This window comes from Hemitrygon akajei, chromosome 2 (genome assembly GCF_048418815.1).
Source record: "Hemitrygon akajei chromosome 2, sHemAka1.3, whole genome shotgun sequence".
In the NCBI taxonomy this organism is placed as follows: Eukaryota; Metazoa; Chordata; class Chondrichthyes; order Myliobatiformes; family Dasyatidae; genus Hemitrygon; species Hemitrygon akajei.
The window spans coordinates 168,506,901-168,651,079 of record NC_133125.1 but is presented as its reverse complement, the minus strand read 5'-3'; the positions used below and the strand labels follow the sequence as shown (position 1 = coordinate 168,651,079).

General features: G+C 45.5%; 1 protein-coding gene and 1 long non-coding RNA gene across 6 annotated transcripts; both read right to left on the bottom strand.

The window, feature by feature from the left end:
* Window positions 1-38,977: 38,977 nt before the first annotated feature.
* On the bottom strand, window positions 38,978-90,782 carry LOC140737985 (torsin-4A-like). Of its 5 annotated transcripts, none has more exons than XM_073064904.1 (3): window positions 90,693-90,782; window positions 89,674-89,867; window positions 38,978-40,083 (listed from the first exon to the last, which is right to left on the bottom strand). In XM_073064904.1, exons 2-3 carry the CDS (start codon window positions 89,754-89,756, stop codon window positions 38,994-38,996), a joined length of 1,173 nt encoding a protein of 390 aa, XP_072921005.1. In that variant the 5' UTR covers window positions 89,757-89,867; window positions 90,693-90,782; the 3' UTR covers window positions 38,978-38,993. The 5 variants fall into 5 exon arrangements, with proteins under 5 accessions (XP_072921005.1, XP_072921015.1, XP_072921043.1 ...); XM_073064914.1 differs by having other exon boundaries at window positions 89,674-89,862; window positions 90,693-90,759; XM_073064942.1 differs by lacking the exon at window positions 90,693-90,782 and adding an exon at window positions 47,375-47,430 and having other exon boundaries at window positions 89,674-89,864.
* A 37,827-nt stretch (window positions 90,783-128,609) lies between these two features.
* LOC140737981 (uncharacterized) lies at window positions 128,610-131,905 on the bottom strand. Its single transcript, XR_012101272.1, has 2 exons — window positions 131,688-131,905; window positions 128,610-129,032 (listed from the first exon to the last, which is right to left on the bottom strand). It is a non-coding gene; the product is annotated as an uncharacterized lncRNA (long non-coding RNA).
* Between the last annotated feature and the right edge of the window lie 12,274 nt (window positions 131,906-144,179).

Here is a 144,179-nt window from a genome sequence, read left to right as displayed (position 1 = left end):
GCAGACCCATGTTTCTGCAACTTCCAGAGTGCAATTGACCCTGTAAGATGCTCTGCTACAATTATACATGGTTCTGGTGAGATCATTCCTGCATCATTATGTACAGGCCTGGCTTCCCTAATGCATGTTATATAACCGTCCTAAGGGGAGTATAATGAAGTTTGACCGACTGATTCTTGCAGTGGTATGCTGGTGGGGTCCATTCTACAAGGGTACTTAAGTGGACTGGCATATTAGGAATTTGAAATTTGGTTTGCCACCTAGGAAACTTGTACAGATGTACCATGGAGAGCATTCTGCATCACTGTCTGCTATGGGGGGACTACTGCAAAGGATTGTAAGAAGTAAAACTAGTCTGCTCCATCCTGGGTACTAGCCTCCGTAGTACCTAAACATCTTCAAGGATGTCTCAGTAAGGTGGCATCCATTATTAAGAACCCCCATCATCTAAGACGTGCCCTTTTCTCCTTGTTACCATCAGAAAGGAGGCACAGAAGCCTGAAGGTACACGCACTCAGCGATTCAGGAACAGCTTCTTCCCCTCGGCCATCCAATTCGTCAATGGCCATTGAGCCCATGAACACTAACTCACATTTTAATATTATTTCCGTTTTTGCACTATTTTAATTTAACTATTTAACATACGTACACGTATAAACTATCTGTCATTGTTTTACTTATTTATTTTTTGTTCTATATTATCATGTATTGCATTATAATGCTGCCATTAAGTTGACAAATTTCATACATAAGAACATTAGAAATAGGAGCAGGAGTAGGCCACCCGGCCCATCGAGCCTGCCCCACCATTCAATAAGATCATGGCTGATCTGTCCGTAAACTCAGCTCCATCTACCTGCCTTTTCCCCATAACCCTTAATTCCCCTATTATGTAAAAAGCTGTCTAACTGTATCTTAAATATATTTAGTGAAGAAGCCTGAACTGCTTCCCTGGGCAGAGAATCCCACAGATTCACCACTCTCTGGGAAAAACAGTTTCTCCTCATGACATATGGGGTGATATTAAACCTGTTTCTGATTCTGATATGCTCCACATTCTTTCTGAAACATGTAACATTCACCCAGGATGGATGTGAGGTGAAGAAATCCGCTGTCTGGGATGTCTAGAACTACAAGTCACCAGCTCAGAATATGGTGTCTCCCATGCAGTCATTTCTTCACCCAGAGGAATGGTGCATCTTTGGGACTTTTTATCCAAGAGGAAAGAGATCGAGACGTTTATGGAGACATTGAGGGTAGTGTTGACTCTGCAAGGATCTTGGCTGAAGTGTTGGGTGTGTGGGGTTCAACAGTTGTTTGTGCAAAGGCTGCCCGCCTCCAAGACCATCAGCCCGGCAGGAGGTTGTCGCAGTGTTCTCTGCTACAACGAGTCTCTGCCCTTTGGCTGCCTGTGCTTTAGGGAAGCCTTTATCTCTGCTAGAATCTTTCCTGTAGTAACATGGGCTTGTGGCTTGTTAAGCAACCTTATGTTTGACACCTTGTCAGAAGCCTTCTGAAGTTTCAAGAACACAACATCAACTGATTCTCCTTTGTCTACCCTGCTTGTTACTTCTTCAAAGAATTTCACCTGGCATGGGACAGTTGGGACAAAGGACCTGTTTCTTGCTGCATGATTCTACTACTCTGTGACTCCAGCTGTTCTTCAGACTACTGCACATCTTGCTGTGAACAGCCTCAGGGCTCTGGAGTCACTCGGGGACAGTTTCATGTCTGGAAAAGTTTCCCAGCACCACTGGAAATCCCACCAGGGCATCAAGGTACAAGTTTCTCACTGGATACTAATAATGGAAATGGGCCAAATATTCTACTCCAGCTATACCTCTCTTTTCAGTGCAGCAGTAATTTGGAAGGAATTTCTACACCCATTATTCCATGCTATGGAAGAGATAGTGAAAGGGAGATCCCTCGAGTCGAGTATGATGCTCACAGTGGTTGTCTATTGAAGGGTCCGTAAGGCCAGTCCAGGATCCACATATTCTGGGTTGTGGATTTTGGGTCGCAGCTGCCGCTTGTTCCCTGCAGCACAGCAACATCTTAAACATATTTCCTCCAGATGTATCCTGACACTGAGTGCAAACTTTCCAGTTTTTAAATGGAATGTTGAAATTCTTCAGACTGATTTTGATGTTATCCTTGGAGTGTTTTCTTTGTGCATCAGAGGCTCTGAGCTTTCTTCAACTGGGAGTAAAGGATCTGTTTGGGGCAACAAGAGTCAGGCGTCCAGGTGACATGACCTATCTGTCAGAGTTGGTGATACTTCATCACGGTGGAAATGTTGTTCATGTTGACCTACTCTTGTATGCTGGTGGCCTTCCAGCTGATCCTCAAGATCTTTCGTATGGATCTTTAGTGATATTGCTCCAGGGCTTTAAGGTAGTCAGAGAAGGATAAAGAGGCATTGAGTGAACTCTTTGTAAATAATGACAGAAACAGGATGATTGCACAAGCTGAAGGAAAAAAATCCATCTGCCTTCACTGAATGCTGAAGGCTAGTGGCTCATTGTTCAGCACATGGCCCATTGTCAATACAACCAGACAAATCAGGGCATGCTGGCATTCCAAGGAAAATTGCGGAGTGTAAACAAGCCCACAATATACTTTATATTTCATTTCTTGCATAAGCACAAAGAAAGTGGGAGAGAGGAAAACTACAGACGGTTTACTTCCCACACAGGGGTGACTCTGATTTTCTGATGAACAGCTTGCATAAACTTTTCGGAGGAACTTGATATCTGTCTGTGACATCAGTGGAGACCGTTGGTCACAGTTAGGGGATGTTTTTAAGTATCCAGTGACTGGCAGATCCCAGGATGTGGGAGAACAAGCTAAAGGATGCTCTGAAGCTTGGTGCAGTCAATAGGAGTGCTCTGTAAGGAAGGACCACAAGGTGCTAACATCACTGGGCACTGAGGGACTGTGTCCTATGTCCTATGGGACAACCTTTCAAACACATACGTGAAGAACAGGAGGATGACTAAAGTGAGGGTAGGACTGATCAGGTATAGAAGAGAAAGCATGCCTGGAGTCAGAGGAGCTAGTGGAGATCCTTAATGTGTACTTTGCTTCTGTATTCAGCAGTGAGGGGGACCTTGCCAATAGTGAGGTCACCGTAGAACAGACTGATATGTCGGAACTTTTCGGCATTAAGAACTTCTAAAAAAGCATTAAGATTAAGAAAAAACAAAAATCATTAAAAAAAAATTCTTCACTCAGAGGATCGTGAGAGGGTGGAACGAGCTGCCAGCACGTGTCATGCATGTGAGTTTGACCAACGTTTAAAAGAAGTTTGGACAGGTACACGAATGGCAGGGGTAAGGGGGGCTAAAGTCCCGGTGCAGGTCAATGAGAGTAGGCAGCTTAAATGTCTTGGCACGGACTTGATGGACCAAAGGGCCTGTTTCTGTGCAATACTTTTCTATGGGTCTAATAAATGCCAAGGGCCAGGCGGTATATACCCCAGTAGAAGCAAGGGAAGAGATTACTGCACGCTTATAGATGATCTTTGCATCCTTAATGGCCTTAGGAGTGGCACTAGCTGAATGGAAGGTGACAAATGCTATTCCTTTGTCCAAGAAAGGTAATAGCAGTAACTCTAGTAATTATAGACCAATGAGTCTTATGTCAGTGGCAAGCAAGATATATCCAGAACTAAAGAGATACCCTGCTTCTTCAGAGAAAGGAGCTTCCTCCACCATCAACGCTGCCCTCAACCACATCTCCTCCTTTTTGCACACATCTGCCCTCACCCCATCCTCCTGCCACCCCACCAGGGATAGGGTTCCTCTTGTCCTCACCTGTAACCACACCAGCCTCTGTGACCAGTACATAATTCTCCGTATCTCCAGCAGGGTCCCACCACCAAGCACATCTTTCCCTCTCCCCGCACTGTCTGCTTTCCACAGGGATTGCTCCCTACGTGACCAGTAATCAGTCCAGGCCTTCAGACGGATTAATTCATAGTGACACAGTTGTATTTCTGTTATATTGACTGTCCTGTTGTACATACTATTTATTACCAATGACTACAAATTGCACATTTAGACAGAGACGTAACATAAAGATTTTTACTCCTCATGTATGTGAAGGATGTAAGAAATAAAGTCAATTCAATTCAATTTGGAATCCCACACTGCACCGGAATATGTGGATCCCAAATTGGCCTCTACAGGCACTTGAAGGCCCAACAAGAGACAATTCCTTAGGAGAATGTCATACTTGACTTGGGTGAGAGCACTACTATTACTAATTATACAGTTTTCAGATACTTAAGCCAATTCTTGCTGTGTAAATGAAATAGCAATTTTAGGGCTCAGGAAAAGAGAGAGGAACAAACCATAATGGCCATCTCAATAGGGCAGTGCACAACCCTATTGGCCATCTCAATAGGGCAGTGCACTGAGTGACTTTATTGAGCAATACAACAGAAATAATTCTTTAAACAGTCATTTTGCATCATTCAAAGTAAATTTATTATCAAAGTACATTATGTCACCACATACAACCTGGGATTCATTTTTTTTGCCTGCATACTCAATAAATCCATAATAGAATCAGTGAAAGACCACACCAACTCAGGCATTCAACCACTATGCAAAAGACAAGAAACTGTGCAAATACAAAAAGAAAGATATAATAACATAAATAAAAGAAAAATGTAATAATAAATATCAAGAACATGAGATGGAGAGTCCTTGAAAGTGAGTCCGTAGGTCGTGGAAACATTCCAATGATGGGGCAAATGGAGTTGACTTTGGTTCAGGAGCCTGGTGGTTGAAGGGTAATCACTGTCACTAATCCTGGTGCTGTGGGTCTGAAAGCTCTTGTACCTTCTTACCGATGCCAGCAGCGAGATGGGAGCATGACCTAAGTGGTGAGGCTCTCTGATGATGGATGCTGCTCTCCTGCGACACTTCATGCCGATGTGCTCAATAGTGGGGCTTTAGCCATGATGACCTGAGTTGCATTCACTCCTTTTTGTAGGATTTTTCATTCAATGGCATTGGTGGTCCCATACCAGGCCATGGTACAGCCACTTAATATTCTCTCCACTATGCATCTATAGAAGTTTTTTCAAATTTTTAGATAATGACAAATCTTCACAAATTCCTAAGGGAGAAGAGATGCTTCCATGCTGGGCTCAGGACAGGTCCTTGGAAATAATAACACCGAGGAATTTAAAGTTGATGCCCTTTTCTACCTCTGATCCTCCAATGAGGACCGGCTCATGAGCCTCTGGTTTCCTCCTCCCGAAGTCAATAATCAGCTCCTTGGTCTTGCTGACACTGAGTGAGAGGTTATTGTTGCAGCAACACTCAGCCAGATTTTCAATCTCCCTCCTTTAGGCTAATTCATCACCCCCTTTGATTCGGCCAACAACAGTGGTGTCATCGACAAACTTAGATCCGGCATTGGAGCTGTGCTTAGCCACACAGTCATAAGTGTAATGTGAGTAGAGCACACAGCCTTGTGGTGCACCTGTGCTGATGGAGATTGTGGAGGAGGTGTTATTGACAATCCAATCTGACTGGGGTCTGCAATTGAGGATTCAATTGCAGTAGGAGGTACTGAGGCCAAGGTCTTGAAGCTTGTTGATTAGTTTTGAGGGGATGATGGTATTGAATGCGGAGCTGTAGGGTTCCATGAAGAGCCAATGAGATGGCATTTGCTCATTTCCTATTGTTCTGGTAGGCAAATTGGAGCAGATCCAAGTTGCTTCTCATGCAGGAGTTGATATGGTTCATCTTCATTCATTTAACAAGATTAGTTCTGAGAAAATGCAATGAGTCATTTACAGTTTAATGCATTGAAACAATTCCCAAAACAGTCACATCCCAAGTAGTGTGCTCATGGCTCTAAATGTCAGCCTGGGGTGTGACAGCAGACGAGGAGCTGGCTGAGTACCTGTGGAGCCAATGTCAGAATAATATCGGACCCTGTTCTTATTGTGGTTTGTGGCGAGTTTATCAGTCGACCAACAGCAAAGCCAAATTTAGGGTCAAGCTTATTGTCATATAATCATATAACAATTACAGCACGGAAACAGACCATCTTGGCCCTTATAGTCCATGCCGAATGCTTACTCTCACCTAGTCCCACCGACCTGCACTCAGCTCATAACCCTCCATTCCTTTCCTGTCCATATACCTATCCAATTTTACTTTAAATGACAATATGGAACCTGCCTCTACCACTTCTACTGGAAGCTCGTTCCACACAGCTAACACACTCTGATTAAAGAAATTCCCCCTCGTGTTACCCCTAAACTTTTGCCCCCAACTCTCAACTCATGCCCTCTTGTTTGAATCTCCCCTACTCTCAATGGAAAAAGCCTATCCACGTCAACTTTATCTATCCTCCTCATAAATTTAAGTACCCTGATTAAGTCCCCCCCTCAACCTTCTACGCTCCAAAGAATAAAGACCTAACTTGTTCAACCTTTCTCTATAACTAAGGTGCTGAAACCCAGGTAACATTCTAGTAAATCTTCTCTGTACTCTCTCTATTTTGTTGACATCTTTTCTATAATTCAGTGACCAGAACTGTATACATACTCCAAATTTGTCCTTACCAATGCCTTGTACAATTTTAATATGACATCCCAACTCCTATACTCAATGCTCTGATTTATAAAGGCCAGCATACCAAAAGCTTTCTTCACCACCCTATCCACATGAGATTCCACCTTCAGGGAACTATCCACCATTATTCCTAGATCACTCTGTTCAACTGCATTCTTCAATGCCCTACCATTTATCATGTATGTCCTATTTTGATTATTCCTACCAAAATGTAGCACCTCACACTTATCAGCATTAAACTTCATCTGCCATCATTCAGCTCACTTTTCTAACTGGCTTAAAACTCTCTGCAAGCTTTGAAAACCTACTTCATTATCCACAACGCCACCTATCTTAGTATCATCTGCATACCTACTAATCCAATTTACCACCCTATCATCCAGATCATTAATGTATATGACAAACAACATTGAACCCAGTACAGATCCCCGAGGCACACCATTAGTCACCAGCCTCCAACCTGATAAACAGTTATCCACCACTACTCTCTGGCATCTCCCATCCAGCCACTGTTGAATCTATTTTACTACTTCAATATTAATACCTAAAGATTGAACCTTCCTAACTAACCTTCCATGCGGAACCTTGTCATAGGCCTTACTGAAGTCCACATAGAAAACATCCATTGCTTTACCCCCGTCAACCTTCCTTGTAACCTCTTCAAAAAATTCAATAAGATTTGTCAAACATGACCTTCCACGCACAAATCCATGTTGACTGTTCTTAATCAGACCCTGTCTATCCAGATAAATATATATATCATCTCTAAGAATACTTTCCATTAATTTCCCCACCACTGACGTCAAACTTACAGGTCTATAATTGCTAGGTTTACTCTTAGAACCCTTTTTAAACAATGGAACAACATGAGCAATACGCCAATCTTCCGGCACCATCCTCATTTCGAATGACATTTGAAATATTTCTGTCAGAGCCCCTGCTATTTCTACACTAACTTCCCTTAAGGTCCTAGGGAATATCCTGTCAGGATCTGGAGATTTATCAACTTTTATATTCCTTAAAAGCGCCAGTACTTCCTACTCTTTAATTGTCATAGTTTCCATAACTTCCCTACTTGTTTCCCTTACCTTACACAATTCAATATCCTTCTCCTTAGTGAATACCGAAGAAAAGAAATAGTTCAAAATCTCCCCCATCTCTTTTGGCTCCACACATAGCTGTCCACTCTGATTCTCTAAGGGACCAATTTTATCCCTCACTATCCTTTTGCTATTAATATAACTGTAGAAACCCTTTGGATTTATTTTCACCTTTCTTGCCAAAGCAACCTCGTATATTCTTTTAGCTTTTCTAATTTCTTTCTTAAGATTCTTTTTACATTCTTTATATTTCTTGAGCACCTCATTTACTCCATGCTGCCTCTAGTTATTGCAGATCTCTCTCTTTTTCTGAACCAATTTTCCAATATTCCTTGAAAACCATGGCTCTCTCAAACTTTTAACTTTTCCTTTCAACCTAACAGGAACATAAAGATTCTGTACCCTCAGAATTTCACTTCTAAATTACCTCCATTTCTCTATTACATCCTTCCCATAAAACAAATTGTCCCAATCCACTCCTTCTAAATTCTTTCGTATCTCCTCAAAGTTAGCCTTTCTCCAATCAAAAATCTCAACCCTGGGTCCAGTCCTATCCTTCTCCAAAATTATATTGAAACTAATGGCATTGTGATCACTGGATCTGAAGTGCTTCCCAACACATACCTCCGTTACCTAACAGGAGATCCAACATTGCCCCTTCTCTAGTTGGTACCTCTATGTATTGCTGCAAAAAACTATCCTGCATGCATTTCACAATCTCCAAACCATCCAGCCCTTTTACAGTATGGGCTTCCCAGTCTATGTGTGGAAAATTAAAATCTTCCACAATCACAACCCTGTGCTTACTACAAATATCTGCTATCTCCTTACAAATTTGCTCCTCCAATTCTCGCTCCCCATTAGGTGGTCTATAATACACCCCTAAAGTGTTATTACACCTTTCCCATTCCTCAATTCTACCCAAACAGTCTCCCTAGATGAGCCCTCTAATCTATCCTGCCAGAGCACCGCTGTAATATTTACTCTGACAAGCAATGCAACACCTCCCCCTCTTGTCCCTCCGATTCTATCACACCTGAAGCAATGAAATCCAGGAATATTTAGTTGCCAATCACACCCCTCCTGCAACCATGTTTCACTAATAGCTATAACATCATATTTCCATCAGTATCAATCCATACTCTAAGCTCATCCACCTTTCCTACAATGCTCCTAGCATTAAAATAAATGCATTCTTCCTTCTCCCATACATCTGTTCTTACACTCTGGTTCCCCTCCCCCCCTTGTATCTAGTTTAAATCCACTGGAGCCTCTCTAGCAAACCTACCTGCAAGAATATTTGTTCCCCTCCAGTTCAGATGTAAACCGTCGCGCCGGAACAGGTTCCACCTTTTTTGAAAAACTGCCCAGTTATCTATAAATCTGAAGCCCTCCCTCCTGCACCATGTCTTCAGCCACATGTTGATCTGCGCTATCTTACTATTTCTAAACCCGCCTGCACGTGGCATTGGTAGCAATCCTGAGATTACTATCCTGGAGGTCCTGTCCTTTAACTTGGCACCTAACTCCCTAAACTCACCTTTCAGGACCTTCTCGCTCTTCCTACCCACGTGATTGGTCCCTACATGGACCACGACATCTGGCTGCTCACCCTCCCTCTTGAGAATACTGAGAACTCGATCCAAGATATTGCAGACCCTGGCACCTGGGAGGCAACAGACCATCCTGGATTCTCAATCTCTTCCACAAAACCTCCTATCTGTCCCCCTAACTATCAAATCCCCTATCACTACTGCTCCTCTCTTTTCTCTCCTTCCCTTCTGAGCTGAGGGTCCAGTCTCGGTGCCAGAGACACAACCACTGCAACTTGTCCCTGATAGGTCATCCCCACCAACAGTATCCAAAATGATATACTTATTATTGGTGGGAACGGCCACAGGGGTGCTCTGCTCATTCTGTCTAATCACTTTCCCTCTGCTGGGTGAAAAGCTGACAGTGATGCAGGTGGATGCTTCGCTGGTGTCATGGATTATTGATTACCTGACTGGCAGACCACAGTACGTGCACTTGCAACACTATGTGTCAGACAGAGTGGTCAGCAGCACTGGGGCTCCACAGGGGACTGTCCTGTCTCCCTTTCTCTTCACCATCTACACCTCGGACTTCAACTACTGCACAGAGTCTTGCCATCTTCAGAAGTTTTCTGATGACTCTGACATAATTGAATGTATCAGCAAGGGAGATGAGGCTGAATACAAGGCTACGATGGAAAACTTTGTCACATGGTGTGAGCAGAATCATCTGCAGCTTAATGTGAAAAAGACTAAGGGGCTGGTGGTGGACCTGAGGAGGGCTAAGGCACTGGTGACCCCTGTTTCCATCCGAGGGGTCAGTGTGGACATGGTGGAGGATTACAAGTACCTGGGGATTCGAATTGTCAATAAACTGGACTGGTCAAAGAACACTGAGGCTGACTACAAGAAGGGTCAGAGCTGTCTCTACTTCCTGAGGAGACTGAGGTCCTTTAACATCTGCCGGGCGATGCTGAGGATGTTCTACGAGTCTGTGGTGGCCAGTGTTGTTGTGTGCTGGGGCAGCAGGCTGAGGGTAGCAGACACCAACAGAATCAGCAAACTCATTCGTAAAGCCAGTGATGTGGGGGTGGAACTGGACTCTCTGACGGTGGTGTCTGAAAAGAGGATGCTGTCCAAGTTGCATGCCATCTTGGACAATGTCTCCTATCCACTCCATAATGTACTGGTTAGGCACAGGAGTACATTCAGCCAGAGACTCATTCGACCGAGATGCAACACTGAGCGTCATAGGAAGTCATTCCTGTCTGTGGCCATCAAACTTTACAACTCCTCCCTCAGAGTGTCAGACACTCTGAGCCAATAGGCTGGTCCTGGACTTATTTCCACTTGGCTTTATTTACTTATTATTATTTAATTATTTCTGATTTTATTTTGCTATATTTCTGCTCTATTCTTGGTTGGTGCAACTGTAACGAAACCCAATTTCCCTCGGGATCAATAAAGTATGTCTGTCTGTCCGTCTGTCTGACAGTCACCCACCTATCTGTCTCCTGTCTCTCAGGGATGACTATCTCCCTGTAACTCCTGTTTATTTTTCCCTCTGCCTCCCGAATGATCCGAAGTCCATCCAGGTCCAGCTCCAGTTCCCTAACACGGTTTGTCAGGAGCTGCAGCCGGATGCAGCTTTTGCAGGTGTAGTCATCAGGGACAGCTGTGCTCGCCCTGACTTCCCACATACTGCAAACGCAGCACTCAACTGCCCTAACTGCTGCCTCCAATACCTACTCCTAAGGTAATTAAAGGAGCTTACCCAGCCTTACCTCACTTGGAGTGAATGCACAATAATAAATATGCACAAGTACATGCATGCAGAGAGGCAATGAAAAAAATTGCCTGTAGGCATGTAGCTTCAGAAAAGCTACATATTCATGAGAAAAGTATGAAAGAAACATAGATTATACATTAGCCTGGCAAGAAAGGACACAATTAGTGGAAAAAGAATAGAAGTCCATTTTACTTCAAGGTTGTTATAGTGTTGCTAACCTGCAGTGATTAAGGTTGTTCCAATTGGTTCAAGAACTAAGTAGTTTGTAAGCACAGGAGACTGCATCAAGAAGCAATGCTGATGCACAGTTGGAGAACCAAGGATGCACTGGTGACAGGAAAAGTGTATTTGATGTGCCCGCTAAATGCATGTGTTGTGCTACGGTTTCTCACTGTCAGATCCCACTGCAAACTAGCAAGTGAATCTCCATGGAATGCACCTTGCCTGTACACTGCTCACATTGGTCTTTGGCTTCATAGATTTTTTGGTCCTGGGTAGGGTTCACGATTTGGGATGAGATATCCAAGATGTTGGAGGAGAGTGACCCAGGCCCTGAAAGGAGGGGTCTGGCCTTTGAGGTGAGTGCTACAAGCTGAAAGGGTAGGGTTGCTGTTAGCTTAAAGTATAGATTCTCTTGGCTACATTGTGACATGAGAGTAAGAACTTCTAAGGAAGGGGTGAATTCCAGAGCCTGTGTTCCAGGAAATTAAACTGACGTAGCTGATGATCTTGACGCTGAAAACTCAGACTTGTTCTCCAACCATACTTTATTTACTTGTGCACAAGGAGATCAGCATGGTCCCTATCACAGCACTGTTCTAAAGTTTGAACAGATAAAAGAATTTTTATATAAAACTGAACAGCAGTTTTTTTAACTAAAAGTTATGGATATTAACCATTGGGTAAACTGTACATACTTGAATTTCTTACTTGCAAGGTCAATTGTCATCACAGTACAGGTGTTAAACTAAAGGTTGCATGACACTTTGAAGTTAGTTAAGTAATTGTCCCTTAATTGGTGCGTGTTCCCTTAGAATCCTTCTGTAACTTTCTTACCTTATCTCAGTAAACCAAACTAGCTCCTATGTCCTGCCCCTCAGAAGATAAGCTATGTTTATCAAATACTTCACTTCAAAGGACTCTCCTGCCAGGGTTCTCCATTCTCTATCTGCTATATATTCTTGCCTGGACATTAATTAACTCTTAACTTGCTGCAGTTTCCTTAAAGCTACAGTGCACCATAAATGATATATTTGTTCACATATGAGAGTAGAGTCTCACACAATTAGCTTAGTGTGAAAGGGCTTGCAGTCACTCACACATTTTGTTTTTTATTTTCAAAAGAAAACTGCAGAGATACCTAATAAAGTGGCCACTGAGTGTATGTTCATGGTCTTCTACTGCTGTAGACCATTCACTTCAAGGTTTGATATGTTGTGCATTCCAGGTCCTGGTAAATGACGTTCTCAGGAACATGCTGAACCAATTTGTTTTTGTGTATCTCCATGACATTTTGACTTTTTTCTAAGTCCGTCGCTGAACACACAGGTCACGTCCACAGAGTTCTCCAGCACCCTCTGGAGAAGCAGCTCTGGAGAAGGCTGAGAAATGTGAGTTTCATCGCAATAAAATCTCCTTCCTGGGGTATATAATTTCAGGCTGCTCTATTCAGATGGAGCAACAGAAGGTCAAGGCGGTGGTCCAATGGCCCCAATTCTCCACTCGTCGGGAGTTGCAACGCTTCTTGGGCTTTGCTAATTTCTATCGCTGCTTCATCAGAAATCACAGTACACTGACTGCTCCACTCACTGCTCTTACCTAATCCGCTGTCAGATTCTCCTGGCCCCCTGCTGCTGAAAAAGCATTCTCTGACCTAAAGGAACGTTTCACCTCTGCCCCCATCCTGATTCAAACTGACACCGACAGTCAGTTCATTGTGGAGGTGGATGCGTCTGACTTTGGTATAGGAGCTGTTCTCTTTCAGCACTCGGCCAAGGATGAGTAGGTACACCATGGCACCTTCTTCTCTCACCGCCTCACTCCCACGGAGCGGAATTACGATGTCGGAAACCGGGAGCTGTTGGCTCTGGAGGAGTGCAGGCATTGTCTGGATGGAGCAAAGGTGCTATTGTTAGTCTAGACTGAGCACAAGAATCTGGAATAATCCATACTGCCAAGCGTCTCAACTCCCGTCAAGCTCGTTGATCCCTGTTTTTCTCAATATTCAATTTTACTCTGTCCTTCCGCCCCAGTTCCAAGAATGTAAAACCTGATGCCCTCTCCCAAAAATGTCCTTCCTTTGCAACCCCTGGGGTACCCAATGTCGTCCTCCCTGCTCACTGTCTCGTGGGTGCAGCGCAATGGTATATTGAAGCCATGGTGTAAGCTGCTCAGCAGAGCGAGGCAGCCCCCTAGTCAATGTCCCACTAACCGTGTTTATGTTCCCAGCTCTGTCCGCTCACAGGTATTGCAGTGGGGTCATTCTTCCCGGTTATCCTGTCACCCTGGATAACCGTCAATCCTGGATAACCGAGCGTCAATCTGACCGCCATCGCTCCAAGGCCCCACGTTACCGCCGGGGACAGTGTGTGTGGCATTCAACCCGAGACCTGCCACTCAAGGTGGATCCCTGCAAGCTCGCCCCTCGCTTCATCAGTCCCTTTACCATTGCTAAAGTAATCAGCTCTGCTGCCGTCCGTCTCAGGCTCCCCTCCACTCTCCGCTGCATTCATCCCACCTTCCATGTGTCCCGCATCAAGCCTTTCATGAGCACCCCCCTGTGTCCTGACCCCAAACCACCCCCCACGCCTCATCGATGGGTCAGAGGCCTTCAGGGTGCGTTGACTTCTGGATGTTCGTCGCTGGGGCCGCGGCCTCAGTACCTTGTGGACTGGGAGGGCTATGGTCCTGAAAGAGGTGCTGGGTTCCCTCCCATAACATCCTGGGCCCTTCTCTCATCAGGGATTTTCATTGCCAGCACCCAGCTCTACCTGCTGTGATGCCAGAAAGCGTCCATGGGGGTGGGTGGGGGGGGGTGGGGGTGGTGGTGGTTACTGTCAGAACCTCCAGTCGAACTCTTGTCTTTTTGTGTGTTTCCTCCTAGCTGTCAGTCTGTAGTTTTGTATTGCCATGTGCTCCTGTCCCCACTCCTGGTCTACACTGGCCCCTGTATTACTGAGTACTCCGTCTCTCATCTGGTTCTGATTATTACCTGTATTGCTGTCACCTGTGTCTCATTGTGCTCCACCTATCATCTGCCTCTCTGTTTATTGCTCAGTGAATTTCAGTCCTGTGTTTTCACCTGTTTGTTACCAAATTGTGCCAGTGAATTTTCCAGCATTCGTATCTGTCTCTGTCTGACTGATTATCGACTCTGTCTGTTTCCTGATTCTGGTTTTTGGATTTCTCTGGATGTTTTGATCTCTGCCTGAACATTGATGCCAACTTTGTTTGCCCCTTGGGCTTTGTTATTCAATTAATATCACTGTGTGCACAGTACTGGGTCTGCGATTGGATCCCTGCCACAGCAATGTGGTTGACTCTTGAATGCCCTCTGAAATGGCCCTGCAAGCCATTCAGTTGTCTTCAGCTGCTGAAAAGAAAACCAGGCATCAACCTAGATACTGGAATTGAAAATGGCAAAAGCAGCCCTGTTGATCCTGCAAAGTCCTCCTTCCTAACATCTGGGGACTTGTGCCAAAGTTGGGAGAGCTGTCTCAGACTAGTCAAGCAGCAGCCTGACATAGCTGTACTGACAGAATCAGACCTTACACTGAACATTCTGGACCACACCATCACCATTCCTGGGTATGGACTGTCTCACCGGCAGGACAGACCTCGCAGAGGTGGTGGGACAGTAGGGTGGGCGTTGTCCTGGCAACTCTCAACATCGACTCTGGACCTCATGAAGTCTCATGGCACCAGGTTAAACATGGGCAAGGAAACCACCTGCTGATGATTATGTACCGTCCTCCCTCAGCTGATGAAACGGTACTTCTCCATGTTGAGCGGCACTTGGAGGAGATATTGAGGGTGGCAGGGGCACAGAATGCACTCTGGGTGGGGGACTTCAATGTCCATCACCAAGAGTGGTTTGGTAGTACCACCGCAGACTGAGCTGGTTGGGTCCTACTCGACATGGCTACGAGACGGGGACTACAGCAGGAGGTGATGGAACCAGCAAGGGGGGAAAACACACTTGACCTCATTCTCACCAACCTGCCTGCCGTAGAAGCATTTATCCACGTCAGCATTTGTAGAAGTGACCACTGCACAGTAGTTGTCTCCACATTGAAGCAACCCTCCACCATGTTGTGTGGCACTTACCACTGTGCTAAACGGGATAGAATTTGAGCAGATCTAGCAGCCCAAGACTGGGTACTTATGAGGTGCTGTGGGCCATCAGCAGCAGCAGAATTATACTCAACTACAATCTCTAATATCCCCACTCTAACATTATAGCCGGGTCAGGGGATCAACACTGGTTCAATGAAGAGTGCAGGACAGCCTGCCGAGAACAACACCAGGCATACCTCAATATGAGGCCACAATACAGGACTCCTTGCATGCCAAACATCAGAAGCAGCAAGTAATGGACAGAGCTAAATGGTCCCACAACCAGCGGATCAGATCCAAGCTCTGTAGTCTGGTCACATCCAGCCGTGAATGGTGGTGGACAATCAAACAACTCACTGGAGGAGGAGGCTCCACAGACATCCCCATCCTCAATGACTGAGGAGCCTAGCGCACCTGTGCAAAAGATGAGGCATCACCGTCACTGAATCCCCTACCATCAACATCCTGGGGGTTACCATTGAAAGGAAACTGAACTTCTCTAGCCACATAAACACTGTGGCTACCAGAACATCAAAGGCTAGGAATCCTGCGGCGTGTAACTCGCCTCCTGACTCCCCAAAGCCTGTCCACCATTTGCAAGGCTCAGGTCAGGAGTGTAATGGGATTCTCGCCACTCATCTGGATGAGTGCAGCTCCATCAACACTCACGAAGCCTGACAGCATCCAGTACAGGGCAGCCCACTTGACTGGTACCCCTTCCACAAGCATCCACCATCAACGAACAGTTGAGGCAGTGTGTACTATCGACAAGGGCAGCCCACTTGACTGGTACCCCTTCCACAAGCATCCACCATCAACGAGCAGTTGAGGCAGTGTGTACTATCGACAGGGCAGCCCACTTGACTGGTCCCCCTTCCACAAGCATCCAATCCCTCCACCATCAACGAGCAGTTGAGGCAGTGTGTACTATCGACAGGGCAGCCCACTTGACTGGTCCCCCTTCCACAAGCATCCAATCCCTCCACCATCAACGAGCAGTTGAGGCAGTGTGTACTATCGACAAGGCAGCCCACTTGACTGGTCCCCCTTCCACAAGCATCCAATCCCTCCACCATCAACGAGCAGTTGAGGCAGTGTGTACTATCGACAGGGCAGCCCACTTGACTGGTCCCCCTTCCACAAGCATCCAATCCCTCCACCATCAACGAGCAGTTGAGGCAGTGTGTACTATCGACAAGGCAGCCCACTTGACTGGTACCCCTTCCACAAGCATCCAATCCCTCCACCATCAACGAGCAGCTGAGGCATTGTGTACTATCGACAGGGCAGCCCACTTGACTGGTACCCCTTCCACAGGCATCCAGTCCCTCCACCATCAACGAGCAGTTGAGGCAGTGTGTACTATCGACAAGGCAGCCCACTTGACTGGTCCCCCTTCCACAAGCATCCAATCCCTCCACCATCAACGAGCAGTTGAGGCAGTGTGTACTATCGACAAGGCAGCCCACTTGACTGGTCCCCCTTCCACAAGCATCCAATCCCTCCACCATCAACGAGCAGTTGAGGCAGTGTGTACTATCGACAAGATGCACCGCAGTTCCTAAGACAGCACCTTCCAGACCCACAACCACTACCATCTCGAAGGATGCAAACAGCAGATACCTGGGAACACCATCACTTGGAAATCCCCCCTCCAAGTCACTCACCATCCTGACTTGGAAACATATTGCCATTCCTTCATTGTCGCTGGGTCAAAATCATGGAATTCCCTCCCTAACAGCACTGTGGGTGTAGCCACACCTCAGGGACTGCGGTTGTTCAAGAAGGCAGCTGATCACCACCTTCTCAAGGGCAAATAGGGATGGGCAATAAATGCTGGCTTAGCTAGCTATGCCCACATCCTGTAAATGAATAAATTTAAAACAAAGCAGAACCTCTTTCCTCATTCTACCTGTCTTTGTTACCCACATGCACCACGACAATTGGATCTCTCCCCTCCCACCACAAATTTCTCTGCAGGTCAGATAAGATGTTGTGACCCCAGGCACCAGACAGGCAACACAGTCTTCGGGGCGCTCTATCCCTGCAACAGGGAACTCTGTCTATTCCCATGACTTTACTATCCCCAATTACCATTACATTTCTCTTCTTTCCCCCCTCTTGTGAGGCTCACTGAACTATGGTGCCACGGTCAGGTTGCTCATCCTTCCCACAGCCCCCACTCTCATCCACACAGGGAGCAGGAACCTCAGACCTGTAGGACAAGCTCAAGGGCTGAGGCTCCTCCAGCACTGTCTCTTGGATCCCACTACCCGCCTCACTCACAGTCACACCCTCTTGTCCCTGACCACAGACTTGAGGCAGCTAATCTAATGGGTGTGCCTACCTCCTGAAACAGAGAATCCAGGTAACTCTCCCCCTTCCCTGATGTACGCAGTGTTTGAAGCTCAGATTCCAGGTCATCAACTTTGAGCCTGAGTTCCTCGAACAGCCAACAGATGTGGTCAGATGTGGTCACTAGGAACCACAATGGGATCCACCAGCTCCCACATCTTGCAGCTCCAACAAATTGCCTGATCCAGCATCTTCCTTCCTTGATTTAATTAGTTGTAATTTGGTGACTTTTTATTCAACTACTACAAAAGCTTTACCCACCACTCAACTGTGCCTCTTCGCTGAGGCCTCTTGAGCCAAAGTTGGTAAACTCCATTTTCTCCGCCGGTAAGCTATTCTGCGAAGCCACTCTTAATCCTGCCGAAGGGCCTCAACTCAAAACGTCGACTGTACTTTATTCCATAGATGTTGCCTGACCTGTTGAGTTCCTCCAGCATTTTGTGTGTGTTGCTTTGTCCTGCCTTGTTAGGCCTACAGCAACTTTGCCGTTAATCTCATTGTCGGTTTGCTATGCTAAGTGCCTCTATTACCACTAGCAAACTGCTCATGCAAAGGAAAAAAAAAGGCTGCCCAAAACAAGGGATAGGCCAGAAAAAAACTATTTTGAGACCCCTGTAAGGTGACCAAACACAACTTATATAAATAGCCGGTTCTAAGATTTTAAAATTGAACACAAGAATGCTACAGGCCAAAGCAACCAAACCTCTTTCTCACACTCATTCACTCACTCCCAAATAGAGTGCAGTCAGACCGCAGTCTGCTACACCAGCACCAGCTCAACCCATAAGTTTGAACTGTTGGCTGCAGGAAGGGGAGTGGGGATTGAGTGATTGCAGAGATACAAAAAATATTTGTACACTTGCTCCTTAATGGAAATATCAGCCAATCATGTGCCAGCAACTCAATGAATAAAAGCATGCAGACATGGTCAAGTGATTCAATTGGGCCCAAACATCAGAACAGTAACTAAGTGGCTTTGACTGAGGAATGAGTGTTGGTGCCAGATGGGGTGTTTTGAGTATCTCAGGAACTGCTGTCCTCCTGGGATTTTCACACACAATAGTCTCTAGAGTATTGGTCACCAAACTTTTTAAGCCCAAGGACCCCTACCTCGGCCTTAGTGAAAGGCAATATTGACCGACTAAACCGTTCAGAGAGAAAACAGATCAGATTGTACTTCCAGCTTGAGGCCCGTTATTTGGGCTAATTGTATTTTAATTATATAAAATGCTTTTGTCAAACTTTCAAATTAATTTAACCAAGAAAGCACTGTAACTAGCAAATCAAACAGGCCATAGCGGCATCGAGCTCATCCAATAATGCCTTGAATAAGCGGTGCTGAAGCGCTTTTGCTCAAATCAAGTTTATCAGTTTGACCACCGGTGTCATTACATGAGAAAAGTCCACGACCTTCCCAGCCAAGGCCTGCTGATGAATCACACAGTGATGATCCAGAAAGTCGGAAAAATCAGGTTCATTACGGTACAGTGCGCACACTGCGCATTGCTGGGGCCCCATCAGTAGTAATGCCCCCAGTTTATGAATGGGGATGTCATTTTCACAGACATTTTTTTTAAACTCATTTTTTTTAATCCTTAACTCTTGTTCTGGCCTTTAAGTGCAAAAGAGTGAGGAAGTCCTCCTTTGTTGTAAAACCCTGGAAAGCCATTCTGACAAATACAACAAGTTGAGCTGTTTGCATTACATCCAGGGATTCATCAAACTGTTGTGAAAAATATTCACAGAGTGACAAGTCCTTTAAAAACTTGTAGATCCACGTCCTCTGAGCAGCATGTTTGCTTGGCCTTCAACCCCAATTTCAGCTCCTCAACTTTCCTGGTATTGGTAAACTGTTACTGAGACACTAGTGTAAGTTTCAGGGGTACGCAAGCTAATGACTCCACTGTTGTTGTTTCCCATTTCTTGTACATTTGGGGAATGTTGGAATTTAAAGGGGGAGAAGGGTTGTAATATGAGCATTATAAAGATAAGTTAATACCAATTAGGATCATGGTAATATAGCAATACTCCCGCTACGGAAACTGTAAGGAGATTGTTTCCGGGGTTGCCGGGTTTTCCTTCTGGTTTTTTCTGCCCGGTGCGCATTAGTGAGACCTCTGTATGTGAATATCATTTTACCGTCCTAGATAAAGTTGTTCCTTCTGGGCATGAAGTTGTCCAGTAGTCCTTTTACAGAGTAGAAGTTGCTACATATTTGCATCAAAAGGTTTATCAGGCATAATGTATTTGTGTATTTATTTTTCATTCTTTTTCGGGATCTACTGGGAAAGTCTCAAAGATCGACCGGTTGGCGAGCACTACTCTAGAGTTTACCAAGAATGGTGCAATAAACAGAAAAATATCCAGTGAGCAGCAGGTCTGTGGGCAAAGCCTCCTTGTTAATGAGAGAGGTCAGAGGAGACCGGCCAGACAGGTTCAAGCTGACAGGAAGGGAACAGTAACTCAACTAACCAGACAGTACAACAGTGGTGTGCAGAAGAGCACCCCTGAATGATGGCATGTCAGACCAAGAAGTGGGTGAGCAGCAGCCACAGAAGACCATGAACATACACACAGATGCTGCTTCTTTTGGCACAGGAGGTATCTAAAAAGGCTTCTAGTGTAGAATGGTTCGGGAATGCACTTCAGTTCACAACATCTATGCCAGTCCCGAGTATACAAGATCTATAGACCTCTAATCCTTATATTTTACATTAAATTGCAGGACAATGAATAGATCTGCTGTAACTTTTGCAATGCATTTTAAAAACCTATAGAAGGTTCAGCAAATTGGCCTTTAGAGGCAAAAGAAGCAGAACCGCTGACTCAGTTGTCAGTGATGGAGATCCGGGTTTGATCCTGACATCTGGTGTTGTCTGCGCGGAGTCTGCACATCCTCCTCGACTGTGTGCTGCTTTCTGCCGGCTGCTCCTGTTTCCCTCAACTCCCAGGTCGGCAGGTTTATTGGCCGCGTTAAATTAGGCGGGTGCCAGACCCTGGGGAGGAGTTGACGGGAATGTGGGGAGATGCACGTAAATTGCATTGTTGACGGTCAGCTCAGACTCACGAGGTGAAGAGATTCTGGGTCTGTTCTCAATAAATCTATGTTCACTTCGGTCAGTCAGTTTTCGATGTCTGATGGAGCTGTGTCATTTAAAACATTTAAAAATAACCATCAAATACAAGGAAATCTTTGATTTTAATCACGTCATAAAATCCCAACAAACAAGGAAGAAATGCGTGGATTCCCGGAGAGAGGAAATTTGATTTTAAGCCAGATACTTGAGCCTTCACTGGTGTGTCTATTTTTAGATTTAACCATAAGTTTATTGATATAATATCTGCTTTGATCATTGCAAGGCAATAATGAGTGTCTGCTTTCTCTGTCAGCTGGGTGGGTGGGCAGGAGAGGTGATCATATTACTGTTGCCACTCTGTCAGGGGTCAGTAGGTTCTAGGACAGGATGTCAGGAGGCAAGAGGGCTGGTGAGTTGGCGAGCTCAGAGTATCGGGCTTGTGTCATCGGCTAGTCCAGAGGTCGGTATCGAAGATCGAAGCTCACAAGTCGATTGGAAGTCTGGAATTTGAAGCCCAATGGCCAAAGCCTAGAGGCCGGAGCCCTAGAGGCCTGTCCTGATGTTGGAGGACTGTCTGTATGGGGGTGGGGGGTGGAGGTGGGAAGGAGATGGGCTTGTTTTGCTGTTGTTGCTTTGTTGCCTGCTGGGTTCTGTGTTGTTCTGCTAAACATTGTAGGCATGTTATGTTGTGGCTGGAAGGTGTGGTCACACTTGCTGGCTGCCCCCAGCACATCCTTAGGTTTCGCTGATTGTTAACGCACTTCACTATTTCTTTTGATGTACAGGTCACAAAGAACTGAGTCTGAATCTGATTTGCAGCAAATAGGTGAAGTTGAATTCATTGATCCTCAAAGGTTGCTGGATCCTGAATAATTCAATTAAGTGAATACACAGTGCTATAACATCTTTGAGCAGATCCCTTGCATGATTAACTGCACAATCTACCCAACATTGCAACTGGGTCTGAGATACTCCACTGGATCCATTCCTCATCCCTCTCCAGCCACCCAGGCACACAATGGACTTGGAATTTTCTGCAACACCGGTTCTTGTGATCCACCATGACTGCAGACTAGACCAGTCTGTCACACCCTGCCTTCAATGTGCCCAGTCCAATTCCTCCAACCACTGGTGCTTTGGACTTCAGCAGCCTCTCAACCCACGTGGTCCCACATTGCCATGGATTTTGGCACAGGTTTACCAACTTTTGAAGGGGCCAGGGTGATCTTGACAGAGGTGGACCCATTCCCCAAGGCGGCTCACTTCATTGCTGTGCCCAAACTTCCATCAGCCACTGAGACAGTGAACCTCATTCTCCAACATATAGAAGGCTCCCCCCAGGACATTGTGTCAGACCAGGGCCCACAATTTGTTTTCCACTTCTGGTGAGACTTCTGCTTCCTCCTTTTGCCCTTTGGCTATGATCTTCAGACCAATAGACAGTCAGAAAGACCCAGTCAGCAAGTGAAGGCTTCGGTGCCTCTAACTCTTCCAAGTGGAAGAAAGATCTGCTCCAGGCTGACCTAGTCTCATAATCTACACACCTCCTCCACCATGGGTGTGACAGCTATTGTTGTGGTTTTTCGTGCTTTTCAAATGACCAGGAGACGCAGAAGATTCTTCAAGAAGGGTTAAACTTTAATTTGCAAATCAAAGTTGAGACAGTCATTGAGCTAGTCGCTGATTGCCCACCGATTCTCAGACACAGCAGCTTTTTAAAGCAATCTCCTGGTTTAGCTGCATTAACATATCCAAGCGGTCTATAGGTGCATATCACAAGTACATCTGCTACTATTGTTTTTACCTAATGACTTATTCATGTTCTAGTCTGACTACATAGCTTTAGTTACACAGCAGACAAGTTCAAAGCAAAACATCTCTTAGCTACCTTTTATTAACACATATTGTCGTCTACATTCAATTGGATACATGCAGACCCCATAGCAAACTTCAGAGCTGACTACCTCTGATTAGCATATATTAACACACCATTGTCTTTTAGCATTTCACACAGTTTTGGTTACACAGCAAATAATACAAGTTTAGCACATAGCCAACTTCAAAGCTGGCGACCTCTCCCAGCCACCTCTCCCTAGCATATACCAACACACCATTGTCTCTAGCATTCCACATAGTTTTTAGCATTAAGTTTTATACTCCATAATATTTTATACTCCAATACTATCAGCCCTCGTTCTTCCCCACAGAGGAGCCAACAGTGGAGGTCCTGTCTGCCTGGTTCACTGCTGCCAGAATCCAGCCTGGAGATTGTGTCCATCCAAGATCTGTCCCTGTGCATTGACTCCCACAAGCTCTCACCCCCATTCACTGGCCCCTTCAAAATTATCCTCTGCATAAATCCAGTCACATACCATCTCCATTTACCATCCTCCCTCAGGATCTCACCTGCCTTCCATGTGTCTTGCCTCAAGCCTGTTGTCCAACCCACTTGACCATGCACCTCTGGATACTAGGAAGGTGGATGGTGGTCCCCTGTACACAATTTGCTGGTTGATGGATTCAGTGTCTTGGACAGTGTGTGCAGTACCTGGTCATATGGCCCAGAGAAGAGGTCCTGTTTTGTCTTGGATCCACTGATCATTGAGCAGTTCCACTGGACCCATCCAAATCACCATGGGCCATCGAGTGCTGGCCATATGAAGAGGTCCTCTCAGGCCTAAACAGGCAAGCACCTCCTAGACTCCACCCTGCTAACAGATTCCAAATCATCACCTGCAGCCTATTTAAACCCAGTTCTCATCGACAATCCTTGTTCATCCATTGAACTAGCCAGCCTCAACCAGTTGCTACTAACCTTTAATTACGTTGTTGCCTTGTAGTATTAAATATCTGTTCTCTCTTGTTTTGTGGCCCCTTATGGCTTGTTATTTTGCATTTTATTATTAAAGTCACTGCCAAATTGACTCCACAGTTCTACGTTTGGGTCAGGCCTCCTTTACAGAACCTTTCAACCTCTGCTTTAAATATACCCAATGACTTGGTCTCCACAGCCATCTGTGATAATAAAATCCACAGATTCACCACCCTCTGGCTAAAGAAATTCCTCCTCATCTGTTCTAAAGGAACATCTTTATATTCTGAGGGTGTGGTCTCTGGTTGTGTACTCCCTCACTCCTCTCCATGTTCATTCTATCTAGGCCTTTCAATATTCCAATAGCTTTTAATGAAATCCTCCTTCATTCTTCTGAATTCCAGAGTACAGGCCCAAAGCCATCAAAAGCTACTCATATATTAACCCTTTCATTCCTGGGATAGAAACATGGAAAACCTACAGCACATTACAGGCCCTTCGGCCCACAGAGTTGTGCCGAACATATCTCTGCCTTAGAAATTACTAGGCTTACCCATTCACATGAACGGCCTCTGTCCCCTATCAAGTGCCAGCACACACTTTCTTAGATAAGGGGCATAACGCTGCTCACAATACCCCAAGTGCAGCCTGACCAATGCCTTATAAAGCTTCAGCATTACATCCTTGCTTTCATATTCTCGTCCCCTTGAAATGAATGCTAACATTGCATTTGCCTCCATTGCACCAACTCAAACTGCACGAGGACTCCCAAACTCCTTGGCACCTTTGATGTCTAAATTTGCTCCTCATTTAGAAAATAGACTTCCCCTTTATTCCTTCTACCAAAGGGTATGACTGCACACTTGCCTACATGGTATTCCGTTTACATGCATTATTGGATAGGTCAGGAAGGGTAATACCTCTGGTGAGGCAGGCATGTCGTGCTCCCTTGGGAGGAGATCACTCACCACTGGTCCTCACTTTGCACTCAGCTCTGTGGCTCCAAGCAGGTGAGGGTAACTGATGGGTCTTAAACTCACGTTGAGTTTGGGTTTGCCTACCCAAGGTGGCGAAGACTGGACCTGACAGACTGCGCTGAGCTAGTTTGGCTCAACAGGCAGGAAAACAGACCCAGCAAGGTACTGTTGAGCACTTAGAGCATGATGAGGCACTAAGGACTTCATGGTCATCCACTGCACCTTACTCCATCTCCAGCTGTCCTGACTCTGTCTTGCCACTGGATATAGATGGTTTCAGACAATCGAGTGAGGTCGACACTGCACAACTCGTCCTCACTTTTAGTCTTTGCTCAAGTCACTTCTGAATGTCATCTATCCCAACTCTGGCTAGCCAAGTCCTGTGGTGACAGGCTAGCAACGAAGCAGTGGGCGAGAGTCCAGCGGCAGCTGTAGCGGCAAACCAGCACGTTGTTATCCACTGACATGGAGCATCCATGGCTTTCGGCTGCCCTTTCCAGGAATGCACTGCTCACCTCCATGGTGTGAGGACAGGGAAGAAAAAGTTCCCCAAACATTGTCTGCTCCATTCTTTGCTTGGCCAGTCTATTGCGGCTGGCAGGCACCCTATCACAGTGGTCAAAATACATCAAAGAGAAAATTAAATTGGTGTGTGGAATATGCTTGGACAGAGTAGATGCTCATAGACCTCCGAGGAGAACTTCTGTAATAATGAGAGAGTTAGCTCAATATAACATCGACAGTGCAGCCCTGAGTGAGACCCAGTTTACAGGAGACGACGGACTTTGTGAAAAGGCGTGGGATACAAATTCTTTTGGAGTGGACGAGGAAATCAACACTGGCATGAGGATGGGGTTGGATTTGCAGTAAAATGGAGATGCTGGCAAACTTGCTGGATCTCCAAATGGAGTAAATGATCAGCTCATGATACTGACACTCCCCCTGTCACATGGTAGGAAGCATGTCACCATCGTCAATGCTTATGCCCCAACTATGGCCAACACAGATGATGTCAAGGAGAAGTTCTATGAAAAACTGCACTCAGTTGTTACCAATGTTTCTAAAGTGGACAAGCTTATCATCCTTAGTGACTTCAGTAGAAGTGTAGGCTCTGACAACACCTCCTGGGATAGGGCCATACAGTGTTGGCCGGTGTAACAGCAACAGTCTTGTCATATGAAGAGTGTTTGATGGCTCTGGGCCTGTATTCACTAGAATTCAGAAAAATGAGGGGTGGCCTCATTGAAACCTATTGAATAGTGAAAGGCCTCGATAGAGTGGACGTGGAGAGGATGTTCCCTGTGGTGGGAGAGTCTAGAGGGTAGAACCTCAGAATAGAGGGATGTCCTTTTAGAAAGGAGGTGAGTGAATTTGTGGGATTCTTTGCAAAAAGGCAGCTGCAGAGACCAAGTCTTTAAGTATTTTTGAGGCAGAAATAGATAGATTCCTGATTGGTCAGAAGGGATTGGTCAGAAGGCAGGTGATTGGGGCTGAGAGGAAAATTGGATCAGCCATGATGAAATGGCAGAGCAGACTCAATGGGCCAAATGTCCTAATTCTGCTCCTATATCTTATGGTCTTCCACTACTCTGTGCATGTGCCAAACATGAATTATTGATCACTAGTACCACCTTCTGCCTTCCTACCCTTAACAGAACTTTGTGGATGTATTCCAGCTCTATGCACTGGCATCAACTTGCTCATTTCATTGTCAGGGTGAGAAACAAGTCAGATGTGTGGTGCTGAATTCTGGTCTGAAGATCATATCCAGCCCATGAGACACCCGCAAGGAAATGGAACCCCAAGAGAATGGAACATCTCCAAGCTGAAAAGCTGGAATATAACAATCTTTTGTTGATGCTCTGGAAGACATTTTAAACTCCACATCTCTGGACAATCTCAATCTAGAAACTGCTTGGTCAAGCCTTTGAGATCTGATCTGCAAAACTTCTTCAGAGATTCGGGGGCCTGCAAGGACTGGTTTAATGAAAACTGTATCGACAGCAAACAACTGATGGATGAGAAACATTGTCTCCACAAAGCTCAGTGACCCCAAGCTTCAATAACATACGAAGGACCATACGACACAAACTGCACCAGATACAGGATTCCTGGCTGAGCAACAAAGTTGATGAGATACAGGCATAAACAGGTAGGTATGATTTAAAGAACTTCTGCGCAGCACTAAAAGTAATCTAACACCCACATCATCGGGATCATCCCTTCTCCTTAGTGCTCATAGGTACATGCTGATCGCAGATGAACAGAAAATTCTTCAAATGCTGAGCATTTTCACAGTGTTCTGAATCATCCTTTGACTATAAATGATGAGGCTATCAACTGCCTGCCCCGATTGCAGCAGAAGGACTTAGGCTGACCAGGAAAGTGTGAGTCAGTTTCCTGGTGTGGATTGGCCTCTCCGGCCATCTGCGTAACCACAGACCAGTCCAGCCCCTACAAATCATTGGTGACTGGAGTGGTTCTTACTGTAGCAGGAGGACTGAACAAACCTGTTATAACACATGTAAATGTAAATGGTGAATAAAGTTGATACTTGATCTTTACAATGGGAGGTGCTCTCTTTGCTCTGCTGCTGTCGAACTGCATCAGTGCGTCCAGAGTCAGTGGTTGCAATACAGGTCTGGGGTATAGATGATGCTGTCTGTACACTCTGTTTGAAATCTGGGTCAGTGGGTCGTCTACCTGCTCAACTGCACACACAAAATGCTGGAGGAACTCAGCAAGTCGGCAGCATTTATGGAAATGAATAAACAGTTGACATTTCGGGCCAAGACCTTTCTTCAGGACTGGAAAGGAAGGTGTAAGGAGTTTCGCATTTAGCAGATGGAGAGAGATTCTCAGTGAAGTGGACCCCCAATTTACAACCATCTCACCCACGTAGCGGAAGCCACATCAGGAGTACGTACTGGACACTATAGACAACCCCAGAAGATTTGCAGGTGAAGTGTTGCCTCACCTGGAAGGACTGTTTGGGGCCCTGAATGGAGGTGAGGGAGGAGGTGAATGGGCAGGTGTAGCTCTTTGGCTGCTTGCAAGGATAAATTCCGGGAGAGAAATCACGGAGGGAGCAATCCCTGCACTGAACAGGGAGGGAGGGGCTTGGTAAAGATACTTTTAGAGTTTAGATCCCTTTAAAGATAGTAGAACTTGTAACGAATGTTGTGTTGGATGTGGAGCCACATATGGTGGTAGACAAGGACAAGAGGAACTCTATCACTGTTAAGGCAGTAGGAAGATGGGTTGAGTGCATATGTTTGGAAAATGCATGAGATGGGGGTGAGAACAGCATTAATGGTAATAGGCAGGCGAGAAGAGAGAAGAGGCTAACGTGGAGAATAGAAGAAGAGGGGAGAGCGAGGGAATTTTATTTTAATGGAAAAAGAAATTGATATTCATGCCATCAAGTTAAACCCCTCTCTTTGAAGAAGAAGGACATCTCTGATGTCCAAGAGAAGAAAGCCATATCTTTGGAACAGATGTGATGGAGACAAAGGAATTGAGAAGAGGGAATAGCATTTTTACAGGAGACAGGATAGGAAGATGTATGGTAAAGCTAACCATGGGAATCAGAAGGTTTATAAAAAAATGTTGGTTAACAGTTTGGCTCCATAGATGGAGACAGAGAGTTTGAGAAAGGGAAGGGAGGTGTCAGAGATAGACCAAGCAGATCTGAGGGCAGGGTGGAGGTAAAGCAGCTGAAATTGATGAGTTCAGCATGGGTGCTGAACTTGTTTGTTTTGTTAAAGTGCAAAGCCTGACCAGGAACACGTGAGATATTGCTGGAATTCAAATGAAAGGAAAGAATGAGAAGTTGCCTACAGCATGGCAAATTACACCCAATTATAAACATAAAAGAAAGGTTTAATCTTTGTACTGTTCTATATTGATTGGTCAATAGAGGTCTGGTAAAATTTCACTTCTGTGCAATTAAATTGAGATTCTCTTTGTCAAAAACTGCTAACTCACTCATATCAGCATATCGAATTAGAATCAGGTTTACTATCACTCACATATGTTATGAAATTTATTGTTTTGTGGCAGCAGTATGGTGCAATACATATAATACTATAAATTGCAATAAGAAATATACTGGAGAAACTCAATAGGTTAATCAGCATCAGTGGAGGGAAAGGAATTGTTGACATTTTGTGTCCAGTCTATAAACCAGGTATGATGCAAGGTCTTTGACCTGAAGCATCAATGATTCTTCTCCCCTGAACAGCCGCACCTCCACCACCAACCTCTCACACACACGTAGATGCTGATTGACCCACTGAGTTCTTCCTGCAGTTGTTGTGCAAGTCAGGAAGTCTTGTGGTAACTTTGTAAAGTTTTGGTAACACCACGTTGCCCGCATTTCTGGTCACCCTCTTACAGATTCTGATTTTGATCTTGACCCTGAGTGTGCTAGCGAGGAAAAGAATCTCAGGGTAGTATATGGTTGGGTTATGGAATGTGTTTTTTGACTAATTCTAGATTATGGTCTCCTTGGGCGATTGTTATTGCTTGCATGGTGGGTGATGGTGGGGGGGGGGTGTTCAGGTGCTTTCTGCTGGTATAAGTGGGGAGAGGCCTAATGCTTTGCTGCTGTTTGGGCTTGGGAGGAAGAGGGGAGGCTTTGGCATTCTAACGCTTCTCTGTCATTCATTCTTTGGGGTTTTTTTCTGTTTTTGTGGATGTCTGTGAAGAGTAAGAATTTCTGGTTGTATACTGTATATGTTCTCTATTATTAAGTGGAACCATTGGGCATATATGGGCTTTAATATAAAAATTACTTTGAACTTTGGATATGGATCAAGTGCAGGCAAAAGGGCTTAGTTTAATTTGACACTGTTCTCAATTTATGAGGCAGGTTTGTTTACACAGAGTGTGGTAGGTGCCAGGGGAGGTGGTACAACAGCAGCATTTAGGAGGCAGTTAGATAGCTACATGAACAGGCAGAGAATGGAGGAATACAGACAGATAGGATTCATCTGGACAGGCATCATGGTTGGCACAGGCCTGGTGTTATGTCTCCTTGACCCCATATTTCAGTTGTGGCCTGATCGTTACTCTATTCAGGTTTAGGGCAGCTTTTCTGTTTTCCTGCTTTTTCTTTCCATGTTGGAAAGGAAATTCCATCACAACAAAAGGAATGAGACTGAGAATACAGGGGGTGGAGGTGGGAGAGGAGTCCAGGACAACTTTGTAGGACAAATTAGGCACACTGTTTCAATCAGTACTGTGTAGATGTCTTAGATGCATATATATAGCTAGGGTGCCAAAGGCTATTGTATGGAACTGTTTTTGTCTGGAGGGAGTAAAGGATGTTGGGAATTGTGAGGGTGGACTGCTGTGGGTCAGGGGGCAGAGAAGGAGTACCAGTACCAGGAGTGGAGGGGGGGGGGGAGGTTGGGTGGCGTGAGTACAGACACACCCAGCCCTGAAACACCAGGCAGGGTCATTTGATTCCAAACATTAATTTATTGATCATTACAGAATGTCTCTCCAGTGCTTCCCATTCCCTTCCTCCCACCCTTCCCCTTTCCCCAGCCATGATTGCCCTCTCCCTATCCCCTTCCCACTCCAAGTCCACAATTGAGACCCATGTCGGCATCAGGATGAGGCCTATTGCTCCAACAAAGTGAAGCTTCTGTCTGTTGTTTCCCCATTTGACATTAATTGGGAATTTACCACAGGCTGGTGCCAGCTGAGGTATGGGAATGGGGCAAATACTGAATATGATCACCATTCATTTCTGGTTGCCCCATTACAGAAAGGATGTGGGGGCTATGGAAGTGGTACAGAGAAGGTCTACCAGGATGCTGCCCAGATAATAGAGCCATGTGCCCTATAAGGAGAGGTTGAACAAACTCGAGTTATTTTCTCTGGAACGTCAGACTGAGGAATTACCTGATAGAAGTTCATAAAACTGTAAAGTAGGGATGGGCTCGTCCCAGGATTAAAATGTCCAGTAATGGAGAGAATTTAAGGTGAGAGGGGTTAAGCTCAAAGGAGATGTGCAGCAGAGTGCGGTGGGTGCCTGGAAGAGGTGGTGGTGGAGGCTCTTATATGGACACATCAATATGTAGAGAATGGAGGGTTGGGACAATATGTAAGCAGAAGAGATTAGTTTAATTAGGCATATATGATTTACTAGTTTGTTGTTTGGCACTGCATTGTGGGCTGTACCGTTCTGTGGTTCTGTGTTCTCTGACCACACCTTATCTTCTGGTGGCATTTAGAACATAGAACAGTACAGTATAGTACAGGAACATACCCTCGAACCTACCTATGTGCTGCCTATGATTCCAAGTTAACCTAAATTTCCTGCCTGCACATAGCCCATATCTCCAGTCCCTGCACGTTCATGTGGCTGTCTAAAAGCTCCTTAACAGCTACTACCACGTCTGCCTCCACCACCACACCTAGCACCCGTCACTCTCTGTAAACTTGTCCTACGTATCCCCTTTAAACCTTCCCCTTCTCACCTTAACCCTATGTCCTTTCGTATTTCATGCAGAGGCAGGTATGCATTTGGAATGAGCTGCCGTAGAAAGTGGCAGAGCTGCCTACAACAACATCTCAAAAAAAACATTTGAACAGGCACATGGATAGGAAAGCATGAGAGGAATATTGGCCAAATGCAGCCAAAATGGTTGAAAATGTTGACTCTATTTCACTCCATAGATCCTGCCTGGCTGGCTCAGTTCCTCCACCACTTTGTATGTGGTGCTCTGGATTTCCAGCATCTACCTTACTCTATGACCCCATATGACGTTTCTTCCCTGGGACAGATATGTTTGGTGGTAGCATCCCATTGGAGATGGTGGGAGTTGCGGTGAATGTTGTGTTGGATGTGGAAGCTCATGGAGTGGTAGGTAAGGACAGGAGGAACTCTATCACTGTAAAAGTGGCGGGAACATGGGGTGAGAGTGGATGTTGGGAAATGGAGGAGATGCGGGTAAGGACGACATCAGTGGTGGAGCAAGGGAATCCCCATTCTGTGAGGGAGGAGGACTATCTACCTTATCTATGCCTACATAATTTTGTAAACCCGATTCGTATCTCCCCTCCATCTCTGGCATGCCAGAGACGATCAAGATTACAAGAAGTTTACAAGATTACAGATCAAAATTCCAATAAATCGATTCAAACCCACAACTTCCGCCATCTGAAAGGACGAGGGGAGCGAATAGCCTGAACAAGCTGCACAACACTGGTCCTAGTCATAGAGCATTACATCATGGTAGCTGGCCCTTTGGCCCATCGATTCTGTACCAGTCTGATTTCCTGCCTAGTCCCACCTACCCGCACCCAGACCATAGTCCTCCATTCCTCCCTCATCCATGTACCTATCCAAACTTCTCTTAAATTGTAAAATTCAACCTGCTTTCCCATGTCTGCAGGCAGCTTGTTCCACAATTGCATCTCCCTCTGAGTGAAGAAGAACCCCATGGCCCCAGAATCTCCTTAAATATATCATCTTTCAACCAAAACCTATAAATTCTAGTTCTAGTCTCAACCATCCTGACGGGGGAGAAAAGCCTGCATACACTCAGCGACCTCTTTATTAGGAGCACCTGTACACCCACTCATTAATTCAAATGTCTAATCAGCCAATCGTGTGGCAGCAACTCAAAGCACGCAGACATGGCCAAGAGATTCAGACCAAACAAAAGGAAGAAACGTAATCTAAGTGACTTTTGCTGATGGAATGATTGTTTGTGCCAGATGGGATGGTTTGAGTATCTCAGAAACTGCTGCCCTCCTGGAATTTTCGTGCACAATGGTCTCCGGATTGTAAAAGAAAATGGCACCAAAACAAACCAGAGAAAAGCATCTAGCGAGAACAGTTCTTTGGGGAAAAGACCCTGTTAATGAGAAAGGTCACAGCAGAATGGGCAGACAGGTTCACAGGAAGGTGGTAGCAACTTCAATAACTATGCATGAGGTATCTAATAAAGTGGCCTCTGAGTGTATATACCCTATATCCATAGCCCTCATGATTTTATAGACCTCTGTAAGATTTCCCTTTGTTCTCCTGTGCTTCAGGGAGTAAATTCCTTACCTACTCGACCTTTCCCTATAACTCAGGTCCTTAAGTACTGCATCATTTGTGTTCTCTCCAGCAGAACCCCCACATTAAAAGACTGAAGTAGTATTTTCTGTATTCATTCATGAAATGTGGGCTTCGCAGCCTGATCCAGCAGTTAACTACCCTTCCCTAGTTACTGTGGAGAAGGTGGCCCTCTTGAACTGCTGCACCCAGCCCCAGGACAGGCGGCCACAGAACGGGCCTCCAGTCTTTGTCACCAGATTCTCTGACTAGCAGACATCACGCCTCCAACTTCAGGCTTTGCCCCAGGATGGCAATCATAAATCTGACCTTCTGGCCTTGACATCTGGACTCACAATCACCTCCGACCCCAATGATCTGGGCCCTCATAACTCCTTCTGACCTCTACCTTCAGGCTCTGAACTACTGTATTGACGTCCAGATCTAGACCTCTGGACTCGCGTTGACCTCCCACCCGGTGACATTGGTGGGAGGGAGGGGTGGTCATCCCCCGAACCTCTGGAGAGTGTCCTGTCACACCCCTGTCCTGAGCCTTGTAGATAGAGGACAGGCTTTGGGGAATGAGGAGGTGAGTAACTAACCACAGGATTCTTAGATTCCTGATCTGCTTTTGTACCCACATTATGTAAATGGCTCCTCCAGTTCAAAAAAAGGAGGCTCATTGCCACCTTCTGAAAGGATAGTCAGAGATGGGATATAAATGCCGGCTGTAGTCAGTGACGTACACACCTTGAGAATGAATTCTTAGCTTTGATGTGTTTGATTTCTTGTCAATGAATAGTTGTTGAGAAACCACCTCAGACCCTTCAGCCAAATGAAAATTATGAAGGACATTAAGTGAGCTACTGAGGATCTCTGCCTTCTGGCAGAAGTGTATAGAACAGGGGTTTCCAACCTGGGGTGCCCGCACCCCCTGGGGGTGCGAGAAAGAGTGGCTTATGTGCTTGAGTGACAAGTCACAAGTCATCACCCAGCCAGCTGCCAGTGTGCCTTGAGAAGTGGTAGTAACGTTTGTCCCAAGCACACTCCAGTCTCCCACTGCCCGAGTTAAGAGAGACGTAAACTCACTCCAGTCTCCCGCTGCCCGAGTTGAGAGAGACGTAAACTCACGCCAGTCTCCCGCTGCCCGAGTTGAGAGAGATGTAAACTCACTCCAGTCTCCCGCTGCCCAAGTTGAGAGAGACGTAAACTCACTCCAGTCTCCCGCTGCCCGAGTTGAGAGAGACGTAAACTCACTCCAGCCTCCTGCTGCCCGAGTCAGTGTTGAGGATTCTCATCAGTGTTACCTGGGAGTTACACCTCAGAGTTGAGGAGTCTCATCAATTTACTGTTTACAATTTTTTCTGAATAAATTAGAATCTAATTGCTCAATTTATATTTGCATTTTATGCACTGAGTTAAAAGCTTATTTTTTTAAGTTCAATTTGTTCACCCACAGTATTGTATGTGGTTCAATTTGTGGTTCAAAAATTAGAAATTAGACTTCTTCATCTTCAAATGTGATATTACTTTTGTCAGGGGTGCGAACATTAATCAAACATTTCCAAGGGGTGGGAGGCATAGAAGAGGTTGGGAACCATTGGTATAGAAAGACGTAACTTAAGGAAAGGAGCATAAGGTATATTTGTAATGGGTTGACTAATTGGTCTGTCTCCTTCGATGGTCAGACCATTTTAGGGAATCATTCTCGTGAATCTTCTCTGAACCCTCTCCAACATCAGTATCTCCTGTCTGAAATAAGGAGCCCAAAACTGCACACAATACTTCAAGTGTGGTCTCACGCGTGTCTTATAGAGTCTCAACATCACATCCTTGCTCTTATATTCTATATCTCTAGAAATGAATGCCAACATTACATTTGCCTTCTTCACCACTGACTCAACCTGGAGGTTAAACTTTAGGGTATCCTGCACAAGGACTCCCAAGTCCCTTTGCATCTCTGCAGTTTGAATTCTCTCCCCATCTAAATAATAGTCTGCTCACTTATTTCTTCCACTAAAGTGCATGACCATACACTTCCCAACATTGTATTTCATTTGCCACTTCTTTGTCCATTCCCCTGAACTATCTAAGTCTCTCTGCAGGCTCCCTGTTTCCTCAACACCATTCACTCCTCCACCTATCTTTGTATCATCGGCAAATTTAGCCATAAATCCATTAATACCATAGTCCCCAAATTATTGACATACATCGTAAAAAGCAGCATTCCCAACACCGACCCCTGTGGAACTCCACTGGTAACCAGAATAGGATCCCTTCATTCCCACTCTCTCCTAATGACACTCACAGCCAATGCTCCACCACTGCTAGCAACTCCTCTGTAATTCCAAGGGCTCTTACCTTGCTAAGCAGCCTCATGTGCGGCACCTTGTCAAAGGCCTTCTGAAAAGCCAATACACCACATCTACTGCATCTCCTTTGTCTACCCTGCTTGTAATTTCCTCACAGAATTGCAGTAGATTAGTCGGGCAGGATTTTCCTTTCAGGAAACCATGCTGGCTTCGGCCTATCTTGTCATTTGCCCCCAGGTATTCTGTAATCTCATCCCTAGCAATTGATTCCAACAACTTCGCAACCATTAGTGTCAGGCTAACAGGTCTATAGTTTCCTTTCTGCTGCCTCCCACCCTTCTTAAATAGCGGAGCAACAGTTGCAATTTTCCAGTTATCTGCTACAATGTCAGAATCTATCGATTCTTGAAAGATCATTGTTAATGCTTCCGCAATTTCTCCAGGCACTTCTTTCAGAACCCAGGTGTGCATTCTATCACGTCTAGGAGATTTATCCACCCTCAGACCATTAAACTTCTCAGGCATCTTCTCAGTCATAATTTTCACTGCACGTTCTTCAATTCACTGACACTCTTGAATGTCCAGTATACTGCAGATGTCTTCCACTGTGAAGACTGATGCAAAATACGCATTCAGTTCCTCTGCCATCTCTGCTTTTCTCACTAGAATATCTCCAGTATCATTTTCTATTGGTCCTGTATCTATTCTCAACTCTCTTTTACCCTTTATATACTTAAAAAAGCTTTTAGTATCTTCTTTGATATTAGTCACCAGCTTCCTTAGTTTCCTTCTGCAAGTTTTTAAAAATTTCCCAATGCTGCATCTTCCCACTAGCTCTGGCTTCCTTGTATGCCCTTTCTTTTGCTTTTACTTTGACTCTTACTTCACTTGTCAGCCACGGAAATATCCTTCTTCCATTCAAAAATTTCTTCTTATTTGGAACATATCTGTCTTGCACTTCCCTCATTTTTCGCAGAAACTCCAGCCACTGCTGCTCTGCTGTCCTTCCTGCTAGTGTCCCTTTCCAGTCAACATTGGCAAGTTCCCCTCTCATGCCATTGTAATTTCCTTTATTCCACTGAAATACTGACACATTGGAATTTTGTAGTTTCTCATTCTCAAATTTCAAAGTGGACTCAATCATATAGTGCTCACTGTTCCCTAGGAGTTCCTTGACCTTAAGCTCTCGTTTCACCTCTGGATCATTGCACAACACCCAATCCAGCACAGATGATTCCCCTTGAGGGCTCAACAACAAGCTGTTCTAAAGAGCCATCCCTTAGATACTCTACAAATTCTCTCTCTTAAGGTCCAGTACTGGCCTGGTTTTCCCAATCCACTTTCATATTAAAATCCCCAATGATTATCATGCCATTGCCCTTCTGACATGCCTTTTCTATCTCCTGCTGTAATTTGTAATCCACATCCTGATTGCTGTTTGGAGGCCTGTGTACAACTGCCATTAGATAGATAGATAGATAGATAGATACTTTATTCATCCCCATGGGGAAATTCAACTTTTTTTCCAATGTCCCATACACTTGTTGTAGCAAAACTAATTACATACAATACTTAACTCAGTAAAAAAAATATGATATGCATCTAAATCACCATCTCAAAAAGCATTAATAATAGCTTTTAAAAAGTTCTTAAGTCCTGGCGGTTGAATTGTAAAGCCTAATGGCATTGGGGAGTATTGACCTCTTCATCCTGTCTGAGGAGCATTGCATCGATAGTAACCTGTCGCTGAAACTGCTTCTCTGTCTCTGGATGGTGCTATGTAGAGGATGTTCAGAGTTTTCCATAATTGACCGTAGCCTACTCAGCGCCCTTCGCTCAGCTACCGATGTTAAACTCTCCAGTACTTTGCCCACGACAGAGCCCGCCTTCCTTACCAGCTTATTAAGACGTGAGGCGTCCCTCTTCTTAATGCTTCCTCCCCAACACGCCACCACGAAGAAGAGGGCGCTCTCCACAACTGACCTATAGAACATCTTCAGCATCTCACTACAGACATTGAATGACGCCAACCTTCTAAGGAAATACAGTCGACTCTGTGCCTTCCTGCACAGGGTTCTTTTACCCCTGTCATTTCTCAACTCAACCCATAGAGACTCTACACCTTGCAATCCTATGTCATCCCTTTCTAATGACTTAACATTATTTCTTATACACAGAGGCACATCACCCCCTCTGCCTACTAACCTATCTTTCCGATGCACCATATATCCTTGGACATTCAATTCCCTAGTGTACTTTTGTCGAATCCGTCAATTTTGTCGGTGTTTTTGCAAATAGGTAATTGTTTTATTATTGTCACAGGTACCGAGGTATGGAGAAAACTTTGTTTTACATGTCAGATCATTTCAAAGCATCAGTACATCCAGCTGGTACAAAAGCGAAAGCAGTCTGAGGAGGAATCTTTCCCATCTAGGCAGCGATTGGAATCTAGAATGCACTGTTAGAATGTTGATGGAGACACGCAGAGTCTCAAGCATATTTAAGAAAGATCTGAACAAGCCTTTAGAATGGACAAGGAACAGAAGACTAAGGGTCGAAAAGTGGAAAATAGGGTTAGTACACATGGGTTAGCATGGGCACAACAAGGACCTATTTCCATGCTAACTGGGTCTATCAAAAAGGCAAATAACTGCCTAGGTTGCAACAGTCTCACAAAAATACTTGCTACAGGGCAGAGATGCCAGGGAAAGTAATACAGAGTGCTTGTCTTCCCAGCACCCTCCTTCACTACCACATCTCTCACCTTGCTCATTGGGACAATGGCCTGAAATCAGATCCTTGGAATCCCTTTGCCTTGAGTTTGGACCAGAAATGGTCCTGCATCACAAGACCACTCTTCACTTTCCTTATCTCATTGCTTCAGCATATTCCTCTCCTTGCATTTAGCCTTAGTCCTGACGTTTCCAGTGGTCCTCCAGTCCTCATCTGCCCACCCCAACGAACATAAGCACACCCAGGACTACGGCTTCATCTAGCCACTGGCAGACTCACTACTACTATTTGGCACCCACTCCACAAGGAAAAGGAGCAGACACAGGCCACTTGGCCCTTCCAGCCTGCCCTGACATTCGATACCATGGTGGCTTATCCATGCTGGTTTCAACACCTCCTCTGTTCCCTTCTTCCATATCCCACTATTCCATCAAATAATCCAGCTTCTTCCATCTACAGGGACAGAGAATTCCAGAGACTCACCATCCACCACCCTCTGCACCCTCTAGGATAAAGAATTTTCTACGTACCTTATTTTTAAATGATCTGTCTATAGTTCTGTCCCTTTTACACTGGACTCCCCATCCAGTGAAAACATCTCAGCTTTTATCCTGTCAGTTGATCACCTGAAGGCAACCACTATTCTTCAAAACCCCAGAGAGATTTTGGTGCCTGATTCTCTTCCCAGCCTCACAACTCACAAAGACCATGAACAGACCCCTTCCATATCCTTGAGTTTTGCCCCTCTGTTGCGCCTTCAACTTCCTGGGCTTGTAAGCTATGTTCCTGAAACCTCGCCTGTCTCTCATTGCCATTAATATAAATCCTCACCGCTCCATTCCGTGGATGATTTTTCTTGAATCTACACATGCTCCCCAGCTCTGGGTGGGTCAGTGGTTGGTATGCTTTCCTCTGGGTGGGGAAATGGGTCACACATTGTCCTCTCCCCCGCCCCCCCCCCCCCAGGTTTGGGTGGGACAGTGGTTTGCATATGTTCCTTTGGGTGGGACTGCAAGTTATACATTGTCCTCTCCCCCTCTGGGGCTGGTTGGGGCAGTGGGTTTCACACTGCCCTCTCCCCTTCTGGGACGAGGTGGGACAGTGGGTCACACACTCTGCGTTCTTCCTCTATGACTGGTGGGGTGGTGGGTCACACACTGTCTGCTCCCCCTCTGGGACTGGATGGGGCAGTGGGTCACAGATTGCCGTCTTCTCCCCCTCCCTCCACCCCCCCATGACCTGCTGGGAAATTCCATCAAGTGTATTTTTGGAACTGCATCCCCCCCCCCACCCCGAGTGAGCTATATGCTGCCTCACATCCAGCCCCTTTCCCATTGATCCCTCTTGATTTGCCTGACCCTCGGCAGCACGGGCTTGCAGCCGAGCTTGGAATAGAGGTGCTGCCTGGCTTTGTAGTAGCTCAGACCTTTGGCCATGGCCTCCGCCCGGGGGTCCTGAGGGTAGAAACCCTCCCGCTCCATCGCCTGCCGGGCGCACTGTACCACGTGCAGCTGGTGCAGCGGGAAGAGGGGGATGAATTTCGCCTCCCTCCAGATTGGGTGCATCCCGGCCGTCAGCCTGGCCAGCTCCGCACTGAGCCTCTGCACCTGGCCAGTCACCCCATGGCCAAAGCCACGGTGGGTAGACTGGATGATCAGCTCGCTCCCGATGTTGGTTAGGAGGATGTAGACGGCAGTGGTGTGGTTGGGGGAGGCTACCAGCTGCCCAACAAAGTTCAGGAGCTGTGGGCCGGCATACTCCAGCTGGTCGAGCAGGAGCACCGGGACCTGGCAGGCCTGCCGAGCTCGGGAGAAGGTGTCCGCCACCCGGGAGATCAGATCCAGCGGGGAGTGGTGCTTGGCTGAGTGCTGAATGACCACGCAGGTCCCGAGGGCGGACCTGAAGTGTTTGGTGATGAGCCTCCCCAGGTAGCTCTTTCCAACGCCAGTGGGGCCATTGACAGAGAGGACCAATGGCTTGGAATGGAAGTTCGTGGCCAGGTAACCCCTCAGCAGCTTGGTCAGCTTGTTTATGGCCAGCGTCTGTCCGACCAGCTCCCTGTGTAGTGTCTTCTCGAGGTGGTCGATATCGTAGGCCTGGATATTCTTCTCCATGTCCTCGCCGTGGTACATCTGCACGGCCACAATCGTGCACAGCAGATACAGCAGGCCCATCACCACCGTATCCGGGGCCAGCCACCCCTCACCACCCTGCCTCTGGGCCTGCTCCTTGCCGGCAACAGTCTTCCCCTTGCTCGGGCGCCGCGGAGGGTGCGGATCACCACCAGCCTTCGTTCTCCGGAGGCGTCTGCCTCGCGCCATGTGGCTGGTTAGCCGTAGTTTCACCAAGGTGCGCCGCAGGCAGTGCCTTCTCTCCGCCTCCATCTTCGATTGTCTCCTTTTGCTGAGAAGAAGAGATGGCCTTCATTAAAATATCAACCAGGCAAGCATGTTATGTGAAATGGTTGAGGTCAATTGCTCTGAGGTGCAGAGAGAAATATATATACACATATACACAGATTATATCTATTGCATCTGTCATCGTGCTACCATGTGATACATGAGCTACTCGCTTAAAGTAAACACGAAGTTAGACCTGTACTTTTGGGCTCTTGTGTATTCCTTTGAATTAGTTTAAAGTTTTGAAGTTACAAAACGTAACAGAGAGTTTGGTGCTCGATACCCACAGGCGTCTGTAAGGCATTTGGACATTCTCCCAGTGACCCCACGGGTTACCTCCGGGTGCTCTGGTTTCTGCTGAAATTCCGACGGCGTTAGAGAGTTGAGGGAATGACATGCTGGCGCCGGAAGTGTGGTAACACTCGTGGGCTGCCCTCAGTGCTGATTGTTAACCCAAATGATGGATTTCACAGTGTGTTTCAATGTATAGTAATTATGACAAATGAAGCTAATCTTTAATCAGTCCATTGCGTCAGCTCTGCCATTTGATCAAGGCTGATTTATTTTTTCCTCTCCAGTTTTCTTCCCATGACACACTGACTAATTATGTATCTAGAATCTATATTCATATTTCTAGTTCCTAGTACATGATATGTCACAGGTCTGGCATAATATTTGGTTGGTTGGGAAGATTCTGGAGTTGACTGTTAAGGATGTGGTTTCAGGGCACTTCAACGCACATGACAGAACAGGCCATAGTCAGCATGGTTTCCTCAAGGGGAAATCTTGCCTGACAAATCTGTTGGAGTTCTTTGAAGAAATAACAAGCAGGATAGATTAACGGAGAATTGATAGATATTGTGTACTTGGATCTTCAGAAGGACTTTGACAAGGTGACACAGATGCGTCTGCTAAACAAGAAAAGAGAAAATGATATTGCAGGAAAGATACTAGCATGGATAGTGCATTGGTGATTGGCAGGAGGCAAATAGTGGGAATAAAGGGAGCCTGTTCTGGTTGACTCGCAGTGACTAGTGGTGTTCTACAGGGATCTGTGTTGGGACTGATTCTTTTTATGTTATATATCAATGATTTGGATGATGAAATTGATGTGTCTGTGGCCACGTTTGTAGATGATATGAATATAGTGGAGGGCAGGTAGTGTTGAGGAAGCAAAGGCTACAGAACTTTGACAGAATAGGAGAATGGGCAAGAAGGTGGCAGATGGAATGCAGTGTTGGGAAGTGTATGATCATGTACTTTTGTAGAAGAAATGAAAGGGTTAACTACTTTCTAAATGAAGAGAAAATTCAAAAACCTGAGTTGTGAAGGGACTGGTAGTCCTCATGCAGGATTCCCTAAAGGTTAAATCATTGAATTAGGTTGAATCATTGGTGAGGATGGCAAATGCAATGTTAGCATTCATATCAAGAGGATTAGAATATAAAAGCAAGGATGTAATGTTAAGGCTTAATAAGGCACTCGTGAAACCTTATTTGGAGTACTGAGAGCAGTTTTCAGTCCCTTATCTAAGAACGGATGTGCTGACATTGGAGAGGATTCAAAGGAGTTTCACAAAAATTATTCTGGGATTGAAAGGCTTATCATATGAGGAGTGTTTGATGGCTCTGGGCCTGCAGGCAGTGGAATTCAGAAGAATGAGAGGGGATCTTATTGAAACCTATTGAATGTTAATAGCCCTCTATAGATATAGATGTGGAGAGGATATTTCCTATGGTGGGGGAGTCTAAGACCAGAGGACACAGCCTCAGAGTAGCAGACGGTCCATTCAGAACAAGAGATAAGGAAAATTTTTTTGTCAGAGGATGGTGAATCTGTGGAATTTGTTTCCACAGCTTTGGAGGCCAAGTTATGGATATACTTAATGGAGAGGTTGATATATTCTTGATTCGTCAGGGCATGAAGGGATACAGGGAGAGGGCAGGAGATTGAGGCTGAGAAGGAAATTGATCAGCCATGATGAAATGATGGAGAGTCTCAATGGTTCAATTCTGCTCCGATATCTAATGGCTTATGGTTCATCCTATCCAGATGCACCTCGGCTTGCTATGGCAACTAATGATCTGCTGGAGGAACAGCACAGTGAGGAGCATCTGTGGGGAAAAGTAACCGACAATGTTTCAATTCCTGTCTCCGCATAGACGCGGTGTGACCCACTGAATTCCTCCAGCAGATTGTTTGTTACTCCAGCGTCTGCAGTCTCTTGTGTCTTGATTGGCAATGGCACCTGCTCTCTCCAAAGCCTGAGGAAATTGGAGAGAACTGTGAACACAGCCATTCCACCGGGCAGAGCTGGTCTTCCCTCCACTGGCTCTGACTACACTTCCCACTGCCTAGGAGAAGCAGTAAACATAATCAGGGACCCCTTCCACCCCAGTCATTCTCTCTCGTCCCCTCTCCCATCAGGCAAAAGATACAAAAGTCTGAAATCCAAGAACATACTATAAGTCTCAGGACAACATAGGACAAGAGATCAGGACAAGAGGTCAAGACTCTTTCCAGACTCTTGAACAGACTTCTTGAGCAAAAAGGGGAATCCTTACACTCTTCATCTCCCACTTAAGCTTGTCATGGCAATTTCTTGTTACTACTGTACCTGTGCCTACCTGCAACAGCACTTCCAAAGTAATTGTAACACGATATTCTGCAATCTGTTTACTTTTTATTGCTCAATACAATTACAGATGTTGTGATCTTTCCGGAAGGCATGGAAAACAGCTTTTCTCTGACATTTGATATACAGTATGTGGTAACATCATAATTAATCATTCGGCCCCCAAGGGAAGCTAATGGAATATTTCCTAGGCATTTTTACGGATTGAGTGAGATCATAGCATCTGGGGCACTGAAAAGATCACACGAGGTACTGTGTTCAGTATTATTCTCCTTCGAGTTATATACTGTATTGAATTGATTCTTGGAACATGGAAATAGAAAACGTAGAAAACCTACAGCACAATACAGGTCCTTTGGCTCACAAAGCTGTGCCAAACATGTACTTACCTTAGAACTACCTAGGCTTTACCCACAGCCCTCTATTTTTCTAAGCTCCATGTATCCATCCAGGAGTCTCTTAAAAGACCCTATCATATCCGCCTCCACCACCACCACCGGCAACCCATTCCACACACTCACCACTGTCTACGTAAAAAACTTACCCCTGACATCTCCTCTGTACCTACTTCCAAGCACCTTAAAACTATGCCCTCTCATGCTAGCCATTTCAGCCCTGGGGAAAAGCCTCTGACTATCCACATGATCAATGCCTCATTGCCTCTCATTATCTTGTACACCTCTATCAGGTCAACTCACATCCTCTGATGCTCCAAGGAGAAAGGGCCGAGTTCACACAACCTATTCTCATAAGACATGCTGCCCAATCAGGCACCATCCTTGTAAATCTCCTCTGCACCCTTTCTATGTTTCCACATCCTTCCCATAGTGAGGTGACGAGAACTGAGCACAGTACTCCAAGTGGGGTCTGACCAGGGTCCTATATAGCTGCAACATTACCTCTCGGCTCTTAAACTCAATCCCACAGTTGATGAAGGCCAATGCACCGTATGCCTCCTTAACCACAGAGTCAACCTGCACAGCAGTTTTCAAAGTCCTATGGACTCGGACCCCAAGATCCCGTTGGTCCACACTGCCAGGAGTCTTGCCATTAATGCTACATTCTGCCATTATATTTGAGCCACCAATGTGATCAGGTTTGGGCCCTTTTTCTTAGAAGGGATATGCTGAACCTGGAGAGGGTTCAAAAGAGGTTCACAAAAATGATTCCAGGATTGTCATAGGAAGAGCATTTGACGGCTCTGGGTCTGTATTCACTAGAATTCAGAAGAATGAGGAGAGACCCCTTTAAAGCCTATCAAATAGTGAAAGCCCTTGATAGAGTGGATGTGGAGAGGATGCTTCCTACGGTGGGAGAATCTGAGACCAGAGGGCACTGCCTCAGAAAAGAGGAGAGTCCTTTTAGAAGGGAGATGAGGAGGAACTTCTTTAGCTAGAGAGTGGTAAATCTGTGGAAATCTTTGCTACAGGAAGCTGTGGAGGCCGTCTTTATGTATATTTATAAGACATGGGAGCAGAATTAGGCCATCTGGCCCATCGAATCAACTCCGCCATTCAAAAATGGCTGATCCTTTTTTAAAAATCTCCTCCTCTACCCCAGTTGCTGGCCTTCTCCCTGTAACCTCTGATGCCATGTCCAATCAAGAACCTATCAATCTCTGCCTTAAGTACCCCCAACGACCTGGCCTCCACAGTTGCATGTGGCAACAAATTCCAGAAATTCACCACCCTTTGGCTAAAGAAATTTCTCCACAACTCTGTCTCGGCCTTTCAACATTCAAAAGGTTTCAATGAGATCTCCCCTCATCCTTCTGAATTCCAGTGAGTACAGACCCAGAGCCATCAAATGTTCCTCATATGATAACTCTTTCATTCCTGGAATCATCCTTGTGAACAGTCTCCAGACCCTCTCCAATGCAAACACATCTTTTCTCAGATGAGGGGCCCAAAACTGTTCATGATACTCAAGGTGAGGCCTCACCAGTGCCTTATAAAGCCTCAGCATCACATCCCTGCTCTTGTATTCTAGACCTCTTGAATTGAATGCTAACATGGCATTTGCCTTCCTCACCACTGACTCAACCTGCAAGTTAAAGACAAAGGTTGATAGAGTTTTGATTGGTCAGGGCATGAAGGGATACAGAGAGAAGTGAGGAGACTAGGGCTGAGAGGGAAACTGGATCAGCCGTGATGAAATGGCAGAGCAGACTCGATGGGCCAAATGGCCTACTTCTGTTCCAATATCTTATGGCTCTTTTGGAATTGCACAAGCAAGTAGTGTAGCTGTTAGCGTAATGCTTTGCAGTGCCAGTTTCACCAATCAGGGTTCGATTCCTGCCATTGTCTGTAGGGAGTTTAGTTAGAAAGGTGTACGGTTAGGGTTAGTAAGTTGTGCCAGTTGTGTTCAGCACGATCTTTGCTGATTTGGTTTGACAAAACTGAGGGACAACTTTTTTTTTTATCCTGAGCAACTGAGTGCAGGAGGAACTCAGCAAATCAGGCAGCATCTATGGAAATGAATAAATAGTCACTGTTTCGGGCCGAGAGCCTTACTCAGGACTGGATGGCAAGGGGAAAGTCACTAAAATAAAAAGGTGAGGGGAAGGGACATAGGATACCTAGAAAGTGACAGTAAAGCCAGGTGGGCAGGAAAAGGGCTAGAGAGGAAAGAATTTGATAGGAGAGGAGAGTGGACCATTGAAGAAAAGAAAGGAGGAGGTGATAAGCAGGAGATAGATAGATAGATAGATAGATAGATACTTTATTCATCCCCATCGGGAAATTCAACATTTTTTCCAATGTCCCATACACTTATTGTAGCAAAACTAATTACATACAATACTTAACTCAGTAAAAATATGATATGCATCTAAAATCACCCTCTCAAAAAGCATTAATAATAGCTTTTAAAAAGTTCTTAAGTAGTTTACTTAAATACATTGAGTCCTAACCCCGGCACTTTAACATATCTTACTCCTGGCGGTTGAATTGTAAAGCCGAATGGCATTGGGGAGTATTGATCTCTTCATCCTGTCTGAGGAGCATTGTATCGATAGCAACCTGTCGCTGAAACTGCTTCTCTGTCTCTGGATGGTGCTATGTAGAGGATGTTCAGGGTTTTCCATAATTGACCGTAGCCTACTCAGCGCCCTTCGCTCTGCTACCGATGTTATACTCTCCAGTACTTTGCCCACGACAGAGCCCGCCTTCCTTACCAGCTTATTAAGACGTGAGGCGTCCCTCTTCTTAATGCTTCCTCCCCAACACGCCACCACAAAGAAGAGGGCGCTCTCCACAACTGACCTATAGAACATCTTCAGCATCTCACTACAAACATTGAATGACGCCAACCTTCTAAGGAAGTACAGTCAACTCTGTGCCTTCCTGCACAAGGCATCTGTGTTGGCAGTCCAGTCTAGCTTCTCGTCTAACTGTACTCCCAGATACTTGTAGGTCTTAACCTGCTCCACACATTCTCCATTAATGATCACTGGCTCCATATGAGGCCTAGATCTCCTAAAGTCCACCACCATCTCCTTGGTCTTGGTGATATTGAGACGCAGGTAGTTTGAGTTGCACCATATCACAAAGTCCTGTATCAGTTTCCTATACTCTTCCTCCTGTCCATTCCTGACACACCCCACTATGGCCATGTCATCAGCGAACTTCTGCACATGGCAGGACTCCGAGTTATTTTGGAAGTCTGATGTGTACAGGGTGAACAGGACCAGAGAGAGCACGGTCCCCTGCGGCGCTCCTGTGCTGCTGACCACCGTGTCAGACCTACATACTCCCAACCGCATATACTGAGGTCTATCTGTCAAGTAGTCCACTATCCAATCCACCATGTGAGAGTCTACTCCCATCTCTGTTAGTTTGTGCCTTAAGATCTTGTGCTGGATTGTGTTAAAGGCACTAGGAATATAATCCTGGTAAGAAGAGGTATGTGGCCAGAATGGGGAATAGAATTAAAAACAATAATGGTATTTAAAAGGCACTTGGTCTGGTACATGGATAGGAAAGGTTTAGAGGTTTAAATACAGGAAATGGGACTAGCTTAGATGGGAATCTAAGCTGGCATGGGCCAGTTTGGCTGAGGGTCTGCTTCCCGGCTGTATGACCCTCTAAGACAGCAATGGTCATACCAAATGGCAGAGACAGCTTGAGGGAGAGGAGGACCTCTTCCTGCTCCTGATACATGTCCATTTGATCAGGGACTCTGCTGCATGTTTTGGAAACAGACTCAATCAGAGGGGTAGTTATAGAGGCAACTGGGGGACAACAGGCTGCACAGCTAGTGGGGAAAGGACTGCAATGAGGAGAATTTGGTGCGATTGTCAAGCCTGGTCTACCAAGAGCTAGCACAGACACGAAGGGCCAAAGGGCCTCCCACTGTAATTCCAGGATATGCTGCGTGACCGAGGTGCTCACCTGTATCTAGACAAATGTCTAGCAGCCTTCATCTGCAGGTGGCTCTGCAAGAAAATGTTCCTTTTGCTCAAGGATCTTCTGGATTCCAGCCTCTGTCCTTCTCCAAAGGGGCTTCGATCCCAGCTGGAAATCTATCCGTAGGACATATTCCAAGAAGGAGTCTAAGGTAGTGTGACTGCAAACCCTCTTCTTCCTTAAACTAATGGCAGTGGCATCAAACATCTCTCTGGACCTCAGCACTAACTCCTGAACCTCTTGGAAGACCTTACCTCTCCCACAACGAGCGTTGTCCTCACTTGGCTCACACGGTCTTTTGCTGGTTGTTCTAGAAGCAAAATGTTGCCAGTGTTTAACAATAGCCTTTTGTTCCTTTTATGAACTAAAGTAACTTCCTCTTACGTAACCTAATGTTCCTGCGCTAAAGGTCCCCAACCACCCACTTCCTATCACCAGCTCTGTCTTGAACTTTTTTGCTGTCTAAACTTCTGTACAACCATGTTGGAGAAATGTTGTTCCTTGGTGGGGAGCTGAGGATCTGAATGAAGTACATAGAACAGAGCAGCAATGGACAGGCCATTCACCTCAAGATTATATGCTGATCTTGATGCCCTGCCACCAACATATCCTCCTGTGTATCATCCATATCCCCACTTCCTGATTTCCACAGGGATCGCTCCCTACATGACTCCCTTGTCCATTTGTCCCTCCTCACAGATCTCCCTTCTGGCGCTTCGCCTTGCAAGTGGAACAAGCACTACTCCTGCCCCTACATCTCCTCCCTCACTACCATACAGGGCCCTAAACAGTCCTTCCAAGTGAGGTGACACTTCCCCTATGAGTCTGTTAGGGTTATCTACTGGATTCAGAGACCACTTCACTGAGTACTTATGCTCCGTTGTCCAGAAAAAGCAGGATCTCTCAGTGGTCACCATTTTAATTCCACTTCCCATTCCCATTCCGACATTTCGGTACATGGCCTCCTCTACTGCCATGATGAGGCCTCACTCAGGTTGGAGGAGTAACAGTTTATATTCCATCTGGGTAGCCTCCAACCTGATGGCATGAACGTCAATTTCTCAAACTTCCAGTCATGCCCCACCTCACCTTTCCCCATTCCCACTCTCACCTTATAACCTCCCTCTGGTGCTCCTCCCCCCTTTTCTTTCTTCCATGGCCTTCTATCCACTCCTATCAGATTCCCCCTTCACCAGCCCTCTATCTCTTTCACCAATCAAGTTCCCAGCTCTTTTCTCCAACCCCCATCCTTCCCGGTTTCACTTATCTCCTTGTGTTTCTTCCTTCCTTCCCTCCACTCCTCATCTTTTTTTTTATCTAGTCCTAATAAAGGGTCTTGGCTGGAAACATTGACTATACACTTTTCCATAAATGCTGCCTGGCCTGCTGAGTTCCTCCAGCATTTTGTGTGTGTTGCTCAGATCTCCAGCATCTGCAGATTTTCTCTTGTTTGTATCATCCATATCCCTCCATTCTCTGCATATTCATGTGTTTATTCAAGCTCCACCAAATTGCCTGCTTCTGCTAATACCTGTGGTAAACCATTCCAGGCACCTGACACTCTCTGCCTGTAAACTTCTTCCCTCTAACCTTGAAAACACGTGCTCTGGTGCTTGACACGTCTATCCTGGGAGTCTACCTCTCTGTGATACACTTCTTTCATGCTCCCTTCCCCCAGCCTCCAACACTCTCAGGAGAACAACACAAATTTGTCCAACCCTGAACTCCAGGCAGTAACCTGGTGAACCTATTCTGCCCCCTCTCCACGCTCTCCACATCCTTCCTGTTATGGGGTGACTGGAACTGCACACAATACTCCAAGTGTGGTTTGACTGAAGCTTTATATTTCTGGTAAGATGGCAGTGTGTTTGATTGCAGCAGCTTCTAAGGGGTCAACCACTATCCTTTTTAAAAGTAATTTTTTAATGATCACAAGAGCCTGCTGGACCTTAAGGAGTTAAAGTACTGCAGGTCAATTCCATCAGCGAGTTACTTGTTGGTGAAGAAGCTGCAGGAGTTGGACGGTGCGGATGATACCGCTGACTGCATCACAGAGGAGTCAATGAGCAACAGCAGTGGACAGTCTAGTGGTGGGTTGTTTTCCTTGTGATCGCAAGACCCCATTGGACGTTCACTCATTCATTGGCGAACTGCATAGCCTTGATCATTGTGAGGACTAGCCCTCAAGCCGAGATGCTGCCTGTTTACAGCCGCCCGGTATAGAGGCGTCGGAGTCGAAGCTCTCCGCCAGAGGCAGTGTGGCGCGGTGTCCAAGCTGGAGTCGGTGCTGCCTCCTAGTATTCGCTTGGCAGAAGTCAAGCCGTATTGTCTTTCACAGCAGACTGCTGCAAAATTCATGGACTCAGGGTCTTGGACTGTATTTTTTTGTGTGATTGTATTTTACTGCTATCTTTTATGTGCTAAAATACAGAAAGGTGTTGGAAAAAGGCCAGCAATACCATGAAGGACCCCACACACCCTGCTCATGGTCTGTTTGTCCCACTCCCATCAGGGAAGGTGCTATGCAGCATCAACACCTCCCTCAAGCCATCAGGCTCATCAACACCTCCACCAATTAACCCACACTATTTCCTCTACAACACTACATACCCACACCTAAGCACAGCTCCCTCAGGACTCTTCATCACCACCCCTGCAACGCACTGTCACTTTAAGAAACTCCACACCTCATACCTACACCGACACAGTCACTATCTTAATGTGTTTTCCATATGCCCTCCAGTTATCCAGAAGAATTCCTTTTGCCAAGAGTCACTTAAACTCTCTATCATTTTTCATCATTCACCTTATGTACAGATACTCCCACACCTAGACTCACTTTATGCACATACAATTAGTTCATGTAAATAAGTTAATCACACAGTCACACTCAAACATGTACATTGGGTTGTACAGGATTGCTTTTATATTTATATTTATTGTATTTTTCTACTTATTGTGTTTTTTATGCTGCACTCGATCCAAAGTAACAAAGGTTTCATTCCCCTTTACACTTGAAGAATGACAATAAACAATCTTGAATCTTGAAAGGAGAATCCTTAACACAATTTAAGATTAAAGTACTTGGTCGACAACGTTCCCTCTGAGGTGTGCACGTGTACACATCTTTTGCTGCTGGAGCACAAAGGAACTTAAACTGCACTCAAATGGTTGTTTGGTTGTTACCCTCTACCTCATCGGCGTATTCAGTATATTTCACGATCGTACTCAGTCACATTTCCTTTTCCAGTTTCTGAGGCTGACGGTGTTAACAACGTGGAGTTTGCGATGATTTGTCTGCAGATTTTAGAACTGGCTTATTTATATTGTTTTATTGAAGAAATTATTCCGTGCACACAAGTTGTTGTCACTGGGCAAAAAAAATTGCACAGCACAAGATTTTATTGCACACTGGTCATTACAAATTAGAGAACATTGGTGGTCATAACAATTTTTCATGATGGGGCATCAAAAACAAGAGGGTGCTGGTTCAAGGTGAGAGGAAGAAGTTTTAAATGGGATCAGAGAGGTAAATTTTTTACAAGGACAACAACTGATACCTGGAACATGCTGCCAGCGGAAGTGGTGAAAACAGCCACAATTATGATGCCTTCCATTTGTCTTATATTCAAAATCTCTGGAGGAACTCAGCAGGTCAGGCAGCATTAGGAAGATCTCGGCTGAAACATTTTCTGTTTATTCCTCTTCATAGATGCTTCCTGACCCGTCTAAGTTCTTCCAGCATTTTGTGTGTGTTACTGTCGACTTCCAGCATCTGTACAATCTCCTGTGTTTACATGTCCCTAGTGTAAATGTGCCTGGAGTACCAACCCGGCAGTGCATTCTATGCACTCACCACTCTCTGTGTAGAAAAAACTTTGCCCTGTCATACACCCCCACCCCCACCCCCCAAACTTTCCTCCCATTGTCTTAAAGTTATGCCCTTGTACAAGCCATTTCTGCTCTGGGAACAAATCTCTGGCTGTACACTCAATCTATGCTTTTCATCAACTCTATCAAGTCTCCTCCCATCTTCCTTTGCACTAGAGAGAAAAGCCCTAATTCGCACAGCCTTTCCTCATAAGACACGCTCTCTAATCCAGACAGCATCCTGGCAAATGTCCACTGCAGTCTTTCTAAAGCTTTCAGGTCCTTCCTATAATGAGGTGACCAGAACTGAACACAATACTGCAAGTGTGTTCTATCCTTTCATAAAGCTGCAACATTACCTTGAGGCTCTTGAACTCACTCCCCTGACAAATGAAGGCCACACACCGTACATCTTCTTAACAACCTTATCAACTGCCTTGGCAACTTTGAGGGATCTATGAATGTGATCCCTGCTGAACTGGGGATTCCCACCATTGGCCCCGTGTGTTGCCTTCAGATTCAACCTTCCAAAGTGAATCACTTCACACTTTTTAGGGTGAACTCCATCTGCCCTTTTCCAGCCCAGTTCTGCATCCTGTTAGTGTCCTGTTGTAACCTATGGCAACTTTCTACATGATCCACAACTTTCGACATGACCTCTCTATCATCTGCAAACTTACTAAACCACCCTTCATTTATAAAAACTACAGAGAGGAGGGGTTCCAGAATAGATCCTGGTGGAACATCACAGACCAGCAGGCAGAATATGTAGGTACAGACGGAGATGGAGGACCTTCATTGCTGCCCGGAATGATCGTGATGTAACGGGCAACCTATATCATCCATATAGGTTGAAAGCACAACAATGGTAAGGAAGAATATGTCCCAACAGTATTCTCTGCATATATTCAGAATGAAGTGTAATTTTAAAGTAAGAGCAAGGAATGTGAGATCAAGAATCAAGTGAGGCTTTGCACTTCAAATCTGCTGCACCACTGATTAAAATCATGCTGAAACTAGTCCTGTACTCCACTCTCCTATCCAATATGTAGATTAAAACTCAATTATTTTGGTCCTGGTATTTTCTAACACTCGTCTTCAACAGTACTGATTTCCTGAAATGATATGGATCTTCAGCCGACAGCTGCAAAAACAGTATGATATTAAACAAAAGATGATTCACCAGATAAAGTTGTTCATGGTACTGCAGGTTCAGTAACTGTAAAATGTTAGACTAATTCAAAGGAAGACACAGGAGTTTGAAATGTGAGTCTAACTTTAAGTTTAAACTTTAACTTTAACTTCATGTTTACTTTAAGCGAGGTGTGCACATATTCACATGGCAGTGTGGTAACATATGCAATATGTACGTTATTATATATACCCCCAAATTAATTATTTAAACAAACAAGGATGCTTAATCAAACAATACATATACAAAATTGCTGAAATATTACTGAAATGTAAAATACCCTGCTTAGCTGTAAACAACTCAACAGAGAATGCATCTCAACTATATACACAGTTTATTAAATAATACAATTACTTTATACAGACTTCCATAGCAGAGTAGATTTTAAATTGTCCCATTCAGGCCTAAAATGTAATCACTCTGGAGGATTTCTTATTCTTCTAGGAAAATGTCTTTCCTGATGGGAGATGGGGGATCACTCCGCTTGGCATGTGAAACATTCTTCGGTTCTGGGAACTCCTCCGTGGTGGTTGATTCTGAGACTGCAGGAAGTGGTTCTGACAGCTCTGGACACCTTCTCGTTTTCTCTCTCTGGATCTACTTACCTCCCTTTCTTTTTCACATTCCTTCACTTTCACACCATTCTCTTTCTCATTAACACTCTTTTCCTCCATCTCCTCCTTCCTTTTCCTTCTCGCTTGTGCATCTTGATCTTTGCTGGAGTATTCTCTTATTAATCTTCAGACCATAAGACATAGGAGCAGAATTAGGCCATTCAGCCCATTCTGCCTGTTCTGCCATTCCATCATGGCTGATCCCGGATCCCACTCAACCCCATACAGCTGCCTTCTCGCCATATCCTTTGATGCCCTGACCGATCAGGAAACTATTAATATCCGCCTGGAATATACCCACAGACTTGACTTCCACTGCAGTCTGTGGCAGAGCAATCCACAGATTCACCACTCTCAAGCTAAAAAAAATTCCTCCTTACCTCTGTTCTGGAGGTCACCCCTCAGTTTTGAGGCTGTGCCCTCTAATTATGGATACCCCCACCATAGGAATCCTTCTATTGCTCCCTTTACAATCTGATCTCTCCTCTTGGTTTTCTCATCCACAACATTATCTGATGAATCCTCTGCTTTTCTATCTCCTTTGACTCCTTTCTTTTAGCCTTCCATTCACCCAGCTGCGGCTTGGACTTCGCATCTACCTTTACCAGCAGCCTTACCAGCAGTTGAAATTCATGCATGCAGAGGGGATTCTGGGTCTTTATACTCACAAAATCCGAATACTTGCCTCTTTCCTGAAGCTCCTTGAACTCTCTTCTGGCTTAAAACCAAGCTACATTTTTCAAGTAACTGCCTTGCAGAAGCTTTCTCAGATATGTCGCCTATGTTGACTGATGGTTGGACCACTGCTTTAGTCACTTTCACAACTCCCCTGCACAGCATGGTCCTTCCTTGGCTCAATTTGCTTTCCATCCAGAGGCACAGAGTTCGGCACCAACTCCTATTTGTCTACTGTTGGGCAACATGGAGACAGTTTTGACCTCATCTGGTACTTTTCTTAATTTGCTTTCAGTCGGCCTCATTGCAGGGGATGTGGCATGCAAATGATGGATGGATCTCTAATCAAGTTGGATTTGTATCAGCCAATCACACCCCCAACAATACTGGTCCTTCAGTTTTTACTATATTTAAGCTCAATGTGGCTTATTGATGGTGTATTTCACTGTTACTGATGGGAGTTGGGGGTCTTCTCTTTTCTCCAGTGTAAGTTCTTAGTTGGATATCAGCAGGCTTCAGTTCAGTATCTCTGAAATTCTGTTCAAACACATTCTGTGGGATGACTGAAGCAGCCAACCTGGCCTCCAATTCCATTTTAACTAATTTGCCATTCACTCTGGTGTAAGCCATATTGCTTGTCCATTCTTAATTTTCACATTGTAAATGTCAAAGCTACACAGTCCTGGGTCACTCTCGTCAGTATCAGATTAGTGCTCTTTTTGAAACTACAACTTGCACTTTTATCTTTTTCTCTTCTCTGTGCAGTCCATTTATTTTTATTTGCCCAACATGCTCCATAAGACATAGGAGCAGATTCAGCCTATTGAGTCTGTTCTGCCATTCCATTACGGCTGATCCTGGATCCCACTCAACCTCAAATATACCCATGGACTTGATCTCCACCACAGTCTGCAGCAGAGCATTCCACTGAGTAACTACTCTCAAGCTAAAAAAATCCTCCTTACGTCTGTTCTCAAAGGTCACCCCTCAATTTTGAGGCTGTGCCCTCTAGTCCTGGATACCCCCACCACAGGAAACGTCTTCTCCACATCCACCCTATCTAGTCCTTTCAACATTTGGTAGGTTTCGATAAGATTCCCTTGCATTCTTTTGAATTCCAGTGAGTACAGGCCCAAATTTGCCAAACGCTCCTCATATTTTAACCTCTTCCTTCTCAGAATCATCCTTGTGAACCTCCTCTCGACTCCCTCCAATGACAACACATCCTTTCTGAGATATGGGGCCCAAAACTGTTGACAATAATCCAGGTGTGGTTGACCAGTGTCTTATAAAGGGTCAACATTATCTTTCATGCTTTTAGTATGTGTCCTACTTTGTTGGATTTCCTGCAAGTTTTGCCTTTAAATTTACTTTTGTTTGGTATACATAAGCCCCTGCCACAACGGTAATACAATTTGCTTGGCCAGACCAGTTACTGTATAGACAATGGACTTTCATTCTTGATAGCAACTCAATGGCGTCTCTGTCTGTGGTTACCATTGAGACAGCAATTTCCCCTGCTGTTTTAAGTGTAAGCTGTGCTTCAGTTTGGGGCCATTTTTGAATACGCCCTTGTAAGATTCCACAAACTAGACAATCTCTTAGTGCTTCACTAAGCTCATTATCGAACAGACAATGCACAGACAATGTCTTTAATTCAGCCACATATAATAAAATGGACTCCTTTTTGATTCCACTTCTGAAACCTAAAGAATTCTGCAATCAACAACGGCTTTAGTTCTAAGTGTTCCTCTATCACTTTTACAATAGCAGCAAAGATCATTTCTGCAGGCCTGATTGAGTCAAACTTCAAAGCCAACTGTATTGCCTAACAAAATTGGCACTTGCTTCGCATTAGCTATTTCATTTGCTTCAAAATACTGTTTCAATAGCTCAGCTTACATGAGCCAACTACCTGTTGTGTAATCAAATTCATCAAGTTTTCCAGTGTAGTGGGTACCACTTCTGCTTTTTTTTAATGATTATCACTCACTCTTTACAAACGCATGAATTCTTCCGTTTTTTAAAATCTTTTGTTTTAAACTCAGCCATGCCTTCCCTCTGAAGAATATGAGCTGTGCTGCTTTTATAACTCGACCATCTGCATAGCTGGGCTGCCTTATTTACGTAATGTTCTTCGCTGCATTTGTTTTAGTTCAAAGGTCCCATTAAACAAATCAGTAGCCATGTCGGGTTTGTTTTCAAAATACCTCATTGCCAATGTTATATCTTGTAACCTCAAAACATCAGACTAATTCAAAGGACGATATGGGGGGTCCAAAATGTGAGTCTAACTTCGGGTTTACTTTAAACGTGGTAAGCACGTACCACGTGGTAGCGTGATGATGTGTGCAACATATGTGTTTTCAACTCATTATAACCTGTAAGTCATTATTTAAAGAAATACGAATGATTAATCAAAGTATATACACACACACACACACACACACACACACACACAAGATTACTCAAATATTATTGAAATATTAAATACACACCAATTATGTTTGTCAATTTTTTGTAAATCCTTATTTTTTAATAAAAAGTGATGGAAAATTACACGAAGCCTAGATGATGTAGATAGTCAGAATCTGTTTCCCAGGGTGAGAGAGTCAAATAGCAGAGGGAAAAGCTTCATGGTGAGAAGAGGAATACTTAAAGAAAATTAAGAGGCAAATTTGTTTACACAGAGTTCAAAGTCCAAATGATCAAAGTATGCATAGGTCACCAAATGCTACCCTGAGATTCATGTTCTTGCAAACATTCACAGCAGAACAAAGAAGTGCAATAGAATCAATGAAAAACTACACACAAAACTGACAAGCAACCAATGTGCAAAAGAGATGAAATATAAAAAGAAACTAGTAATTATCATAACGATAATAATAACAATGAAAAGAAAAAAAAACAGAAAACAATCCAGCACATTACAGGATCCTGTGGCAGTTTAACTCAATCTGATTACTTACACAGGCACAATCAAGTGGCAAACGTCATCCACCAAAATCTTGCTTTAAAATACAAACTTGTAAAAGAAATCATACCTTACTATAAATACAAGCCTGATCTAGTTTTAGAATCAGAATACCACAAATTATATTCTGACCGATCAGTTATTACAGATAGTACAATTCATAATAACCATACAGATAGAGCATAAACCAGTAAGGACAACATAGAAATCTACATCACATTACAGGCCCTTCAGCCCACAATGTTATGCCAACCAGATAACTTCCTCTAGAAGCTGCCTAGAATTTCCCTACCACATAGCCCTCTATTTTCTAATCTCTCAGAGTCTTTATCGAAGAGCCTTTTAAAAGACACTATTGTATCTGCCTCCACCACTGTCTCTGGCAGTGCATTCCATGCACCACCACTCTGTGCGGAAGAACTTGCCCCTGATGTCCCCTCTGTACCTACTTCCAAGCACCTTAAAACTATGCCCCCTCATGTTGGCCATTTCAGCCCTGGGGAAAAAAACCTCTGGGTATTCACACAATCAATGCCTCTCATCATCTTATACACATTTTTAATAGAAGTTGCCATTCCAAACACACATAACTTACAGAAAGCAATAAGCAAAAAACACCAGAGTTATGTTGAATTAAAAGAGGAAATTTAAAGACTTTGGAACATGAACAGGGTACATACATTGTCCTGATGGTAATATCTGCAAATGGTACCATGCCAAAGGCACTACACAATAGCTTTAAACAATTCGGCCTACACAGCAATCTCCAGAAAGCCACAATACTAAGCACCATGAGAACAGTCTGAAAGCTCTTAGCAAATGATCATGCTTAGCCTTGCCTGTATCTCAGGTTTTACCAGCTTGAGCTGAGAAAAAATAGAAGTAATACTGGAATAGATAAGTAAATAAATAATGCTGAGAACATGAGTTGTAAAGTCCTTAAACGTGAGTCTACAGGCTGTGGAATCAGTTCAGTGTTGAGGTGAGTGATTTCAGAGGCCTGATGGTCGTAGGGTGATAACTGTTCCTGAACCTGGTGGTATGGAATCTAAGGTATGGCACCTCCTTTATGAGTGGCACATGCCACGAATGTGCTGCCGTGGGTGGTGGTGGTGGTGAAAGCAAATAAAATGGCAACATTTAGGAGGCACCCGGACTGACGCAAACAGATTTACAAAGCAAGCTCTTTTCACACTAAGCGTGTTAGGTGGCTGGAACTTGCTGACGTGGGAGGTGGTTAACATTCCCTCTCATTTGTGATAACCAGTGTGCACAAAAATCTTGTGCTGTGTGATGTTTTACCCAGTGGCAACAACTGGTGCGCACTGAATTTTGTATGTAGAGGCATTCATTTTAACAGCTAGCAAAATATTGTCAATAAGAACTTTGATCTCTTCTGGGTTTGATCGTTTTCTCTCTCATTCATCTGCACTCTCACAAAGCATACGCAGCAGGCCTCCAACTGGTAATGAAGGATTTTCTTGCCAGAGCTTTTACACACCGTCCATATGTGACTGACTTGCTAAATAATGCTTTGAAAAGTCAAGTTTCCGAATATCACTCCACTTCTTCCCACTTGCAAATTCTCCAGCAACTTTTGCATTGTGACTATACACGCAGGTAACAACTTTCTGTACTGTACATAAATATTTCTCATAGCTGTATGTTCCTGACCTCATGAGCTTTCAGTGCAGCCATTTCTACTGTCTCATTAAGCCATTTCACTTTAAATAAGTTGGCATTTCTTTTGCACTTCACGCTCTTTGCTTCACTGGAATTTGACATAGAGAAACAATAATTTCTTCAATAAAAACAATGTAAGTCCACCAGTTCTAAAATCTGCAGACAAATAATTGCATATTCCACGTTGTCAGCATCAGAAACAGTAAAAGGAAATGTGATTGTGTACAATCATGAAATATACTTAACATGCCAACGAGGTAGAGGGTGATGAACTTTTGTGCGCAGTTTTAATTGCTTTGTGTGCTAGTAGCAAAAGCACACACCTGAGAGGGAACCTTGGAGGGGGCGGCAGCAGATATAATAGCAAGGAATAATACGAGTGGCATTGAGACTGGGAGGGACTTGAACAAACAATGAAGGGATGTGGGACCATGTGCAAATACATGGGATCAGTTTAATTTGGCAGCATGGCTGGCATAGGCATTGTGGGCTGTAATTCCTGCTCTTGCACCTTGCTGTTCGATGTTCTAAAGTGGTTTAACTATCTGATGGGAGGGCAGTGGACAAATTGAAAGAGAGCGTCACTGTACAAAGCAATGCTTGTTTCAAAGTTCAAAGTAAATTTATTATAAAAGTACATCTGTCACCGTATACTGCCCTGAGATTCATTTCTTTTCACAGTAGAATGAAGAAATACAACAGAATCAATGAAAAACTACAAACAAAGACTGACAAGCAACCAATGTGATAAACTGTGCAAATGCATGGATGGGATGGCTATGGGCCAGAGCAACATACATAAACTGCTGGGGGAACTCAGCAGGTCAGGCAGCATCTATGGAAATGAATAAACAGTTGATGTTTCAGGACTAGAAAGGAAGGGGAAAGATGCCAGAATAGAAAGGTGGAGGGGAAGGAGGTTAGCTAGAAGGTGATAGGTGAATCCAGGTGGGTTAGAAAGATAATGGGCTGGTGAAGAAGGAATCTGATAGGAGAGGAGAGCGAACCATGGGAGAAAGGGAAGGAGGGGTGATAGGCAGGTGAGAAGAGGTAAGAGGCCAGACAGCATGTGTTTTAGAGTCCTTGAAAGTGAATCCATAGATTGCTATATGCTGTAGCAGCTTTACAGAGACACAAGAATGCTGCAATCAAGCACAAAACACAAGCGTTGGAAGAACTCAATGGGTCAGGCAGCATCTGTGGAAGGTAATCCACAGTCCATTTCCCTCCACGGATGCTTCCTGACTTGTTGAATAATTGATAGACATGGTATTAATGAGCATTTGTCTGCTTACAAGTTTGCAGTGACCACAGCACAGTGTAGCAAACAGAGGGCTGGGATGGGGAATGCCAAGAGAGGCTGCCAAGGCGAAGGTGGAGGGAATGACTTCAAAATTGGAACCAAGCTCTGCATGGAAAGGGGAATGTTGAGCTCTCACCCAGAGAACTGAAGGCAGGACTGGTAGGATGAAGGGATTGACTGTCACAGAGTCATTTATGGTGGAAACGAGCCCTTCAGCCCATCGAGTCTGCACTAACCATCAACCACCTATTTGTCGTTCTCCAGCAGGAATCCGTTCCTTTTTTTATTCCTGATTTGTCTGTTCACAGACATCCTGGGGAAATTTAAAAGTGGCCAATTAACCCACTGACCCGCCTGTCTTTGGGATACGGCAGGAAAGCAGAGCACCTGGTGGAGCCCACACGGTTACACGGAGAACGGGCAAACTCCAGCACAGAGAGGCTGAGGTGGGTATCGAAGGTGAGTGTCTGGAGCTAACAGTCAGTGGCTCTATTAACTGCACCACCATGTTACTTAGCTGTTCCTGCTCCCAGTTTCAACCTTTTAGAATAAAGAACAGCAAATAAAGATTGGGTTCTTCAGCCCATGATGCTGTTCTGACTTTTAAAGGCCATGATCAACCTAACCCTTGTCTCCTACACAGCCCATAAACCGTCATTTCTCTTTCTTCCATGTGCCTATCTCAGAGTCCCTGGTGTATCACCACCACCCCCTGCAGTGTGCTTCAGGCATCCACCTATGGGCCATCACCCTCCTCTGGGTCTCCCTCCTCCTTCCCTTTCTTCCATGGCCCACTGTCCTCTCCTATTTCTTCCTTAGAAGGTTGACGTCATTCAATGTCTGTAGTGAGATGCTGAAGATGTTCTATAGGTCAGTTGTGGAGAGCGCCCTCTTCTTTGTGGTGGCGTGTTGGGGAGGAAGCATTAAGAAGAGGGACGCCTCACGTCTTAATAAGCTGGTAAGGAAGGCGGGCTCTGTCGTGGGCAAAGTACTGGAGAGTTTAACATCGGTAGCTGAGCGAAGGGCGCTGAGTAGGCTACGGTCAATTATGGAAAACTCTGAACATCCTCTACATAGCACCATCCAGAGACAGAGAAGCAGTTTCAGCGACAGGTTACTATCGATGCAATGCTCCTCAGACAGGATGAAGAGGTCAATACTCCCCAATGCCATTAGGCTTTACAATTCAACCGCCAGGACTTAAGAACTTTTTAAAAGCTATTATTAATGCTTTTTGAGATAGTGATTTAGATGCATATCATATTTTTTTACTGAGTTAAGTATTATATGTTATTAGTTTTGCTACATCAAGTGTATGGGACATTGGAAAAAAGTTGAATTTCCCCATGGGGATGAATAAAGTATCTATCTATCTATCTATCTATTAGATTCCATCTTCTGCCCTTCCAGCTATCCCCTACTAACTTCTTAATTCCATCCTCCCTCCCCCTCTTACCTATGATACCTCCCCTTCCCCCTCACCAGGCTTCACCTATCGCTTTCTAACATGCCCCTTCCTTCCCCCCCCCTGCTTCTTATTTGGCTTCTGCCCCCTTCATTCCCAGTCCTGATGAAGGGCTTCAGCACCAAACATTGATTCTTTCTTTTCTCCGACGAGCGTTGCCAGTCCAGCACAAGCCCAAGGAGCAGCTTTTCCAGGAGTGGTAGACTCGGCCAGTTCTATCACAGGGACCGCCACTGAGGGGATGTCCATCAGCAGGGACCCCCACCATCTGGGCCGTACCCTCTTCTCAAAGAGCTGCCACCAGGCAGGTGGTACATGAAGTTGAAGACTCACACCTCACGGTTTAACAACAGCTTCTTTGTCATTGGCATCAGCTTCCTGAACCCACTTGGAAATCCCTAAAAATACCTTGGGCTCTATTTTCCTTTTCTCTCCCTTAACTTGCATTCTGTTTATTTTGCATGCGTAAGCAATGTGTAATTTATGCTCATCTATTATCTTTATGTTTTATTCCAAGATACAGCATGGTAACCGGCCCAATGAGCCTCCACCTATTTGACCAATTAACCCACTAACCCATACATCCTTGGAATGTGGGAAGAAACCAGGGCACTGGGAGGAAACCCACACATCACGGGGAGATCATCGTAATTCCTGACTGACAGCGATGGGATTGAACCCCAGTCACCGGCATTGTAACTGTGTTACACCAACCGCCACTCTACCATGCCCATTTTAGTTTATGTTGAGTTTGATGCTAACTTTTGTCTTGTAATATGCTGCACATTTGCTGCAGAAAGATAGTTTTTGTGGTTTGTATCCCACATGCTGACGTCTTTAGCAACATACTATTGAACAGAATAGTAAACGGGGTGGTGGGATCGGCTGGGGTGGAAGGATGCAGAGGGGTACACGTGCATTGCTCCCTCTCTCACCCCCACGCTTCCACTGCAGAAAATCAGAACATAAAGGATCAACAAAGAAAGCAACTTTGAGTGATTTCTTCAAAACAGGCCTGAAGATGTTCGGCCAAGGGGAATGATCACACTCTCTGCATTTAACCTGTGGACTGGGGGCACTCTATCCCCTGCAAGTTGAGTGCAATGACCCTTCAAACTAGTGAATTGGTCTATTGTTGTCACATGTACCAAGATACAGTGAAAAGCTTGTCTTGCTTAGAGTCCATACAGATCAATTTGTTACTCAGACCATTGAGGTAAAACAATAAGAGTACAGGAGAAAGTCTAGTAGTTTCCGAGAAAGTGCAGTGCAGGACTTCTCCATGGATTGTCACCTTGTCGTGGTGGAGAAGCTTGTTTGGTCCTGAGATCCCAAGAGTGATGCCACCTGGGGCTATGCTCCTGGTAGGGTCACCCATGGAGGTAAGGTCGAGGGTGAGGTCCCTGACAAAGAACAATGCTACTAAGACCTCAACGGTGGAACAGGTGGACAAAGTTACTTTGAACTCAACGGCCATCCTATTGAAACAGTGAAACATTCAATTGTCTCTTAATAGTTGGGTAAAAGCTGCCCTTGAGCCTGGTGGTATGTGCTACCATCAAAGGAGCGGTGGGGGGGGGGGGGGGGGTACAGAAGCCTGAAGACACATGCTTAGCAGTTTAGGAACAGCTTGAGGATGGGGCGGGAGAGGTTCCGGAGGATTGGAGGGTTGCAGATGTTGTTTCCTTATTCAAGAAAGGGAGTAGAGATAGCCCAGGAAATTATAGACCAGTGAGTCTTACTTCAGTGATTGGTAAGTTGATGGAGAAGATCATGAGAGGCAGGATTTATGAACATTTGGAGAGGCATAATAGGACTAGGAATAGTCAGCATGGCATTCTCAAAAGCAGGTGATCCAGAACTGGCTTGCCCACAGAAGGCAAAGAGTGGTTGTAGATGGGTCATATTCTGCATGGAGGCTGGTGACCAGTGGTGTGCCTCAGGGATCTGTTCTGGGACCCTTACTCTTCATGATTTTTGTAAATGACCTGGATGAGGAAGTGGAGGGATGGATTAGTAAAGTTGCTAATGACACAAAGGTTGAGGGTGTTGTGGATAGTGTGGAGGGCTGTCAGAGGGTACAACGGGACATTGATATGATGCAAAACGGGGCTGAGAAGTGGCAGATGGAGTTCAACCCAGATAAGTGTGAGGTGGCGCACTTTGGTAGGTCAAATATGTTGGCAGAATATAGTATTATTGGTAAGACTCTTGGCAGTGTGGAGGATCAGAGGGATCTTGGGGTCCAAGTCCATAGGACACGCAAAGTTGCTACGCAGGTTATCTCTGTGGTTAAGAAGGCATACGGTGCATTGGCATTCATCAATCGTGGGATTAAGTTTAAGAGCCAAGAGGTAATGTTGCAGCTATATAGGACTCTGGTCAGATCCCACTTGGAGTACTGTGCTCAGTTCTGGTTGCGTCACTACGGGAAGGATGTGAAAACTATAGCAAGGGTACAGAGGAGGTTTACAAGGATGTTGTCAGGATTGGGGAGCATGCCTTATGAGAATAGGTTGATTGAACTCAGCCTTTTCTCCTTGGAGCGAAGGATGATGAGAGGTGACCTGATAGAGGTGTACAAGGTAATGAGAGGCATTGATCATGTGGATAGTCAGAGTCTTTTCCCCCAGGGCTGATTTGGCTAGCACTAGAGGGCATAGTGATAAGGTGCTTGGAAGTAGGTATGGAGGAAATGTCAGGGGTAAGTTTTTTTACGCAGAGAGTGGTGAGTCCGTGGAATGGGCTGCCAGCGGCGGCGGTGAAGGTGGAAACGATAGGGTCTTTTAAAAGACTCCTGGATGGCTACATGGAGGTTAGAAAAATAGAGGGCGATGAGTAAAGCCTAAGGTAGGGACATGTTCGGCACAGCTTTGTGGGCTGAAGGGCCTGTATTGTGCTGTAGGCTTTCTATGCTTCTAGCTTCTCCTCCTCTACCATCAGATTTCTGAATGAACAATGAACCCATGGACATTAACTTAGTATTTTTCCCTCTCTTTTTGCACTACTTATTTCATTTGTTTGATATATATCTATGTCCCTATATATATGTGTGTGTGTGTATATATATAGTATACCTTGCAGTAATTTATATACATATATAAATTTATACTAATTTATTGTTTTTGTTATCATGGATTGCACTGTACCGCTGCTGCAAAACAACAAATTTCCTGATGTATGCCAGGGATATTAAACCTGATTCTGCTGTCAGGGTTCAGTCTCTTCTGCCCGATGAGAGAGGGGAAGAGGGAGCAGAGAGAATGTCCAGGGACTGTGGGTCAGGATCTTTGACTGTGCTGGCTACTGAAGCAGCAGACAGACAGCGTCCACAGAGGGGAGGCTGGTTCTGGTGATGTGCTGAGCTGTGTCCACGATGTTCTGCAGTTTCTTGCGGTCACGTGCAGAGCAGTTACCGTACCAAGCCATGATAGAATCCTTTCCATGGAGTATCAACACAATGTGGTGAGGGTCAACAGGGACACATCTCATCCTCCGTCGCTTCAAGGAGAAAAGGCCGAGTTCACTCAACCTGTTTTCATAAAGCATGCTCCCCAATCCAGGCAACATCCTTGTAAATCTCCTCTGCATCCTTTCTATAGTTTCCACATCCTTCTTGTCGAGAGGCAAGCAGAACTGAGCACAGAACTCCAAGTGGGATCTGACCAGGGTCCTATATAGCTGCAAAATTATCTCTTGGCTCCTAAATTCAATTCTACAATTGATGCTTCCTGTAAATCCGTTTGAGTCCTGTAGAGCAACCCCTGTGACAATGAGCTCCACATTCCCACTATTGACCCGATAAAGGGTTTCCTGCTGTAACAAACAACAGAAAATCTGCAGATGCTGGAAATCCAAGCAACACATGCAAAATGCTGGAGGAACTCAGCAGGCCAGGCAGCATCTAGGAAAAGAGTACAGTCAATGTTTTGGGCCGAAACCCTTCGGCAGGACTGAGTTGCTCCTGCATTTCCTTCCATACGACTTTATACTTGTAGTTTATATTTTCTACACATAGTCCTTATTTTTAAACTTGGTCTTAATGTGATAAACTTCCTTCATTAATCTTTAAAGAACAGAGTGAACTGTCCTGGTCATTCTGGAGATGTACTTTGTGTTCTGGGCAAATCCTATTGTAATTACCACTAACCTCCGCAGATGAAATGACTAGCGTATGAGGAGAGATTAATGCCTGTGCCGGGACTCATAGTGCATGACACAGAAGAGTACGGCATGGGAACAAGCGCTTTGGGCCCACAGCTTTGAGCCAAACTAATTAAACATCTAACCAAACTCATCCTTTCTGTCTAGATCATGAAGATATCCCTCTGTTAGGGTGTTTTTTTGGGATTAGCACATATAGCAAATAACTTCAGCAACTGACTTCAACAACTAATCTTCAAATATGAATATGGGCTGTAGATTAAATTTAAAATGCAGCTCTGAACAGTGGGTTCCTAAAAATTCTGAGGCATACATAGGGAATTGGAAGATCAGGTGAGGAAGGAGGTGCAAAGGCTGTGTGTAGTTGAAAGGAAGCATTGTGGATGCATTGTTAATATGGAATTGTCGTTTGATTTTTAGCATATAAAATATCATGTAGTGTTGGGTCAAGCAGGCCTTTTTCCTCCGAAAGGGGTCTCAATACAATGCCTGGTCAGTCTCATTTCGTTGAATAAAACGGCTGCTTCATATCTAGCAGTACTTCTCTCCGGTGACTCTATTCACACGGCAACACCCTCCATTCTCAGTGTCTACCTGAGAACATGGATGGAGATCGGAATGATAAGAGCATATAGATAAAGGTCTGTCTGGGTAGACTGGATGTGGAGAAAATGTTTCCACTAGTCGGAGAGTGTGAAATCTTAGGGCACAGCCTCCAAATAAAGGAACATCCCTTTAGCACAAGAACATAAGAACATAGGAGCATAGGGTCGGCCATCTGGCTCGTCGAGCCTGCTCCTCCATTCAATAAGATCATGGCTGGTCTGACCATGGACTCATCTCCACCTACCTGCCTTTTCCCCATAACCCTTAATTCCCCTACTATGCAAAATCTATCCAACCTTGTCTGAAATATATTTACTGAGGTAGCCTCCACTGCTTCATTGGGTAGAGAATTCCACAGATTCACCAGTCTCTGACTGGGGGGGGGGGTAATCAGTGCCTTGCTGGGGGGGTGATCGTTGCCTTGCTGGGGGGGGGATGATCATTTCCTTGCTGGGGGGGTGATCATTGCCTTGCTGGGGGGGTGATCATTGCCTTGCTGGGAGGGGGGGTGATCGTTGCCTTGCTGGGGGAGTGATCATTGCCTTGCTGGGGGGGTGATTGTTGCCTTGCTGGGGGGGGGTGATCATTGCCTTGCTGGGAGGGGGGTGATTGTTGCCTTGCTGGGGGGGTGATCATTGCCTTGCTGGGAGGGGGGTGATTGTTGTCTTGCTGGGAGGGGGAGTGATTGTTGCCTTGCTGGGAGGGTGGTGATCATTGCCTTGCTGGGGGAGTGATCGTTGCCTTGCTGGGGGGGGGGTGATCATTGCCTTGCTGGGAGGAGGGGTGATCATTGCCTTGCTGGGAGGGGGGTGATCGATGCCTTGCTGAGGGGGGATGATCATTGCCTTGCTGGGAGGAGGGGTGATCATTGCCTTGCTGGGAGGAGGGGTGATCATTGTCTTGCTGGGAGGGGGGTGATCATTGCCTTGCTGGGAGGGGGGGATCGTTGCCTTGCTGGGAGGGGGGTGATCATTGCCTTGCTGGGAGGGAGGTGATCGTTGCCTTGCTGGGAGGGGGAGTGATCATTGCCTTGCTGGGAGGGGGGTGATCATTGCCTTGCTGGGAGGGAGGTGATCATTGCCTTGCTGGGGGGGGTGATCATTGCCTTGCTGGGAGGGAGGTGATCGTTGCCTTGCTGGGAGGGGGAGTGATCGTTGCCTTGCTGGGAGGGGGGTGATCATTGCCTTGCTGGGAGGGGGGTGATCATTGCCTTGCTGGGGGAGTGATCGTTGCCTTGCTGGGAGGGAGGTGATCATTGCCTTGCTGGGAGGGGGAGTGATCGTTGCCTTGCTGGGAGGGGGGTGATCATTGCCTTGCTGGGAGGGGGGGTGATCATTGCCTTGCTGGGAGGAGGGGTGATCATTGTCTTGCTGGGAGGGGGGGTGATCATTGCCTTGCTGGGAGGGGGAGTGATCATTGTCTTGCTGGGAGGGGGAGTGATCATTTCCTTGCTGGGGGGGTGATCATTGCCTTGCTGGGGGGGTGATCATTGCCTTGCTGGGAGGGGGGGTGATCGTTGCCTTGCTGGGGGAGTGATCATTGCCTTGCTGGGGGGGGTGATTGTTGCCTTGCTGGGGGGGGGGGTGATCATTGCCTTGCTGGGAGGGGGGTGATTGTTGCCTTGCTGGGGGGGTGATCATTGCCTTGCTGGGAGGGGGGTGATTGTTGTCTTGCTGGGAGGGGGAGTGATTGTTGCCTTGCTGGGAGGGTGGTGATCATTGCCTTGCTGGGGGAGTGATCGTTGCCTTGCTGGGGGGGGGGTGATCATTGCCTTGCTGGGAGGAGGGGTGATCATTGCCTTGCTGGGAGGGGGGTGATCGATGCCTTGCTGAGGGGGGATGATCATTGCCTTGCTGGGAGGAGGGGTGATCATTGCCTTGCTGGGAGGAGGGGTGATCATTGTCTTGCTGGGAGGGGGGGTGATCATTGCCTTGCTGGGAGGGGGGGATCGTTGCCTTGCTGGGAGGGGGGTGATCATTGCCTTGCTGGGAGGGAGGTGATCGTTGCCTTGCTGGGAGGGGGAGTGATCGTTGCCTTGCTGGGAGGGGGGTGATCATTGCCTTGCTGGGAGGGGGGTGATCATTGCCTTGCTGGGAGGGAGGTGATCATTGCCTTGCTGGGGGGGGGTGATCATTGCCTTGCTGGGAGGGAGGTGATCGTTGCCTTGCTGGGAGGGGGAGTGATCGTTGCCTTGCTGGGAGGGGGGTGATCATTGCCTTGCTGGGAGGGGGGTGATCATTGCCTTGCTGGGGGAGTGATCGTTGCCTTGCTGGGAGGGAGGTGATCATTGCCTTGCTGGGAGGGGGAGTGATCGTTGCCTTGCTGGGAGGGGGGTGATCATTGCCTTGCTGGGAGGGGGGGTGATCATTGCCTTGCTGGGAGGAGGGGTGATCATTGTCTTGCTGGGAGGGGGGGTGATCATTGCCTTGCTGGGAGGGGGAGTGATCATTGTCTTGCTGGGAGGGGGAGTGATCGTTGCCTTGCTGGGGGGGGGGGTGATCATTGCCTTGCTGGGAGGGAGGTGATCATTGCCTTGCTGGGAGGGGGGGTGATCATTGCCTTGCTGGGAGGGGGGTGATCATTGCCTTGCTGGGAGGGTGATCATTACCTTGCTGGGAGGGAGGTGATCATTGCCTTGCTGGGAGGGAGGTAATCATTGCCTTGCTGGGAGGAGGGGTGATCATTGTCTTGCTGGGAGGGGGGGTGATCATTGCCTTGCTGGGAGGGAGGTGATCATTGCCTTGCTGGGAGGGAGGTGATCATTGCCTTGCTGGGAGGGGGGTGATCATTGCCTTGCTGGGAGGAGGGGTGATCATTGTCTTGCTGGGAGGAGAGGTGATCATTGCCTTGCTGGGAGGAGGGGTGATCATTGTCTTGCTGGGAGGGAGGTGATCATTGCCTTGCTGGGGGGGGTGATCATTGTCTTGCTGGGAGGAGGGGGTGATCATTGTCTTGCTGGGAGGAGGGGTGATCATTGTCTTGCTGGGAGGGAGGTGATCATTGCCTTGCTTGGGGGGGGTGATCATTGCCTTGCTGGGAGGGAGGTGATCATTGCCTTGCTGGGGGGTGGTGATCATTGCCTTGCTGGGAGGAGGGGTGATCATTGTCTTGCTGGGGGGGTGATCATTGCCTTGCTGGGAGGGGGTGATCATTGCCTTGCTGGGAGGAGGGGTGATCATTGCCTTGCTGGGGGGGTGATCATTGCCTTGCTGGGAGGGAGGTGATCATTGCCTTGCTGGGGGGGGTGATCATTGCCTTGCTGGGAGGAGGGGTGATCATTGTCTTGCTGGGAGGAGGGGTGATCATTGCCTTGCTGGGGGGGGGGGGTGATCATTGCCTTGCTGGGGGGGGGTGATCATTGCCTTGCTGGGAGGAGGGGTGATCATTGCCTTGCTGGGGGGGGGTGATCATTGCCTTGCTGGGGGGGGTGATCATTGTCTTGCTGGGAGGGAGGTGATCATTGCCTTGCTGGGAGGAGGGGTGATCATTGCCTTGCTGGGAGGAGGGGTGATCATTGCCTTGCTGGGAGGGAGGTGATCATTGCCTTGCTGGGGGGGGTGATCATTGCCTTGCTGGGAGGAGGGGTGATCATTGCCTTGCTGGGAGGGAGGTGATCATTGCCTTGCTGGGAGGGGGAGTGATCATTGTCTTGCTGGGAGGGGGGGTGATCATTGCCTTGCTGGGAGGGAGGTGATCATTGCCTTGCTGGGGGGTGGTGATCATTGCCTTGCTGGGAGGAGGGGTGATCATTGTCTTGCTGGGAGGAGGGGTGATGATTGCCTTGCTGGGGGGGGTGATCATTGCCTTGCTGGGGAGGGGTGATCATTGCCTTGCTGGGGGGGTGATCATTGCCTTGCTGGGGAGGGGTGATCATTGTCTTGCTGGGAGGGGGTGATCATTGCCTTGCTGGGAGGGAGGTGATCATTGCCTTGCTGGGGGGGGTGATCATTGCCTTGCTGGGGAGGGGTGATCATTGCCTTGCTGGGGGGTGGTGATCATTGTCTTGCTGGGAGGAGGGGTGATCATTGCCTTGCTGGGAGGAGGGGTGATCATTGTCTTGCTGGGGGGGTGATCATTGCCTTGCTGGGAGGGGGGTGATCATTGCCTTGCTGGGAGGGAGGTGATCATTGCCTTGCTGGGAGGGGGGTGATCGTTGCCTTGCTAGGGGGGGGGGGTGTCATATGCCTTGCTGCTGCCTTTGTGTCGGATGGGGAGCTGGGGGGGGTTTGGTGTTTTAACGTTTTAGTTGTCCTTCATTCTTTGGGGGCACCCCTCTGTTTTTGTGGATGTCTGCAAAGAAAAAGAATTTCTGGATGTATATTGTATGCATTTCTCTGACATTAAATGTACCTATTGAACCTACTGAAAACCAGTTCCTCCTCATCTCTGTCCTAAATCTACTCACTGAATCTTGAGGCTATGTCCCCTAGTTCTAGTCTCATCTATCAGTTGAAGTAACTTCCCCCTCCATCTTGTCTATCCCTTTCATAATTTTATGTGCTTCTATAAGATGTCCTCTCATTCTCCTGAACTGCAGTGAGTACAGTCCCAGGAAACTCCGTCTCTCAGAGAGAAGGAGAAGGGATTTCTTCGGAGTGCAGTGAAGCTGTGGAATTCACTGCCACCATGGGCTGTGGATGCCAAATCACTGGGTGTCTTTAAGGCAGAGGTTGATAGGCTTCTGACTGATTAGCAGGTAAAGGGGTATGTGGAAGAGGTGGGAGAATCAGGTTGCGAGAGAGAAAAATCTCTCATGATTGAATGGCAGGGCAAGTATGAAGGGCTGAATAGTCTTACTCTGCTCCTATACCTTTTGCTCTTATGAAATGTGCATTCTGTAAATATACAGTGGCAGAAGCTGAGGGAGCTTCTGACTGAAGTTTATTTTTTACATGTCAAAATGGCTGCCACGGTAGCACAGTGGTTAGCTCGACACTATTACAGCTCAGGGTGCTCCAGAGTTCAGAGTTCAGAGTTCAATTCCAGCACCGTTCTGTAAGGAGTCCCTTTACTCATGGAATACATGGGTTTTCTCTCATCCTCTGGTTTCCTCTGACAGTCAAAAGAAATACCAGGTAGGTTCATTGGTCATTGTAAATTGTCCTGTTATTAGGTTAGGGTTAATGGAGTTTGTTGGGGTTGCTGGAGTGGAATGGCTCAAAGGGCCTGAAGGGTCCACTCCTCCCTATATCACTAAATAAAGTAAAATAAACTTTATTCATTATAAAAAGTATAAATCATGCAATGCCTTTCCATTCTTACATTCATAGTCAATGATGTCATAGTAGTGTTTGATTATATCTGCGAGTTAGGAACAGCTTCTTCCCTTCTGCTATTTGACTCCAAAATGAACATTAAATCCCACTTTTTCATATATTGTTCTGTTTTTGCACTTTTAAAATTTAACTACTTAATATAATATCTATACTTACTGTAATTCAGTTTTTTTCTATATCGTCATGTATTGCATTGTACTGCTGCCCCAACGTTAACAAGTTTCACGATATATGCTGGTGAGATTAAACCTGATTCTGATATTCCTTAAAACTAATGGGACTTTTGCCAATCATGAGGACCCTGCTGTGTGATAGACGAGGTTTATAAGATTATGACAAGCATAGACAGAGTGGACAGCTTGTAGCCTTCTATCAGGGCCAAAATGCCAAATACTGGAAGGCAAACATGAGGAAATCTGCAGATGCTGGAAATTCAAGCAACACACACACAAAATGTTGGTGGAACGCAGCAGGCCAGGCAGCATCTATAGGAAGAAGTACAGCTGATGTTTCGGGCCGAGACCCTTCGTCAGTACTAACGGAAAAAAGAGATTGTAAGAGATTTGAAAGTGGGAGGGGGAGGGGGAGACTTGAAATGATAGGAGAAGACAGGAGGAGGAGGGATGAAGCTAAGAGCTGGCAAGTTGAAAGGGGGTGTATCATAGGACGGAAGGCCTTGGAAGAAAGAAAGGGGGAGGAGAGAACCAGAGGAAGATGGAGAACAGGCAAGGAGTTATTGTGAGAGGGAAAGAGAGAGAAAAAAATTAGGGACGGGGTAAGAAGGGGAGGAGGGGCATTAATGGAAGTTAGAGAAATCAATGTTCATGCCATCAGGTTGGAGGCTACCCAGAAGGAATATAAGGTGTTGTTCCTCCAATCTGAGTGTGGCATCATCTTGACAGTAGAGGAGGCCATGGATAGACATATCAGAATGGGAATGGGACGTGGAATTAAAATGTGTGGCCACTGGGAGATCCTGCTTTCTCTGGCAGACAGAGCGTAGGTGTTCAGCGAAACAGTCTCCCAGTCTGCGTTGGGTCTCACCAATATATAAAAGGCCACACCGGGAGCACCGGACGCAGTATACCACACCAGCCGACTCACAGGTGAAGTGTTGCCTCACCTGGAAGGGCTGTCTGGGGCCCTGAATGGTGGCGAGGGAGGAAGTGTAAGGGCAGGTGTAGCACTTGATCCACTTACAAGGATAAATGCCGGGAGGGAGATCGGTGGGAAGGGATGGGGGGGACGAATGGACAAGGAAGTCACTTAGGGAGGGCATACATTTAAGATCAGAGGCGTAAGTTGAAAGGAGATGTGAGGGACAAGATTTTTCTATAACACAGAGAGTCATGGGCATCTGAAATGCACTACCTCGGGTGGTGGTGGAGGCAAAGACAACAGGCGTGTTCAAGAGGCTCTTAGATAGGTACATGAATATACCAGGACTGGACAAATGTGCAAATTGTGGAGGCAGAAGGGATTAGTTGAATTAGGCATACAATCACTAGCTTAATTAACACACACAAGACGCTGGAGGAACTCAGCAGGCCAGGCAGCATCTACGGAAAAGAGTAAACAGTCAATGTTTTGGGCCAAGACCCTTCATCAGGACTGGAAAGAAAGATGAGAAGTCAGAATAGGAAGGTGGAAGAAGGGAAGGAAGAAGTGGTAGGTGATAGGTAAAACCGGGAGAGGGGGAGAGGGTGAAGTTGAGAGCTGAGAGGTAGACTGGTGAAAGAGATAAAGGGCTGGAGGAGGGGGAATCTGATAGAAGAAGGTTGAAGGCCATGGAAGAAAGGGAAGGAGGAGGAGCACCAGAGGGAGGTGATGGGCAGGTAAGGTGAGGGAGGGAAACAGGAATGGGGAACAGAGAAGGGAGGAGGTGGGGCAGTTACTGGAAGTTTGAGAAACCGATGTTCATGCCATCGGGTTGGAGGCTACCCAAATGGAATATAAGGCATTGCTCCTCCAACCTGAGTGTGGCCTAATTTAATTAACTTGGCACAGCATCCTGGGCTATTGGGCGCGTTCCTGCACTGCACAGTTCTATGTAGTATGTGACTCCTCCAAGTACAGAAATCTGTCATCCCAAAGGAAATAACTCAAGGGGCTTACTGAATTGACTGACACCCGTCAGTCACCATGACCACTCAAACCCTTCAGCAAAATGCACAATTTACAGGCAGCACTACAGTTATTTCCCGGGCTGTTCCCTACCCTGCCACACCGTGGTATAGCTCCATGAGGTACAACTTTGCACTCCTCACCTATGGTGCTGCCTACCCAGAGTTCTGACAACGTGGAGTCCCACCACACGCCCCAGTTTCTTTCCGTCTTCCAAAGGCGTGCAGGTTGGTAGGTTAACCGGCTGCAGTAAGTGCTTTGGTGAGGGGCAGATTCTGGGGGGAGGTGGTGGGAATGTGGGGAGAGTAGTATAGGACTATGGCGGTCAATGATTGATGGCATGGACTCGATGGGCCGAATGCCCTCTCTCCATGCTCTATTACTCACTGATTGCACACTATTAAGGACAAACGGAGCAGGTATAGAACATATATTTTAGGAACAGCGTGGCCAGGTGTTTAAGGCGTTGATCTATTGATCTGAAGGTCGCTAGTTCGAGCCTCAGCTAAGGCAGCGTGTTGTGTCCTTGAGCAAGGCACTTAACCACACATTGCTCTGTGACGACACCGGTGCCAGGCTGTATCTGCCCTTGCCCTTCCCTTGAACAACATCGGTGGCATGCAGAAGGGAGACTTGCAGAATGGGCAGCTGCCGGTCTCCCATACAAACCTGCCCAGGCCTGCTCCCTGGAAACTTTCCAAGGCGCAAATCCATGTCCCTCAATGCCTATTATATATATCTTCCTCTCGGCCGTCAGATTTCTGAATGGACGATGAACCAACTCATGAACACGATTATTTGTTTTTGCTCTCTTTTTTTATATTTACAGTGGATTCTGGTTAACCGGGATGCATTGTGACCAGTACATTTTGGCTTAATTAAGTGGTTGCCCTATATGTTAAAAAAAAACTACTGTTTAACTGAGTAGCAAGTTGTTTATTTAAATGAAATACAGAACAAACTAGAACACTACTAATAACTGCAGTACTAGAAAACTGTGTATTAGTTCCTAATAGTTATCGAGGGAGGAATTCATCTGCCATGTTCATTTGATTCACTGTAAATGAACAAAATCAATGCACAGACCTAATGCAGATAATTGGCTGCCTTCATGGAACACTTTCAATGAATACATACTCAAAATCATCATTTTCCTTGCGACATTCAAGATGATTGAAGATACCTTCATATTTCCTAACCTGTTGAAGTAGTGAAATCAGATTATTTTCACTCCCAACCGTTTCTGGCAAGTCTAAGCCAGAACTTTTCCTAACCTGTTGAAGTAGTGAAATCAGATTATTTTCACTTGCAGCCACTTCTGGCAAGTCTAAGCCTGAATGCTTGGAACCACAGTGAGGAAAACAGTTCTGAATTTTCATAATGCTTATTTCTTGCTGTCGATCAGTGACAAAAATCACTGCTTTTTGAACACAAACACACACAACTGGCACTTTTTAAAAAGTGATCACCCTGAGCATGGTGTAGTGCCAAGTGGATGCAATACCTTACCTGCTCCTTCATCATCCCAACTGATGACCAGATGAGAGAAACAAAAGGAGAAATGAAAGACGCTAGAATAAGACAGCAAATGCCTGGGAAATAAGGTAGGTTCTGAGGAGGAAATTAAAGAGAGAAAGAGAGAGAGAAAAATAGGGAAAGAGAAAGGGAGTGAGAGAGATGGAGGTAGATAAATATAGATTACGTTTGTGTGTCTGTGTATATATATATATATATATATATATATATATATATATATATATATATATATATATATATATATATAAATAGAGAGAGAGAGAGAGAAATAGAGATGGAGAAAGATAGTGAGAGATAGAGAGAGAGATAGAAATAGAGATAGAGAGAGAGAGAGAGAGAGAGAGAGAAAAGAGTCAGTTATGATCCTGGCAATAGAGCTACAGGAGCCTGAAGACCCACACTCAGTGATTCAGGAACAGCTTCTTCAAAATAAGAAACAGGATCAGGATTAGTACCACCAGAATATGTTGTGAAATTTGTTGACTTTACGGCAGCAGTATAATGCAATTCATAATAACAGAGAAAAAAATAGTGAATTACAGTAAGTATAATTAATTACATTAAATAAGTAGCGCAAAAATAGAAATTAAAAACTAGTGAGGTTGTGTTAATGGGTTCAATGTTCATGTGGAAATCGGATGGCAGAGGGGAAGAAGTTATTTCTGAATCGCTGAGTGTGTGCCCTTGGGCTTCTGTACCTCCTTCCTGATGGTACGAATTAGAACAAAGCACGACCTGGGTGATGGAGGTCCTTAATGATGGATGCTGCCTTTCTGAGGCATTGTTCCTTAAAGATGTCCTGGATACTATGGAGGCTGGTGCTCATGATGGAGTTGACAGAGTTTAAAGCTCTCTGCAGTTCACTTTGATTCTGTGCAGTAGATATTTGCGAGTGTTTTTGGTGACATAGAAAATCTTCTCAAGCTCCTAATGAAATATTGCTGCTGCCATGCCTTCTTTCTAGCTGCATTGATATATTGGGTCCAGGTTAGATCCTCAGAGATATTGACACCCAGGAACTTGAAATTGTTCACTCCTTCCATTTCTGATCCCTCTATAAGGACTGGTATGTGTTACCTCATGTTACCCTTCCTGAAGTCCACAATCAGTTCTTTGGTCTTACTGATATTGAGCGCAAGATTGTTGCTGTGACACCACTCAACTAGTTGATATATCTCTCTCCTGTATCTCTGCTCGTCACCATTTGAAATTCTGTAGCATCAGCAAATTTATAGATGGCATTTGAACTGTGCTGATCTGCACAGATTGTGGTCTTTCAGTTATAGGAGGTTAAGGATCCAATTGTAGAGAGAGGTACAGAAGCCCACTTTCTGGAGCTTTTTAACCAGAACTGTAGAAATAATTGTGTTAAGTGCTTGAGCTATAGTCAATAAACAGCATCCTGAGGTAAGTAATTATATTGTTCAGGTGATCCAAGGTCATGTGATGAGCCAATGAGATCATGACTGCCTTTTGTGGCGATAGGCATTGCAATGGGTCCAGGTCCTTGCTGAGATAGGAGTTCATTCTAGCCATGGCCAACCTCTCCATCACCATGAGACATGAGTGCTACTGGATAACGGTCATTGAGGCAGCTCACGCTGCTCTTCTCGGGCACTGGTATAATCGGTGCCCTTTTGAAGCTGGTGGGAATCTCCTACTGTAGCAATGAGAGACTGCAACTGTCTTTGAACACCTGCACCAGTTAGCTGGCACAGGTTTTCAGAGCCCTACCAGGTACTCCATCAGAGCCTGTACATCCGGCACTGGACTTTAGAACATTTCAAGAATCAATTTACGTTATTCTATATTTTTGCATGATATTTTTTGTTATCTGCAGAAACTTTATGCCATTGCACTCCCCTGCTGCCACCAAACAACAAATTCCATGTCATATAAGACAGTGATAATAAACCCAATTCTGTTCAGATTCAGAGGGAGAGCGAGGTAGTGGAAACTAGTTGATAAAAAGAAATGAAAAATGACAGGTAAAATCATGAAGGGCTGTCAGGCTAGAATTCTTGGATCGCACACAGGTGAAGTTTCAACAAGCCATAATTTATCAGAAGCCAGGATTACGGAGGAGAACAATTTCTGTCTGATGTCATATCAAGAGAAACAGTGTTGAAATAGGCCCTCTAGCCATTGCAGTTCACAGTGACGTTCATATTATTGACAGATTGACTTTCTTGGATTCCATATGACTTAACTTCTAAGTAATATATTCACAGTCTTTGTCTGCCTTGGTTGTTTGCCAGTCTTTGGCTATATTTTTAGTGAATTATACTGTATTGTTTTTCTTTCTTTTAAATACCTGAAAGAAATTCAATCTCAAGGCAGAGTGTGATAGATAGATAGATAGATAGATAGATAGATACTTTATTCATCCCCATGGGGAAATTCAACTTTTTTTCCAATGTCCCATACACTTGTTGTAGCAAAACTAATTACATACAATACTTAACTCAGTAAAAAATATGATATGCATCTAAATCACTATCTCAAAAAGCATTAATAATAGCTTTTAAAAAGTTCTTAAGTCCTGGCGGTATAATTGTAAAGCCTAATGGCATTGGGGAGTATTGACCTCTTCATCCTGTCTGAGGAGCATTGCATCGATAGTAACCTGTCGCTGAAACTGCTTCTCTGTCTCTGGATGGTGCTATGTAGAGGATGTTCAGAGTTTTCCATAATTGACCGTAGCCTACTCAGCGCCCTTCGCTCAGCTACCGATGTTAAACTCTCCAGTACTTTGCCCACGACAGAGCCCGCCTTCCTTACCAGCTTATTAAGACGTGAGGCGTCCCTCTTCTTAATGCTTCCTCCCCAACACGCCACCACAAAGAAGAGGGCGCTCTCCACAACTGACCTATAGAACATCTTCAGCATCTCACTACAGACATTGAATGACGCCAACCTTCTTAGGAAGTACAGTCGACTCTGTGCCTTCCTGCACAAGGCATCTGTGTTGGCAGTCCAGTCTAGCTTCTCGTCTAACTGTACTCCCAGATACTTGTAGGTCTTAACCTGCTCCACACATTCTCCATTAATGATCACTGGCTCCATATGAGGCCTAGATCTCCTAAAGTCCACCACCATTTCCTTGGTCTTGGTGATATTGAGACGCAGGTAGTTTGAGTTGCACCATATCACAAAGTCCTGTATCAGTTTCCTATACTCTTCCTCCTGTCCATTCCTGACACACCCCACTATGGCCGTGTCATACTTTGATGATAAATTTGTTTTGAATGTTGAACTTTGAACGTCTTCGCCATTGGAGGAACTTGTCAAAGAGGGCAGAAGATGGCACTGGACCTATGCGAGTGCATGTCTCATTCCCATGTAGCCACCTTCCCAATTTGTATTCCCTTTCTGCATTCTCCCATTGGAATTCATTGCCTTTCTGCTGATGAATCTCTGAAGCAACAGAAGGGGCTCCACCAGCATTCGATAAGTTCCCATGCCCAGGAGCTGATGGCCATCTTGAGTTCCCAAATACAAGTTACTTCAGATCCCCTTTGTTTTCCCATGCTCACATGTCTGTCCTCAGCCTTCTCAAAACACATACAGTCCTGTAAACCCTAGGACAAACCCCGTTCCACTCGCCCACACACACACCCACACACATACACAGTCCTGTAAACCCCAGGACAAACCCCGTTCCACTCGCTCACACACCCACACATACACTTACACAGTCCTGTAAACCCCAGGACAAACCCCGTTCCACTCGCTCACACACCCACACACATACACAGTCCTGTAAACCCCAGGACAAACCCCGTTCCACTCGCTCACACGCCCACACACTTACACAGTCCTGTAAACCCCAGGACAAACCCCGTTCCACTCGCTCACACACCCACACACATACACAGTCCTGTAAACCCCAGGACAAACCCCGTTCCACTCGCTCACACACCCACACACATACACAGTCCTGTAAACCCCAGGACAAACCCCATTCCACTCGCTCACACACCCACACACATACACAGTCCTGTAAACCCCAGGACAAACCCCGTTCCACTCGCTCACACACCCACACACATACACAGTCCTGTAAACCCCAGGACAAACCCCGTTCCACTCGCTCACACACCCACACACATACACAGTCCTGTAAACCCCAGGACAAACCCCGTTCCACTCGCTCACACACCCACACACATACACAGTCCTGTAAACCCCAGGACAAACCCCATTCCACTCGCTCACACACCCACACACTTACACAGTCCTGTAAACCCCAGGACAAACCCCGTTCCACTCGCTCACACACCCACACACATACAGTCCTGTAAACCCCAGGACAAACCCCGTTCCACTCGCTCACACACACACCCACACACATACACAGTCCTGTAAACCCCAGGACAAACCCCGTTCCACTCGCTCACACACCCACACACATACACAGTCCTGTAAACCCCAGGACAAACCCCGTTCCACTCGCTCACACGCCCACACACTTACACAGTCCTGTAAACCCCAGGACAAACCCCGTTCCACTCGCTCACACACCCACACACATACACAGTCCTGTAAACCCCAGGACAAACCCCGTTCCACTCGCTCACACGCCCACACACTTACACAGTCCTGTAAACCCCAGGACAAACCCCGTTCCACTCGCTCACACACACACCCACACACATACACAGTCCTGTAAACCCCAGGACAAACCCCGTTCCACTCGCTCACACACACACCCACACACATACACAGTCCTGTAAACCCCAGGACAAACCCCGTACCACTCGCTCACACATCCACACACATACACAGTCCTGTAAACCCCAGGACAAACCCCGTTCCACTCGCACACACACCCACACACATACACAGTCCTGTAAACCCCAGGACAAACCCCGTTCCACTCGCTCACACACACACCCACACACATACACAGTCCTGTAAACCCCAGGACAAACCCCGTTCCACTCGCTCACACACCCACACACATACACAGTCCTGTAAACCCCAGGACAAACCCCGTTCCACTCGCACACACACCCACACACATACAGTCCTGTAAACCCCAGGACAAACCCCGTTCCACTCGCTCACACGCCCACACAAATAGTGACTAGTGGAGTGCCGCAGGGATCTGTCCTGGGACCCCTGCTTTTTGTGATTTTTATAAATGACCTGGATGAAGAGGCAGAAGGATGGGTGAGTAAATTTTCAGATGAGACGAAGATTGGAGGAGTTGTGGATGGAGCTGCAGGTTGTCGAAGGTTACAAGAGGATATAGGCAGGATGTAGAGTTGGGCAGAAAAGTGGCAGATGGAGTTCAATCCGGATAAGTGTGAGGTGATGCATTTTGGAAGGACAAACCAGAAGGCTAAGTACAGGGTTAATGGTCGGTTACTTAAGAGTGTTGATGAACAAAGGGACTTCGGGGTTTAAATCCATACATGCCTCAAGGTCACTGCACAGGTTGATAGGGTAGTTAAGAAGGCCAATGGGATGCTAGGCTTCATTAATAGGGGGATTGAGTTCAAGAGTAGAGAGGTCATGTTGCAACTCTACTCTAAGTGTGGTGAGATCAAAGGACTCATAGGAAGGATGTGGAAGCTATGGAGAGGGTGCAGAAGAGATTTACCAGGATATTGCCTGGATTAGAAAGTCTTATGAGGCAAGGTTAGCAGAGTTGGGACCCTTCTCTTTGGAGCGTAGAAGGATGAGAGGGGACCTGATAGAGGTCTACAAGATTATGAGAGACATAGATAGGGTGGATAGTCTGTAACTGTTTTCCAGGGCACAAATAGCAAACACCTGAGGGCATATGTCCAAAGTTAATGGAGGGAAGTTTAGGGGAGACATCAGGGGTAAGTTTTTTTACACAGAGGGTTGTGAGTGCCTGGAATGACTTGCTAGGGATGGTGGTGGAGGCTAAAACATTAGGGGTATTTAAGAGCCTCTTGGACAGGCACATGGATGAAAGAAAAATAGAGGGTTACAGGGTAGTGTGGGTTTAGTACTTTTTTAAAGGAATATATGGGTCGGCACAACATTGAGGGCCGAAGGGTCTGCACTGTGCTGTAGCGTTCTAGTGTCTAGTGTCAATGATTCAGGCACAACCTCTTCCCCTCTTCTATCAGGATTCTGAATTCGCCATGAATACTGCCCTGCTATTCCATATTTTTTCACTCGTTTTTTTGTAATAATTTCATATGTTTTGTACATATTTTATATCTTTGCACTATTCAATTAATTCCATGTCACATAAGACTATGATAGTAAGCCTGGTTCTGATTCTGACTCAGAGGTGGCGGGGGGGGGGGGGTGGGAAGAGGGGAAAGAAAGACAAGCACCAGGAGAGACAGTCAGACAAAGGAATGGAAAATGGCAAGTAAAATCATGTAGAGCTGTAGGGTTGGAATTCTTGAGTCCTGGACAAGTGAAATCTCAGCAAGCCATAATTACTTAGAAGCCAGGATTATGGAAGAGAGTGGTTTTCGTTTGACATCGTATCGAGAGAAAACCATGAGCAAACAACCCTTTGGCCATTGTGTTTTTGCCAAGCCAAATTTACATCAATCCTTCAAATCCCTAGAATGCTATTTTAACCCAATTTACTCTCCCCACATTCCTGAGATATTTTACAGATTAAATTTACAAGAATAGGGCTGGGACATGAGGACCTGAGTAACGGGGAAAAGTTGAATAAATTAGGGTTTTATTCCTGAGAACATAAGTGAACGAAGGGAGACTTGAAAGTGGCATGCAAAATTATGAAGAGTACATGTCGAGTAAATGCAAGCAGGCTTTTTCAATATTTTTGCTTAAACTAGAATAAAAGGTCTTCACTTCTTCACTGTGATTGCGGAATGAGCTGCCAGTGGAAGTGGTGAATTTGGGCTTGATTCCACCAATTAAGAGAGATTTGTAAAGTACATGGATGGGAGCGGTATGGAGGGCTGTGGTCCAGGTGTGGGTCAATAGGACTAGGCTGAATAACAATTTAGCATTGATTAGTTGAGCTGAAGGGCCTAATTTTGTGCTGTCGTGCTCTATGACTCTATGACCTCAGTAAGGAAGACAAAGGAAATGTGAACATTCATTTCGAGAGCACTGGAATATAAAGATAATGATGTAATGCTGAGGATTTATAAGACATTGGTCAGACGACGTTTGGAGTTTTATGAGGAGTTTTGTGTCCTAGTGTAAATCTAAGAAAGGATGTGCTGGTGTTGGAGGGGACCAGAGGTGGTTTACAAGAATCATCCTAGGAATGTAAAGGTTAACATATGAAGACAATTTGATGATTCTGGACCGCACTTAATGGAGTTTAGAGGAATGACAGGAGATCTCATTGAAACCTATTGAATATTGAAAGGCCTAGAGACAGTGGACATGGAGAGGACGTTTTCAGTAGTAAGAGAGTCTAGGACAAGAGGGCACAACCTCCGAAAGGAAGAATATATCTTTATAACATATGGGGAAGAATTTAGCTTGCCAGTGAATCTGTGGAATTCATTGCCACAGATGGCTGAGGAGGCCAAATCATTTAAAGGAAAGATTGATTAATTAGTCAGGGTGACAAAGGTAATGAGGAAAAGCCAGGAGAATGGAGTTAAGAGGGAAAATAAATCAGTCATGGAACAGGCGTAATGGGCTGAAAGGCCTAATTCTGATTTGAACATGTTCTTATAGATGCCTTCAGCCTGCACATGTCCATATTGTTCCAGTCACATGCTTATCTACAAGCTTCTTAAGTGGCACTGTTGTATCTGGCTCCAGCACCACCCCTGGCAGGGCATTCCAGGAGCCCACCACTCTGTCATGACAGAAATGTTTCCCTGAATGACAAAAAAATTAAAATAGCTCGGTATTGACTTCAGAAAGTGTGTGTGTGTGTGTGTGTGTGTGTGTGTGTGTGTGTGTGTGTGTGTGTGTGTGTGTGTGTGTGTGTGTGTGTGTGTGTGTGTGTGTGTGTGTGTGTGTGTGTGTGTGTGTGTGTGTGTGTGTGTGGTGGTGGTGGGGGGGGGGATGGTACCCATATTCCTGTCCACAACAATCATGTTGAGATTGAGTTGAAAGGTGTGGACATCGTCAATAGTCTATCCTAGGCCAATCGTGCTGATATCACCCTAAACATCGGCTGCTTACTCTTTTCCATAGATACTGCCTGACCTGCTGAGTTCCTCCAGCATTTTGTGTATTAGCTCACAGTCAGGAAGCTGTCTGGTGAGCCGAGAGAAAGTGATGGGTACAGCCCAGCCCATCACAAACAAAGCCTTTTATTTTACTTTTTACTTTATTGTCGCCAAACAATTGATACTAGAGCGTACAATCATCACAGTGATATTTGATTCTGCACTTCACGCTCCCTGGAGTACAAATCAATAGTCAATGTAATAAAAATTTAAATTATAAATCATAAATAAAAAATAGAAAAGAGAATGTAAGGTAGTGCAAAAAAAACCGAGAGACAGGTCCGGATATTTGGAAGGTACGGCCCAGATCCGGGTCAGGATCTGTTCAGCAGTCTTATCAAAGTTGGAAAGAAGCTGTTCCCAAATCTGGCCATATGAGTTTTCAAGTTCCTGAACCTTGTCCCGGAGGGAAGAGGGACAGGAAGTGTGTTGGCTGAGTGGGTCGTGTCCTTGATTATCCTGGCAGTACTGCTCCAACAGCGTGGAGTGTAAAGTGAGTCCAAGGATGGAAGATTGGTTTGTGTGATGTGCTGGGCTGTGTTCACGATCTTCTGCAGCTTCTTCTGGTCTTGGACAGGACAACTTCCATACCAGGTTGTGATGCACCCTAGAAGAATGCTTTCTACGGTGCATCTATAAAAATCAGTGAGGGTTTTAGGGGACAGGCCAAATTTCTTAAGCTTTCTCAGGAAGTAAAAGTGCTGGTGGGCCTTCTTGGCAGTGGACTCTGCTTGGTTAGACCAAGTCAGGTCATTTGTGATATTGACCCCGAGGAACTTAAAGCTTTTGACCTGTTCCACCTGCGCACCACCGATGTAGATGGGGTCATGCGGTCCGCTACTCCTTCTGAAGTCAACAACCAATTCCTTTGTCTTGCTAACGTTGGGGATAGGTTATTGTCTTCGCCACCAAGTTCTTAATTTCCTTCCTGCAGTCAAACTCGTCATTACCCGAGATATGGCCTACAATTGTGGTGTCATCAGCAAACTTATATATTGAGTTTGATGGAAACTTGGCTACACAATCATGGGTGTACAGTGAGTACAGCAGGGGGCTGAGTACACAGCCTCGTGGGGCACCGGTGCTCAGAGTGATTGTAGAGGAGAGCTTGTCCCCTATCTTTACAGCCTGGGTCCTGTCTGTGAGGAAGTTGAAGATCCAGCTGCAGATCTGAGTGCTAAGACCCAGGTTCCGGAGGTTAGGAATCAGTTTATTTGGAATGATGGTATTAAAGGCAGAGCTGTAGTCAATGAAAAGGAGCCTTACATATGCGTCTTTATTCTCCAGGTGTTCCAAGGAGGAATGTAGTGCCGGAGAGATGTCATCTGCCGTTGACCTGTTGCTCCGATAGGCGAATTGCAAAGCATTGAGGTTGACCGGTAGGCTATGGTTGATGTGTGCACTTTATAGCAATTGATGTCAGAGCCACAGGACCCTCCCCATCAATGAGCATGTTCCTAAGGAGCACTATCACAACGACGCAATATCCATCATCAAGGACACTCACCATCCAGCCCATGCCCACTTCTTGCTACTACCATCAGGCTAAGGAATGGAACCTTAGCTCCCACACCACCAAGTCAGGGAGAGTTATTACACTACAAGCAACAGGCTCTTGAACCCGTGTGGATAACTTCATTCACCTTGTTACGTACCAGCAGCAATAGATCACAAATTGATGTTTTAATGATTTTAATGTTAAAACTACTATATTTATTAGTATCTACTCAAAAATATAGAAAATTAAATGAAATAAACAGAAGTTATCAGTGTTATGTTTGTGTGTGGCTCCCAAACTGTCAGGCTTAGGAAAAGTTCTTAAAGTCTTAGGATGGCAAACTAGAAAGGTCCAGTAATCCATGGAACAAGTGAAGGGAGGGACGGGGAAATCCACGTTAAAATGCAGAGAGGAGGCGATCACGAAGAATTCCACAGGCACTACGCTGGGAAAAATGAAGTAACAGTCACTGAAGATCTTATCCGTCGTGTTGTCCCGATATTCACGTAGAAATATCACAAGATGAAAGTCATGGAATATACCCTAGCACAAGTGGTTACCTGACACCAGGTAAGGGTTAACAAAAGTGGTTGCCACAGGATACTCTAACGTCTATCTGGTGTTTTGACTACATAATCTGCATCATTGACCTTATCTCCTGGCTTGAAAGATCTAATTTTTGCTTTCTTATCATACCAGGTTTTCATTTTTCCCTACATGTACAAAAACTGGATGAACTCAGCAGGTTGAGCAGCATCTGTTGAAATGAGCAGTCAACGTTTCAGGCCGAGACCCTTCGTCAGGACCATTTTTTTCATTTTTTCAAAAATTTTCATTTTTCTCTGGTCTGAGCAGATTTTAAATTTTCCCTTGCCAGGTTGCAAGCCCTTTTCAATCTATCTTTGAATTTTAAAACATAGTCCAACAAATTTATATGTAGGTCATTGTTAATCCACTGCTCTCTTAACAATGCCAAAGGACCTCGGACCTAGTGTCCAAACTGTGGTGAACTAGATATACCTGTCTGACTGCTCCTGTGGCTCCTCCCACAGACCCCTGTATAAAGGCGACTGTGGGCTGCTGCTCTCCCTCATTTTCCCCAGGATGTAGTGATGTTTATTCTTCCAGTCAATAAAAGCCGATATCTCACTTCCTAAGTCTCAGCGTGAGTTATTGATGGTGCATCACAAACACAAGCTCAAAGGGGCTAAATCTAAGGGACTCTTGCAGACTCCCTTACTGCAAATAAAAGCAAGTGAACTCGGTCACCCAAATCTTTCTCATTTTCAATACAAAATGTGCTAATCATGGTTTTGAGGGTAGAGTGGAATCTTTCTAAGGCACCTTGGGATTCTGGATGGTACACAGAAAAACATAATCTCTTTGGCTCCCAGTTCGTAAACTACCTGCTGAAATAATCCTGACATAAAATTACTTCCTTGATCCAATTGGATTTCTTTAGGCAAACCAAATAGTGTAAAAAATTTTATGAGGGCCTTCGGCACAGTTGATATCCTTGAGAGGTATTGCTTCTGTAAATCTAGATGCTGTACACAGATGGTTAGTAAATACTGATGGCCAGCTCCAGTCTTTGGCAATGGGCTGACACAATCCATAATAACTTTAGAAAAAGGTTCGCCAAATGTAGGACTAGGCTGCAATGGGGCCACTGGGGTGACTTGATTAGGTTTACTCACAACCGGAGAAGTGTGACAAGTCTGGCAAAATGTCACAACATCTTTCCTCAAACCAGGCCAGAAGAATTGTTTCAAAACCTTGTCCACAGTTTTATTCACACCCAGGTGACCACCTAAGGGCATACTATGAGCTAAGGTTAAAATCTCATTCCTATAGACTTTAGGAACTACAACTTGGTGAACAATTTCCCATTCCTCACTTGCAGGAATATCAGGTGGTCTCCACTTCCTCATTAACACTCCACCCTTGAAATAATACCCTACTGGCACGTTCTCAATCTCATCACTTGTGAGAGCTCAATCTCTCAAGGCTGCAATCTCAGGATCTCTGGTCTGTTCTGTTATAAACTCCTTCCTGGACAGAGACAAATCTTTATAGTCAGACCGAATACAAGGATGGTCCAACAATGCAGGAAGGAAAGTCACTGACAGGTCATCAAAACCCGAGTCCTGATTTGGGCTATCATGGGTACCCAAATTTGGGCAGAACCATTCTGCACAGGACCATCTGCATAGGCAAGCTTCTTAGCCATTGCTCGAGTTACTGCGCAGGATGGATAAACATTATAGTCCATCTTTGGGTCATCAGTGATTGGCTTAGTCATCAGCTGCACTGCAGGGACAAATTTTCCACCTGCTAGGTCATTCCCTAACAACATAGAAACAGCTTTCACCAGTAAACTGGTCCATAGTCTGATCTTAACCGGTCCTGATACTAACTGACTTCAAAATTAACTTGTTCAGAGATACAAAAACAATGTTGCCCCCAATGCCTTAAATAAGATTTACCTCACCAGTGGCAGTCTCATCACTAAACTCCAAAATATTGTCCAACAAGAGTGACTGAGAAGCCCCAGTATCTCGAAGAATCATCACTGGCACTGGGGTGACCCTTCATTCACTGAAACATATCCCTCTTGACACGAAGGGAATAAATTCTTTCCTAACCGGGTCAGGCGTTTCAGCCTTTGGCAGAGCTTCATTGGAATGTCCAGAACCCTGTGGGTTCACAGGCGTTTCAAAGCGCTGAAAACAACCATCTGGAACTACCTCCTTTTCCTTCTTCTTCCTCAGGAGGAAATAATTAGCCATAACATGTCCAGGTTTCTTGCAATAGTGACAAGTAAGACCAGAATATTTCTCCTTTAATCGCTTCCCTTCATCCTTACCTTTGTCACTAGTCCCAGATCTGATTTCTGGTTTACCCTGATTACCCATGCTATCCTTTTGGAAGGTCTTACTTGGGGCAAACTTAGACTTGTGGGTTAGAGCAGACTCATCTGCTAACTTAGCAGATTCTTGTAAAGTTGCAGCATCCTTTTCATCTAAATATGTCTTTATATCATTTGGACGCACCTTTTAAACTGTTCAATTAGAGTCAACTCATTCAATTTGTCATAATCATCGTTCACATTTTGAGATGTGCACCAACGTTCAAAACACACAGACTTCTGATAAGCAAATTCCACGTGAGTCTGGCTCACAGATATTCTCAAATTCCTAAGCCTTTGCCTATAGGACTCTGGAACCAACTGTGCAGGCTTTAAGCACAGCCTGTTTTATTGCCCCATACTCAGCTGCATCTTCAACTGATAGGGCAGAATAAACCTGCTGAGCTTTGCCTTTAATTACACTCTGCAACATGAGAGGCCAGCAGTCTCTTAGCCACCGTAGGATCTGAGCAACTTCCTCAAAATGCTGAGAGTATTTATCAACCTCAGTCTCATCAAATGGAGGAACCAATCTAGCTTCCTGACTGGCATCAAACCTGTCACTAGAACCAGTACTTCAGTTTCTCTAGCCCCAACCACCTTTCTTTTTCTCTTTCCTCTGCTTCTATCAGCCTTTGTTTTTATTTTTCCTCAGCTTCAAACTGCCTTTGTTTTTCTCTCTCCTCAGCTTCTAGTTTACATTTCTCTAACTTCAGTTGTTCCAGCTTGTACTGGAGGTCAGGGTCACTTCGTTTACTTTCAGGAAACAGCTCTAACACCTCGGCTTCAAACACAGCCGTAGATATATAGTGCTGAACTATTCTGCTCTGAATCTCTGCCTTCTTCATAGCCGGCTTTACCTTAAGAAGTTTTAACTTATCAGCAATGATCCTCAACTCTATCTTTTTGGCTTTCTGTAATTCCTCAGAGGTTGGCAATGCCAAGAATTTATTAATATCCATTGCTGCTGGTTTCCACACCCAAGTCAATCAAAAGGGAAGTAATCAATGAAATCGATAATCGATTAATCAATAAGCTTCAATTTGTTCAAAATCGCAGACAAACCCCCTATTTATGTTATGTACCAACAGCAATAGATCACAAATTGAGTCAGGTTTTAATGTTAAACTACTATATTTATTAGTATCTACTCAAAAGTATAGAAAATTAAACAAAATAAACAGAAGTTATCAGTGTTATGTTTGTGTGTGACTCCCAAACTGTCAGGCTTAGGAACAGTTCTTAAAGTCTTAAGATGGCAAACTAGAAAGGTCCAGTAATCCATGGAATAAGTGAGGGAGGGACTGATAAATCCACGTTAAAATGTAGAGAGGAGCAAGAATTCCACAGGTTCTATGCTGGGAAAACGAAGTAACAGTCGCCAAAGATCTTATCCGTCCAGTTGCCCGGAAATCCACATAGAAATATCACAAGGTGACAGTCACAGAATATACCCTAGCACAAGTGGTTAAGTGACAGTCCTGTCAGCAGCTTGCAGTCCAAAACACTTACTTTCTCTCTCTCTCTCTCTCTCCTCTCTCCCTCCCCTCCCCCTATATACCCTAGCACAAGTGGTTAAGTGACAGTCCTGTCAGCAGCTTGCAGTCCAATACACTTACTTTCTCTCTCTCTCTCCTCTCTCCCTCCCCCTCCTCTCCCCCTCCCCCTATATACCCTAGCACAAGTGGTTAAGTGACAGTCCTGTCAGCAGCTTGCAGTCCAAAACACTTACTTTCTCTCTCTCTCTCTCCTCTCTCCCTCCCCTCCCCCTATATACCCTAGCACAAGTGGTTAAGTGACAGTCCTGTCAGCAGCTTGCAGTCCAATACACTTACTTTCTCTCTCTCTCTCCTCTCTCCCTCCCCCTCCCCCTATATACCCTAGCACAAGTGGTTAAGTGACAGTCCTGTCAGCAGCTTGCAGTCCAAAACACTTACTTTCTCTCTCTCGCTCTCCTCTCTCCCTCCCCTCCCTCTCTCTCTCTCATAGTCCAGCCTCACCCAGGCATTTTAAAGTAGCCCCCACAATAAACAAAACCGTGGTCACTTTAACAACCTCAACTCCGAACTAATTTTATGACCTACAGACTCACTTTCAAAGACTCTTTACGATTCATGCTCTCAGTATTATTTTCGTCTGCACATTGTACGGTTGGTTGCCTGTCTCTGCTTCTGTATAGTTTTTCATGCATTTTATTGTATTTTTTTATTTTCCTGTAAATGCTTGCAAGAAAGGCAGCAAGGGGAATTGAACCCGGATCACCTGTACTGTAAAGCAGTCTGCTAACCATTATGCTATCTTGCCACCCATATACATGTGTGTACTTTGATAGTACATCTCTTTGACTTTGTTTTTGAATTGTGGCCACTGTTCTACTGTGGGAGACATAGCAGCCAGTTCACCTAGGGGACATCTGAGCTGTGGGAAGTTAGGTGTATTCATTGCCAGCCTCCTGATTGAAATTCTAAATTTTTACTTGGAAGTTACTTCTTTCTCTGACCTTGTAACCTCCTGGGCAGACTCACGGAGTGGGGTCCTCACAACATTTCGCTCCCGCCTTGTTTCTGCTGTTCTGCTTTCCATCCTGCAGGTTAGAATCGAGCTGTAGTCATAATAGGGTGTAGTAGTTGGGAGATCCTGGCCCGGAGAGTCAGCAGATTGTGTTCACACCCTGTCCCGAGGCTGATTCCTGCACTTTAATGGAAAACAAGCTTCTGAGAAAATTGGACACTTCCAAAGAGCTGTCAACCACTGTGTTCCCATCACTCCCCCAGCACTGTATTCCAGGGACAAATCGCGCTCTGGGTGAGAAAGATACCTTTTCGATCCCTCCTAAACTTCTTACACCTCTCCCCTCTCTCCTCACCGCTTACCCTCAATCCTATCCTCTAGTGGGGAATCTACCTCTGTTATGGGGTATTGTTTTCCTGAAGACTCAAGAGACCATTAGACTACAAGACATAGGAGCAGCAGAGTTAGGCTATTCAGCCCATCGAGTCTGCTCTGTTATTCAATCATGGCTGTTTTATGTTCCCTCAACTCCATTCTCCTGCCTTCTTCCTATAACCTTTTATGCGCTTACTAATATATTTAACTCCACTTTAAATTTACCCATTGCTATCTGTGGCAATGAATTCCAAAGACTCACTGCCCTCTGGCTAAAGAAATTCCTCCTCATCTCTGTTCTAAAGGGACATCTTTCTGTACCGAGGATGTGCCCTCTGATCCTAGACCCACACACTATTGGAAGCATCTTCTCCACATCCACTCTATCCAAGCATTTCAATAGTTGGTAGGTTTTCAATGGTAGTAGGCAGTTTAAGTAGTTTGGCATGCACCCGGGTCCTTTCCTATGACTTCTATTTTCAATGAAATTGGATGCTCCTCATGTGTTAACCCTTTCCTTCCCAGAATCACTATTGCAAGCTTTCTCAGGATCCCCTCCAATGCCAACACATCCTTTCTTAGATATGGGGCACAAAACCACATGCAGTATTTCAAATATGCGTTGATAAATACCTTATAAAGCTGCAGCACTATGTCCTTGCAGTCCTCTCAGGATGAATGCTAACACTGCGTTTCCTTCTGGGACTACTCCTCTGTAGGAGGAGCTCGCTGTGGTTGAGCTGCATCGTTGGGGCGGGGTGAGAGGTTGTTCTCTGCATTCTATGTTTTGACCCAGAATGTTGATAATTGTTCCCTGAAGTCTAATCAACTACTCTAGTTAGCCACCCCACCCTCCCCATCTACTACCTCGGTCACTGCACTGTAAACACTTTAAAACACTTTTCACAGTGCTGTTTACATTGTAAATATGAGCTGGTGCTTATGTATTTATGCACATTTTATTCCACATCCATATTTTAACCTCTAAGCTCTATTCTTATAAATGGTTACTTAAGGGTGTTAGAGCTGGGGTGGCAATGGGGACAAGCTCCCACTATCTAGTAAATGCTCCCAAACTTGATCTGACTGTACGTACATCTACACAAAACAATTATACAAGCTTAGTGCTTGGGCAATATCCTCCCACATTTCCCCTCTTTATTGCTTGAACAAAGCGACGGAAATGCAAGATAACGATTTTTACTCCCTCATACTGTGAGATGGATGTAAGAAATAAAATTCCAATTCTAGTTCTAATTTAATGGTGTGCGCCTCAGATAGCTTTTGTCAACCAAGTCCAGCTTCTAGCCTTCACGTGTGGCTTAGCTACCCGGTGAGACCGTTTCTCCTGACACGAGAAGTGGCAAAGGCAGGTTGCCGGCACCTTAAAATCAGTCGCTTCAGGCAGATGGGGCTCGCCAGCCGTGGTCGGCACCTCACCTAGAAGAAGAAAAACTCTGATCTCAAACCTCCACTACCTAGCGGCTGGACCCACTCATGGGGAAGGCTTCGGGAGGACATCCTGAGAGAAATATCCAGAGCTGCAGCCCCTAAGTCAGTCTTATGTTAAGTTCAACGCTGATTGGCAACTCCTGCGATGCTGCTGGTAGCAAACTGTATCGGTCTCTGCCGTTCCTTTGGGTTCATCACATGCGTAGAGAGGTGGAGCAAGCTACAGTTTGCTCTTCAGTCGTGCTGCCCAGCAACCCCCAGTTTAATCCTAGCCTAATCAAGGGACGACTTACAATGACTAATTAACCCACCAGCCAGTACGTCTGTGGACTGTGGGAGGAAACCGGAGCAGCTGGGGGTGAACCCACACCAGGGAAGGGGCACCAGGGTTTCGCAGTCAACCCCCACTGCTGATTTCACAAGACTGCTTCAGAATCTTGAAGTTAGTTGCCTTCAAAAACCCTGGCATCCAACTTAACAGTATCGCATTACAACTCACAGAATTCAGTCAGGGCTCTCGGGGCTGCATCTTGCTTACCATTCATAGGGAACAATTCTTTGCACAGTGCATTGAGACAGAAAAGGGCACAACAACAGCAATGCAGAAAAGAGTGTAACAGCTACAGAGGAAGTACAGAGCAGGTAAGCGATAAGAGGCAAAATCATTATGAGCTAGTTCTGAGGCCAAGAGTCCAACCTGTTGTACTGGGGATCTATTGAATATTCTTATAACAGCATTGTAGAAGGGGTCCTTGAACTTGGTACTATTTCTCAGGCCTTTGTATCTTCTGCCTGATGGGAGGGTGAAGAAGAGAGAACATCCAGGGTGGGTGGGGTCCCTCACTGAGGAAGCTGGAAGTTTAGACGTCTCCATAGAGTGGAGGCTATTTCCTGTGATGTGCTGAGCTGTGTCCACAACTCTCTGCAGCTCCTTACATCCTTGGGCAGAGCAGCTGCTGTGCTAAGCCATGATAACCTGTCATCAGAGTTAAAACTAACCATGACACAAAGAGAGGCCATTGGGTCTATCAAGTTGATGGTAGCCCATCAATCCAATTCCCTTCTCCTTATTTACCTGTAACTCTCCAAGTACTCTCCACCCCAACTCCCCCTCAGATTCTTCCCCTCACAGACACACACCAGAGGCAATTTACAGCATCCAACTAACCTACTGGCCCGTATGTTTTTGGGATGTGGGAGGACACCGGAGCACCTGGGCGAAATTTAGCCGGCCACAGGGAGAACATGCCAACTCCACACTGGCAGTGCTGGAGCTTAAGACAGAACCTGGCCCTAACGCCCACAATGAGGTAGAGGTACTACCTACCGCAACACTGTGTCACACATTCCATCTGAGGCCAACAGGTCAGGCATGGAAGGGTGAACAATCTGCAGGATTATAGGCAAGAGCAATGCAGCAGCAGTGGGTGGGATTAGGGGACTGTTCTGCAGGAGGCTAGTATAGACATGATGGGCAGGTTGGTCTCGTGTTGTGTGGCAGGTGACGAATGCTTGGTTCTGATGAAAGGTCATTAACATGTCTCTGGCTCCCTCCCAGCAGACTGTTATAGAATATAAGATATAGGAGCAGAGTTAAGCCATTCAGCCCATCAGGTCTGTTCCTCCATTTTCAATCATGGCTGATCCTTTCTCTCAACTCATTCTGCTGCCTTCATCTCATATCCCTTAAACCCCTTACCAATGGAGAACCTGCCCATCTCTGCCTTGAATAAACCCTCTGTGGTGGTAACAAATTCCACAGATTCCTCACCATTTAGCTGAAGAACTTCAACTTCTTCCTCACATCAGTTTTGAAGGGACAGCCTTCTATTCTGAGGCTGTGCCCTCATATCCTAGATTCTCCTACTAGCTGATACATCCCCTTCATGTCCACTCTGTCCAGGCCTTTCAGCACTCAGAGGGATCCAATGAGATTTCCCCAGCGAGTACAGGCCCAGAGATATTAAATGCTCCTCACTCTGGGGTTCATTGTTGCGAGCCCCCTCTGAACCCTCTCCACGGCCAGCGCATCTTTCTGAAAAGCTTCCTCTGTTAGAAGCCAGCATGCAGCCTGTGGGCAGAATGGTCTCCATCTGCTGCCCACCAGTCTGAGCTTTCCATATTGGGTCCTTCCTGTCAGTGCAGATGAAGCAAAGGGTACCGTAGGAAGCAGCTGACTTAAACTCCTTCTGCCATTTGCCTTTGGGTCATGAACGAGCATCTGTCAGGATGTTGGGTCATCAATGATTTGGGAAGTCCCGGAGCGAAGCTGGAGCTTACGCAAGGGTTGGGAGCTGGAAACGTGTTAGCAATTTCACCTTGTTGTCACCACTCAGTTCCTCTGATCAACCTCTCAGCTGCCCCTCAGCTGACTCCTTTCAGTTACCCAGCCTGGAGAAGAAGTACGAGAAGAAAGGTTATGAACGCTTTCACCTCACTGTCCTGAGTGGCCAGCGTCCTACTGATAGCCACGTCCCACCCACACCCATTACGCTGGCCCACACTGGTAGAGTTGTAGAGGATACTGCACACAGAAACAGGCCCTTTGGCCCAACTCATCCATTCTGACCAAGTTTTGCCCACTCTATATTATGTCCCTGCACAAATGTGTTTTAAGTGTTGCTATGGAGTCATAGAGCCATAGTCACAGAAATAGGCCCTTCAGCCCATCAAGCCTGTGCCAAACCATTAATTAGCCTAGTCCCCATCGACCTGTACCCGTACAATAATCTCTGCCATTACCCCTCCCATTGCCATCCATGTACAGCATCTATACCAATTTCTCTTAATTGTTGAAATCAAACCCATGCCCACCATTTGTGATAGCAGCTCATTCCACATTCTCACCATTCTCTGCATGAAGATACCTCTCATGCTGCACTTAAACATTTCACCTTTCATCCTTAACCCATGACCTCTAGTTATCTCATCCAACCTCAATGGAAAAAACTTGCTTTCATTTACCCCTCATAATTTTGTATACCTCTATCAAATCTTCCCTCAATCTCCTACATTCCAGGGAATAAAGTCCTAACTAATTCAATCTTTCCTTATAACTGAGGTGCTCAAGTCCCAGCAACATCCATGTAAACTTTCTCTGCACTCTTTCAGTCTTATTTACATCTTCCTTGCAGGTAGGCTACCAAAACTGGACACAATACTCCAAATTAGGTCTCACCAACATCTTATCCAGATCCTGCTGTAAGCTCTGATGTGGGGGAATGTGTTTGGAATATTATCTAAAGTTATAGATGTGGATGTTCAACCTAATTCACTTACAGCAATTTTTGGGATTATTCCAGAGGAAGCAAGCCAAGTGTCTGCTTCCAGTCAACATGTGATAGCCTTTTCAACTTTATTGGCTAGGAGAGCTATTTTGCTACACTGGAAAGAATCTAACCCACCTACTGCTTTTTATTGGCTCTCCTCCATTATGTCATGTCTAAGCTCGAAGAAAATTAGAAGCCAGACATTTAATACATCCTTTAATTTTGAACAAGTCTGGCAACCCTTTATTCAATATTTTCACATGATTTAATTTATTTTTATTTATTTATTTTTCTTTACTCTTTTTGGAAAATCCTTATCCGTGAAGGTTTGGAGATGACTGGAAAGATTTTTTTTTCCTCCTCATTTTTAAATTTTATCCTCAAGTGGACTGCACAATCTTTCTTTTTCTTTCTTTTTTCTTTCTCTTTTCTTTCATCTTAGTTAGTTAGTGGGTTTTTTTCCCTTTGTCAAATAAAATTTCCAGTCTTTTTTTTATGATTGCTATGAGGAGTTGTAGTTTTTTTTGACCATTGTATATATAACAGCATAATATTTTACCTATCTGATTCTGACATTATATATTTTCTGTTTTTTTTATTGCTGTTTATATGTCTTTTATATAATCTGTTTGCTAAATTCTTCCTCTGATCTGTATATTCTTTATTTGAAAATCAATAAAAAGCTTGAAGAATGAAATGAAATTCTGACTCTGATGGTCGTCCACTACACCTCCAACCTAGCAAATTTGCTGATCTAGTTCACCACATTATCATCCAGATCATTGATACGGATGACAAACAACAATAGACCCAGCACCGATCCCTGCAGCACATCACTAGCCTCAGGCCTAAGGTCAAAGAGGCAACCATCTACTACCATTGTCTGGCTTCCCCCGCAAAGCCAATGCTAATCCAATTTACTACCTCATCTTGAACGACAAGTGACAGAACCTTCCTGATCAATCTCCCATCTAGTACCTTGTCAAAGTCCATGTAGACAATATCACTGCCTTGTCTTCAGCAACTTTCTTGGTTACTTCTTTGAAAAAGTTTATAAGATTAGTTAGACACTGGCTACCACATACAAAGCCATGCTGACTATCCCTAATCATTCCATATTCATCCAAATACTCTTAGAATACCTCCAATAACATTCCCACTATTGATGTCTGGTTCACTGGCTTATAATTTCCTGGCTATTTTTAAAGCCTTACTTAAACAAAAAAAAAACGCACATTAGCTTTCCTCCAGTCCTCTGACTGTGCACCTGTGGCTAAGGATACCTGTGTTAAGTATCTCTGCTAGGGCCTCTGCATTTTCTACACTTTTCTACACCTGGGGATTTATCCACCCGAATTTGCCTCAAGACAGCAAACACCTCCTCCTCTGTAATCCGTATCGGGCCCATGTACTCACAGCCACACTTTCTCACATCTGTAAACTCTGTGTCACTCTCCCTAATAAATACAGATGCAAAAATATCCATTTACCATCTCCCCTATTTCTTTTGGCTCCACGCATAGATTACCATTCTGACCTTCCAGAGGATCGATTTTGTCCCTTGCAATCCTTTTCCTCTTAATATATCTGTAGAGGCCCTTAGTATTCTTCTTCACCTCGTCTGCTGGAGCAACTTCATGCCTTCTTTCAATCCTCCTGATTTCTTTCATAAGTATTCTCTTGAATTTCTTATACTGCTCAAGTACCTCATTTGTTCCTGCCTGCATATACCTGCTATGCGTCTCCTTATTTTTCTTAATCAGAGCCTCAATATCTCTTGAAAACCAAGTTTTCCTAAACCTGTTATCCTTGCCTTTTATTCTGACAGGAACAAACAACCTCTGTACTGTCAACATTTCACTTTTTATTTGCTAAGGTCCACTCACCAGCACCCCTTTGCCAGAAAACAGCCTGTCCCAATACACATTTGCCAATCTGTTCTGATACTATGAAAATTGGCCTTTTTTGAATTTAGAGCCTCAATCCAATAACCAGACCTTGAAACTAATGGCACTATGATTATGAAATTCAAAGTGTTTCCCTACACAAACTTCCATCACCTGTCCTGTCTCATTCCCTAACAGGATTATCTGGTATCACACTGTCTCTCGTTGGGATGTCTACGTATTGTCTATGGAAATTTTCCTGACAACTTTTGACGTACTGTTTCCCATCCTGCAATTTTACAGTAAGGGTGTCCCAGCCAATATCTGGAAAGTTAAAATCACCTACTATTATAACCTTGTGTTTCTTGCAACAGTCTGCAATCTCTCTACAAATTTGCTCCTCCAAATCCTGCAGACTGTTGGGTGATTTTTAATATAATCCCATTAACATAGTCATACCTTGTTTCTCAGTTCCACCAATAAAGGTTCACTAGTCCATCTCTCCTGTCTGTCCTGATTGATCACAGCCGTGACATTGTCATTATACCTGACTCCAACACTTCCTCTGGAAGCCTGTTTCATATACAGACCATGCTCTGCATGAAGAGGTTACCCCTCAGGTTCCTTTCAAACCTTGCCCATCTCCCCTTAAACCTTCACTCTCCGTTTTTTGATACCCCTTCTCTGGGGAAACGATTGTACGCTCACCCTATCGATGCTCCTCGTGATTTTACACACCTCTATCGAGTGTTCCTTCAGTCCCCCGCATTCCAAGCAGTGAAGTCCCAGCCAGCCCCAGCTCTCCGTAACTCTGGCTCTCAAGTCCCGGCAATATTCTAAAGTTTGAAGGGTTTCAACCCAAAATGACCATTTTGAGCACCATCCATGGCAGTGCATTCCAGACACTTAATATCTCCATCTTAAAAAACTACCTCTGGCATCTCCCCCTATACTTTCCTCAAATTACCGTATCTTAAAACTATGCCCTCTTGTAGTAGCCATTTCTTCTCTGGGATAAAAGTCCTGGCTGTCCACCTAATTTATGCAGCTTATGTACTTATACACTCCAGCAAGTCACCTCTCATGTTACTTTGCTCCAAGGAAAAAGCCCAAGCTTGCTCAACCTTTCCTCAGAAGACATTCGCTCTAAGCCAGGCAGCATCCCGGTAAATGCCCTCCGCACACTCTCTAAATCTTCTCTATCCTTCCTGTAATGAGGCGACCAGAACTGAACACAATACTCCAAGTGTGGTCTTACTGAGGTTTAATAGAGCTGCAACGTTACCACACGGCCTTTGCACTAATCCCCCGGTAATGAAGGTGAACACACCATCACCCGATCAGACTGGGTGGCAACGTCAATGGACATGGGCCCCAGAATCCCTCTGTTTCTCCACACTGCTAAGAATTCTGCCATTGACCCTGTGCTCTGCCTTCAGGTACCTGATGTACAGCACAGATATGATGGACCAAAGGGCCTGTTTCTGTGCTATTCTGTACGTTATCTATTACCATTAAATCATAGGGATCCATGGGGTTAGAATGAGGCCATTCATCCTATTGTGCCTATGCCGTCTAAAGGAAGAGCTGGAGAGACGAGTCCAACGCCCCCCCCCCCCCCCCCCCCCCCCCCCCCCCCGGTTAGAAGATTATCCAGGCTTGTAATATGAAAGCCTGAGAGCAGGTTATAGGATTATTGAACAACCACCTAGGCTGCTCTTAACCTCACAATCTACCTCATTGCGATCCTTACTGTCGACCCGCACTTCTCTTTCACTGTACCACTGACAGTCTGTTTTCCTTTACACTGTCTCACTTCATCCAAAATATTTTGAGATTTGTTCTTTGTTCTTTACTGATTCAGCAGCAAAAAGTATCAGCAAACAAACAAGCCTCTGCACATAGTTTGAAGGTTAAAGACGTAGAAAACCTACAGCACAATACAGGCCCTTCAGCCCACAAAGTTGTGCTGAACATGTCCTTACCTTAGAACTACCTAGGCTTACCCATAGCCCTTTTTTTTCTGAGCTCCATATACCTATCCAGGAGTCTCTTAAAAGAACCCTGTCATTTCTGCCTCCACCACCATCGTTGGCAGCCCATTCCACGCACTCACCACTCTCTGCGTACAAAACCTACCCCTGACATCTCCTCTGTACCTACTTCCAAGCACCTTAAAACTCTGCCCTCTCGAGCTAGCAATTTCAGTCGTGGAAAAAGCCTCTGACTATCCACACAATCAATGCCTCTCATTATCTTGTACACCTTTATCAGATCACCTCTCATCCTCCATCGCCTCAAGGAACAAAGGCTGAGTTCACTCAACCTGTTTTCATAAGGCATGCCATAACAGGTTATAACAGAGTATATTAGAGTCATAGAAAGAATATAACACAATAGAAAGCAGAATGGTCAGTGAAGTGGTGAAAGAAACAAAATAGTAACTATCAGGCTGCCACAGAGCCAATCTATACAATGTCAGAGGGAAGCGTAAGTGTCTTACAGCCTTTTGCTCCCTCTCTCTCACCCACACACACTCTCTCTCACCCACACACACTCTCTCTCCCTCTCACCCACACACACTCTCTCTCTCTCACCTACAAACTCTCTCTCTCTCTCTCTCACCCACCCACACACACTCTCTCTCTCTCTCTCACCCACACACTCTCTCTCTCACCCACCCACACACACTCTCTCTCCCTCTCTCTCACCCACACACACTCTCTCTCTCACCCACACACACACTCTCTCTCTCTCTCACCCACACACTCACTCTCTCTCTCACCCACACACACTCTCTCTCTCTCTCACCCACACATACACACTCTCTCTCACCCACACACACTCCCTCTCTCTCTCACCCACACACACTCTCTCTCTCTCTCTCTCACCCACACACACACACTCTCTCTCTCACCCACTCTCTCTCTCTCTCTCTCTCTCTCTCACCCACACACACTCTCTCTTCCTCTCTCTCACCCACACACACTCTCTCTCCCTCTCTCACCCACACACACTCTCTCTCTCTCACCCACACACACTCTCCCTCACTTTCACCCACACACTCTCTCTCTCTCACCCACACACACTCTCTCTCCCTCTCTCACCCACACACACTCTCCCTCTCTCTCACCCACACACACTCTCTCTCCCCCACACACTCTCTCTCTCTCACCCACACACACTCTCTCTCTCACCCACACACACTCTCTCTCTCTCTCACCCACACACACTCTCTCTCTCACCCACACACACTCTCTCTCTCTTTCACCCACACACACTCTCTCTCTCACCCACACACACTCTCTCTCTCTCTCTCACCCACACACACTCTCTCTCTCTCACCCACACACTCTCTCTCTCTCTCACCCACACACACTCTCCCTCCCTCTCTCACCCACACACACTCTCCCTCTCTCTCACCCACACACACTCTCTCTCTCTCTCACCCACACACACTCTCTCTCACTCTCACCCACACACTCTCTCTCTCACCCACCCACACACACTCTCTCTCCCTCTCTCTCACCCACACACACTCTCTCTCTCACCTACAAACTCTCTCTCTCTCTCTCTCACCCACCCACACACACTCTCTCTCTCTCACCCACACACTCTCTCTCTCTCTCTCTCACCCACCCACACACACTCTCTCTCTCTCACCCACACACTCTCTCTCTCTCTCTCACCCACACACTCTCTCTCTCACCCACACACACTCTCTCTCTCTCTCACCCACACACTCTCTCCCTCTCTCACCCACACACACTCCCTCTCTCTCTCACCCACACACACTCTCTCTCTCACCCACTCTCTCTCTCTCTCACCCACACACACTCTCTCTCCCTCTCTCTCTCCCACACACACTCTCTCTCCCTCTCTCACCCACACACACTCTCTCTCTCTCTCACCCACACACACTCTCCCTCACTTTCACCCACACACTCTCTCTCTCACCCACACACACTCTCTCTCACTCTCACCCACACACTCTCTCTCTCACCCACCCACACACACTCTCTCTCCCTCTCTCTCACCCACACACACTCTCTCTCCCTCTCTCACCCACACACACTCTCCCTCTCTCTCACCCACACACACTCTCTCTCCCCCACACACTCTCTCTCTCTCACCCACACACACACTCTCTCTCTCACCCACACACACTCTCTCTCTCTTTCACCCACACACACTCTCTCTCTCACCCACACACACTCTCTCTCTCTTTCACCCACACACACTCTCTCTCACCCACACACACTCTCTCTCTCACCCACACACACACTCTCTCTCACCCACACACACTCTCCCTCTCTCACCCACACACACTCTCCCTCTCTCTCACCCACACACACTCTCTCTCTCACCCACACACACTCTCTCTCACCCACACACACTCTCTCTCTCTCTCTCACCCACACACACTCTCTCTCACCCACACACACTCTCTCTCTCACCACACACACTCTCTCTCTCTTTCACCCACACACACTCTCTCTCTCACCCACACACTCTCTCTCTCACCCACACACTCTCTCTCTCTCTTACCCACACACACTCTCTCTCTCTCTCACCCACACACACTCTCTCTCTCACCCACACACACTCTCTCTCTCTTTCACCCACACACACTCTCTCTCACCCACACACACTCTCTCTCTCACCCACCCACACACTCTCTCACCCACACACACTCTCTCTCTCTCTCACCCACACACACTCTCTCTCTCACCCACACACAGTCTCTCTCTCTCACCCACACACACTCTCCCTCTCTCTCACCCACACACACTCTCTCTCCCTCTCTCACCCACACACACTCTCTCTCTCTCTCTCACCCACACACTCTCTCTCTCTCTCTCACCCACACACACTCTCTCTCTCTCTCACCCACACACTCTCTCTCTCTCACCCACACACTCTCTCTCTCTCTCTCTCACCCACACACACACTGTCTCTCTCTCTCACCGACACACACTCTCTCTCCCTCTCTCACCCACACTCTCTCTCTCTCCCCCACACCAGCTCTGATCCACATTCTCTTTCTCACCCATTCTCTCTCACCCACTCTCTCTCACATTCTCTCACTCACACACTCTCTCTTTTGCTCTCTCACTCATTGATGCACCATCAATAATTCATTCTGAGACGTAAGAAGTGAGATATGGGCTTTTATTGACTGGAAGAATGAACAACACAACATCCTGGAGAATGAGGGCCGGCCTCAGGCCTCATTCGCCTTTATACAGGGGTTTGTGGGAGGAGCCACAGGAGCAGTCAGCAGGGGTCTGTTGGGAGCAAACCACACTGGTATATGTAGTTCACCACACTCACACTCTCTCTGTCACCCACACACACTCTCTCTCACTCACACTCTCTGCCACTGTCTACACCCCGTCCTTGCCCTGCAACTACCCTCCACACCTCCACATATCAACTACTTGTGTCGTGATCTTCACCTCCCCCAGCCCCCACCTCCACCAACTCCCCAGTCATCATGGACTCACCTCCACTCCTGCGCGGGTGAGAAGGGCTCTGGGGAAACTCAGACACAGCAAAGCACTGGGACTGGATGGTGTGACCCCCAGGGTCCTGAGGGAGTGTGAGGAGCAGCTGTGCGGAGTTCTCCAGCACATTCTCAGCCTGGAAAGGGTCCCAGCTGTGTGGAAAACATAACGTGTGGTCCCAGCACCCAAGAAGGGCCGACCGAAAGTCTTGAATGACTACCATTCGGTGGCCCTGACCTCACACGTCATGACGACCCTAGAGAGGTTGGTCCTGGCTCACCTCTGACCCCTGGTCACATCAGCACTGGAATCTGTACAGTTTGCCTACCAGGAGCACACCGGAGACAATGATGCTGAACAGAGCCTCCTCCCATTAGGAGGAGCACACCGGAGACAATGATGCTGAACAGAGCCTCCTCCCATTAGGACAGGCAGAGCAGTACTGTGAGGATTATGTTTTTTTTATTTCTTATGTGCCTTCAATACCACACAGCCCTCACTGCTGGGGAAAATGCTCCATTCAATGCAGGTTGTCACTTCCATTGTATCCTGGAGAATGGACCACCTGACTGGCAGACCACAGTTTGTGCAGCTTCAGAGCTGTGTGGCAGACACGGTTATAAGCAGCACTGGGGCTTCACATTGGCTCCCTTCCTGTTTACCTTGTACACCTCAGACTTTAGATACAACGCCATCATGTCATCTGCAGAAATTCTGTGATGACTCAGCAATAGTTGGGTGTATGAAGGGAGGACGGGAGGATGAACATGGGGCCCTGGCGGAGAACTTTATCAAATGGTGCAAGCTGAATCATCTGCAGCTCAACACCAGTATGACAAAGGAGATGGTGATGGACTTTAGGAAGGCCAAGTCTGCACTGCTCCATGTCACTATTGATAGTGAAGATGTAATGTGGTCAGGACCTACAAGTACCTGCGGGTGCAGCTGGATGCCAGACTTGAGAGGAGCACCAACACGGAGTCTGTGTACAAGAAGGGCCAGAGCCGCCTCTAACTCCTGAGGGGACTGAGGTCCTTTGGAGTATGCAGGCCTCTCCTTCACATGTTCTACCGGTCTGTTGTCGCCGGTACAATCTTCAGTGTGGTGGTGTGCTGAGGCAATGGCATCAACATGGGTGATGCCAACAGGCTCAATAAACTGATTAGAAAGGCTGGCTGGCTCTGTTCTAGGAGTCAAACTGGACACACTGGAGGCTGTGGTAGAACAAAGGACCCTACGGAAGATCCTGGCAATTCTGGAGAATGTTTCTCACCGTCTGAAAGCTACCTTGGCTGAACAGAGGAGCACGTATAGTAATAGACTAAGACATCTGCGCTGCTCCAAAGAGCGCTATACGAGGTCATTCTTACCCTCGGCCATTAGGCTCCTTAATGAGTCGGCCTAAAGCTGGGGAAGTGATGACCCCTCACCTCCTGTTAGACTGTTTGTGGTCACTTATTTTTTATTCTTTCTCACTTCTCTTCTAATGTTTATATCTGTGCATTGGTGATGCTGCTGTGACACCATAATTTCTTTTGGAATCAATAAAGTATCTATCTATCTCTCTCACCCATTCTCTCTCACACTCTCTCTCACTCTCTTCCTTGCTATCTCTCTCTCTCCCCATCTCTCTCTTTCCCTCCCTTTCTCTTTCCCTCCTTCTATTTCCCTCTCCTTATCCCTCTCTATCTCCCTCTCTCTTTATCCCTCTCTATCTCCCTCTCTCTTACTCTTTCAGTCTCTTTCTCTCAGTCTCTCACTCTCGTTCTCTCTCCGCATATTTTTGCATAATTTGTGACCCAGATGAAGAGAAAATCCTCAAAGATTCTGAGGTGTACACAGAAATTGCCCCATGTTTATACCCTTCAGAACCCCTTACCACAGTACTTTAACAAGTAGCACTGTAGCATATCGGTTAACCTAACACTATTACAACACCATTGATCCGGGTTAAATTCTGACAGTCTGTTAGGAGTTTACGCACTCTCCCCTGGTAACCATGCGTCTTTCCTCCGGGCGCTCCGGTTTCCTCGCACGTTGCAAAGGCGTAAAGGTTAGAATGCAGAGTACCTGCTACGTTAGCACCCGAATGTTACTGAGAGCCGAGGGCTGCTCGCATCACATTCTCCTTAACGCAAACACTGCATTTCTCTGTAGCTTCCAATCTTTCAATGTAGTCCGCCAAGTAAAGCTTATCTTTCTTTACCTTTACTTTCCCATGGTACAGTACCTGGTGCAACCTGCACCTACACAAACATGTTCCTTTCTCCAATAAAGCATGGCTTTCACCGTTATCTACTCCCAGAGCTGTAGGCTCATGCTCTTGCTCGTTCTCACAGCACTCACTGTGGAATGGTCCCCTTTTACTTTCTCACAACAGCTCCACATTTCAGGCAAACACCACTTTATCTTAGAAATCTCCAATTTTGTGTTATACTGATCCATGTACCAAGATCATAAGACATAGGAGCAGAATTAGGCCATTCAGCCCATCGAGTCTGCTCTGCCATTCCATCACGGCTGATCCCGGATCCCACTCAACACCATAAACCTGCCGTCTCGCCATATCCTTCGATGTCCTGTCCGATCAGGAAACAATCAACTTCCACCTTAAATATACCCACAGATTTGGGCTCCACCGCAGTCTGTGACTCTCTGGCTAAAATATGACTTCTGGCAAATTTAACTCTTTCCTGTTTTATGACTGTTTTGTTTTACTCTCGAAGGCCCATTCTCCTGCCTTCCCTTGTTTAGGGGACTAGTTTCAAATGTTTGGGGATGTTGAGGATGAACTCTTGACCTCAAAATCTACCTCGCCGTGTCTCTTGCACCTTATTGTCGTCCTGTGCCGCACTTTCTCTGTAACGGTAACACTTTATTCAGTGCTCAGTTATCAGTTTTCCCTTGTGCTGATGTGGGGAAATGGCTAGTCAATCTTCAGGCCAGGCCGCTCAGGGACTTGTGCTAAGATTATTTTCTGCGACTGTATGTGCTGGATCATAACTATATGTGCTGTGTGTGATGGTCTGTACTGTATTTTGCACTTTGGCCCAAGAGGAACGATGTTTCATTTAGCTGTATACACGTGTATGGTTGAATAGAAATTAAACTTAAACTTGAACTTGAAGATCTATATGGACTGCATGCAAAATAAAGATTTTCACTCTCCCTCAGTACCTGTGACATCAATTGACTAATTTACCAATGTCTTTACAGAATGATAGAACAGGCACGAGGGGCCAAATGGCTTTTTATTTGCTGTCATTCCTTCCACTAATTTCTTGAGTTATTGACCCCCTTCTGCCTTGTGAAAAACGTTCAACGATATATGATACAATACTTACGTCTGCAGTCACCACACTACATCACACCTGACCTTCTAATACTACCTGGTACGATCTGAGACATCACGATAACGACACAGGAGACTGCCTTTGCCAAGTGAGTGAAGCGTTTGGAATGAGCACTCCCTTTAAAGAAACGAGGGGACCCACTCCTACGCAGCATGTAACTCTTCACTCCATTATTTCAAAAATAAACTTGATTCATATCTAAAGGTATATACGAAAGAAAAACAGTGCAAGTTTCTTTGCATTCTTAGTATTAGTTAGTCAATACATTTCACAATGTTAACTCAATTGCTTTTACAGATGCGTGGTTGCCTAGGGTGGTGGGGTGGAAATGCGATTCTACCGACGGAAGTGAAAGGCACTCCTTCCCTCTGCTAGTCTGAAGGTCACCCTTGGGCAAAGTGTAGCACCTGCTTAACCCTCTCGATCAGGGTCATGTGAAGCCATGGGAACACGTAGTGGATGAACATATGAGAAGCTGGTACATATCAGCTTGCCCTCATATCATTACTGAAATCGGGCTTGAAGACACATATCCAAAACATTTCTTCCCCTAGGCATTTCTTGCCTAATCAACCATTCTAACTGATTGAACCCGCCACCCTCGATCTACTATGTCAGTCACTGCACTGTAAGCACCTTAAATCAATTTACATAATGCTGTTTACATTGTAAATACATGTTGTGTAATGTATTTATGCACAGTTTAGTCCGTATCTGTGCTTCTAACTTTAATTTTATATCATTCTTTATTCTACACGAATGTTGCTGTTTCTTTGAATCAGAATCAGGTTTGAAATCACTGGCATAATTGTTGTTATGTGGCAGCACTATATAATAATAAAACTGTGAATTACTAAGAGGTATAGGTATTAAAAAGGTAAATTAAATAAGTAGTGCAAAAAATAGTGAGGTGGTGTTCGGGGGTCCAATGTCCATTTAGAAATCGGTTGGTAGAGGGGAAGAAGCTGTTCCTGCATCGCAGAGTGCTTGCCTTCAGGCATCTGGACCTCCTTCCTGATGTAGCATCGAGAAGAGGGCATGTCCTGGGTCGTGGGGGTCCTGAATGACGGATGCTGCCTTTTTGAGGCATCGCTCCTTGAAGATGTCCTGGATGCTGGGGAGGTCAGTGCCTGTGATGGGACTGGCTGAGTTTACAACTTTCTGTAGCTTATTTCGATCCTGTGCAGTGGCCCCTCTACTCTACCAGACGGCAATGTCAGAATGCTCTCCATGGTACATCTGTAGAAATTTACAAGTGTCTTTGGTAACAAACCAAATCTCCTAAAACTCTTGAAGAAATATAACTGCTGTTGGGCCTTCTCCTTCATATCGATATGTTGGGCCCAGGATAAATCCTCAGAAATGCTGACACACAAGAACATCAAGTTGCTCACTCTTTCCAATTCCGATCCCTCGGTGAGGACTGGTGTGTGTTACCTCGTCTTACCCTTTCTGAAGCCCACAGTGTTCTTTGGTCTTACTGATACTGAGTGCAAGGTTCACACTGCAACACCACTCATCCAGCTGATATAAGACCATAAGATATAGGAGCAGAATTTGGCCATTTGGCCCATCAAGTCTGTGCCAGCATTTCATCATGGCGGATCCATTGTTCCTCTCAGCCCCAATCTCCTGCCTTCATGCCCTGACCCATCAAGAATCTATAAACATCTGCTTTAAATGTACATAAAGACTTGGCCTCCACAGCCGCCTGTGGCAACGAATTCCACAGATTCGCCATTCTGTGGCTAAAGAAATTCCTCCTCATCTTCATCCTAAAAGAACTTCACCCTCATTTCTGAGGCTGTATCTTCTGGTCCTAGACTCTCCCACCATAGGAAACATCCTCTCCACACCCACTCTGTCAAGGCCTTTCAACATTCGATAGGTTTCAATTAGGTCACCCTCATTCTTCTGAATTCTAGTGAATACAGGCCCAGAGCCATCAAACACTCCTCATATGACAAGCCGTTCAATCCTGGAATCATTTTCATGAACCTCCTTGGAACCCTCTCCAGTGTCAGCACATAAGGAGCCCAAAACTGCTCACAATACTCCAAGTGAGCCTCACCAGTCTATTGAACTGACTTTATTTCTTACATCCTTCACATACATGAGTAAAAAATCTTTACGTTGCGTCTCTGTCTAAAGTGCAATGTCTCTGTCATATAAAGCCCCAACATTATATCCTTGCTCTTATATTCTAGTTCTCTTGAAATGAATGCTAAAGTTGTATTTGCCTTCCTCACCAGACTCAACCTGCAAATTAACATTTAGCGAATCCTGCACAAGGACTCCCAAGTCTCCTTGCACCTCGGATTTTTGAATTTTCTCTCCATTTAGACGATAGTCTACCCTTTCATTTCTTATGACAAAGTGCATGATCATACACTTCCCAACACTGTATTCCATCTTCCACTGCTTTGCCATTCTCATAATCTTCCTAAACCCTTCTGTAGCCTCTCTGCTTCCTCAAAACTACCTGCCCTTCCACCTATCTCATTTCATCTGCAAATGTTGCAACAAAGCCATCAATTCTGTCATCCAAGTCAGGAGTCACCAACCTTTTTTGCACCGCGGACCGGATTAATATTGACAATATTCTTGTGGACTGGCCAAAAGGGGGTGAGTGTGGTGGGTGTTGAGGGCTTTTGCTTTGATGTGATTGATAACTTCAAATACGTCGCTCAATATGCTGTTAAGATCAGGTGACATTTTTCAGCTAGCCAGCATTTCCCTGTGTATGACACAGTGTGTAGACTGGCATTCAGGAGCAACCTCTTTGACTCGGGTAGTGAAACCAGACAGCCGTCTAGTCATAGCTGGAGCCCCGTCTGTGCATATTCCAACACAGAATGACCAGTCCAGTTTGTCTGACGTGTAGTCATTCAAAGACTAGAATAGTTCGGCCCCAGTTGTGTTAGTTGGCAGCAGCAGTGCACACAACATATCCTCGTGCACATCATCTTGAAATATATATCACACATAAACCAGCAGTATTGCATTGTTGTCGACATCGGTAGACTCGTCCACCTGGATAGCATACCATAGTGACTCGTTAAGCCATTCAAACAGCTGTGCTTCGATGTCCTCCGCTATGTCATCGATTCTCCTTGAAACTGTGGCAGCTGAAAGAGAAATCTGTGCCATCTTGTTAGCTGCAGCTTCTCCCAACAGTTCACAGCACATGTCCTTGGCAGCAGGTAGAATCAATTCTTCACCAACAGTGAAAGGCTTCTTAGCCTTAGCAGTAAGGCTAGCCACTAAGTACGACGCTCTCAGAACAGCAGCATTTGTGGAGGTGGTGGCTCTCAGCACTTGCTTCTGTCCCGCTTGCTCACGTTATTTTCCTGCTCAAAAAACTCAATGGGTTTGTCTTTAAGTTCAGGGTTCTTGGACTCAAGGTGCCGAAGCAGTTTTGAGGGCTTCATTGTCTCATTAGACAGCTTGTCTCCACATATCACACACAGGGGGCTTGGCGCATGCGAGTCACCGGTCGCATTAAAGCCATATTTTATGTACGACTTGTCATATTTTCTGTTGAAGGAAGCTTTCTTTTTTTTTGTAGTCTCAGCCTCAGCTGTCTCTGCGTTATCATCATCATTAGTCCTTTTATGTCACCTACCACCTCTTCCAAAGAAACTCTCAAGAGACGTTTGTTTTTCACTCATCGAGTAGTTGTAGGTTAATGACTGACTGATGACATCGCGTGGGTAATGACCTCGTGTGCGTTCAAGTTCAACAGTGGGCGTGACAGGGAATGTGGAAAGGTACAGCTGACACATATCGTTTCATATCGACAAATCATATCGCTTCCTCGCGGCCCGGTAACACGTGCTTTGTGGCCTGGTACCAGTCCACGGCCCTGTGGTTGGGGACCACTGATCTAAGTCATTGACTTATAATGTAAAAAGAAGTGGTCCCAACACCATCGCTGTGGAACACCACTAGTCACTGGCACACAACCAGAAAAGGCTCCCTTTATTCCAACTCTTTGCCTTCTGCCAATCAGCCACTGATTTATCTATGCTAATATCCTGTAACACCATGAGATCATAGCTTGTTAAGTAGCCTCATATCTGGCTCCTTGCCAAATGGCTTCTGAAAATCCAAGTACACAACTTCAACCGATTCTCCTTTTTCTATCCTGCTTGTTATTTCTTCAAAGAATTCAAACAGATTTGTCAGGCAAGATTTTCCCTTGAAGAAACCATGCTGACTATGGCCTATTTTATCATATGCCTTTAATTAACCCAAAACCACATTCTTAACAATCAACTCCAACGTACATCTTGCTCCTGTATGCTTTCTTGTCACCATGTGAAATTCTGCCAGCAACATTTGTGTCATCAGTAAATTTGTAGTTGGCATTTGAGCTGAGCCTAGCCACACAGTCACGGGAGTGGAGGGACTAGAGCAGTGGGCCAAGCTCACATCGCTGTGGCTTGGCAGTGTTGATTATCAGTGAGGAGGAGATGTTGTTTCTAACCTGCACAGGCTGTGGTCTTCTGGTGAGGAAGTCGAGGATCCAGTTTCAGAGGGAGGTACAGAAGCCCAGGCTTTGGAGCTTTTTGAACAGGAATGATTGTGTTAAACGCTGAGCTGTAGTCAACAAACAGCAGTCGAACATAAGTATTAGTATAGTCCAGGTGACCCTAGGCTGCATGAACAGGCAATGAGATTTCATCTGCTGTAGACTTATTGTAGCAGCTCCAATCTGGCGATTAAATTTTCCGACAACACTACATTGATTGGCCTAATTTCAAACAATAAAGAGGTGGCCTACAGGGAAGTCATCTCTCTGACACAGTTTTGTCAAGAAAACAACCTCTCCCTCAATGTTGCAAAGGAGCTGGTTGAGGATTAAAGGCGGAATAGAGATGGGCTAACCCGTATTGTCATCAGTGCATCCGGGGTTGAGGGTGAACAGCTTTAAGTTCCTCGGCATCCACATCACTGAGGACCACACGTGGTCTGTACACACCAGCTGTCTGCACAACAGAGCCTCTTTCACCTCAGGCAGTTGACAAAGTTTGGTATGGGCCTCCAAATCCTAAGAATTTTCTACAGGGGCACAATTGAAAGCATCACTGCCTGGTATGGGAACTGTACCTCCCTTAATCGCAGGACTCTGCAGAGAGTGGTGCAGACAGACCAGTGCATCTGTAGTTGTGAACTTCCCATGATTCAGGAAATTTACAAGGACAGGTGTGTAAAAAGGGCCAATAGGATCACTGTCACCCCAACCACAATCTATTCCAGCTGCTATCATCCGGGAAATGGTACCGCAGCATAAAAGCCAGGACCAACAGGCTCCGGGATAGCTTCTTCCACCAGGCCATCAGACTGATGAACTCACGCTGATCTGAGTGTACTCTATGTTACATTGACTGTTCTATTTATTATAAATTACTATGATTGCACACTGCACATTTAGATGGAGACGTAACATAAAGATTTTTACCCCTCATGTATGTGAAAGAAGTAAGGAATAAAGGCAATTCAATTCAAATCAGTTGAAGCCTGTCCAGGTCCTTGCTAAGACAGAAGTTAATTCTCGCTATAACCAACCTATCAAAGTACATCATATAGTACATACTGTAGCTGTGAGTTCACCTGGATGATATTTGTTAAGCCAGCTCATCCTGCTCTTCTTGGGCACTGGTTGAAATTGTTGCCCTTTTGAAGGAGGTGCGAACTTCGGACTGAAAATGTCTTTTAGACACCCCCACTAGTTGGTTGGCACAGGTTTTCAGAGCCCTACTGCTGCTGGTTGCCCAGCGAGGTTCACCCTCTTGACGGACAGCCTGACGTCAGCCTCTGAGACAGAGGTCACAGGGCCACCGGGTGCTGCAGGGATCCCCATGGCTATAGTTTTACTCTCCCCTTCACAGCGAGCATCAAAGGTGTTTGCTCGTCTGGGATGAAGCTTCACGGCCATTCGTGATACTAAGTTTTGCTGTTCAGGCAGTAATGGCCTGCAAACCCTGCCAGAGTTAATGTGCATCCGATTCCGCCTCTAACCTCAATCGAGTCCCTCTTTTGCTCTTGAGGTAGCCCTCTGTAAGTCGAACCTGTACAGTCGTGGATCACTAACGTTGAATGCCACAGATCTAGACCTCAGCAGACCATGAACTTCCTGGTTCATCAGTGGATTTTGATTTGGATATGTACAGTAAGTTCTCGTAGGCACACACTCATCCACACAGGTTTTAATGAAGTCAGTGACAGCTGCGTACTCATTCAGATGAGACCTGTAAGCACTCCTGTGCTTCCCTTGTCCATACTTACTTGGTCCTCCCTACTGGTGCTGCGGTCTTCAGACTCTGCCTATACTCAGGGAGTGGAAGTACAGATGGGTGATCAGACTTTCTGAGCTGTGGGTGCGGGCTGGCATGGTAAGTGCTCTTGATGGTGCTGTAACAGTGCTCCCATGTGTTGTCTCCTCAGGTTTCACAAGTAAAATGTTGGTAATAATTATTTAGAGACTTCTTCAGGCTAGCCTGATTAAAATCCCCCCAAAATGATGGGGAAGGAAGCACAGTGTGCTGTTTCATGCCTGTTAATTGCGTCTCAGTTCATCTGGAGTCTGTCTGACATTGGCCTGAGGTGGGATGGCTGTAAAATCCCAGGGCAGATAAAATGGATGACACTTGATCACAAAATGTTCCAGGTCGGGTGAGCAGGACTGAGACGGCATCACCGCACCAATTTCCTAATACAGGTAAATGTATAGGGTGAATAAAGTTGATCCTTTATCATTGAATAAAGTTTTAGGAATAGATTCCTGACAGCGAATTGTCAGGATGGAGCTCCCAGGACTGGACACCATCTATTCCAGCAGACCCAGGAGGAAAGCAATCAACATAAACAGAGACACCACACACCCCGGCCACTCCCTGTTTGACCTGCTGCCGTCCAGCAAAAGGTTCAGGACACTAAAAACCAGAACAAATAGACAGAGGAACAGCTTCTACCCCAGAGCTGTGAACAAATAGACTGGGGAACAGCTTCTACCCCAGAGCTGTGCCCTCCATCACACCACTCCCACAGAACAATGACTGAAACTGTGAGCACACACAAGGACTCAAATACTTGCACTAACGGCACTTTGTGCATTACTGTGACATTCTGGTGCTGCTGTAACTTATTTTCTGCTACTTATCTATTTAATACTGTTTTTCTATTACTGTCTTGTTTTTATCTACCACTTTGTTTGATTGCCTGAGAGGAAGCCAGAGTTTCATTGTACCTATGTATAATGACAATAAAGATCATTCAATTCAATTCTTCCCCTTTGCCATCAGATTTTTGAATGGTCAAAATTGAACACTAGATAGATAGATAGATAGATAGATAGATACTTTATTCATCCCCAAGGGGAAATTCAATGTTCCTCCAGTATGATATCACATAAACACAAGACAGACCAAGACTAACTGACCAAAAAAAACCACATAATTATAACATACAGTTACAACAGTGCAAAGCAATACCATAATTTGATAAGAGCAGACCATGGGCACGGTAAAAAAAAGTCTCAAAGTCCCAGATAGCCCATCATCTCACGCAGATGGCAGAAGGAAGAAACCTCCAACGTGGCAAAACTTCCCGATGCAGCCTCTGGAAGCACCCGAGCACAGCCAACTGTGAGTCCGTCCGAAAACTTCCGACAACTTCGTGCCTCCGACCAGCCCTCCGACACCGAGCACCGAGCACCATCTCTGCCGAGTGCTTCAACCCCGGCTCCGGCCACCAAGCAACAGGCAAAGCCAAGGATTCGGGGCCTTCCTCTCTGGAGATCTCTCCGATCGCTCAGTAGCAGCGTCAGCAGCACAGGCATGTCAGAAGTTTCGCCAGATGTTCCTCCGTGCTTCACACATCCGTCTCAATCAAATCAGGATTGTGCACGGCCCCTACTTACAGATAACGGATATTCCTTACTGGAGTGGCCGCTGCGCCCTGCGTCGTCGCGCCGCCATCTATTCCTCTATTAGTCTATCTACCCACCATCTATCTGCCTACCTATCCGTTCATTCATTCATTTATTCTTGTAGACTATTGTAATTTTTAAATATAGCTTGCACTGTACTACTGCCACAGAACAACAAAGTTCACATCATGTCATTGACAATAAACCTGATTCCGATTCTGAAAATGAGGTAGGTCATAGACTGCAGGAAGAGACATTGTGCAACTTGTGACCTGCTGAGTTCCTCCAGCAGTTTGTGCGTGGTGCTATTTGTGGAATGTCTACAAGATGGCTTTTTACAGCCCACTAGGAGCATGGAATTCTGCATTTGGCGTTGTGGAATGAAACAGACTTTATTGCTCTTTTAATGTGGTAAAGTATCATTTTTGTACCATTAAAAGTGCATTTTAATCTCATGTGATGATTAACACTAAGTGAGCTGCGTGGTACTGGTTTTGGAGTCATTGATTCCTCATTTTAAACAGAAATCTATTAATTTATTTTTGTTTTGTTTGCCCTTTACTCATTTTCCATCCCTTTATTTCTTTTTATCTTTCTCCTCCCTATCTTTCTCTCTTTTCCTTTGCTGCCTCTGTTTCCAGCTTACCCTTTCTTTTCCTTGACATCCTTCCCCCTCAGTTTCTCTCTTTCTTCCCCCCACCACCCCCCACCACCCCCCATTTCCTCTTTTCTTTGTGGGGTTTTCCTGAAACGTTGACATTCCCTTGATATGTTGCTTCCTTGGGAGTTTCCTGTCTTGCATTGGCAATGACTGTATCAGTAGCAAAGACACGTGTCATTGCTTCTTGCAAATCTCACAAAGGTAGATTAACTCCTTCCTCATTACTAAATGTGGATGTAATTCACATTAAGGAAGTTTAATTTCATTCTGTAAGCTTCTTTAGATGCCGTATATTCAAAGAAGCTTCAGGCAATGGGTTTGTACACATCCACAAAGGGATGTGACATTGTTCAAAGTTTAATGTAAATTCATTATCAACGTACCGAAGTATCATTCATGTTATCATGGGCATTCATAGTAGAACAAAGGAATGCAATGGAATCCATGAGAAACTAAAGACAGGTACAAAGATCAGAAGGATCCTGGTCTTAACATCCACTGATGCCCCACCCAGTGAAGTAAATTCCACAGCATTTAGCAAACCAGCCACCTTGCTCAAATTACCAATGTTTTTTTTCATTTTTAAAAAATATATATATGCACTTCATCAACAAAAGTATTCAGCAATGCTATAATCCACTATCTTTTCTCCCCCAGGAATCCTGAACGTACTTCAAGTTCCTAGGTGTGTGCATTAATGAAAGCCAATTAACATCGGTCCCAGCACATAAACGTCACAGCCAAGGACGCTCACCAGTGGCCCCACTTCCTCATGAGTCTAAAGATATTCAACTTGTCTTGATCAACCCTTACCAATTTTTATCAATGCACCATAGAAGAGTGGGCTCCCTCACCTCCAACCCTCTGACTCTCAATACAGGAGCCCCTCGGGGCTGCATTCTGAGTCCTCCCTGTATACCCATGACTGTATCACCACCCACAGCTCCAACCTGATAATTACATTTGCCGACGACACTACATTGATTGGCCTAATCTCAAACAATAACGAGGCAGCCTACAGTGGTGTCAAAGAAACAACCTCTCCCTCAATGTCACAAAATTAAAAGGAGCTGGTTGAGGACTACAGGAGGAATGGAGACGGTCTAACCCCTCTTGACATCAATGGATCTGGGGTTGGGAGGGTGAACAGCTTTAAGTTCTTCGGCATTCACATCACCGAGGATCTCACGTGGTCTGTACACACTAGCTGTGTGGTGAAAAAGACATAACAGCATCTCTTTCACTTCAGACGGTTGAGTATGTTTGGTATGGGTGCCCAAATCCTAAGAACTTTCTACAGGGGCACAATTGAGAGCATCGTGACTGGCTGCATCACTGCCTGGTATGGGAACTGTACCTCCCTTAATTGCAGGACTCTGCAGAGAGTGGTGCGGACAGCCCAGTGCATCTGTAGTTGTGAACTTCCCATGATTCAGGACATCTACAAGGCCAGGTGTGAAAAAAGGGCCCGAATCATCATTGGAGACCCGAGTCATCCCAACTACAATCTATTCCAGCTGCTACCATCTGGAAAGTGGTACCGCAGCATAAAAGCCAGGACCAACAGGCTCCGGGACAGCTTCTTCCACCAGGCCATCAGACTGATTTGAGTGTATTTCTATGTTACATTGACTGTTCTATTTATTATAAATTATTATAAATTACAATGATTGCACATTGCACATTTAGATGAAGAATGTAACGTAGAGATTTTTCCTCCTCATGTATGTGAAGGATGTAAGAAATAAAGTCAATTCAATAGAAAGTATCCTATCTGGATGCATAACGGGTTGGTATAGCAACTGTTCTGCATTTGACCGCGAGAAACTGCGGAGAGTCGTGCACACAGCTCAGAGTTCAGAACACACTCATTATCAAGGTATATATACACATCCTTGAGATTTGTCTCCTTACAGGCGGCCACAGAAAACGAAACCCCAAAAGCACCCATTAAAAGCAAGACTGTCAGACACCCAGTGCGCAGTGAGAAAAAAAAGTCATGCAAGCAACGAAAGTAACCAAAGAGCATTCAGAACTAAAGTTTTATGAAAGACCTGAAGCCACTGCGCTTGGAGCAGGCCACAACCTCAGTTCATCACAGGGCTGAGTAAACACCACAGTGCACCGTGCAGAACCAGGCAGAACAGTGCTTCCCTCTCCTCCCGTCCTGACACCCTGACCTTTTCAATTTGGCCCTGTGCATACATCGGGTCATTCCTCGCTCTTAGACAGCCGTGGGGCCTGGACCCCTCTGCCACAATTCAGCACGTACCCAACATTTCCAATTTGGCCTGGCGCTTAAATTGATCAGACATCGGGACTTTTCTCACTTCCGCCACCTTCAACTGGCTGCACCATGTTTCGCCTTGACCTTCGCCTATACCTCCTCCTCCTGCCTCCACTCACCCAGCCTCACCTCTGCACCCCTCTCCATCATTATTAATAAAGTGCTATCAATACTGTGTTTAGTGGTTTATTTGATTTTATATTTTCCTGCCGATAGGTAGCCGCTGGGCATCACCAGTGCCATTTGCAACCGGAAACCAGCCGTTTCTCTAAGGACTCTGTCTATTCTTCTGACTGCCTCAGTAAAGCATCCAGCACAATCAAAGATCCCACCCATCGCAGGCATTCTCCACTTCCCCATCAGGTAGAAGATCTAAAAGCCTGAAAGCACACATCACACCAATGTTACCAGACTCTTGAACTGCCTCTTGTCTAATAAGATGGATTCCTGTCTGCACAACCTACATTGTTATGACTTTGCATTGCTATTGCTGTCTACTCTGTCACTGTGCCTGCCAAAGGCAGACCAATGGTCGCTTCAATACCCAGAATCCTCAGTGTTCAAAAAAACTGCTCTATATATTAGATGAAACAGTGGGCCAAATGTAACAAACTTGGTCATGTTGTTAGCTGTCCCAGACCAAAACCTGTCATCCCGGACCACATTCATGTCCACTGCCGGGAGAAGCTGGGCGAGCAGCAGTGAGCATCTCCAGAAGCAATAACTTTGCACAGCAATGCTTAAAATTTTCCAAAGGTAAGAAAGGCAAGCAGAGATTGGGAGTGTTGAGTCAACCAGTCACAGCAACAGGATGTATGATCGGAGTGTTAACCAGAGCTTCCTGCTGGGCAACTGTGATTCATGAGCTGGAGACTCCACAGGGTGTTGTCACTGACAGCGGGGATATTCAAGTTGAAGTCCTAGGTTTTGTCATTCAACTTGCATAAGGTAAATGAAACATCTGGGACCACGGTTCAAAACCGAATTCTGGTGGTCACACACAGCACATGTAGTTATGATCCAACCCATACAGTCTCGAAATAACACCCACACAAGTCCCTGAGTGGCATGGCATGAAGATTGACAGGTTGGTATAAAAGGCAATGTGTATGCTCATGTAAGGCAGTATAATGCTGTTGGCACTGTTATAATAACACAAGCAGCCATATAACAACAGCAATAAAAGATGACAAGTGTGGCCAGTGCAGGATAAGAGTGTGTCTGCGTACGTACAGATCACTGGTGATATCTCGCAGACAGCTTTCCCACCCCTGTGCTTGCAGCCTGCAAACGCTGCACGCTGTCTTCCCATATACGGCAGAGCATGAGCCCGAGAAAGCACTGTAAACTGCTCATCACATTCCCTGGCCAAATCATCACATTCCCTGGCCAAATCGTCACATTCCCTGGCCAAATCATCACATTCCCTGGCCAAATAAGGGAGGACTTGTCCCCCATAGACAATCCAATGCTGGAAACAAAATACCACTTTTCCAGAAGCAACTTCTTAAATCCCCACTAATTCTCACACTCATTAACACCACCTTTCCCTATGAATCCCTCTCTCCCTATAAACCCTCTCTCCCCATAAATCACTCTCTCCACAAGCCTCACACCCCTCCATAAACACTACTTCCTTCCTTAAAAACATCTTCTTCCTCCACATAAACCTCATCCCTCAGTAAGATTATCCCTCCCTATAAATACAACCCCTTCCCTAAAAATGCCTCCACCTTCTGATGAATGCCTCCCACTCTCTGTAAATATAGGCGTCAGAGTAGCACGATGCGAATCCAGGTCGGGACAATGCAATTTGGAGTTCTGTCCTGGCGTCCTCTACAAGGAGTTTGTATTTTCTGCCCAAGGAATGCCTGCATTTTCTCTAGGTGCTTTGCTTTCCTGCCAGAGTCCAAAGAATTCCCAGCTAATGGGTTAATAGATTATTGTAAATTGTCCTGAGATTTGGTTAGGGCTAATAAGGAGGCAGATAAATGTGTGGCTGAAGAATTTGTGCATGGGTCAGGGATTCAGATTTAGAAACATAGAAAACCTACAGCACAATACAGGCCCTTTGGCCCACAAAACTGTGCCGAACATGTCCTTACCTTAGTAATTACCTAGAAAATTCACAAGGAAAGGCTGGCTGAGTTTGGAGTTTAATCTGGCATCCGCTGTTAAGTAGGATTGTACATTCCTTCCAGTGTGTGTGTGTGTGTGTGTGTGTTTCCTCCAAGTGCTCCGGTTTCCTACCACATTCCAAAGACTTATGGGCTAGTAGATTAATTTGTCATTGTACGTGGCCTGTGATTAGGCTAGAGGTAAAATCGGTGGGTTGCTGGGTGGGTGGGTCCGGAAGGGCCTATTTCACGCTGTATCTCTAAATAAAAATAACAATTTTAAAAATGATTAGAGGCACAGACTGAGTGCACATCCAGAAGACTTTCCCAGGGTGGAAATGGCTAATATAAGCGGGTGTAATTTTAAGATGAACGGAGGAAAGTATAAGTGGTGTCAGAGGTGAGTTTTTATTCCATGAGTGAATGGAATGCTCTGCTAGAGGTGGAGGTAGAGGTAGATCCATTAGAGACACTTAGGAAATTCATGGATGATAGGAAATTTGAGGTCTATGCAGAAGGAAAGGGTTAGATTGATCTTCGAGTAGGTTCAAAGGTTGGTGCAACATAGTTGGCCAAAGAGCCTGTAGTGTGCTGTAATATTCTATGTCCTGCGTTAATTTCCAAGTTGGAAATGCGGTCGTAACTCAAGTTCCCACCCGGAAGAAGAAGACTGAAGCCCAACAGGAGCTGGAATATCTAACATATAAGAACACAAGATCAGGACATTTGGCCCAGCAAGCCTACTCTGCCATTTAATTATGACTGATTTAATCTCCCTCTGAATCCCATTCCCTACTTTCTTCCCATAACTTTAACCCCCGTGCTAATCAAGTACCTATCAGCCTCTGCTTTAGATATGACTCATCCTCTGTCGCTCCAAGGAGAAGAAACTGAGTTCGCTCAACCTATTCTCATAAGGCATGCTCCCCAATCCAGGCAACATTCTTGTAAATCTCCTCTGCACCTTTTCTATGGCTTCCACATCCTTCCTGTTGTGAGGTGACCAGAACTGAGCACAGTACTCGAAGTGGGATCTCACCAGGGTCCTCTATAGCTGCAACATTTTCTCTCGGCTCCTAAATTCAGTTCCATGATTGATGAAGGCCAATGCACTGTATGCCTTCTTAACCATAGAGTCAACCTGCGCAGCAGCTTTGAGTGTCCAATGGACTTCGGACCCCCAAGATCTCTCTGATCCTCCACACTGTCATCCTATTTAACCTACCAAAATGAGCCACCTCACACTTATCTGGGTTTAACTCCATCTGCCACTTCTCAGCCCAATTTTGCATCCTATCAATGTCCTGCTGTAACCTCTGACAGCCCTCCACACTATCCAAACTGAGAGATGGTGAAGACCACCCCAATCCGGAAGCAGAATCAAGGGTCACTGAAGCCCCAGACCACTGTCCTTGGAAGAATCTCTGGTAGAACATCCATGTGAACATTTCTCTAAAGGACAGAGCCTTGCATACACACAGCTGTCAGAACACTGCCTCTGTGTTGACGCAGTCAACTCAGGAGAGTATTCATCTCAGTGGAGCTACTCTGGGAGCTATCCTGGTTTTGTATTCTGGAAAACCCCTAGAAATAGTCTAGAGAAATTTGTAAGCTTATCACTGCAAACCCGTCATGATCTGATAACGTGAAACAGAGCAGACAACTAAGCTCCTCTAGGTGGCTCTGCCCATTAATTGTAGCAGATCTGACTGCAACCTCAACATTGCTGTGTCCTTTAATCTCAGCTATTGCAGAGTTCAAAAACTTATCTGTCTCATCCTAATACAGTTCATCTCCAGTTACAAATGGCCAATTTGTGTATAGCCCCATATCTAAGAAAGGATATGCCAGCATTAGAGAGGGTTCACAGGAGGTTTACGAGAGTTTTCTGGATAATTGGGATCTGTTCTGGGGTAGGTGTGACTGGTACAAAAGGGAGGGGTTGCACTTGAATCTGAGGGGACCAATATTCTTGCGTGTCAGTTTGCTAGAGCTGTTGGGAATGGTTCAAACTAAAATGGCAGGGTGATGGGAACCAGTATGATAGAGCTGAGGATGAGCCAGCAGGTTTTCAAGTAGATGATCGATGTAACATGAATGTAAGGAAGGGCAAGCCAGTAATTGGGTACAGATGCAGACAGAGCAACAAGTTAAATTGTATCACAGAGGCGAAGAATGCAGGGTGAAGGTGCTGTATTTGAATCTGTGTAGCATTTGGAGTAAGGTGGACAAACTCGTGATGCAATTACAGATTGGTCGGTATGATGTCATGGCTGAAAGAAGGTCGTAGTTGGGAGTTTAACATCAAAGGATATATTTAAAAGGACAGGCAGGAAGGCATAGGCGGTGGTGTGGCTCTGTTGGTAAGAGGTGGAATTACATTTTTAGAAAGAGGTGAAATAGGGTCAGAGATGTTGAATTATTGTGAGTGGAGTTAAGAAACTGCAAGGGTAAAAAAAAACACAATGGGAATCATATATAGGCCTCCAAATAGCAGCCAAGATGCGGGGCTGCGATTGCAAAGGGAGCTGGAAAAGGCACGTAATAAGGGTAATGACACAATTGCTTCAATATATAAGGGGATTGGGAAAATCAGGCTGATGTCAGATCGCAAGAGAGTGAGTTTGTTGAATGCCTCTGAGATGGCTGTTTACAGCAAGCAGCTTGTGCTTGAGCCTACTCAGGGAAAGGCTATCCTAGATTCGGTGTGGTGTATTAACCCAGATCTTATTGGGGAGCTTAACGTAAAGGGACCCTTAGGAGGCAGTGATCATAATATGATTGAATTCATACTGCAATTTGAGAGCCAGAAGCATAAATCACATGTATCAGTATCACAATGGAATAAAGGGAATTATAGAGGCATGAGAGAGGAGCTTACCCAGGAGGATTGGAGGAAGATACAGGCGGGGATGACGGCAGAGTAGAGATAGCTGAAATGTTTGAGAGTAGTTCAGAATGCACCCTGCAGCGGATAGTGAGGTCAGCTGAGAAGATCAGCGGGGTCTCTCTTCCCTCCATCATGGACATTTACACGACACGCTGCATCCGCAAAGGAAGCAGCATTATGAAGGACCCCGTGCACCCCTCATACAATCTCTTCTTCCTCCTGCCGTCTGGAAAAAGGCTCCAAAGCATTCGGGCTCTCACGACCAGACTATGTAACAGTTTCTTCCCCCAAGCTATCAGACTCCTCAATACCCGAAGCCTGGACTGACACCTTGCCCTATTGTCCTGTTTATTATTTATTGTAATGCCTGCACTGTTTTTGTGCACTTTACGCAGTCCTGTGTAGGTCTGTAGTCTAGTGTAGCTTTTCTGTGTTGATTTTTGTTTAGGTAGTTCAGTCTAGTTTTTGTACTGTGTCATGTAACACCATGGTCCTGAAAAACGTTGTCTCATTTTAACTATGTACTGTACCAGCAGTTATAACCATATAAACCATATAACAATCACAGCACGGAAACAGGCCATTCCGGCCCTCCTAGTCCGTGCCGAACTCTTAATCTCTCCTAGTCCCACCTACCCGCACTCAGCCCATAAGACTGAGACTATGGTTATGGTCGAAATGACAATAAAAGTGACTTGACTTGACTTGATGTGCAGGATTGATATGTCCTACAGAAGAAGTTCTCAAATGGCAGGGGTAGGGAACCGTGTCAACCGGGGCGCCTCGAGTGGCGGCAGAATGGCCACGATTAAATATTTTCGTTTCAGCCTGACACAGCTAAAAAAACACAACGGCTTCTGAGGTCAGTCCGGTTAACAAAGGTGTCTTAATGCGATTAAATGAACAATGGCTACGTAAACTGGCGGAAACAAAGCCGATTGTGAAACGTGGCTGCAGGTCAGGAATACAAGTGCGTTTAAGGAAACGGGCTTTAAAACTCCCCATACAGTACCGACTATCTTCCTGGCAAGCGGGCAGTCTCTGGTGAATAAAATCGATGATCTCAGAGCCAGGGTGCTGAATCAGAGGGACTTTAGGACCGCGTGTGTCCTTTGTGTCACAAACCTTGGTTAACCCCTTCCGTACTGGATGCAGCGATTCTGATCGACGGGTTTACTATACACCGTTAGGATAGATCTATAGAGTCTCTCCGAAGCAGAGATGGAGGAGTATGCCTCATGATCAGCTCCTCTTTGTGCACAAATATATCAGTGCTAACTCTATTCTGCTCACCAGACATGGAATATCTTGCAGTTAACCATGTCGAAGGGTTTCAGCCTGAAACGTCGGCTGTACTTTTTTTCCAATGATGCTGCCTGGCCTGCTGCGTTCTTCCAGCATTTTGTGTGTGTTGCTCAGATCTCCAGCATCTGCAGATCTTTTCTTTCAGGAGATTTCCGGGATCATTGGTATACATTCCACCTCAGGCCAATGGCAATCTGCCTTAATGACAGTGATGAAATGCTTTGAGAGGTTGGTCATGACTAGACTGAACTCCTGCCTCAGCAAGGACCTGGACCCATTGCAATTTGCCCATCGCCACAATAGGTCAATGGCAGATGCAATCTCAATGGCTCTCCACACGGCTTTAGACCACCTGGACAACACAAACACCTACGTCAGGATGCTGTTCATCAACTATAGCTCAGCATTTAACACCAGTATTCCCACAATCCTGATTGATAAGTTACAGAACCTGAGCATCTGTAGCTCCCTCTGCAATTGGATCCTTGACTTCCTAACTAGAAGACCACAATCTGTGCAGGTTGTTGATAGTATCTTCTCCTCACTGACCATAAACACTGGTGCAACTCAGAGGTGTGTGCTTAGCCCACTGCTCTACTCTCTATATACACATGACTGTGTGGCATGGCATAGCTCTAATACCATCTATAAGTTTGCTGATGATACAACCATTGTTGGTAGAATCTCAGGTGTTGACGAGAGGGTGTACAGGAGCGAGATATGCCAACTAGTGGAGTGGTACTGCAGCAACTATGAATGGTGGAATTCAACATCATTAAGATGAAAGGGCTGATTGTGGACTTCAGGAAGGATAAGATGAAGGAACACATACTGGTATCAGAAGTGGAGAGAGTGAGCAATTTCAAGTTCCTAGGTGTCAAGATCTCTGAGGACCTAACCTCATCCCAACATACTGATGCAGCTATAAGGAAGGCAAGACAGAGACTATATTTCATCAGGAGTTTGAAGAGATTTGGTATGTCAACAAATACACTCAAAAACTTCTATAGATGTACTGTGGAGAGCATTCCGACAGGCTGCATCATGTCTGGTATGGCAGGGGTGGGGGGTGGGGGAGCTGCTGCACAGGATCGAAAGAGGCTGCAGAGGATCATAAATTTAGTCGGCTCCATCTTAGGTACTATCGTACAAAGTACCCAGGACATCTTCAGGGAGTGGTGTCTCATTAAGGCAGTGTCCATTATTAAGGACCCCCAGCAACCAGGGCATGCCCTTTTCTCACTGTTACCATCAGGAAGGAGGTACAGAAGCCTGAAGGCACACACTCAGTGATTCAGGAACAGCTCCTTCCCCTCTGACATTTGATTCCTAAATGGACATTGAACCCATGAACACTACCTCACTTTTTAAATATATACTATTTCTGTTTTTACACAATTTTTAATCTATTCAATAAACATGTACTGTAATTGATTTACTTATGTATTTATTCTTTTCATCTAGATTATGTGTGGCATTGAACTGCTGCTGCTGTTAACAAATTTCATGGCACATGCCGGTGATTATAAACCTGATTCTGATTAAGGACTGCATAAAAGCCAAGGAAAGGGCATGTAAGTTGGATGATTGAGAAGCTTTTAAAATCCAACTAAAGACAACTAAGAAACTATAAGAAGGGAAAAGATGAAATCTGAGGATGGACTAGCCAATAGTATAAAGCAGGATACTAAAAGTTTTTTCAATTATATAAACAGTAAAAGGGTGGTGAGAGTTGATATTCGACCACTGGAAAATGATACTGGTGAGGTAGTGATGGGGGACAAAGATATGGCCAATTAACTCATGGGGACTTTGCATCAGTCTTCACTGTGGAAGATATGAGCAGTGTGCCAGAGGTCTGTGACTGTCATGGAGCAGGAGTGAGTGCCATTTCTATTACAAAGAAAAAATTGCTCGGCAAACTCAAAGGTCTTAAGGTGGATAAGTCACCTGGACCAGATGGACTAAATCCCAGAATCCTCAGAGAGGTTGCTGAAGAGATAACAGATGCATTGGTCATGATCTTTCAAGAATCACTTGATTCTGGCATGGCCCCGGTGGACTGGAAGTTTGAAAATGTCATTCCACTCTTTAGGAAAGGAGGAAATCAAAAGAAAGGAAATTATAGGCTAGTTAGCTTAACCTCAATGGTTGGGAAAATGTTGGATTCTAATATTAAGGATGATGTTTCAGGGTACTTGGAGACTTATGATAAAATAAGTCAAAGTCAGCATGGTTTCTGTAAAGGGAAATCTTGCCTGACAAATCTATTAGAGTTCTTGGAGGAAGTAACAAACAGGGTGACAAAGGAGAGGCATTTACTTGGATTTTCAGAAGGTATTTGATAAGGCATACATAAGGCTGCTTAACAAGATAAAATACTATGGTGTTACAGGAAAGATACTGGCCTGGATAGCAGAATGGCTGACAGGCAGGAGGTAGAAAGTGGGAATAAAGTGGCCCTTTTTGGTTGGCTAGTGGTGTTCCTCAGGTAACAGTATTGGGACTACTACTTTTCACATTGCGAGTGATCCAGATAATGGGACTGATGGCCTTGTGTCAAAATTTGCGGATGATACGAAGGTAGGTGGAGAGGTAGGTAGTGCTGAGGAAGCAATGCAATTGCAGCAGTACTTAGACAAATTGGAAGGATGGGCAAACAAGTGGCAGATGGAACACAGTTTTGGTAATGTATGATAATGCATTTTGGTAAAAGGAACAATAGTGTGGACTATTATCTGAATGGGGAGAAGGTTGAAACATTAGAGGTGCAGAGGGATTTAGGGGTCCTCATGCAAGACTCCCAGAAGGTTAATTTACAGGTTGAATCTGTGGTAATGAAGGCAAATGTAATGTTGGCATTTAGTTCAAGGGGAATAGAATATAAAAGTAAGGAGATTATGCTGAGGCTTTAGAACTTGGAGGCAGGTCACATTTGAAGTGTTGTCAACAGCTTTGGGCCCCATATCTCAGAAAGTATGTGTCGTCGTTGGAGAGAGTCCAGAGGAGGTTCAGAAGGATGATTCTGGGAATGAAGGGATTAACATATGAGGAACGATTGGCAGCTTTGAGCCTGTACTCACTGGAATTTAGAAGAATGCAGGGGGATCTTATTGAAACCTATTGAATGTTGAAAGGACTAGATAGTGTGGATGTGGAGAGGATGTTTCCGATAGGGGGGGGGGGGTATCCAGAACTAGAGGGCACTGCCTCAAAATTGAGGGCTGTCCTTTTAGAACAAAGGAGGATTGTTTTTAGTGAAAGAGTGGTGACTCTGTGGAATTCTCCGCCACAGACTGCAGTGGGTATACTCAAAGTGGAAGCTGATAGATTCCTGATTGGTCGGGACATCAAAGGACATGGTGAGAAGGCAGGTGTATAGAATTGAGTGGGATCCAGGATTAGCTATGATGGAATGGTGGAGTAGACTCGATGGGCTGAATGGCCTAATGCTGCTATGTTTTATAGCCTTGCGGTCATAAATTGGAGATGGTGGGGGTTTCTCAGCAGCCCGGTTTAAAGAGCTAGAAGCGCCTATTCCACATTGTATCACTAAATAAATACCTCAAGCTCCCCTTGAGCCTTAAACACCCCCATCAGCCTCACTTGTTCCCTCCCTATAAACATCGCACACTCCAGAATCACCCTACTCACCCCCCTTAAACACCCCCATCAGCCTCACCAGTTCCCTCCCTATAAACATTGCACACTCCAGAATCACCCTACTCACCCCCCTTAAACACCCCCATCAGCCTCACCAGTTCCCTCCCTATAAACATTGCACACTCCAGAATCACCCTACTCACCCAGCCCAGGTCTCCTACCTCCCCTTTCCTCATGAGGCTGGCTCAGGGGTTGAGAGTATGTCCTGTTAACATGGAGTGGCCAGTGCAGGGCAGCTCCCCTTGAAAACGCGACAGGAAAAGGTCTCTGTGCAGCAGGCAGGTGATCCAGTTTGATTGAAGAACAGCCTTGGATCACCGACCAATAAACAAACACACACACACACACACACACACACACACACACACACACACACACACACACACACACACACACACACACACACACACACACACACACACACACACACACACACACACACACACTCCAATATATACTCTGAACACCCTAATGATGTGAATGCATGTGATCCTGGTACCCTATCTCCCTCCCCACTCAGTTCACCCTCCCTGACACAATCTCTGATTTGGAGTTACCTCCCTCAGCCCCTAACACCCTTCAGACTCTCCCTTGGCAATCCTCTCTCTTCGTCCCCTTTTGCTGTTGAAGCCGTTCCCTCTCCACCCTACCATTCTCTCCACCCACCTCGCAGCTGCCAGTTGCCGGCGATCGCTCAGACTGAGACACCACACCCTTGGCTGTGATTCCCCTCGGCTGCCCCTCACCCTGTCTCTAATTTCCAGGGGCCGTTCTGCCCGAAACCTGTGGCCTAGTCCAGGATTGCTCATGTGTTTCCTCAGGCGCTGCCTGAAATCCATAAGACCACAACACATAGGACCAGAATTAGGCCATTCAGCCTGTCGAATCTGCTCTGCCATTTCAGCATGGCTGAACCAGTTCCCTCTCAACCCCATTCTCCTGCCCTCGCCCCCATAACCTCTCACACCCTGACTAATCAAAAACCTCTTAGCCTCTGCCTTGAGTACAGCCAGTGACGTAGCCTTCACAGCCGCCTGTGGCAATGCATTCCACAGATTCACCACCCTCCAGCTAAAGAAATTCTTCATCTCCATTTGAAATAGGCATCCCTCTATTCTGAGCCTGTGTCCTCTGGTCCTAGAGTTCCCCCCCACCCATTATAGGAAACATCCTGTCCACGTACCCTCTATCTAGGCCTTTCAACATTTGATAGGTTTCAACGAGAACCCCCCCCCCCCCCCTCCTACATTGCAGCGCGTACAGGCCCAGAGCCATCAATCACTCCTTATACAATAAGCCTTTCATTCTCATCCTCTCTAACATCAGCACATCGGCCAATCCTGCTCTGTCAGGTGGGCTGGGATTAGAATGCACGTTACAAACATTTTTTAATGCTTGACCAGGCCTACCCTACGATAACGATCTCTCAGTCTAGCTTGTCAGGGTTTTAGTAGTTTTTTAAGTTCATAAGGGTAGTTTTGGGGTCAGGGAGGGCTTACAGGTCGGGTTAGGGTTTAGGGACAATGAGCTCCACCACACACTCAGAGGCCAGCAGCATGGACGGCTGACGAAGGACATCCGTGGATATTGTACTGTCTCAGAGCTGAGACTCCACGCAAGCAGGAGGCATGAGGACCGGTCAGTCGGCAGGCCCGGAGTTCAAGCCTGGAGCTCAGGATCTCATCAACAGCTAGTCCGGGGAGGTCGGTACCAAATTTCGGAGCCTGAAGGCCTGGCTGAAGTTGAGGAATTGAAGCCAGCTGACTGGAAATCTGTCCTGGAGTCGGAGGATTGTGTGGGCATGAGGGTGGGCGGGAGGAAAGGGACCTGTATTGCTGTTGTCGCTTCGTTGCTGCCTGTGTTCTGCTGATGATCGTGGGCGTGCAATACTGCCGCTGGAGTGTGGGGTGACCCTTGCAGCCTGCCCCCCTCAGCAGGCCCCGAGGTCGTGTTGGTTGCTAACGCCAACGACACATTTCGCTGTATGTTTCAATGATAAATGAATCTGAATCTGCACTGTCTCTTTAATGGTGACATGATATTCTGTAATCTGTTCAGTTTCCTTATTGTGCTAACTCAATGTACTGATGCACGGAATGATCTGTCTAACTGGCAAGTGAGCACAGACTTTCCCTTGTGTCTCGGAATGTGTGAGAATAATAAACAAATGCCCAATGGTTTTAGAAGCAAATTCTATTCATAACAGAACACACAGGAGTTACCATAATTCAGCAGACGTCTTCAGTGACATTTATTGTGTCAACATCATAATACATTCTATGTACATCAGAATATTTCAGGGCTGTGACTCAGAGTCCAGACCCTCAGTCTCCAGTAGCAGGAAATCATTGACTCCATTCTTTCCCCTGCAGTCTTTGCATTGGCTGCACTGAGCTTCAGTATATCTGTCAGTATGTCCACATGGACTGTGGAACGTACGAGTCAGCCAGAATTACCTTATGGAATATCTTGTTATACTGGGAGACTAGAGAGTTTCAGACAGACCAGACTGCGCCCTTCACTGAGCCGAACCGGAATTGGAATCAGAACCAGGGTTGTTATCACTGTCACCGTCACGGTGATTTACCAGCAGCAACTTGTGTTTTGCCTCCGTGCATTTGTCTGGAAGCAGCCCTTCCCCAGGCCCTCCCTGAAAACATGCAAAAAGGAAAATTGTCAGCGCCATTCACCTTCAGACACCCCAGTCCTTCCAGCTAGTCTCGGAAGAAAATCCAAAAGAACGTGCTCTATGTCAACAGCAAGAGAAGCACTGTTAGCGTAGAACGATATAATCATACCGGCCCCTCAGCCCAAGATGCTGTGCCAACCTTTTAACCTACTTCAGGATCAATCTAACCCTTCCCTCCCACATTGCTCTCTATTTTTCATTCATCCACGTGCCAATCTACGAGTCTCTGAAATACCCCTAAAGTATCTGCCTCTACCGCTGCCTCTGGTGGTGCGTTCCACTCACCCACCACTCTGTATAAAAATCCTGCCTCTGTCTTCCCTCTCAACATTATAAATTAGCCATCTCTGGCTGTCCACTCGGGGATCAGCTATACTGGATTGGGTGTTATGTATGAAACTAGAGGGAAAGATGAAATATGAAAGCAAGCTAGCAAAAGATAGTAAAAGTAGGTGAAAAATAAAAGGGAGATGAGAGTGGATATCCGATCGCTAGAAAATGAGGTGGGGGCCAAGGAGATGGCAGCTGAACTCAAAGAATATTTTGCATTAGTCTTCACTGTGGAAGACACTAGCAGTGTGGCAGATGTTGTAGTGTGTGAAGGAAGAGAAGTGAGTGCAGTTGCTATTACAAGGGAGAAGGTGCTCAAAAAGCAGAAAGACCTAAGAGCACACAAGTCACCCGGGTCAGATGAACTGCACCCTAGTGTTCTGAAAGGGGTAGCAGTATAGATCGTGGAGGCATTAGCAATGATCTTTCAAAAATCATTGGACTCTGGCATTGTGGCAGAGGACTAGAGAATTGCAAATGTTGCCTATTCTTTAAAAAAAGAGAAAGGCAACAGAAAGGAAATTATAGACCAGTTAGCCTGACCTCAGTGTTTGGAAAGATGTTAGAATCAATTGTTAAGGATGAGGTGATGGAGTACTTTGTGACACATGACAAGATAGAACAAAGTCAGCATGGTTTCCTCAAGGGAAAATCTTGCCCAATAAACCTGTTGTAATTCTTTGAGAAGATTACATGTAGCATAGATCAAGAGGTGCAGTGGACTTTGTATATTTGGACTTTCAGAAAGCCTTTGACAAGGTGCCACACATGAGGCTGCTTACCAAGTTAAGAGCCCATGGCATTACATGAAACTTACTGGCATGGTTGGAGCATTGGCTGATTGGAAGGAGGTAGCGAGTGGGAATAAAAGAATCCTTTTCTGGTTGGCTGCCAATGACTAGTGGTGTTCCACAGGGATCGGTGTTGGGACCACTTCTTTTTATGCTGCATATCAATAATTTAGATGATGGAATGGATGGCTTTGTTGCCAAGTTTTCAGATGATACCAAGATTGGTGGAGGGGCAGGTAGTGTTGAGGAAACAGGTAGGATGCAGAAGGACTTAGACAGATTAGGAGAATGGGCAAGAGAGCGGCAAATGAAATACAATATCGGAAAATGCATGGTCATGCGTTTTGGTAGTAGAAGTAAATGTGCAGACTATTTTCTAAATGGGGAGAAAATCCAAACATCTGAGAAGCAAAGGGACTTGGGAGTCCTTGTGCAGAACACCCTGAAGGTTAACTTGCAGGCTGAGTCAGTGGTGAGGAAGCCAAATACAACGTTATCATTCATTTCAAGAGGTCTAGAATACAAGAACAGGTTGTGATGCTGGGGCTTTATAAGGCCTCACCATGAGTATTGTGAACAGTTTTGGGCTCCAAATCTTAGAAAAGATGTGCTGGCATTGGAGAGAGTCCAGAGGAGGTTCACAAGAATGATTCTGGGAATGAAAGGGTTATCATGTGAAAATTTTTGACGGCTCTGGGTCTGTACTCACTGGAATTTAGAAGAATGAGGGGGGATTTCATTGAAACCTTTCCATTGTCGAAAGGCCTAGACATGATAGATGTGGAAAGGATGTTTCCCATGGTGGGGGAGTCTAGGATAAGAGGGCACAGCCTCAGGATAGAGAGTGGTCCATTTAAAACAGAACTGCAGAGAAATTTCTGTAGCCAGAGGGTAGTGAATTTGCGTAATTTATTACCACAGTCAGCTGTGGAGGCCAGGTGGTTGGGTTTACTTAAGGCAGAGCTTGATATGTTCTTGATTGGGCACAACATCAAAGGCTCTGGGGTGAAGGATGGGAGTGGGGCTGAGGAAGAGAAAAAACGGATCAGCCATGATTGAATGGTGGAGCAGACTTGATGAGCTAAATGGCCAAATTCTGGTCATAGGGTCTATTTTAATTGCACCGCCCATTCCCATTCCAACATGTCAGTACATGGCTTCTGATACTGTCACTATCAGGCCATTCTCAGGTCAGAGGAGCAAAACATATTCTGTCTAGGTTGCCTCCAACCAACATCAATTACTTTACCTTCCTGTAATTTCCCCCCTTCCCCTTCTGTCTTCTTCCATTCCTCATTCAGGCTTCCCTTGTCCTCTTCTCTTCACTTGCCTATCACCTCCCCAGTGCCCCTCCCCCTTCCCTTTTTCCCATGGTCCACTCTCCTCTCCTATCCGGTTCCCCTTCTTCAGCTCTTCACCCTTTCCACCTATTACCACCCAGCTTCTCATTTCATCCTCCCTCCTCCGCCCACTCTCATTCCCCTTCACCTATTACCTTCTAGCCGGTAATCCTTCCTCTCCTCCTCCTTCTTATTCTGGATTCTTCCCTCTTCCTTTCCAGTCCAGCTGAAGGGTCTTGGCCTGAATTACTGACAGAATTGCACATCTCCATAGATGCTGCCTGACCTGCTGAGTTTCTCCAGCATTGTCTGTGTGTGTTGCTCTAGTGTTCCAGGAACTGCAGAAGTGCTTGTGGTTATCGTTAAAACTGGAAGAGTTTGACAAGAGTTTGGCAGAAAAGCTTTTAATTTACACCAGGGTTTGTCTTATTCTGTGGGTGATTATGACTTGCTTTGTGCCTTTATCTCTTCTTATTATTTAGTTTGTGGAGGCCAACAATGTTATCATTTTTCAACATCGTATCCTGTTTATAGAAATGAGTTTAAACAAAGTACGTAGGAAAACATCCTCCACATTTTAAAACACTTTTCCGTTAGGAATTTAACCCTCTAATTAACAAGTGCATTTGAATACTAGCCAGGAAAGAGAAACACAACAGCTTTTTAAATTCCGAACAAGAGAAAATATGCAGATGCTGAAAATCTAGGCAACACACACAAAATGCTGGAGGAACTCAGCAGGCCAGGCAGCATCTATGGAAAAGAGTACAGTCAATGTTTAAGACCAAGACCCTGAACAGGAGGGTTTTTAATTTTTCCTGACCACAACACGAGGCCCTATAGTTCACCACACTCATCCTGGCTCCCAGCAAAGGGAAATTTATGGTTTAAAAGCTTAAAGGGCTATGGGCCAAATGTGGGCAAAAGGGACTAGCTTAGATGAGAATCTATGATTGGCTAGAGGGCCTGACACTGGGCTGCATTACCCTATGACTCTGTGTGGTAGGGGCCGATAGAAATTTATGATGGGCATAGGTAGGCAGCCAGTATCTTTATCCCAGGGCTGAGATATCTAACACTAGAGATCATGCATTTAAGCTAAGATGGATTGAGTTCAAAGGAGATGTACGGAGCAAGGTCTTTCACCCAGAGATTGGTTGGTGTCTGGAATACAACTCCAGGTTTGGTAGTGGAGGCAAATGCAAGAGTGGCTTTAAAGAGGCTTTATAGAATACAAGAGGTGCTCATCACTGAGAACATTTAATAGATAGTGGGAGCTTAGCCCCAATACCTCCTTTGGCAATGACAACCAAGTCCAGCTTCTGACTTTCACGTCCGGCTTTGCTACAAAGCCTGGCAGAACCGTTTCTACTGACAGGAGAAGGGGCAAAGGCAGGTTACTGGAGCCTCAAAACCAGTCGCTTCGGGCAGGTGGGGTTTGTCAGTCATGGTTGACAGCTGACCTAGGAGAAGGAAAACTCTGATCTCAAACCTCCACTCTCTTGCAGCTATACCCACTCATGGGGAAGGCGTCGGGAGTAAACCATGAGGAAAAGTGCGGAGCAGGATCCTCTAAGGCAGTCCTACATTGAGTTCCACACAGACTGGCAACTCCTACGACACCGCTGGTGCCAGAGTGTATCGGTCTCTGCCATTCCTTTGGATTCATCGGCTGCATGGAGAGGGAGAGCCGGCTGCATGGGTAATGGCTTACTCCCCGTATCATACTGCCCTGGCTTGCATTTCACGTAGACAGCTAGGATGCAACATCCACGGTCGACCCTGACCCATGGAGGCCTCAAAATAACACAAGAGGCTCTTTCAAAGACACATGAGTATGAGGAGAATGAAGAGATAGGGACCATTGTGTAGGCAGAAGGGAATCATTTAACTATTACTTTAATTAGTTCAGCACATCACCATCGGCCATAAGGTTTTCCTGTGCTATACTCTTCTAAGTTCTAGAAATCAGAACCAGGATCAGGTTTATTATCACTAAGATATGTCATGAAATATGTTGTTTTACACAGTAGTACAGCGAAATACATTAAAAGTTGCAATAAGAAGTATATTTTAAAAAATGGATAGTGCAAAAAAGAGAACAGAAAGTGAGATATGGTTTATGGGTTTTCATGGTCCATTCAGAAATCTGATGGCAGAAATGAAGAAGCTGTTCCTAACAGGCTGCGTGTGTGCCTTCAGGCTCATGTGCTCCTTCCTGATGGTAGTAACGAGAAGAAAGCAAGTGCTTGATGGTGAGGGTCGTTGCTGAGGCGTCTCCTTTTGAAGATGCCGTGATGGTGGGGAGGCCAGTGCCCATGATGGACCTGACTGAGGTCTACAGCTCTCCGCAGCTTTATTGGATCTTGTGCAATGATGCCTCCATTACAGACAGTGATGCAACCAGTTTGAATGTTCTCCATGGCACATCTGTAGAGGTTTGCTAGAGTGACAAACCAAATCTCCTCAAACTTCCAATGAGGTAGAACGACTGCTATGCCTTCTTTGTGCTTTTATCAACATGGTGAGGCCCAGGATAGACCCTCTGAGATGTTGACGTCCAGGAACTTGAAGCTGCTCATGCTTTTCACTGCTGACCCCTTGATTTAAGACAAGGTTGGATAGATTTTTGCATAGTAGGGGAATTCGGGGTTATGGGGAAAAGGCAGGTAGGTGGAGATGAGTCCACGGCCAGATCAGCCATGATCTTATTGAATGGCGGAGCACGCTCGACGGGCCAGATGGCCGACTCCTGTTCCTATTTCTTATGTTCTTGTCAGGACTGGTATCTGTTCTTCTGACTTCCCCTTCCTGAACTCCACACTTCAGGAAGGACTCTATCCCATTGCCAACTTATTCTCTCCTGCACATGCCCATCAACTCCATTTTGATTTCCTTTACCTTGGACCTCAACAAGGGGCAATTTACACTGGCCAATCAATCTTTAGGTGGAAAGCAGAACAGCCAACATCTGTATTCAGGGCCAGGGCAATGAATGGAGCCATGAGGCAATAACCCTACTTGCTTCATCACCACAAAACAAAGACACGCTGCTGACATAATTCTGCCTTCACGGTACCTATTTTAGAACTGTACAAAAATATAGTTACTTGGGAGCTGACCTCAGATGACGTCTAAAAGCTATCAGTAGCTGCATTGTTCTAATTTTAGACAACTGAGCAGATGAAAGATAGTTCGTCTGCTTTTAGATCACCTGAGTGATTCACCGTGGTTATTCTTACTTTCGACTATTAGCAGTGAAGTGTGAAATGTTTTTGGTGGGTGTTTAATACACTTCTCCTGTGAGATCGGGAATAGAGGGCCCAAACTTGACTTGTACGTCAATAAACTGCTTCCCGATATTTCCCGATAGAGTGAGCAGCGACGGCAGGACGAGGAGCAAGTTTAGGACACAGCAGACGTTAAACCGAGCAACACAACAAAATGCTGGAGGAACTCAGCAAATCAGGCAGCGTCTATGGAGGAGAATTTACGGTCAACTATCCGGGCTATGACCCTTCATCAGGACGGGGAAGGGAGGTGCGGAAGCCCGAGTAAGAATTTAGAGGAAGGGGAAGGAGAAAAATCTGACAGGTGATAGGTGAGGGAGGGTGAATGAGGTGAGAAGGTGAAAGGTGATAAGTGGAAGTGGTATAGCTGAAGAAGATGGAATCTGATAGGAAAGGAGAGTGGACCATGGGAGAAAGGAAAGGAAGGGGAGAGTCCCAGTACAGTGAGGACACTTCACCTGAGAGCCTTTCAGACTCATCTACTACATCTGGTGTTCTCAGCACAGCCTTCTCTACATCCACGACACCCGGCGTAGATCGGCAGACCACCTTGCTCAGTCCATAACAAAAGGCAGCATCTCCTGGTGGCCAACCATTTCAATTTGACTTCCCATTCTCATTCCAACAGGTTGGTCTCTGTGCTCCTCTACTCGGGCTGGAGGAGCAACCCCTCATATTCCAGCTGGGTAGCCTCCAACCTGATGGCATGAGCATTGATTTGCCTAACTTCTGTTAAGTTCTCCCCCTCCACTTCCTTTCTTTTTCCTCTCCCCATTCCGGTTCCCCTCTCACCCTTTCTCATCTCTACTCCAACCTATCACCTCCACCTTCCCTTTCTTCCATGGCTGACCCTCCATAACTGCAGCCTGACTTGCTGAGTCCCTCCAGCATGTTGTGCATGTTGCTCAAGATTCCCAGCATTTACAGAATCTCTCATGCTTAAGACAATGGACTGGCAAAGGATTCAAAAATATCACATCAATGCACTCTAAATATAATTACACTGGACTAATTTTAGAAAATATGTTGGTATTTAAAGGTTGGGAAAGCAGAGGGGTGAGTCTTGGTTTACATTATAATGTTATTGTTTTGACAATGCACTTCAATGCGATGCCTATTTCAACACAACTTAAAGCTACATATAATTTTCAATAGTTTCCACAGCTCATAAACACAAACAATCCTACTCAACACATTGCACTCCCGACAAACAGCAGCCCCTATCACCATAATCCCATCGCTCATTACCTTCCCTGCTGCTTACAGCACGACTGGGTACACAGACTCAGAAGGGATAGGAGTAGGAACTGGCCATTGGGCCTGTGTCACTACTCAATAAAGTCATGAAAGCCCTGATGCCTGAAGCACTAACCATTCATAGTTCATTGAGAGCATCCTGACTGGCTGCATCACTGCCTGGTATTGAAGAGTCCTTGAAAGTGAGCCGATAGGTTGTGGAAACATTTCAATGATGGGGCATCCACAGTTCCAGGATGTACAGTACAGGTTAGGGATAGAGGGTTGTGAGCATAGTATGTTGGCGGAGGATGCGTGGCAACACTTACAGGCTGCCCAGTACAATCCTCTCTGATTTGATTTGATGCAAATGATGCATTTTGCTGAATGTCTCGATGTGCACGTCACAAATAAAGTTAATCTCTCTTCATCTGTACTCCGCTCTTTTTGCACTACCTCTGTTTTATTTTTAATTTTCTTATCGTAACTTAGGTAATTTTTAATGTATTGCACTGCTGTCACAAAACAAAAAAAATTCACAACAAATATCACTGATACCAAACCTGGTACCTGCCCTTTGACTGCCCAAGGCAGGCTGAATGGATGCCATCCAGTGGAACCTGGATAAGCACAGGGGGCAAAGTATTGAGCAGGGTTGTTGGGGTAACAGCGGACCATGGAGTCACACAGTACACAGCCAGGTCTTCTGGCCATTCTGGTCCACACTAGCCATCAGGTACCCATTTATTCTAATCCTGCATGATTTTTCCCAAGTTCCTGACAACACCTACCCGATTCTGCCCCTCACCTACTCACTAGGGGGTTCAACAACAGCCAATTAACCCACTGACCCTTGTCTTTTTGGGATGTGGAAAGAACGCTCAGCGGCTGGTGGTGGGGTGGGGGACAGTGAGTGTGGGTGGGAACCCACATGGTCATAGCGAGGACACGCAAATCCCACTCATTTAATAGCACCAGAGCGCAGGGTGGGATTGAACCCATTCTCCGGAACTGTGTGTCATCTGGGTTTGGGGAAGACCGGGCGACCTGCTCTGTGCTACAATTGCTGGTACAAAAACATAGAAACATAGAAGACCTACAGCACAATGTCGTATTCATTTGTCACTGCTTGGAGGTTTGGGGTTGGCCTCCCTGAGCTGCTGTTCCTCCTCTGGCCACTAGGAGGGGCCAGGGATCACTCCTAATCTAGGGTGCTGCCAGTCATCCCTCTTCGTGTTGGCATGAAGCAGCGATGTCATAAGGTACACCATGCCCTAGTTGCCCTTGAGTTAAAGAATCAATAAAGATACAGTTATTTTAACATAGAATGTAGAATAACAAGCCACAAAGTTCTGCTGACCTCCTACTGCTTCTCTCTGGCTTTGCCACCATTTTTCTTTCATCCATGTGTCTGTCTAAGAGCTTCAATGTCCTTAACACATCTGCTTCTACCACCACCCTGGCAGTGCATTCCACACACCCACCACTCTCTGTACAACTAAAATCTATTTCTGACACCCCCCCCCCCCCCCACGTACTTTGCTCCAGTCAGCTTAAAATTCTGCCCTCTCACATTAGCCATTTCTGCTCTTGGATAAAAAGTCTCTGGCTGTCCACTGTCCCTTATCACCTTATACACCTCTATTAAGTCACCTCATCCTCCTTCTCTCCAAAGAGAAAAGCCCTAGTTTGCTCAACCCTTCCTCACAAGACGTGCTCACAAATCCAGGCAGCACCCTGGTAAATCTTCGCTGCACTCTGTCCAAAGCTTCCACATCCATCCGTCCTACAATGAGGCAACCACAATCGAGCACAATATTCCAAGTATGATCTAATTCCTAACCGCGATTTTATGGAGCTCATGGCGACTTTGGACTTTGTCATTACCTCTTGGACTCGGTCCCCTGACTCTGAAGGCCAGTATACCATATGCCTTCTTCACTACCCTATCAACTTATGTGGCAACATTGAGGGATCTATGGTTGTGGACCACAAGATCCCTCTGTTCCTCCACTCTGCTACGAATACTGCCATTAATCTTGTACTCAGTTCAAGTTTGACCTTTCAAAATGTTTGACTTCAAACTTTTCTAGATTGAATTCCATCTGTCACATCTCAGCCCAGCTCTGCATCCTGTCAATGTCCCGTCATAATCTACGACAACCCTCTATCCACAACACCCCCAGCCTTTGTGTTCAATGGTATAAAGGCCCAGAAGGGTTAAGGACGGCAGGTTCCCTTGCCTGAAGGATGTAAGTGAGCCAGAAAGAAATGGACTTTTCTTTAACAGAAATCCTATAGCTTCATCCATCTTTCATTATTGCAAAGAAGGCCATTTGGCCCATTGAGTCTGTACCAGCTCACAGAGCAATCATGTTCCCCCACTGATTTTCCCTTCTCCCCACCTTCTAAGCCTATGTGCCTGTGATTTCTCGTTGACACTTGTGGGCGTACTTGTGCATGTGATGATACACTCGACTTCGTCTGCATGTTAGGTGCTGTTTACAGTGGCTATTTAACCTACCAACATGCAATCCCTCGGCTCCGAGGCTGACTTTCACCTGCCCCGGAAATGGGAAAAGTTAGCCAGAATGCAGCAGGAACCTCTCAATGGGTGAGGCAGCACCCCAGGAAGTGAAAAGGGCGCTGCATTTGAAGTTGAAGACCCTTTGCCAGGAGTCGAGGAGAGGGGAAATGAGTTCAAGACCCATAGAGTCATAAAGCAGTACAGCATGGACACTGGCCCTTCAGCCCAATGCCGGCCACGGTGTCCACCCCAGGCAGTCCCACTTTCCCGTGTTTGTCACACATCCGTCTAAGACCTGCCTCTCCATGTACCCACCTAAATACTTCTTAAATGATACTATTGTACCTGCCTCAGTCACTTCCATTGACAGCCCGTTCCATACATTCATCACCCTCTGTGTCTGCTTTATGTCTTTCCCTTCTCACCCTTAATCTATGCTCCCTAGTTTTGGACTCACCTGTCCTAGGGAGAAGGCTGTTACAACCCATCTTATCTATGTTTTTTTCATAATTTTAAGTATAAGGTCACCCCAGACTGGCTCATTTTAATTTGAGTATAGGGAAGGACAGAACTCGCCTGTGAAAGGGTGAGGCTAGGATGGTTGTGGGGATAAATTGTGGAGGTCATCCGGTCGATGGGTGAGTGGGGGCAGTTGGGAGGGGTAGAGTGAAGCTGTGAAGTGAGGGAAATCAGAGAGGGAGTGTAATGGAATTCAGTGAGACACAGAAGGCAGCAGATACTGGAATCTGGAGCTAAAAGCAAACAGCTGATAGAACTCTCAAACAAGACATAGAAAATGCTGGAGGAACTCAGCAGGTCAGGCAATAAGGTTACTCCAGGATCCTGTCTGCCTTGCTCCAGATTTCCAGCATCTGCAGAACCTCCTGCCCCTCTGCTCTGTTAGAGGTAGGCAACATTTGTGTAGGGAAGTGGGCATCGATGTTTCAGGGCAGGACCCTTCATCCAGACTGAGGTTCAGGGATGTAGGACAGGCTGCACAACTGGAGAGGCAGAACCAGAGCCCCTGATACCACGACTCGTCTACACAAGGGGCTATTTGCTGGGCAAATCAGGCTCTTGAACCAGAGAGGACAACTTCACTCAACTTCACTTGCCCCCTTACTGAACTGTTCCTGCAACCTATGAACTCACTTTCAAGGTCTCATCTCATGATCTCAGTAGTTATTGTTTATTTATTTTTCTTTTTTTCTTTCATCTTGTATCTGAGAATATTGTTGTTTTTTGCATTCTGCTTCTCTGCCCTGTTGGTGTGGTCTTTCATGGGTTCTATTACGTTCATTGGTTTTATTATGTCAACACAAAAACAAATCCCAGGCTTGTATGTGGTGACATACTGTATATGTACTTTGATAATAAACTTGCATTGAACTTTGAAATCAACCTACCAGCCTGCATGTTGTTTGAGCTGTGGGAAAAAACTGGAGCACTTGCAGGAGACCAACAGGGAGATTGTGCAATCTCCATACAGACAGCTCCGGAATCTGGGATTGAACCTGGGTCACTGGAGCTGTGAGAGCACGGCTCAACCCACTGCACTACAGTGCTGCCCCACCTCTTCACTTCTGACCAACTTGCGCTGTTTACAACAGGGAAGATGTTTATTGGAGTGATGCTGGTCTGTGTTTGTGCACGTTTCATCTCTGTTTGTGTATAGGCATGCATCCGATTTATAAAGTAAAATATTTAATTTTTGGAAAAGTTCAAATATAATACTAATTGCTTACATTTATATTACATTATATTACACAGCACTGCAGCTCACTTGAAACTCAGTGTATCATCTCACACCATGGCCATCTTTTCTCTCCATCTCCTGCTCTTTCCATTTCCTCTCTCCCATTCCTCCCTCTCTCCCCTCTGTCCCTCCATCTCCCTCTCTCTCCCTCTCCCTCTCTCTCCCTCTTTCTCCCCTCCCTCATATCCCCCATCTCTCCCCTTTCCCTCTCTTGCTTTCTCTCTTCCTCTCACTCCCTCTTTCTCTCCTCCCTCCATGCCCCTCTCACTATCTCTCACTTGCTCTCTCTCCTCTCCCTCTCCTTCTGTCCCTCCCTCCATGCCTCTCTCTCCCTTTTACTCCCTCCCTTTCCCTCTCTCACTTCCTCCACCTCCCCCATCTCTCTCACCCCTCCCTTCCTCTATACCTCTCCCTCTTTTCTCCCCTCTCCCCACTCTCCCTTTCCCCTTCCCTCTCCTTCCCTCTTTCCCCTCTTCCTCTCCCACTCCACCTCTTTCTCCCTCTCTCCACCTCCTGCTCCATCTGTCTCTCTCCCCTCTCTCACTCTTTCTCTTCCTCCTTCCCTTCCTCCCGCCTTTTCTCTCCTCTTTCTCCTCTCCCTCTCCCACATCCTCCCCATCTCTTTCTCTCTCTCCCTCTCTGCCATTCTCTCTCTGACTCTCTCTCTGTCTCTCCCTGTCTCACTTTCTTTCTCTGTCCTCCTTGGTAAAATTGCCGATATGGTTGGAAATGAATATTAACTCTCTCTCTAACAATTTAGTAACAGAACACCAACCCAAACCCATGATCATCAACACACTCAAGCAGCACCTACGGAGGGGAGAGGACTGGCGACGTCTCGGGCTGACAACCTTCACCGGGTCTCCTAATGGAGGGGGTCAATTGTTCAGTTTCCTCCCCAGTTGGTGCCTCACCCGTTGAGCTCCTCCATCAGTTTGTGCATCTTGATCCAGATTTCCGCATCTGCAGAACCTCTTGTGTTATCAAAACATAATGTCTCCACAGACGAAAACTGACACTGAATAAAAATGGTAAACTGAACGCCAAAGAGGTATACAGTTTACAGTGTTATCTTTGCCAGGTAGAACACGTAGCCAAATGCACATTGAGTCTCTATTCATCATTACATTGAATCAGAGTCATAGGTTCATAGAGAAGTACAGCCCAGAAACGGCCCTTCGGTCCATTTTGTTCAAGCTGAAACTGTTTAAACTGCCTACTCCCATTGATCTGCACTGGGAACATAGCCCTATATGCCCCTACTATCCATGTACCTATCCAAACTTCTCTTAAACATTGAAATCGAGCTTGCATGTATCACTTGCGCTGGCAGCTCATTCCACACGTGCTCTGTGAAGAAGTTTCCCCTCATGTTCCCCTTAAACTTTTCAGCTTTCATCATTAACCCATGAGCTCTGGTTGTGGTTCCACCCAACCTCAGTGGCAAAAGACTGCTTGCATTTACCCTATCTAAATCCCTCATAATTTTGTATATCTCTATCAAATCTCCTCACAATCTTTTACATTCTAAGGAATAAACTCATAATCCATTCAATCTTTTCAGATAACTCAGGTCCTCTAGACCAAGCAATATCCTTGTAAACTTTCTCTGCAATCATTCAGCCTTGTTTAAATCTTTCCTGTAGGTAGGTGACCAAAACTGCACACAATTCTCCAAATTAGGTTTCACCAACTTCTCATACAACTTCAACATAACATCCCATCTCCTGCATTGAGTACATTGATTTATGAAGGCCATAATTTCAAAAGCTTTCTTTGTGACTCTATCTACCCGTGACACTACTTTCAACAATTTATGGACCTCTATCCTGAATTCCTTTGTTCTACCACTCTCCTCAGTGCTCTATTGTTCACTGTGTAAGACCTACCTTGGTTGGTCGTACTGAAGTGCAAAATCTTGCACTTGTTTGTATTAATTTCTATCTGCCATTTTTCAGCCCGTTTTTTCCCAGCTGTTGCAGATCCCACTGCAAGCTCTAATAGTCTTCCTCGCTGTCCACTACACCCCCAATCTTGGTGTCATCCGCAAATTTGCTGTTCCAGTTAACCACTCATCATCCAGATCATTGATATAGATGACAAACAGTAAAGGACCCAACACCGATATCTGCGGCACACCACCAGCAACAGGTCTCCCATGAGAGAGTCAACCCTCTACTACCCATCTCTGGCTTCTCCCACAAAGCCAATGTCTAATCCAATTTACTACCTCATCTTGAATGCTGAATGAAATATGACTTGGAATTTGTTGATTTGTAGTAGCAGCCCAGTACAAAGACATATTGTACTTAAATTGGACACAGATTCTGAAGTGACTAGAGAATACCTTTATTCATGACTAAGGGGAAAATGACTCGCTCCCAGTGTGATCGCCAAGTCTTCCAAAGAACAATAGTCATAGCCTTTTAATACATGCACACAGAAAATCAATTACATCAGTCAAAATTTAGAAAGTCAATCCTGTGTTTCTTCTGAATTCTTATGAAAATGTCAAAGGTAGTCTTTCATCTGCCCACAACACACAGACATTGGTTGTCAGAACGTCTTTGAAACTAAGATAGATTATTGCAAGCATACTGAGAACCCAGGGCAAAGGGTGAACATTTATTTATGATATGAAGAAGGTTCATTCAATCTTTAGTAAGTCATTAAAGTACAAAAGTATAATTTGTTTTACGTCTTTGTACTAGACAGGTGAATAAAAAGCCAGGGTACTTTATAATCGTCGGATACTTGACAGCCCACAGGCTGCTCCCAACAATTTATGACCTTCACAGTCTCTATCTTGTTCACACAGTTGTGTTATGCACTGAGGCCAGCACTAGGCATATTGCTAATTAAAGGAAGGTCCAGGGTGTTAACAACTCAGAAATTTTTACCCTTTATTCAGAGTTTTCTTTCACTAAGGATCTTTAACTTGAGACACTAAACGTTTTTCTCTACAGATGCTGCTGGACCAGTTGAGTGTTTCCAGTATATTCAGTTTTTTTAAATTTCAGATTTCAAGTATCTGCAGCTTTTTTTCTGACTTTACAATTACATAGTCGGTACACCTCATTAAGTTCACACCAGGAACCCCGTCCATCCACACTGTTGCCTCGCTGACAGGTCAGGCTGTAATAAGGGCATGCCGGAACTGCTGGTAAAGGGAATCATTAAAGTTTTAACTGGGTAGAGCGATGCATTACTGACCATGACACTGGTGATTGGTAATTAGCTTCTTGCTGTTGCATGCACTGGAATGTAACAAAAACTATTTTTTATGTCATCTAGAAAGAATTATTCTATACATCAGTACGTTCAGCTAGTTTGGGATGGAGGTGAATATTCGTAACTCGGACTGAGACGATTGACATTGATCGACTGAGACCGAACTGGACAATTAGCTTGCAGCCATTTCATCACCATTTGATTGGACATGCTCAGTGCGTAGTTGCTGGTATTTCTCTCTGGGAGTGCCTGTGATTATATAGGCCCTCGTTAACAGGGACATCACAGGAGTTCTGGTGCAGGCACGAGAATTTTTAGAAGCATTGTCCTCTTCTGATAATTCTGTAAACAAACATATCGCAATAGGCGGCATTTACCAACCCGTAAGGGACAAAGAAACATGAGCTAGCTGAAGGGGTAGCCAATCAGGACTTCAGGAGGGCACGGAACAACCACTCCCCGCTGAACCGCAACGACTCCTCAGTAGAGATCATTAAGAGCACCAAATTTCTTGGGGTTCACCTGGCGGAGAATCTCACCTGGTCCCTCAACACCAGCTCCATAGCAAAGAAAGCCCAGCAGCGTCTCTACTTTCTGCGAAGGCTGA

What these genes read in the sequence shown, in the direction of transcription:
- LOC140737985 (XM_073064904.1), bottom strand. Translation starts at nt 89,756, where the DNA reads ATGGAAAGCAGAACAGCAGAAACAAGGCGGGAGCGAAATGTTGTGAGG. An exon ending in TCTGCCCAGGAGGTTACAAG is followed by an intron (nt 40,084 to 89,673) that starts GTCAGAGAAAGA and finishes TCTTCTTCTCAG; the next exon opens with CAAAAGGAGACAATCGAAGA.